Here is a 144,179-nt window from a genome sequence, read left to right on the forward strand (position 1 = left end):
ATATTGATCGACAAGCCCCTTTGCTTTATGGTAGCCATCCAGTATGGAGCCTTTGCTCATTTCGGGTCCTGTGTCAGTGGCCCGGTCAGCTCTGAGCCATGTGATCGTCACCTCCGCTTCCACATCCCTGACACCTTGTGTTTGTGTGTTTTGGAGGCCTGTGACGAGGAGGTAATGTCTACGAGTTAAAACTGATTACATAACCGATGTTTCTCACCCCAGGGTGAGTCTCGCTGTCCTGCGGTTTGGTCCTGATCAATGCACTCAAGATGGTTAAGCGTCCTTTATCTAAGGGTAGGGGTCCCCAAGCTAGGTCCTGTCCTGGCTTTCCAGCTCTGAAGGAACACTGAATTATCAGTCATTTAGGGTAACACTTTGGTGCTCGCGTGGGTTCACAGCCAACGTGGGAGACCATCATTCAGAGACACATCTCATAGACAAAGGGCTTGCAGTGACTCCTTTCAAAGGCTAACGAAGTCAATAGGTTCATGTTGGCCTGATTACATATCTCCTAACACTTCATACAATTAGATTGAAGAAGGAAAAACAAGATAACATTCTGTCCCTGGTTAACTTTTCACACCTTGCGAACAGTTAAAACGACACTGGCGGTGGCTATTGTTACACAAACGAAGGACACACGGCACTTGAGCCCTTTGTCCGTGACGTTCCTCCTCCAGGCCATGTTCATCACAAGCTCAATAGGGATCTTCTTCCCTCAGGTTCAGAGCACATGGTGCAGCAATGTACATGGTGCGACGTACGACCCCCCTCAGTTTCCCCAGTGATAACTGGAAAGTTCTTATTCCTTTATTAACTCCAATTAAAAAGAAAAAAAAAAAAACACTTTACAAGTGTTTTTTCAACTCAGCATTTCAAATACATCACACACATACATACACACACACACACACACACACACACACACACACACACACTCCCTGAAACCGCTTGTCCCGAGCAGGGTTGTAGCGATCCGTAGCCTAACCCACCAACACAGGGTGCAGGGCTGGAGGGGGAGGGGACACACCCAGGACGGGACGCCAGTCCATCGCAAGGCACCCCAAGCAGGACTCAAACCCCAGACCTGTTAGAGAGCAGGACGCGGTCCAACCCACCGTGCCCCCCCGCCCCAGTAACAAAACCATATTAACAAAATTCAACAAATAATCAAAAACAAACATTATACACCAGTTAAAAGAACAGGTACCGATCATGACCACTTTGCTTTAACACAGTCACCGTCTGACAGGCAAAAACTCCCCAAGTCACACAATCAAAAACACAAACATAGAGTGACTACTCCAAAAAATCATAAGACTCCAAACACACACACATTTTCTGAACCGCTTGTCCCATACGGGGTCGCAGGGAACCGGAGCCTACCCAGCAACACAGGGCGTAAGGCCGGAGGGGGAGGGGACACACCCAGGACGGGACGCCAGTCCGTTGCAAGGGACCCCAAGCGGGACCCGAACCCCAGACCCACTAGAGAGCAGGACCCGGTCCAACCCACTGCACCCCCCAGACTCCAAACAAAAGTACTCATAACCTCCAATATCTGCAGTCAGTATCATATGTTAAAATCACAGCGGAACTGGAAAGTACCCAAGAAAAGAGTATATCACATTTATTAGTTTAACAGAGACTTTTCTCAAAAGTAACATAAACTAGTATATAGCTGACACCTTTACCCATGGTGAGCTATAATGCTAGATACTCTGCAGTAAACTACCTACACCCATACCCCAGAGAAAAGTAACATACTTTATTTAATTAATACACAACTGATAATGTTATTTTATTGTTTTGTCATTTACATTTATTTAGCTGACCCTTTTCTCTTGCCCTACCGACAACTATTTATAGATAATATTTACTGGTGTTATTTAGGGTAAGTACTTTGCTCATGTCACTGCTACACCGCCTATTGCCTCTTGATGTTTATTCCTTTAACGGTACAGAACAAAGTCTTCGGCAAAAGTCGTCACAGCGCTGCCAAGGTCCCTGGAAACGGGCGGCGGTTAAAGGATCTGACCTGCGGCCTAAAGGCAAGAGTTCAAATCCTCTGTGGGGGAAATAATCCCAAACACAAGGGCCTTAAACCACTGTGTGCTCCGGTTAACAGGCTGCCTGTTTAAGACACTGACATTTATTCATCGAAGAGGCACCTTTTCCCAAAGCGACACACAACTCCGAACAAACTGAAGTGCATTTCTGCAGGGGAGGGAAAGATACAGGCGCACATTTTGAAATACGGTAAGATAGTTCAATAGCACTGCATTTGCCCACATACATTTCACGAACACCTGCGTACAGAACTGATAGGGAGTCATTCTTTAACACACTTGCGGCCACTTCATTGCATCACCACTTTGCCAGGACAAAGAACATCGGTCCACATATTTTGACTGATGTGCTGTATTTTTACAGTTACTTAACCTAATAACTTAACTAAATAAGTGTTCCACGTGTTGGCCTGTCATGCGTAATGTGTGAAAGCTCTCAGCCAGAGATTCGGTCCCCGGGATGGAGTGTTGTAAGAATAACGTGTACAGTATCCTGTCGTGTAAGTAGCTTTGACCAGAGGTGCCTTGGAAGAAACGTAGTAAATAATGTAAATAACTGACTATTGGCTTTGAGTCGGACCTTAGGGAAGAGGACCTCTCTGTGCCGAGCACAATGCTACCTGGGGACAGACTGTTCTCCCCAGATGATGACTATCAGAGAAATAAACAATGTCTTATTGACCTGTCGGAGCGTCGCGAACACCTGTGTTTGGGTGGGGGGTGGAGCGCCGAGGAGAGGGGGGCACGGCTTTGCTCACGCGCACAATGGCGGCGCCCTCGGGCGCTTTATCTCCCTAGGCCTATAATCACAGCCGTGGCCCTGCCTGTGGCTCCAGGATCACCATTTGTACAACATGGACCAACTTGCTCTGGAAATGTGGAACTGGGGACACGCAGCACCCCCCCCCCCCCACTCACACACATATACACACATTCACATACACTCACAAACACACCCCTGTTGAGTGTAAGAATGTTACTGCTTCCACAGTCCATTGCTCACACAATGCGCGTCTCTAATAGTCCAAATTCTGACTTATTTACTCATTATGCAAATTTATTCTGGTTTTCCACAGTCTGACCACTTGTCCCTTGTTCAGTTGACAAGAATAGGTTATTCTGGCCTCGTTTGACCTCCCAGATGATGGTCACTTTTTCCAAATGATCCATTTCTACATAGTGACCCATATGTTTCACACCATCATAATAATATTGCCTGGATGCATGGATATACACGTGAAGTAAGAAGAACTTTATAACATTTTACGTGGCTGCAAAAGGTCTCTGTACGTCTGTCTTTAGCTGTTAAGCTCTTTCTTCCATTCCATTTGGAAAATTTCACACACAAAATTCTATGAATCATAGGACTACAGCAGCAAGAAACATTTTCAGATTATTTAACTGCATACAGATCTGAGAATAACTCTCCTAATTTGCCAGCTAACTTTCTAAGGAAAGTTTATTGAAACAATAATAAAAATAAGATGGTTAGAAATTAATGGTTTCTTTTACAATACAATAAATTAATACATATAATACTATATATTATATAGTACTATATAATGTACTTTTTCTCTGTGTTGTTGGTAAAAATAAAATTGAGGGTCTAATGTTAATATTTAAGAGGGGCGCGGTGGCGCAGTGGGTTGGACCGCAGTCCTGCTCTCCGGTGGGTCTGGGGTTCAAGTCCCGCTTGGGGTGCCTTGCGACGGACTGGCGTCCCGTCCTGGGTGTGTCCCCTCCCTCTCTCCAGCCTTACGCCCTGTGTTGCCGGGTAGGCTCCGGTTCCCCGTGACCCCGTATGGGACAAGCGGTTCTGAAAATGTGTGTGTGTGTGTGTTAATATTTAATGCGTTAAATATTTTGCCTGATTCTTTATGTTAAGACTTTAATTCCCTTTTTTCAAACTTCACCTCCTACTTTCTGGATGTAGCCGCACAACTGCTCAGCAAAGCAGACATCAGTTGCTCTGAAAAACTAAAATATAGTTATATACTATGTTAAATATAGTTGCTTATACATATTCTGTAATATAATAATATGCGTATTAATATAATACTGTTGTACATACGCCTCACATATGACCTGCTGTCATAATACATTAATTAATAATTAATAATTAGATTCGCACGCAATTTAATGCTACTTTTAAATAGTTAGATCTCGCTGAACCGGACATATTAATTCGAAATATGTGAAATAATTTGATACTACTAATAGTCATAGTGTTCTCCATCTACATAATTATTGCGTGATAATTAGAATATTATTCTGAAAATGTAGTTTTCCTATTGATTTGTACAGAAGAATAATGTTATTATATGATGTTAATAATGTTATTTTGCCGTCTTGAACAGTTACGTGGCATCTGATGCGGTCTTGCCGCGTACTTTTACTTTACTTTACCCCGTTTCACGTGTTTAAACCTCAGGCTTCCCGCGCAATGCTGGACGTGACAGAAACTCGTGTTCCGTTGGTTCGGTGACCGAACACTTATTTTCCGCCGATTCGATTGTCCGCCTTCTTACACAACTGCAGACGGCTTTTAGTCTTGTGTTAATTCCCGAGTGCTATTTATTTAACGTAATTAAAATACACTTGTCTACAAACAGGAAAATTAATAAAGGGCCGATAGCTGAAAACAAGCAAAAGCAAAAGTGTATCACGAATCATCAAGAAAGTGTATTAAACTCCAGGCACGTGGCAAAAGGACGGAGTGGAAAAAGAGCAGTTAGTTTTTTTTACCAACAAACACAAGTAATATTTCTGCTTTATCGCTCTATTAAAACTGCATCGGATTATTGCAATCATTTTTGATGCTCAGGTCAAATGTTTAGTCATTTTTAGTTCAGCAAAGTCAAATCTGAATTATGTACCGCAGGTAAACCCGGCAAGTGTCACTTTTTACCACGCGTTTACTCTCATCTCTTCTATTCAGTTGGCTTTTGCGTTGGAGGACAAAAGTCCAAGCTCTTCGCAAAGGATCAGTGAAACAATGTGGTGAAAATAAACTAATCTAATTCTCATCATCACTCGTCTCTCTACACATAACAGTCAGTGTAAAAAGGTTCGGTTACATGAGAACAAAACTCACGTTCAGAGCTGATTATTAAAATTATTAATTACGAAATAATGAAGTTACCCTCTGCTGCATGTTAAGGAATTACAGAATTACAAAGATGCTGTCGAAGTAACTGACGTTTTTCTGAGGATGCGTATTATTTAATAATAATAAAAACTGTGCACACAGTACATATGTGAATAGTGAACATTAATGCATACATATATGCATAATCTTATTGCGATGTTTATGGAAATCAAAGTGTTTCACCTTCATGGATTAAATCACAGCAAGACCTAGGTAGTCAAATACACTATATGCTCACGTTATGTTAATATTAAATTCCAAAAAAACTAAGACTGATATGTTCTTATCCACAATATTTTTAATGACTAAATTATGAACCCCAGGGGAATTTCTCGTACTGTAACCGTGGTCGGGAAAATAGGTATATTTTAGATGTAAAAAAAGGTGTTGTAATCCGTTGCATTGTAATACACGTGGGTTCGAGGTGATTACCATGTATTTAGGGCCTTTAAGATGCGCTAAAAGGAACAGCGGCGCTCTCTGCTTTGAAGGGATTTTCCCGTTTGAATACAGCTGTCAATCAAGTGGAAGGAGCGCCTGTCAATCATGCGCAGAGGCCCGCCCACAGCCCGTGGCGGACTATATAAGGAGCCTGAGGCGCGGGCTCCGTCGCTTGGGCTGTTACAGTGAAGGGTGCAAGATGCCTGCATCACAGGCTGGCTTTGGAGATGTATTCCTTGGGAGGAATGTCAGTCTGCCACCTGGATATCACATATCACTTGTGGGATGTCCACCTGGGGTACAGCCGCCCCCTCACCTTGCAGCTGTTGCTGGGCTCCCTTTAACCTACCCTGGACTGGGGTACAACTTCTTTCCTTACCCTCACTCCAGACACATGGGCCACTTGGTAAGTGTTGCTTGTTTCTGTAAGTTTTTTTTTTTTTTTTTTTTTTAAACAATATACCAAAATTTCAAATTCATCCATGAAGCATATATTTTTGTGTTTGCAGCAGAGACTTGAACTGGTAACATCCAGCTTGCTCCTTGAATCGTTCATGTAACTGCATCGGTTTTAATTTCTAAATGCACCAGTTCCAGAATATCCGATGACCCAAAAGTCTAGGAGGTACTTGTGCTTTTTAATAGAGCAGCGGGACCAGCTTTTACTTAAAAGATGTTATATCTGTTATTGTTGTTTCCTTTATTTATCTGACACTTCACACTTATTTAGCAGATGCTTTTCTCCAAAGTGACTTCCAATGAACTCTATGTACATGCAGTGTTAGATAATTAACCTCACTAGATTTACTCCTGAATGCAGCGGGGCATTCTTAATGTATCAGTACCTTCACTGAAGCTGCTACAGTGAGGAAAGGGATTTGAACCAATGACCTTCTGGTTACAAGGGAGCAGCTTTTACTTGCTCAGCCACCTGCTGGCTAAGTCAGGCAGTGTTGTCTTCTATGCTGAAGCCCAAGAGAACCCCCAAGGATGCGTGCTGAGGAGTTTGCGTTTGTGCGTTGCAGAGCAACTCGTTGGAGCTGAAGGCCGCAGCCCCGTTCCATCACGCCATGCTGGGTCGCGGTGGGCCCTTCTACCCCCCGTTCCGCCCCGTGGTCTCCGAGGACCCCGGCCGGGTGGCCAAGGTGGCGAGCCGCGAAAACACCGGGGCGCTGAAGGCCTGGCTGAATGAGCACCTGAAGAACCCGTACCCCACGAAGGGCGAGAAGATCATGCTGGCCATCGTGACCAAGATGAGCCTCACCCAGGTGTCCACGTGGTTCGCCAACGCCAGGAGGCGCCTCAAGAAAGAGAACCGGGTGAGCTGGGCGTCCAAAGGCAAGTCAGATGAGGAGGAGGAGGAGGAGGATGAAGAGGAGGAGGAGGAGAGTGAAGGCGAGTGCTCCCTTCATAAGGACCACAGCTCGGATGGAGAGGACGAGATCGACCCGCAGACCGTGGACGAAGAGCGCGAAAGCGGAGGCGCCACGTCGAGCTCTGAGCGGCTGCAAGAGGAGGCGCCGCCAGGGGGCGACAAAAGCGCGTCGGGGTCCGCCCCGGACGAGCGGCGGCAGCAGCAGCGCGTAACGTCGAGCGTGGAGTGCGCGCGAATGGCGGACGCTCAGAAGCCCCGAATCTGGTCGCTCGCGGAGACGGCCACGTCGGACACGGCCAGCAGCAGGAGAAGCGGCGCGGACGGCCGCGGGGACGCGGAACCGCGGTGGCCCGAGTGGGGCTCCGCGCACGGACTGCGCGTGCACGCGTGTTTCTCCGCGCGGCAGAGCGGCGGCGCCTCCGGCTCTTAACGCGCCGGACGCGGGACGTTCGCAGTTCGGCGTCCTTCACGTCGACGTGGTTTAAAACCAAAGATCGCGAACGATCGTGAACTTCACGTGTCCCTGTAAATAGGTGTACATACACACGCCCGGCCCCTTATAGTGTAAACTGTCTGTCTGTAAATTATGAACTGCTTCTTTCGCTCGAAATTCGCTGACGTATTTTCGTAAAGTTAATAAAGTGCTTCATTCTATCCAAATGGTCTTTTGTCATTCTTACATACTAGTTGTTTGACAGCAGCGCACTTGAAAGCGCACAGAGTCACATCTGTCGCTTATGCCACGTGCAAAATACCAATGAGTGTAAAGTGCAGGAGGGAAGAGATGAAACTTCCTGGTCAATTTCATCAGCTGCTTTTTCGTTGCAAATGCGCTCAACACTGTCACTTGCTATTGTTAGGGAAACGGTTGTTAATTGCACGAGTTTGACTGAATTTAAAGTTTCCTCGGAATCTCACTGGGAAACATAAGACAGTCAAAAATTTAAACTACTGCTATAAACATAGTGGGATTTGACAATGTAGTCCTTCCTGATCCTGCACATTTCAAACACCTGCGCTTCTGTTCACATTCAGAAAAATCCCAAGAATGTTTAGTTGACACGAGAGTTTGACAAATTGTGAACAGATATTAGCACCGGTTTACTGTAGTAAATGGCCCTGTAACAGTAGTAGCCCAGCAGCCTGTTTTTCCTTTTAACATATGTTGGCCTTTCGCTCACTGGGGTCAAAGATGCTTTTGAGAAGATTAACCCCCCACACCACCCCGACGCTGTCTTGTCTCCCTCTGTCTTTGTATCTCCGTGTCACCTCTCCCCTTGCTTTGTTTCCTGCTGAACCCCCAGGAGTTTTACATAAGAAGCTTCATCTTCTGTTTTTCTTTCTTCCTTTTCTTTGCAGCCCCAGAGTTAGGTGGCTGCTCTGCCATGGGGTCTGTATGAATAATCCCAACCTCTCTTTGTCACCCGTTTAGCAGGGTTCTTATCTTCTTAAGATCTTGCAAATAACTGCCATTAAAGGATTTACATATCACACATTCAACTGTTAAATCTTCTCAAACTATCAGGCATTAACAGCTCTGGCTGTTCTTTGTAAGCAAGAGGTAATTAATCCTGTTAAAGCTTGCTTGCAAAGTTTGGATAAAACCGAGGAGGTGGCGGTGATTGTCGTCTCTCGTCGTTTCAAAAGGCCCAGAGCGTAGCGCTCACCTTTGGCTGCTGCTCCTCTGGTAAGACAGAAGGGACTTAACCTTAAATGTGTGGGCGTTGCTGACGTACGGGGGTTCTGCAGAACGTGTCCCAGGATACTTGATGTATTTCACATGTCACCTGTCCAGTGTACCTTCAAAGGTGAGTCACCCATAGCCAGGTCTGCAGATGTTGGGGAACCGCTGATTGATTGCATCAATACGCATGGAAATGAGGTGCTTTTCAAGAACATTGCGTAGCGGCACTCAGCATTTGTGTGTCTACTGTGCCCTAACAGATAAGGATGCTTTGCAGCTCCCGCTGAAGAAACGGTGCTGTCTGATGCTCATTATGGACCCCCGCTCATCTTGGAAGCAGCCTTGTAACTCAACACGGTCCACTCATTGAGGCTTCCCAGACATGATCGCTACTGTCCATGCAGGGTTGCGGTCCCACTGGCTCAAGGGAGATCGGGCCCGGGGCAAAATATGCTGTTTTATGGGAGATGAAAGAAGGCCTCTCCCTTGCTAATCACCACGGTTTCCATGTAAATTCAAAGGTCCGTTCCCCTGTTAATCCGGGGATAATGAGGAAAACCCCTGCGAGCAAGGAGCCTCCCGAGCCCGACAGCCCTTTCTTACTCACCCTGCCCTCTGCAAACAGAGAGGGAATAGATTAGCCCCACCCCCCAAGACATGTCAGTTTACCCACTTTTACAGGTGGCTAAAATGAGGTATAATCTCCAGGAAAGTACAGGGTGTCCAGGCACCCCTTGGGGTGCGTGTCTTTATGAGGGAGCTGGAGGGAGGGGGTGTGGAGACTCCGTAACCCCATGTCAGAAATATATACGCACAGCATGAAACGCACGCATGCTTGCACTGGCACAATCACATAGAGACTGTTGAAACCACCCAGCAGTTACCAACCGCTGTACTGTACTCAGTGTTTAAAATACCGCTTTGCTGTGCTTGATATATGAGGGGGTGCGGTGGCACAGCGATTTCGGCCGGATCCTGCTTTCTGGTGGGTCTGGGGTTCGAGTCCCGCTTGGAGTGCCTTGCGATGGACTGGCGTCCCGTCCTAGGTGTGTCCCCTCTCCCTCCAGCCTTATGCCCTGTGCGTTGCTGGGTTAGGCTGTGACCCTGCTTAGGACAGGCAGCTTCTGAGAGCGTGAGTGTGTGTGTTTGATGCTGCTGTGCTCATTGGTCCAGTATCACACTTAAAGGTCTAGTGTGTGTTATTACTGTTGGACACTCATTGTTTAGGAAAAAGTGTTTCTCTTGTTTTAAGACATCCACATTAATTTATTTTGACATGAACAAACAGATGAAAGTGAACATTCGGTGGCAGTTTCCGTGAGGAAAGAACCACATCAAAGCTGCTGAAATTAAGACTTACACAGAAAATGTATCTTTAAAGCACTGCTTGGGAAAAAAAAAAAAACACCAAAAAGTAACATTTGTGTGACTTGCTCAAATGTCTGTTGCAACACAGCGATCTGCAAGACACGTTGTACAGAAAAACACAACGAACACCAATATTTACATTAGTCACAGACCAGCATCCACCCAGTCGACCATCAAAAGGGCAGCTTTAGTCATTATATTAGTCCCAAATTGCATAAACAAACTCTTTTTTTATAAACAAACTTTAAAAAAAAAAGCATTCCACAATGTGCATACGTGAAGAAGGTTAAGATAAAAAATTTCACAAGGAATTTCACAGTGAGTGACAACACAGCTGGACCAGCACTGCCTCCCTCGGCCCTGGAATTCCCTGATGGAGTAGAGCTCCCCCGTGTGGACAGTCTGCGCTACTGCACGTGTTAAGCTCCTCCAGTCCCTGCAGCAGTGCCACTGCACTGGGGTGGTGCAGCCTGTCTCCCAAAACAGTGTGATTCCAGGGAGGAACCGCTCATTGTTGTTCACAGGCAGTAAGCAGGACAGCACTGTCTGCTTCTTCGTCAGATAACTCACAAAATAACGGCAGGAACTGATTTTCTGTCATCGAAGCCTTAGGCACAACCGCCGGAGCGTGATCACAGCCGTACTGTTCCCGAAATGAGAACTAAAAGAAAATGTACAGAATGACACCAAAGCACTGCAGTTCTCAGCAGCCATCTTTCTGGCATGTAATGTCTACATTCTTTCCTAATAAATACACATACTGACATTTCAGCAGTGGAACTGAGACATTATATAAATCTCTGCCACAGGAAATTGCTGAAGGCAAATTGATGCTCCCTTGATTTTGTGATGGAACAACGAGGCAAAACCACAATTTAGCCAAAGCCTGGAATACATCACTCGCTGTACAGCTTGCTGCCATTTCACACACTGTGGTATGGATACGTTCTGGAAAAAAATCTTGCGAAAGAAACAAATTCTAACATGGAGAACCAAACTGTTTACGTTACCAGATAAGCGTTTAGACGGAATTAAAAACAACTAAATTCCAACTGTTCACTATGTTTCTGGGTAGAGTCAGGTGCTTATGAGACAAAAATTGTCAGTTCATCTCAGAAGAGAATTTTGGGGTGTACTAGCCAGGTGTTACAGGGCAAGGTAGTGACATGATATAATCAGTATATTAGCTCTGTCAGATTATAGTCCACATCTGATAACTTGAATCACTGTAACATAACACACTGCCAAGACAGACTAAAAGATATGCACATGTTGTCTTTTAGGGAGCCGGACATGCTTGCATTCAGGGAATCAAAGGTAATGCTTGACCTCAAACGCGTCAGCGGCGGTGGTCCGCTCAGTACAGTGTGGAAGAACAGAGGTGGTCTGGCGAACGAACAAGGGGTTCCTCACGCTGCACTGAACCGCTTCACACCGAGTCACTCGCAGGCTGGGACAACAGGTGCTGCTTGCCCTCTTCCTGCGCCAGGGGGTTGTTGTTTTCCGTCAGCTGGTCCTGGACGGGGACCGGGTGCATGGTGTCGGAGATTTCATCATTTTCCTGCGCGGCTCGATATTCATTCACCGATCCAGGTTTGTTGACCTGGAACTCTTTTTTCTGAGGGTTAAAGGAGACAAGCAGGCTGTGAGAATCAAGCAGAATGGTCTAAAACGCCTTGAAAGCCAAGTCAATTCATGTCCTGCTCTTATACAGGCTGAGAATGGCATCAGCAAAAATTTTGTCTGTTGTGACTTCTGTAGACATTGTGCCTTTAAAAAAGTTAACTATATTATTAATTATTTAGCTGTCACCATTGTCCAAAGGAAGGTATTTTTGTACACCAAGCAATTTACATTTTTTATCTACCCATTTATACAGCATGTTATTGTTATGTTCGGTAATTGCCGAGGAACAATGTCACTAGAAGGATTCTCACAAGAAAACATTCTCACTGCAAGGGACCAGCTCTACCCACGACACTACGTGATGCCCCATTAATTGTTAGTATAATAATCACTTTTATTCAAAGGATTTATGCAGTTTAGTGTCTCTACCTGATTGTCTACTATACCTCAATAGTATTACAACACACACACACACACACACTGTCTGAAATCGCTTGTCCCAAGTGGGGTCGCGGCGAGCCGGAGCCTAACCCAGCAACACGGGGCGCTAGGCCAGAGGGGGAGCGGACACACCCAGGACGGGATGCCAGTCCGTCGCAAGGTACCCCAGGCAGGCATCGAACCCCAGACCCGCCAGAGAGGGGAAACAGCCAAACCCAACATGCCACTGCACCCCCTCGTATTACAATACAATGCTTTACAATAATAATAATAATAATAATAATAATAATAATAATAATAATAATAATAACAATAACAATACAATGCTACAATGCCTTAACAGTTGCAATAGTATTGTGCTCCACCATCCCTGGATGCTTGGTGATCCCATTCACAAGGCCCTCTCGCCATCAGAACTCCTGAATTCCACCCAGAATCCAAGAAGAGTCTCACAATACATCTTATTAGAACCCACTTCTTCCACGATCAATGTCAATTCAAGTACGCGTTATTTCTATAGGACACCTGGTATTTCAGGTATAGGAGCTCATGAGAACAACTGTGCCTCATCTCTGATGCTTTCAAACAGGGAACCTATATTTGCAGAGTACAAACTGTCTCTGGCTTGGTTGACTCATTTGATTGCTGCTAATGGATTTAGAAATGTACTGCTTTTTTTTTTGCAATTTGCTCCCACTGCTTTTCCCTTAGATGAACAATTATCCATCAAGATGAACTCCCTCCTTCCCGACACCATTTTTTATTTTCCTCTATAAGTCTCTTGCTCACAATAAAGGTGAAGACTGAATAATATCGCACAAGCGAAGCACCTTTTCAGGCATGCGGGGCCATGAGGCTCAGGGAACACACCGACACCTACAGCTGGTTACCATGCCTCCTTAACACAACTCCTAACTGCCACAAGAAACATCTGCGTTCGTCAACATTCTTACCTTATTGCGTTTCACAACATTCTTAAAATAACCTGCAACAAAACAAGCAAAGAACAGTGATCACTCTATATTATTGTAATTTTGCAAATAGTTTTTCATTCTTAAAAATGAAACTGTGGCACAGATAGTGCCAGAATAATAACCAAATTTTGAACAGTCTATTTTCACAAGCAAGCGTAATTACAAGTTTTATACAGAACCAAATGGAAACATGTTCAATGTCTGAGACATTCTCTGCCATTTCTTTATTCTGGCAACATGAAAGTGCAAAGAAAGAATATGAGATACCTGGATTTGATATGAACAAGAGAACAACTGCAAAGATGACACAACCGAAGAGGGCTCCCACAACAATCCCTGTCCGGATAACGGAGCTGGGCTTCTCTAAAAAACAGAAAATTAATTGTGAGGAGCGTCTTCAGATATGTTTAAAAAAAAAAAAGTTTATAGGCCAGTACACTGTACGTCTCAGTTTTTTTGTGGAGATTTAACCTGGAAACAGTCCCAGTTTTAGTAAGTAACTTCATAACCATGCCAACAAGAAAAATACAGAAAAAATAATAAATGTGAAGCCAAGAAGGTGTCATTAGTAATAAACGGTGCAAATTCACACTGAATTATCAAGTGTTTTCAGTACAGGACACAGCAGCTGAATTCAGAACGTTTCGGTGCCCTCGTGAAGCTCTGACAGCTTTGGTAAGCGCAACTTTCATCTCTGGAGATTATTCAACAGTAAAATACAGAATGACACACCTCTGAATCCAAATAAGAAAACCCGGCACTTTTAACTGACATTCTGGTAAATGAAAGCGAAATAAAAATTAACGAGATAAATTTTCATATTATACCCCACAGGCTACTTGGCTATGAGCTAAATATTGTTCACATTCAGAAACTCTGAGACATCCAGTATCATACTGAATTATCTTTCTACCTGCTGTAATAAGTCTTGCTTGCACACAGAATTTATTCCATGGGATCGTTACCTCGCTGTACTGTGCGCTCCTTAAATTCTCTGCCTAGTAATCTTGACTAACACTTGTCACAGGTATTAATACATCCAGAAAGAGTCACCAGTATGTTAAACGCTCTCAAGGCAGTGTTCTCTCCAAAAATGCAACTTTGCAGGGGGGTAGCAACTGTGAAATGGTGCTCCGAGGATTTCTCAGAAATACGTAATCAGTGATATTTCCAGAAGTATTGTCTTCTCGGGAAAACTCAAAATCTCTGCAGCATGCTTTGCAATGTAATGTTTGCCGCTGCACTTATTTACTTAAGAAATACGACTACACCGCATACACAGTATTCCACCGAGATGGGAAATTTGCCGTTATTTGCAGTTAATTTTCGGCAATTTGAAGGAATTTCGGTTTAATGTGACAAAGACGCAGTACGGTCAGACAGCCGAAAAGGTGAAAACACACACATATGCTGAATTACAATTAGAAAACAATCTCCAACCAGGAAAAACGCATGTTCCTTAGCCCTGAAGTCATTTTTAAACATGTGTTTGAGCTGTGCGAAACAGAAGAAAATCAGATATATGGTTGGAACCCTCCCTATAAGCAGAGAGTGAGAGAAGGAAAGAAGATGTGCTGAAACAAGAAAAAATGTTAAACCCCATGCACGTGAGTTCATGAGAACAAAACAAGGAGGAACTTGTATCAAAAAAGGTGCGCTCACAAAACTGTCTAGACAATTTAGCTGAAGAATAGCACATAACAACAGCACTAAATGCCGCTTATGGTTTCTTATAAATTAAATGTGAGCATTTGGATCCCTCCAATACTGCATCAAAGGTGATTGTTTTTAGATTATAATACGATATCGACGTACTCACCACACAGTCTGTCTGATTTTGCAGTTCCCGGTTGTTTTTCAATGTATCCATGTTCACAGCTGAAAACATTGACAAATGTACTGTAAATAATTTTATTCAAAGCAGGAATCACACTTTTTACTAACATTTCATATTTCATTGTCACGTTTTCTCACTTTTCTAAGTAATAAAGGACCAGCAGTTAGTAAACCACAAGTGTGCCCGTGACTTGAAGGGGCTTTAGAGCAGAAGAGCACAGGACTGGAACGAAGAAGTGGGATGTTATATTCGCTTCCATGCTACAGCACTCTTCAAATAATAATTCCAGTAATACCACATCGTCTATTAGCAAATTAGATGTTAATTAATGGTAATAAATAAATAAAATTAATTAATCAATCAATCAATTAATTAATTAAAGTACATTCTCAATCACTGTAATGCCACAGAGTGTGAGAATATAATTAAATATATACTAGCCATATTTGGTGCCGTACATTTGCAATTATGAAATGGTTTCAAGTCCGAAAGAGAGACTCTAATCTGCTCCCACCCCCAGGGGCAATTCAGAAAAAGGAGGTAGCTGGATAGAGTAACACTTTAAATCACCCTTAGGATTGATTTATTAATGAACTGTCTGTAAATAGTTTCAGTTAGATTTAACTGATCATTTTAAATGATTGTTTTCATTGATGAGTTGTTTTGGCTATTGTGATTTGAGACTTCTTTGCATTTATTTGATATTTTTAACTTGGATGCATTTTATTTAGAATAGATATGTTAATTTTTATTTCCTGTTTTAATTTAGAAAGTGTTAATACTTATGTGATTATGAATTTTTAATGAATGATTTTGCTTTTAACATACGGTTCAATATAGGGGGCCACTGTGGTGCAGCGGGTTTGGCCAGGGCCTGCTCTGTGGTAGGTTTGAGGTTTGAATCCTGCTTGGGGTACCTTGTGGCGGACTGGTGTCGCGTCCGGTGTGTGTCCCCTGCACCCTGTGTTGCCGAGTTAGGCTCTAGCTGAACTGAGGTGTGTAAATGTAAAAAGCCAAGCAAAAGGTTTGCTGACTAGTGCCAAATGATTTACTCAAAAGCAGTCTTAGTGCACAAGGAGAAAACTGTGCTGGATCAAAATGGATTTCACACTAATTCTTATATTACATTCATTCATTCCCAATAACCACATGCCCTCTGTAGGCTAACAGTAGTCTGGAGCCTATCCCAGAAGTATAGGGTGTGAGGCAGGGCACACACTGTATTGGATGTGTGTCCATCATAGGGTAATCATGCACAAGCAAAGGGAGAGCCTGCAGCACCACACAGGCTGATCTGCATTTGGACCCAATGAAGAGGAGCTGGGAGGCACCAGTGCTACTTGCTGTGCTACCCTGTATCCATAACACATGACACCAGAAAGTATAATTGGATTGAGGAGCCCTTCAGCTTTGGAGCAACTCAAGCGGGAACTTACACTTGCCAAGGCTGGCATTTGTCAAATGAAGAGGTGGTGCTGGAGAACTTTCCGACAGGACAGGGGGAACAGATGGTGTCATTGGTGCTTGTGCCTGTGAGGAAAAAACACAAAGGAGTGATCACAGTGTCCCCGCCTGTCTTTTTCTTGGTAAGTGTTTGGTGCCCACTATTCATCCAATAAATCATCCCAACCTGTCTCAGAACTGCTGAAGCCCATTCAACATTCAAGTAGGGTCCCAAAACATATCTCTTTTGGACCCTCTTTTCTCATAACCTCCTAACTACTCCATAAACCTGCATCCCACCATCCGTCACAATTACTTTGTTTTTTGTACCAGTTTTTTAGGCAGCTGCTGGAGTAATGTGCACCTGGAAAATGCAGTATTGGACAAAGTGAGTGTGCCTCGACAATCTGTAGCTGAAGCTCTTTGCTTGTTGTTTCCTGAGTTGTATATTGTTTTGGAGGAAAGTATCTGCTGAATCTAAGTGGTCTTACCAAGGCTGGTGACTCCGAACCCAGGGCTGCACTCGGTGTGTTCCGCACATGTTATGCATTGATCTGTGGAGCAGTAGTATCCGGCCTTACACTTGCATGGGATTTTCTTCACCTTTTCCCTTGTAAAGTTATCAAAATTCAGGTCTGCAAAAGCCAAGGAGAACAGTCAGGATGTTTCAAACTGTGCTGCAATGGACAGGATGGAGTGTCTCCTTACATCACAGGGTACATTCTTACTTGGATCGCAGTAATCCTGCAGCAGGCATTTTGTGTCGAGGGTGTAGAAGGGCTGATACTCGTTGTCGGGGCACTCCACACACTCCGGTTGTGGGCAACTTGCAGTTTTCAACTTAGTCCCTGAGAAGCAGAAATTAAATATAAAGGGGCTGTTTGACACAAAACCATGGTGAAATTAGTGGGCTGTGCTGTGTGGGTGCTTTTTTGGGAGCGTTTGTTAAAACTGCAGCTGGTACCGTGCTTGAAAATGAACCCATAACCCGAACAGTGTTGGTTCCACACCCACAAAAATCCCGGATTGCTTCCTTTTTTCATCTCGAGACAGTTACTTTATCTCAAATTGGTTTAGTAAAATTTTCAGCTGTGTAAACCAATAAAAACAGCACGTGTCGCTCAATAAAAGCATTGATTTTGCAAATGCACCGATCGCACATCAGCTGAAGTGTGAGACACATTCAAAAGATCTGAAGGTCCTTTTCCTTTTGTGACCCATAACAGTCTAAGAAGTGCAGAACATGAACACTTTTAACTGAGTAAAAAGTTTTCACTTGAGGGAAAAAACTTTACCTGGTTCACACTTGTTACAGCATATTCCATCTCGCTCAACCTGGGTTTCCAAATCACAGCAGGTTGCCAGCATCGCAGTGAAAACCTGACACGCACGAAAGGACAAAGATCGGTAATCCAGTGGTAGCTGACAGGGCTACACTGCTGAGAAAATGTCAGTGAGGAATTATAGAAAAAAAACGTATTCTGCGTGAAGCAGTAGTTTATTCAAGCCGAAAGATTTGCTGCAAAAAAGGTACTTTGTTTACTTCTGCTGCAACTTCCCAAATTCAGTTTTACAATTATTTTCCCACGCATCTCTCTTTCTCATTTCATCCCTGGAACCCATCAATGGTTGCCATAACTGTACACAGTACAGCAGTGTAAGTAGTACAGTAGAATGTATACAGTTCACTAGTGTAGGTGGTAGAGTACAGTAGTGTACACAGTTCAGTAGTGTAGGTAGTACAGTAAAGTACAGTAGAGTGTCTACAGTAGAGCGTATACACTGCAGTAGTGTAGGTGGTACAGTAGAGTACAGTAGAGTACAGTGTACAGTAGAAGAATGTAACAACCCACACGATGCAGACGTGCCCGTGCCGTGGTCGCCCGCGGTCTGCAATTGGCCAATACGACAGGACTTCGTATTAAACTCACCTCAGTCTTAAATGAAGGGTTATCATACTGTGTTTTTTTTTGCACACTTGACTTTTGTATTTTTATTGCCACCACCAGGGCCGGGAAACTCCCTAAATCCCCCTCGCCTCGGTGCGAATTTACTTGCCTCCCCACCCAGTTGCAGTTCCGACTCGAGACGAGGCGAATGCCAGCCGGATATTCGAAAAAATACAACATGATAGTTTCAGAATAAAGAATATATTTTAGGAACATAGTTTGTAATATACTGAAAATGCGCAACGTTTCACGGTCCAGGCCAGCCTGAGATATTCTTTTTATTAGCATCTTATTCTTAGCATTCATTGTTTTTTTTTACTGCCTGCGCACTTAGTTTTAACCGAAACCGAAAGTCACTCGACACATCAACTTCAATGAGATAATTTAATTTGTAGGGCCTGCAACACAATGCTATTTCAAATACTGACAATATTAGTTTCCATTCTCCATAAACGTAAACATAATTTGTACAAACTAGCGTCACGCGCGAGAACCGCGAGGGCGCGCTGCAAGGTGCAGCAGCGCTCGCGCCCGGTTTTCGCGCGCTCGTCGTGCGCTCGCGACGTCGAACATCACGGCGAAGGGACGCGACTTACCGCGACAGCGTGAAGGAACAGCAGGGTCCTTGCGACTCTCCCCATGTCCGGTGCTGTCGCTCGCTGCAGCTGTGTGATTGCGATCGAGAGTAGCGGGTAGATGTGTTGGGCACCAGCGTGACGAGTGTGTGTAACAGGGAGGAGGGCTGGACCGCCTATGAAAAAGAAGATCATCAGTGGGGAATCCCAGTGAGCTCACACAGTATATATATGTATATATATATATATATATACACACACACACACACACACACACATCGAGACTCTCTCTCTCTCACACACACTTTCTCTCTCTCTTTCTCACACACACACACACACACACACACTTACTTCCATGAGATGGGCCGTCCCTATTCTCAGAAATCGGGCCATTGTTTGTCCAAGACCTTCAGGAAAATCCAATGTCCACCTTTGCGCCTGTAATTCCAAGCTTCTTCTTTTCCAGGAAATGCGCCGAAACACAGCTCTTTGAAAAACTCCTAATCATTTGACATCCACACCAATGATGTTCTCGAAGATGTTCTTTTGAGCTGTGATCTTTTTTACACTATGAATTTGCATTATATTGTAAACCTTTATTTGGCTGACAGCTTTGGCAAAGTCTGCTTATAGTGTTAGTCAAGCAATTTTGCAGTGATTTACTCAGGTTTACTACAGGGTATTTTTTTAATGGAAGGGCAATTACCTTGCTAATTAAAGTTTGGATCAATACATGTTTAGCTATCAAAAAAGTGCAGTTTCGTTGGGCTTTAATGAAGTTATTAGCTATAAAATGTCTGTAGCAGTGAGGTGGGATTTAAACCAACAACCTTCGGATTGCACGGCAACAGCACCAACCACTGGTACACCAGCTACTATACCGAAAAAAAATATTTTTAATTGGAGATGGGAGTGGGCATAACCCAGCCTGAAAACAAGTGCTTGTAGAACATATCTGAGATGTTATATATGACAAGCTAGACATAGCAAGACGCATAACTGGGCCGTATGAAACAGACATAAAACAGACATAAAACGGTACACACTGAATTGCCATGCAGGTAAAACAGGAAGAGGATGCAGATGTGTCATTTGAAGGGCTGCCAGTTTCAATCCCTGCCAGGACCCTGTTGTTATAACCCTGAGTTAGAGCTTTGTTTCCATAAAACTGTACGGCCACTTCGGTCAGTCTGATGGCTGTGTAAAGAAGTCACATGTCTGCAAATATGTTTCTCTTTCTCCTAATGTAATGCACAAATTGTATTTCTCTGAGATGTACGTTGCTTTGGAGAAACGTGTCTGCTAAATGAATAAATGTAAATGTCAATGTAAATCTAAGTGTATGTGGAATTGGTAAAAATGCCCAAAGCAGTCTGACCACAGTCTGTATGCGTGTAACACAACACACACCCTCTGATCTACTGGAACCTCTTTAAAACCATAAAGTACCTTACCTTCTCTTAAGCAAAATATTTTTCCCAAAGTTCTATATAACATTTATGGAGAGAATACTGACCTCATCAGTAGTTTCAGTTTAACTGGTTGACCAATGATTATTTGTCAGTTACATAATTTAGGGAACTTTTACAATTTCCCAGTTAAAAAAGACCTAAAAACCCCAACCTATCACTATACTTGGACTTGAGGCAAGGGTGACATCCTTGGAATGCAGAAAATCCCAAACAAAAAAAGGAGAACCCTCAAATGGAAAATACAGCCTACTGTACAGTATAATAATTTATAAGATGTGGAGTGTGCACTTAACACTTCAAGAGATATTTTGATCGCTTTAAAATGAACAAATGTACATGAAAATATTTACAATTTCTTGGCATACTGTCCCTACCTGTATGTTGCTGTAACCCTGTGCTGTTCATAAAGGCAAAAAGTAACCTTAACTAACAGAGAAGTTCTAAAGAGAAAAACAGTAATAAAACTCTGATTTACATTTACATTTATTGATTTAACAGATGCTTCTATCCAAAGCGACGTACATCCCAGAGAATACGATTTGTGCGCTACATTAGGAGAAAGACAAACATAGTTGCAGACGTGCGATTAAGTAAAGTTAGTTTATTTCTTTCCACCATATGCACCAATATTCATCACACAAGTAGCTGCATAAAACTCAGAATAGACGATTCCTGATCACCTTCCTATAATTTTTTCTTTTTTTTTGAGATACACGAACATTTACGTAGAATACAGGAGTAGCAGCTGTGTAAAGGCTTATCGGGGCAGGATCATAAAGTTATGGTGCATGAACTTAAGAGATCATGGGCGAAGTGAGTCTGGAAGAGGTGAGTTTTCAGACCCTTTTTAAATGTGGACAGAGTTTCAGCAGTTCTGAGTGAGAGGGGGAGGTCGTTCCACTCCAACCGAGCCAGAACCGAGAACCTCCGTGCTTTACCTTTCGTGCACGGGACCACGAAGCGAGCGGAAGTAGACGAGCGAAGGGGTCTGGTCGGGATGTAGCGGTTGATCTAGTCTTGTAGATATCTGGGAGCAGCTCTATTGATGCATTTGTAGACAATAACCGGGGTCTTGAAAGTGATCCGGGCAGCTATAGGAAGACAGCGCAGAGAAACGAGTAGAGGAGATACATGGGAACGCTTCGGCAAGTCAAACGCAACTCCGACAGCAGCGTTCTGTATCACCTGCAGAGGTTTGATGGCAGTAGCGGGAAGGCCAGATGGGAGAGAGTTAGAATTGTCCAGACAGGATGTCACCGTGGCCTGGACAAGTAGTTGGACAGAGTCAGTTGTGAGGTGAGGACGGATTCTGCGGATGTTACGCGAGATGTATCTGCAGGACCAGGTTGTGGCTTCGATGTGCTGAGAGAAGATGGACTTGAGTCAATCATCACTCCCAGACTCTTAGCCGAGGATGTAGGCAAAATAACCGAGTTGTCCAGTTTGATCGATTTAAGTTAAAAAAAAAAAGAATAAAACAAAATGAATCCATCGATAGCTTTCCTGAATAAACAAACAGAAAACTATCCATCAGGTGCCCTAAGCTCTCAGATGAACCCAGGAAAGAAGATACTTCTCCTTTCGAGGACTTCATGACACTTGGCCACATTAAAGGTGCCGCCTCTAGAACTGCAATACTGCTGCACACAAGTACGGAAAACAACAAGGAAAGCTTTAAAATCAAATCACGGCACCCTGTGTTGATCATCTGGGAAGCTATGAAAGAGTCTCCTTTGCTGTCCATTTATGTAACTCAGACTTTATGAATGCGACGGTATGTGCAATAACCAGAGAACAGATTGTTTAACAAATCAAGACTCTGACACAACTGCACAGTCATTGTAAAAGGCTGACTAAAAAAGGCCCAACTGGTTTCTGTGAAACAGGAAGGACCCCAAAGATGTGTTTCCTTCTGAGGCCAAAGATATTCTCTACAAAAGGGACATCTGTTTTGTTAAATTAACAAGTTCCCTGCATCATTCGTCAAATCTGCCTTTCTCAGAAAAACTTTTAGCATCCTCATGGGAGAGAGGGGAATAGCCAGGCTGTCTGGTATAGCACTTTGACAGGCACACATACTATAAGTACATGCATACAAATCTCTTTTTAAATTAATTCATGTGATGAAGCTCACTGCGGCCCTGTTTGGTTACTCTTTATTGATCCACGGAAGAATAAACTGCTTAATTTTACTATGCTCTAGCATAGGGTGATGGGGGGTGCAGTGGCGCAGTGGGTTGGACTGGGTCCTGCTCTCTAGTGGGTCTGGGGTTCGAGTCCCGCTTGGGGTGCCTTGCGACGGACTGGCGTCCCGTCCTGGGTGTGTCCCCTCCCCCTCCCCCTCCGGCCTTGCGCCCTGTGTTGCCGGGTTAGGCTCTGGCTCCCTACAACCCTGTATGGGACAAGTGGTTCAGAAAGTGTGTGTGTGTCTATTATAGAGTGCCAAAGTCTGTTTGTAGTAGACCTTCTTCCAATCAGTTCCATCTAGTGTTAGTCATTTGGTCAATATTCCACAGAACATAGCATTTGCGTGTAATATTTTACAACCACAATTCCAAAAAAGTTGGGAGAGTATGATGCAAATAAAAACAAAAATGAATGCTTTGTAAATTTACTTTGACTTGCATTCAAACAAAAACAGTATAAAGACAAGGTATTTTCATGTTTTATCTAATCAGCTGCATTGTTTTTTGAAGCTATGCAGTACATTTATTCTGAGATTTATTCTGAAATCATGTGCATTCGGATGTGGTTTTTGGCCTTGCCCTTTACACACCGAGATTTGACCGGATTCTTGAATCTTTTCATCATATTGTGCACTGTAGAGGATGAAATGCTCCAAATCCTACCGATTTGTCTTTGGGGAAAGTTGTTCTCAAAGTGCTGGATTATTTGCTGATGCATCTGTTGACAAATTGGTGAGCTTTGACCCATCCTTGCTTTTGAAGGACTAGGCCTTTCTTGGAGGTTCCTTATATACTGTAACACGATTGCCTCACCTGTTCCACATCACCATGTTATTTCAACTTGTCACATTGTTGCTAGTCTTAAATTACCCCGTCCCAACTTTTTTGAACGTGTTGCAGACATCAGTTTCAGAATAAACGCACGTATATACTCAAAAAACAATGCAGCCGATTAGGTCAAACATGAAATACCTAATTTTTATACCATTTTTGTCTGAATACAAGTCAAAGGAAATTTACAAATCACTCCTTTTTGTTTTTATGAGCATTTTCCATCCTATCCCAACTTTTTTGGAATTCTGGTTGTAGTCGGACACTCTGGGATGCAGTGATAATAATCAGATTAACTGTGTAATGTGAAAAATTATGAAACTTTTTAAAGAATTGAGGGATGTGTATATAAGAGTGGTGGAAGTCATACAAATACATAATTTTTACTATTGTCTGCTCAACATCTGTATTTTGATGTAGAATAAATACTGCTTTGGTCATAACTGTAATTGCAGGCCATATCAAAGACTGTATCAAAATACTGTAGAGAGAGAGAGCGAGAGAGAGAGCGAGAGAGAGAGAGAGAATCACATGACTTCAAGGAATCCCAGAAATATTCCAGGCAATATGGAGTTCACTTTAATCAGTAATTTTATATGTCCCTTCAAATTAAACTAGACAAGACACATTTTGTTCGTTGTTAGATTGGTGTCATAAATGCATAATACGTAAATGTACAATACACAAATATGTACTCTATATTTCTTTTCACTTCCTCACAAAGCCTATTAACTTTGGTTGCCCGTTTACAAAGTAACAATGTTGTCAGCTGATTTTTTGAAAAGTGAGTGATTTATTTGCAAATTATTTTTGGAAAAGAACTACCATCGTGATATATTGTGAAGTACTGACGTCATTACAGTTCTTACATGAATATCATGTGAGCGTGATACAAAAAGAGATGTGGGTTATTTTTTCCTCTGTATATTTAACTTGTTGTCGTCACACAATGCCTTTTGTGTAACTTCAACAGGTATGAACTTTCGAATTAGGACATGTCTTTTGACAATTCTTTTTTCAATAGGAGTAATCAGTTCTTTATTTTCTTTTTTTTTTTTTTTTTAAAAACTTCTCCTTTCCTTCAGCAATGGAGGAAATAGATGCACCTGCAATTAAAGGAAATTAAATTTCTCTGAATTCAGAGCTTGAGATATGTAGTATGACTAAGACGTAACCTTAAACCAGATGAGTGGATTGAAAAATGAATGAATTAATAAAAATGATCACTGTTAACGCATTAGCTGTGTGAAACTGCTACATGTTGCAGAACTCTGAAGAAGAGGGGAAGTGAGAGACCGCTGCGGACGTTTTGAATGTTTTGCGAAAGCCATCGTGCTTAGCTGTAGGTCCGGAAAGAACAGAAAAAGCTGGGCTCAGGCCAGGTTGTTCTTCACTGATCTGACGGGGATTTCTTTAATCCCAGGGGGGGTATGTGAAGATGCAAAAAAAAAATTTCTCCAGACGAGCAGGAAATTCCACAGAGGAACTACTAGAGACAGGCATCATGTAGATCCCCAGTGCCTGCCGAGACAACCTCCGCCGTGATCAGGTGTGCCATAAATGTCCATTCATGCCCTCTAAAATACACTCCACAATAGTTACAGAACTCCGCTTAGGGGACTATGGTACAGTGATTTCAGATTTCAGTCTTTTTGAGCAGTTATTATTATTATCTAAATGTATTTAATTCAGGGGGTGCGGTGGTGCAGTGGTGCAGTGGGTTGGACCACAGTCCTGCTCTCCAGTAGGTCTGGGGTTCGAATCCCGCTTGGGGTGCCTTGGGGCGGACTGGCGTCCCGTCCTGGGTGTGTCCCCTTCCCCCTCTGGCCTTACGCCCTGTGTTACTGGGTAGGCTCCGGTTCCCCGTGACCCCCTCTGGGACAAGCGGTTCTGAAAGTGTGTGTGTGTGTGTGTGTGTGTGTGTGTGTGTGTGTGTGTGTGTGTGTGTGTGTGTGTGTGTGTGTGTGTGTGTGTTTAATTCAGCGGGGTGCAGTGGTGCAGTGGGTTGGACCGGGTCCTGCTCCCTAGTGGGTCTGGGGTTCGAGTCCCGCTTGGGGTGCCTTGCGACAGACTGGCGTCCTGTCCTGGGTGTGTCCCCTCCCCCTCCAGCCTTACGCCCTGTGTTGCTGGGTTAGGCTCTGGTTCCCCGCAACCCCAAATGGGACAAGCGGTTCAGAAAATGTGTGTGTGTATTTAATTCACCATACAGAATATATGTGTTCTGGAGAAGACTCTATAGCAAAATTTATTAGAATTATAAATACTGTAAGAGCACTGTTATTACAGCCCTGCTGTGCACTGGCAGACACTGAAACACAAAGAAAAAAAATTTTGGGTAGTTTCCTGACCACAGACTGCTAAGAGAAACTAATATCTAAAATTAGGAGCAGCTTCTTTCAGCATTTTCAGTGTCTATGACAGAAGTGTTTTTACAGTGAATTGTTTTATTGCTATATAAAGCAACTGTTTTATCCTACTGAACAAGGAAAATAATATTTAAACTCTGGTTGCAATAGTATGTAGCATTATGTTGAAGGTCCTATGCAATATTCATAAACACTTCTATAATGTTAGATACTTACGCTTTTGTCATGAATTATGACAGGAAACATGATATGAAGAACTGGCAGCATAGTGGTTAAGTACAGAACTATTATTTTGTAAGACTGAACCCTTGAGCAATACATTGTGCTTAACCTGAACTGTACCAGTGAAATTTACATATTTAGCAGATGTTTTTCTTCAAAGCAACTTCCGGTGAGCTCTGGGTAGTGTTATCAGCCCACACACCTTATTTACCAAGGTGACTTACACTGATAGATGCACTACTTAGAATGGGTCACTCATCCATACATCAGTGGAACACACTCTCTCTGTCACTCACACACTATGGGGGAACAGCATGTCTTTGGACTGTGGGAGGAAACCAGAGCACCCAGAGGAAACCCATGCAGATACGAGGAGAACATGCAGACTCCGCACAGACTGAGTGGGGATCAAGCCCATACCCTATCACACCCCCCCAGGCACTGTGAGACAGCAGTGCTACTTGCTGTGCCGCCGTGCCATCCGTACGGAGCATTGCGTATGGAGCAATGGAGGTAGGGCTCTGCTGTGCCACAACGCCCACAAAAAGGCAACGGATGCCTCCGGATTCTAGACGTTTGAATCTCGTTGTATTGTCTCCTGTCACTTCTCGATGACATAAGAAGAAGAATACATCTTGAATGGACTAAGGTGGAAAAGGCTGGATAAGAACTCAAGCCAGAGACGCAACCACTAAGGTACTTTCAAGCCATCATAGAAGAACTAGTTCAGCAAACTCCACACAGACTGAGTAGGGGTCGAACCCATGACCTCTCACACCACCCAGGCACTATGAGACAGCAGTAATACTTGCTGTGCCACCACGCTGCCCAAGTAGCAATGAAATATTGGTGAATCAGGAAATTTTTATTGAATTCAAAAACAAAAAGCCTCTGTTGAGCAAAAGATAATGTGATGTTTGTCCGGGTAGAAAATGACAGCTGCATAGCAGCTTTGTCTTAAACAGGTTTGTTAGGCAGGGGTCAAACCTACTTCCTCAAAAGATCAGGGCCTCTTCAGAAGGGGGCGTGGCTAAGAACAGGAATGACAAGGTACGGGAACCAATCAGAGCCCTTCTTTGCCTCCTGCATGGTGACATCATTGTCATGTCCCCTCCCTCAAGCAGGGAGTATTATTGTTGTAGTGTTATTGTATTTATGCTCATTTATCACACTGAAAATTTTCTCCAAAGCAGCTTGCAGTGATTTACCCATATACACAGCTGGGTTTTCTTTATTGCAGTAATTCTGGAAAAAATCACCTTGCTCAAGGATACCACAGCAACAGGTGGGAGTTGATCCCATGTCCTTTGAGAGTTCTAATATGCTGCCAGGCTTTTTACAACTGCACAGAAGCACTTGTAAAAATTCTACATAATTATTACCCCACACACACACACTTGCTGAAACCACTCATCCCAAGTGGGGTCTCAATAAACCGGAGCCTAACCTGGCAACATTGGGCATAAGGCTGGAGGGGGAGGGGACACACCCAGGACAGGATGCCAGTCCATCGTAAGGCGCTCGAAGCAGGACTCGAACCCTAGACCCACCAGAAAGGAGGAGCTGGCCAAGCCCGTTGCACCACCACACCCCCAACATAATAATTATTATTCTATTCTATTCTATTCTATTCTATTCTATTCTGTAATAATAATTTACTTGTTCACTGTTGCTAACCACTTATTTATTTATCTATCTATCTATCTTACTTACAAGGATAGCTCTATACAAGGCAAGCAAAGTGCTTACACAGCTACAAGGTAACAATAAGCTGGTAACAGCCTCAGATGAGATATTGTGCTGAAGTGAATGAAAAGTACCTGTGTGGGGAAAACCCAGAAGAAGAATGAAGTGTCCGCTGGAAACGGATGGATTGCTGTCGGAGCTTGTCGACTTATTTGGTAACCCTGAGTGAACATGGAATGTATTTTATTTCCTGTTCCATTGATCATCATGCATAGTCGAAAATTTATGAAAAAATAATTGCTTATCAAATAGCAAAGTGGTTCTCCATACAATGCCTGTGAAGATCCCTGTGATTTTTTCATTGTGATGATAGTAGATAATAATGAAAAATTACCATCTTAACACACTGTGCTATCCAAATGGAAAATTACTGAAATCCATACACTGAAAAAAGTAACTCTGTGTCATTAAATTTGATGTGCATTTGCAGGAGTCCTGTTCAATATGAAAAAGATGGAGGGAAGTGTAAGAACAATAAATTTTGCACTTGATGCTGTTAAGTGTTTTATTTGTGGCATAATATAGTTTACACGAAATAGGCTTATGAATGGCATAGTTTTGATGTGAGTTGCAATATCCAGTTTAGATGTCCGAAGATATTTCATACAGCAGAACACATGGCTCATATCTGTTTCCAGCTTCTGACCTGCAACCTTATTCAGAAATTGTTAGCAGTTACACCATGCCATAAAGTGATGTGGTCATGCTGTACAGCTTTCACTAATATATTTATATACTATATTTATGTTTGTTTATCTACAAACATCTCATCTGCTGTGTTACTCATGATCTTTGTCATATTTTCTCACTGTTCATAACCCTCCCTTGCTCATAAGAAATTGACTGGACTTTAGGCTGGTCTTCTGTTGTTCATAACTTTCTTTTGTGAAATGATTATGTCAAGACCAGACCAAAATTGATTTTATGGTCAAGATCAGTTTTCTGCCAATCATCCTGAACTGGGAACATCTGCTTGTTGTCTTGTGACTGTTGAAACACCTTTGTATTTTAAGACCCAAACACTGTAGGTGGTCTTGGGAAAAAAACTTCAACCAACCAACCACCAATAACAACAACAGCAACAAAAGTTATTAAAATAGTACTACTACTGCTAATAATAATAATAACAAATGTGTGCGATTGCCATTTGATGGAATGGCATCCCACCCTGTCCCCTGGCTGCTTCCTGGATGACTTTAATATCTTGTTGAGTTCCCTTCCAACACTCCACTGATCCTCCTCTGTGTCTTCAACTTGCATCTCAAAGACATTCATACAGTCATTTCAGACTTCTGTCACTCCTGCAGGCTTTTAAACCCCCTTAAATCTGGCTGCTTGGTACTCCGATGGATAAGAGGTCCAAAATCAAAAGCCCAAAGGTTCTCATTTCTGCCTCCAATGTGCAGCAATGAGGTCCCTCCCTCACAGAACCGCTGAGTTCCTCTCAACGTTCAAGAAGGGTCTCGAAACACACTTCTCTCCAGATATCATATATCTGCTCCATAAACTTGCACTGCCTTATCTGTCAAATAGTATGAATTAATAGAACGAATAAATATGTACCTTGCCTCATGCCCTGTACTTCTGCGATAGACTCCAGACTACCAGGACCCTGACACTTGAACAACCAATTACTGACAGAAGGTCGTTTTCCATTCATAACGGCTCATAGAGCGACATACAGAAGGACAGCAGTGCCCCCTGCAGGGCAGTAGCCGGTAGTGCAGGTCAGACAAACGGACTCGAACACGTCGGGAGTAGCAGTGTTTCCGAACTTTTCGGAATTCATAATTCCCGCGCAGCTTAAGGACGACGCGTGCTGTCGTATTGTCGGTTTTAATTTTTTTTTATTTAAATAAAGATATGGCAAAGTCCATAAAACCATATTAAATAAGCACTACACAAATATAAGTGCCAGTTTGGGGCTCTCTCTCTCTCTCTCTCTCTCTCTCTCACTCTCACTCTCACTGTGTGTGGGTGTGTGTGTGAGACCTGCGCCAGGTGAGCGCTCCCGCTCTCTTCCTCCATCGCTCATTTCCCGTTGTTCTCTTCACAGAAGGAAGTTGGCTGAGCTGTGACTTCTCGAAAAAACAACACACACACACCCACACAAAAACTCACGTAACAAAGAAAGAAAACTGATACCGTTCAACTCAAGTTTTACGTTTCCGAAGGTGAAAAGAGCAGGACTGGGGGACTCGATGAGGACTCGATGACGACGACGACGACGATGATGATGATGAGCGCACCCGCGGAGCACAAGCGCACCGTGCCGCAGGTAGGAGCGAGACAGACACGCGCCGTGATGGAACAACAACGTGACGCTCCGCTCCTGTCTTTGAAAAAATTATCTATCTAATAATTACACTGTCCTTACACTCCATTAGTCTTTCTTACATCAAAACCAGTGTAATTGCGAGCCACCTGTTTATTATTTATATTTAACTCTCATACCCGGCGTAAACTAGCTGGATGGGTGGTGGTGGTGGTGGTGGTGGTGATGGGGGGGGACTATGGCATCGTTACCAGGGCAACACAATAAGGGACTGGTAAGGTTACTACACTGACTGCAAGTCCGCATTCCTCCATGAAGCGTACACTGTTTGATCTCAAGTTGAGGAACCACATTTTCTTCCTGAATTTCTTGTCAACCTCAGTTCACTTTGGAACCTGGAAATAGGAACTCGGTGAGATACAGTACTGAAGCTGAGCCACTATTGGACCCTATTATTATTATTATTATTATTATTATTACTACTACTACTACTACTACTACTACTAATAATAATAATAATAATAATAAGCTGATACCTTTGTCCAAGGCATTTTACAGTGTTAGATATTCAATTTTACAGTGATTTACTCATTTACACAGCAGGGTATCAAGTCAAAGTGAGTACCGTGATCAAACATACTGCAATAAGACATACATTTGAAAAGAAGAGACTTCAGATGGAAGGTAATTGCCGTGTAATCGGTGAGGAATGAGCTACTTGTATGGTCACTGTGACCAAGCCCACAATAAAGGTTGTGATCAGCATGGGTTTGACCCCGGTGCCACCAGGTCATACTGCCACGAGGAGGTCGTCATGGAATACGTTGTGCCCTTAAGTGTAAAGTGTCCCGCAGCACAAGAGGAATGGTCTCAGAGATTGGCCTGTGTGATGATCTCCTTGTGTTTGTCGCCCTCTCTTCCTCAGCTCAGCAATGAGCTGCAGCTGCGCATTATGCACAAGGTGAAGAACGGCGAGCTGAGCATTGAGGACGCCCTGAAAGAGGCCAGAGAGGAGACGTGCCGCTCGGCTGCAGACGTAAGGACTTGTTCTCAGATGAGCCACAGGGCTTGACTTTATGTTCTGTGTGTGGGTGGGATTGGGCATGATGGAAAAGAGCCTGTTCTCTGCGGGCGATTCGGTACAGCGAACAGGAACCTTGTCTCTTTCTGATTAGTTTCATTATGTCACTACTAATGGAGCTAGTTGTTTAAGGTGAAAAGGGGTTGTGAGATGTGAATGAGGAAGTAAATTTTGAATTGCCAACGTATTATGAGCTTAGCTTGATTTATGCGCAGTGTACATTGCTCTCTGTGCCAGTGTTTGATTGCTGGTCGCTGGTGCATATTCACCGCGGTTTATTGCTCCACTATACAGTGTCCTATTGTATGTTTTTTTTTTTTGACTGTGTTTTTCCTGAACTTTCCATGGAAGGTTTTTAATCAAATGAACTTTTTTGTACAGATGATAATATTCTATTAAAAAAACAGGTAATGTATGCACTCTAACTGATTAATTATAAAATAAATGCAAGTAGCTTCCTGAGGTCTTGAATATTAATTATAAAATAATCAGTCAACCCCATAAAATGATGTGCTGTACAGTAAAAAACTGTGAAAACAGCTTATGACAATACAGTGCTGCTTGAAAATATTTGAACCCTACAGTGATGGTCATTATTGTTGTATACAATTTAAAAATAAACTTATAAATAAATTATTATGATTTACACACCTGATTCTACTTACTTGGTTTAAACAATGCAACTTGGGGTTCACTTAATTTTGCTCCTGCACTACTTCCATTTTTTTGTACTACACACATGATTTCCGCTCTTAAGCCAACATATGGAATTGGTCATTACACACATATTATGTCACGTGAGAAAGACCGCTTCTTATTAAATTATCATTTCGTGTTAAAACTAAGGGACACAAGGGGTTCACATACTTTCAAGCAGTGCTATATATACACTTTCTTTGTACAACAGGCTTATTATTCAGTACAACAGCATTTTGTCCATTATGCGGTCATTTTACTGTCAGATCAGATATTATATTCTGTTCAATGGCTTGCATCAGACTTCTGCATCACTAGAACAAAAATACACACTTTATAACTCAAACTCAGCAGTTTTCAGTCCCTCAGTGGTGTCAGTTTGGCTATTTCCCCACTAACTTCAGATGTCCTTTTTGTGGTTTGGACAAGGGCATAATAAACAGTACAACCACACACGCGAGCCTTCAGCACCAAAGCAGGTGATTCCTAACAGCACCATTCCTATCCCTGGTTACTGTTTCAGAACAGCCATTCAACATGACAACAAAGTAATCCTGGAATTAAAACTCATTTAAGAAAATCATAGCATACAATAAACGAATGAAACCATCCTGCGATGGACTCGAGTGACATCCAGTGTGTACCTCTCTTAGCCTCGTGATTCCGGGGTAACACCCTAACCGCCGTGGCCCTGACAAAAACAAGAGGTTAACCAAAGTTAGTGAGTGAGTTAGTGATGAGTTAAACTGTGTGCTGAAATTGAATTATGCTTAGTGCAAGGCAACATGAGAGAACTGCTTGTTATTTCAGTCTCCACCAATCATAACCATTGATTAACGTCACTAATCTCACAGCTGAAACAGCAGATTCAACGTTATGAATTGATCATTTACTTGGACACTTTTATCCAAAGCAAGTTACAATGTTAAGCTTCATAAAAATATTTACCCATTTATACATCTGGGCAATTTTTACTGGAGCAATTTAAGATATGAATCTTGGAGCCCCAGAGGATTTTTTATTTCCCTTTCCTCTTGGCGGTTTTGTTTCTTCTGTGGCCAGTTGGCTTACTTTCAGCATTAATAACATAGTTATTACAGTAATGTATAGTTAACCTTTTATTAATATTATGTCTCTGATCCTTTCTTTGGTGCTTTCTGTCACTGTATGAGAAGAACACTATAAAAATAAATTAAATTCAACTCAGCCTTACTCTAGGCTACTGCAGCATGAGCAGGGATTCAAACCCGAGTTATTTGAATCTTTATAAAAATAAACTATAAATATGTAACATTTATCCGAGTCATTGTGGTACACAGCATCCTTTCAGTCAGCAGGACTGAGGACAGACTGAAGGTATGGGCTTTTATTTGTGGTATTTGCAGAAATAGTGACTGGGGAGGGATACCAGTAAGGAGCTTCACACGGGGAAGGTCCACGAAACAGATTCTTTCTTGAACGTGTTCCCTGTGGTCTCCTTCTTAGGGTTGTCTACCTTCCCACTGCTGGGGAATGGTTAAATCAAGGGTTTCCTCATGAGAACATTGTGGGCAAGTGGGTTTGAACTGCCTCCCTAGGCTGCTGTGGCATTAATAAAATACCCTTACAGTAGGATAAATAAAACATTAAACTGACAATCAAGGGGCCGTGGTGCGGTGTGGCATGGCATGGCGGGTTCAGCCAGTGCCTGCTGTGTGGTGGGTCTGGGGTTTGAGCCCTGCTTGGGGTACCTTGTGATGGACTGACATCCTGTCCTGGGTGTGTCCCCTCCCCCTTTGGCCTTGTGCCCTGTGTTGCCAGGTAAGGCTTTGGGACAAGCGGTTGTTGGCGATGGATGGATTGACAATCAAGCGATGATCTAGTGTCAAACATTCATTCATGTTGCTACATGGTACCATCATAGTGTCCTTGTGCTTTGCAGAATGAAAGCCATGTGCAGTGATCACAGGAACTATATTATAAACATTTGTGAGGCAAATTGTCAATTTATTTCTATCCATAGTGTACCTTGCCTCACACCCTATGCTTGTGGGGTGCAACTCTGCATTGGACAAACTATTTTCTTTTAAAATTTAATGAAATATTAATAAAAATATCAATAATTTAATTCATATTAATATTAATCATTATGAATTAAAATTAATTAAATTAATAGACAACCTATAAAATATCTTAGTCTTATCATTGCAATATGTAAAAATACCTTTTATTTTGGTGTTTTAGTTAACCCTGCGATGGGCTAGCACTCCATCCTGGGTGTAACCCCTTTCAGGCTTGCACCCAGTGATTCCAGGATAGGCTCCAGACCCCTGCAACCTGACCAGGACAAGCAGTTAATGGATGGATGAATGGATTTTAATTAATATTACAGTTCTGTTCTTCATATGGGAAACAATTATTTTTCTTACCAAAATATGTAATGGTAATTCAAACCCTTACACATGGAAATTCTCACAAGAGGATGATTTCACAAAATGAATTGTCCTCTTTCAGTGTGGGAAGGGTACGGATAAATCTGATCTGATGTAAGCAATGTGCTTCTCGCAGGAATGCAGACATGAACACCTGTCTCAATGAATGAGACTTGTTAATAAAGAAGTGCTCAACTTTTTCCAGCATAGGATCAGTAGAGAAATACTGGTGGTTTAGTAAAATTTACTGCAGCTTTTGTACGACTTATTCTCCTCTTGCCACTCCAGGTGGACAGCACTTCACAGTATAACTTCAGTGTGTACAAGTTCAATCGGTACCGCTGGCAGAAACGCGTCTTGCAGGTAAGCGCCTCTACACGGCAGAGCAGTTGGTTGCAGCTTGAGTCACAGCTGCTCCTCTGTGTCCTTATTTATCCTTTGCATTTGAAAGAATTTATATTATCAATATTAAAAAAATCTTTCAAGGGTGTCATGGCCCAGATGGAAGCTAAAAAAAAATCATTCTCAATGGAAGTGATAGATGACAAACTTAAAACTTTGAAACGTGAATCGAAGGAGCCGGTGTTGCTATAACGGTCCGTACTGTCTCTGCAATCTTCCATAAATATGATGAACTCTGTCTTTAGATCATTGAGAAGATCATTTCAGGAAAAAAATGTAAAGCACTTCAAAGCACGTAATTAAAAACACGTGCGGCGCTGAGCCATTTCCCCTGCGCACTCTGTGACAGGAATAAATACATATATTTTTCTATATGGTTTTTGAGATACATGTCTTTGGGCTCAGAGTTAAGTGCAGTCTTTTATAAGCTCTTTTTATATGTTCATAACTTGTTGTCGAGTGACACCGCTATAAGTAATCTTTCTTCTGTGTAAAAGCCTTGTAACAAGGTGGTGCAGCAGGTGGTGCTACCACCTCACTGCACCTAGGCTGTTTGGGCAAAGGTTTGAATCCAGCTCAGTCTGTATGGTGTTAAGATGTTCTCTTTATGCCTGTGTGAGTTTCCTCTGGGTGCTCTGGTTTCCACCCACAGTCTAAAAGCATGCAGTTCAGGTGAATTGGAAGCTCTAAATTGCCAGTAGTGTGTGTGGCATCCTGTCCAAGGGGTACTCCCCTTGCCTTGCACCCAGTAATTCTGGGATTGACCGCAGACCTCTGCAACCCTGAACAGGACAAGCCTTACTGAAAGAGCTTGATTCACTTGTGTAATGTAAAATTTTAAAAATAAACATTACTCACAGTGAATTTACATGTTTTGCATTTTGTAAACATTAAGTGTAGTTAGTTCAACGGCCCAGATCAGGGAAGGGATACTAGCACGTGGACCACTAATGCTAATCAACACCCTCAAGGTCTTCTCTGGCTGTGCTGTGTCCAGATTGACTTCAAAACTAGAGTGCTCTGCAGTATCGAGAAGGGCATTGTCAAGCGGCAGATCCCCTTCCATGTAGTGAAGAGTTGCGAGGATGGAGTTGCAGCCAAGTTTTGCATCTCATTCCGGGAGCGGCATGACTACGAGCTGGAGGCCACCTCACTGGAGGACAAGCACAAGGTGAGGCTCGGTCTCTTCTCTGTTTAGCTCGTGAGCCTCGTTCACATTGGTCTAGTGCTAGTGGAAAGGGAAGCGTCTCGAAAAGTTCTGGAAGAAGTGCTGGGGTCCGTGTGGTTTCTTGCCTGTGGCTGGGTTGAGAGCTGTTGGAACCTGAGAACTTTGTGGGCAAGACGGTGTACCTGAACATCTGCCTGAACTGGTGGCACGCAGTGTTGGCTGCTGTACGGCAACTTGGAGCGGCTCCTGTGTTTCAGATAATCCAGCTGGTGAATAAGATCATCCATGGAAATATATATACCAGCCCTGGGCGTGTGGATGCAGAGACCCGTGATCAGCCTCTCCAGCCGAACTGTCTCCGTGAGGGTCAGCTGTACCTTCAGAGGGGTGGCCTGGCCTCCATTAGATGGGTCAAGTATGAACATGCTTGTTCTCCTTTTGTCCTCCTCTTCTCTTTGTCCCCTGTTTGTCCTGTTTCTGAAAAAACCTGGTGACCTCTTTGAGTCTAACCCATGTGAGGAAACAGCATCTCGCGAGCAGAACACGTGTCAGTCCCACTAAGGGGAAATGAGAAATGGCCTGGGCAGGTCCGTTAATACAAAGGCTGTTCATCAAAGAGCAGAGTGTTCTAGAAACTGCTTCGTTCCTGTTTCTCTCAAGGGTGACGTGCTTCTGCACACAGAGGTCTCGTAACCCCAGCTGAGTGGGCGTGATAGAGGAGAAGTAGAGAGCAGGACTGGAGGCCACACAATAGTGTTAGTGTGTGGAACCTCTCAGGTGGCATGACCGCTGCACACATGACGCCTTGGCTCTAAAGAACTGCCGAAGCACTGAGGCGAAAGAAGAGCGGACCGTGTATTGGGGTGGCACGGTGACACCTTGTATTGCGCCTGGGCTGTGGGAACTTGGGTTTGAATATTCCTTAGTCTGTGTAGAGTTTGCACGTTCTCTCCGTGTTCGTGTGGCTTTCCTCCAGCAGACTGAAGACATGTTTCAGCTCAGTCGGTGACCTTAAATTGCCCATAATGTGTGGGTTTGTTATTGAATAGGTGTATGTGCTAATCATGTGATAGGTGTGCACCCAATCCAGGGTGTTCCCTGCCACCCACCCTATATTTCCAGGATACGTGTCGGACTTGGTTTTGCATGGCACGCTGGGAGTTTCAGTAGACGATCGACATGCTCCGGCTTAGCGTGTCAGCAATACCTCTTGTAGTTGGTATTTATAATTAGGCAAACCTAATTGTCAAGGGACAGCTAAATTTGGGGGCACCAAATTTTGCTACTCAAATCAAAAAATAAATTGTGTCCTTGGTAAAAATAAATAAACAAAACGTTTCTCGATAATAAAGTTTTATTAGAAAATTGAAGGTCTGTCGCTTTATATAGTCAGGAAACATCATATGATGTTCTCTGCCTCATGTCTTTGAAATGGCAACACTTTACAGGTAACACTTTCTGTGAAGCACACTTGGTTGCAATAAATCTGTTCTTTCCCTTAACAAATTTCAGCCTTAAAATGTTTGCTTTTCAGTCCTTTTTCATTCAATGTACCATAAATGGCTACTGTGAATATATAATGTTCACGTATGCATTATCATACATAATCTTTGGATCTAAAGGTTGCAGGTTTGATCCCCATCTCCAGCTGTTATACCCTTGAGCAAAGTACTTACAATAAATTGCTCCAGTAAATGTCCCAGCTGTATAAATGGTATAATAATTGTAAGCCTGTGATAATTGTACCCTTACCATTGTAATTCGCTTTGGAGAAAAGTATCAGCTAAACAAATAAATGTAAAATGTATGTAAATGTAATCAAACAAATAACATTTGTGAATCCGAAGTTTATTTTCCTTTCATAATGTGTCTATTTAAAATGAATAATTTTTCTCATATACAGTATAAATCTACATACAATGCTGCTTGAAAGTATGCAGACCCCTAGTGTCTCTGTGTTTTACCACAAAATGGTTAATGAGAAGCAGTATTTCTCAAGTGACATAACAGGTGTGTAATGATCAGTTACATATGTTGCTTGAGAGGAGCTCTTTGTGTAGTAGAAACACGGTAGTACTGCAGGAGCAAAAACAAGTGAAGCCCAAGCTGTGTTGGTTAAACCAAGTAGGGAAGTAGAATCAGGTCTGTAAATCATAATCATCTATTCGTTTTATAACGTTATTTTAAGATTTTATTCAAGAATAATGACCATCCCTATACGGCGCACATGCTTTGATGCAGCGCTGTATGCACATGAACGTTCACCTTCATTCATTTTGAGGTGGTTATTCATTTTGAAAGTCTGAAGGGTCCCGGGTGGATTCTTACCTTGGGGTGCAAAAACCCCGAGTGGCAGCAATACGTCAACTTCACTCTCCTGTCCATCTCTCAGGTACACTGTTCGTCTCCATGAAGGACAGCTGTCCCTGCTTCCCGTCACTGTTAACGTGGGTGGTGTTGGCATCTGTACCGCCCCCCAGACCCAGACCACCGTGATCCATTTCTCAGACGGGAATGCCAGTGTGGAAAAACCACGCAGCTGTGACACCTTCACGCTCATCACCAAGATCAATGAGTATCTGTAAGTCTGCCATAGACTGAAAAGGGTGTGGTGGGACAAGCCGAGACTGTCCGACCCAGACAAGAAGGCTCATCATGGGACACCAGAACCACTAGGGAGCTCTTTGGAGCATCACATTAGTTGCTGTTCCTTTCCATCTTCATGCTCTGCATTGTGTGCTTGGCTGTTGCTCAGTTGTTACTCTCTGTGCAGGTTCCGGGTGCCCGTCTCTGCTCAGACAAACAGCACAGAGGCCATCGCGGCTGAGCGGGACGAGTGGGTTCGAGCCATAGATGAGCTCTGCCTGGTCTGGAAGCACCGGCTCCAGGCAGAGAACCAGAGCCTTTATGAGATCATCCCTGAACCAGGGGGAACCAATAAGAGCGGGGAGGTTGGCAAGAGGAGCCCTTCCCCTCAGGCACAGGAGGCCCAGTTAGCAAGCTCACCTGATGAAGACAGAGACAGAGCCATACCTCCAGTGCCAACAGCACGCTCACCCCCACCAGCCTACCTTTCCCCCAAACCCTGTGACCACCCAAAGTCTGCGCTTTTAGTGCCTGTGTTTCCCGGGCTGCCGCTACCCATTGCCCCCCCAGTCCCTGCTCCCCCTCCCTTGCCAAGCAGATTGAATGTCACACCGACATCCAGGAAGACCAAGGCCTTTCACTGGGATGTGGTCGCTCATGACAAGGTAAACATCTCTGCCTCATGGATTCTCACTGAATCTGCATGTCAGCGTAATTGATCAGTGCGGCATCAACGATTTAGTTTAGTTCAGTGTAAATTCACCGAAAGCATTGTGATGGTGTTACTGTATACACTTTTCTGGCATTTTCTGTACCTAATTTGTTCCTGAAATGCCTTTATAGTGACAATCCAGAAAATGGATATAATTAGGGTGGCTAATATGGGCATAAGTGGGTAGAGTTAGGGCTGCAGATGTTAGCACAGTGGTTAGAGCTGCTGCCTTTGGAGCTGCAGGTTGCAGGTTTAAGTCTCACCTCCAGCTGTAGTACACTTGAGTAGTATACTTGTCCTAAATTGCTCCAGTAAAATGACATAGTTGTATACTATAAATGGGTAAGTAATTGTAAAATAGCTTAACATTGTAAGTTGCTTTGAATGAAAGTGTTAGCTAAATGAATAAATGTAATTATTACATTGAACTAAATGGGAAAAAATTCAAACTTGTTCCAAAGCCATCTGAGTTCACAAAAATGACCCTGAATACCTAATCGTATCATAACTTAAAAAATAACACACACACTTTTGGAACCGCTTGTCCCATACGGGGTTGCGGGGAGCCAGAGCCTAACCCAGCAACGCAGGGCGTAATGCTGGAGGAGGAGGGGACACACCCAGGACAGGATGCCGGTCCATCGCAAGGCACCCCAAGTGGGACTCGAACCCCAGACCCACCAGAGAGCAGGACCTGGTCCAACCCACTGCGCCACTGCACCCCCCCAGAATAAATAACAATGGATAAGAATATTATGTCAATACAGTAATAAAAAATAAAGAATGAATAAAGTCAACTTATTAGGGGGTGCGGTGGCGCAGTGGGTTGGACCACAGTTCTGCTCTCTGGTGGGTCTGGGGTTCGAGTCCCACTTGGGGTGCGACAGACTGGCGTCCCGTTCTGGGTGTGTCCCCTCCCCCTCCGGCCTTACGCCCTGTGTTACCGGGTAGGCTCCGGTTCCCCGCGACCCCCTATGGGACAAGCGGTTCTGAAAATGTGTGTGTGTGTGTGAAGTCAACTTACCGTAATAATGTGCACCAATCAACTTGAACAAGGGGGAGATGGGAGGTGATGGTGTTGAGCGTAACTTCTGTGAGAAGAAGAAGCTTGAGCACATTTTGAGCCCTTGCCTTTATTTCTTTTGGTACATGGGTTATGTTCACTGGTGGTTTTGAGTGTTTTGTCTCCACATTAAATGTGTTTTAGCACCTCTTACGTTTCATCTGTTTTCCCACTTCTTTTATGAGCTTTTTTCATCTCCTGCTCTTCTTTGGGACCAATGCTCCTAAATTTGTGCAGAAAAATCATTGAAAAGTGATTTGAGTGAAAATTCTTATAGAATCACACTACTAATATTCACTGTATGGAGTTAAAATGTGGGTAATGACTGTATGGATACAATGGAGTGGGTGTATTTTGTCAATGAGTAGGTGCGTGGCCTTTACTCTGCAGTTTAACCCTTTGTGTTGGAACACCTTAAGCTCATAATGATACTGTTCGTCAAGCTGAAGCAGTTCGGGCCCACTAGAGAAGACGAACCTTCTCTATATGCTGCGACCTTTGCGATGGAACTGACAGCGGCTTTCTTTGTCACACGACAGGTTGGCAAGTCCCTGTGGGCGCAGCGTGATGCAAGTACTGTTCGGATCGACACAGCCCGCCTATACGAGCAGTTTGGCATCCAGGACTCTGCGTGTCCTGGGAGCGTCGACCCCCTCAATAACCAGCACATCATGCTGAACCAGAAGGTCGCCCACAACTTCAGTGAGTGACGCTTTTGATTGAAGCCATGCTTAGCACCAGCTTTTTGCGTCAGCTAACGTTTTGCTTAACGTTTAGCGAACGTGCCTGTGTCTCATCCTCTCCATAATCTCACTTTCATGGAATCTCTACTAGCAGAGCGGCTGAAACAGTGCGTGTTAAACTTTGGTTTCACTTTACCGTGAGCTGTGAACAGGCTTTTCCAGCTCTGCAGTAATGTGAGCGAGCGCATGCTGATGCGCTTTATATGAGCGCTACGTACTTGGGGCTTTTGGTTTCCGTGCTTCTATGCGGTGGCGGGGGGGAGGTTATGTCATTTCTAGGTGTGATACTGAACACATCCATTCTGATTTATATGTTACACATTTGTGTGGGAAGGAAGAAGTGGTAATTTGAACAGCGCGGCCAAACTGACGTGGAACAGGTGTCATGGGGATGGAAAGGGGGCAGGGTGTGATTCCTCCATCTGGGCCCGCCAGGTGGCATCATTTCTCCTGGGATATTGGGGGTCTAGGTGTTGGGGAAGAGCAGTCCATCAATCACAGACATTTCCTGGGCCAGCAAAGCCACTGCTGGGAGAATTCAGTAAATAAATACTTCCCTTCATCGTTTGATTTTGAACATATGTAAAAAAGCATCTGATGCCCAAGTTCTGCAATAAAATGACATAACTAGGCCACCGTAGTTTCCCCGTAGATCATAGAAAAATGAAAAGGCAGTTTCATTCATCCAACCTTTATCAGTGCTGTCACGAGTGGAGGGACTCAAACTATTTATAGGGGTGGATGTAGGGTGGATCTCGACTTGCGCACAACACCAGTTCATCCCGGGCTTCTCATAATGGCTTTAGAAATAGTCGTCCTGTGATCTCCAGTTCTTTGGCTAAATTTATGTAGCTGCTGAAATCCCACGAGAGTGAAGAAACAGCTGCATCAGTGCAAGACTGTCAATAATTAGCAATACTCTGGCTCATACTTGCGTATTTGCGGTATTGCTCATGCATAACGGGAGATCATTGGGGCTGATGTTATGCATTCATTTGCATTTCTTGTCGCAGATTTATTCCCAGGCAAAATGGTATCATTTGCAGAGAGTTCATTAGTCATCCCCGGGGAGATGAAGCACTCCCTGCTGAACCCCCTGGAGGACCAGCGGGAGTGTGGCGAGATGGTCGGGTCCGGTCCCTCCGCCAGGTGGCAGCATGCAATCAGGTTCCTGCCATTCTTGGGGCATAAGCTCAAGATACGGATGAAACAGAGCCAGATTGTTCCTGAGACTGTCAGAGAATAAACTCCTCACCGGAGATGGGGGAAAAATGCCAGGATGTGGGTCGACTGAAATATCCACCTTGGCAAATAAGGATCCGCAATAAGTAACTATATTTGTAGCGTTAGAGCTGGGGCCGTGAGCACTTTATTGTGCATTAGGTGGGTCTCCATCCACTCGTGAAAATGCACATGCAAACTGCACTGCATGTCAGCTGCCAGAACTTGTGGCGTCCAGACAAATGCAAATTGCTGTGGTAATTAGTGTAGAAACTGTTGGAAAAAACCAAACTAAGTTGGAGGATGTATAAACAAGGTTTAACTTGTAAGGTACCGGTGACTGCAAGCTGTGTCTGAAGAACCCTTTAAAAAAAATAAGTACCACAAGGGATGACATGGAGCTGTGAGCTTACATTATATTTATTTTGTAACAGACACTTCTCTCCACAGTGACTTCCAGTGAACTCTGTGTAGTGTTACCAGCCCACACACCTTATTCACCAAGGTGACTTACACTGGGTCACTCATCCATACATCAGTGGAACACACATTCTCTCTCTGTCACTCACACACTACGGGGGAACCTGAACAGCATGTCTTTGGACGGTGGGAGGAAACCAAAGCACTCGGAGGAAACCCACACAGACACAGGGAGAACATGCAAACTCCACATAGACTGAGCAGGGATTGAACCCATATCCTCTTCCACCCCCAGGCACTGTGAGTGCTACTTGCTGTGCCGCCCCACTTCATGTTCTTGATTTAAGATAGCCATTGGTGTAGTGATAGATGTCATGATTAGCTGAGAATAATAATTAGTTTAATTCCTATAGTTGATGCATTTCTCCAAAGTGGTAATTACATTAATTCTTATAAGTGATGCCTTTCTTCAAAGTGACTTATACTGTAAAGGTCATTACAATTATTTACCCATTTATACAGCTGGGCAATTTCACTGGAGTAATTTAGAGTAAGTACCTTGTTTAAGAAGGGGGGTGCAGTGGCGTGGTCTGGGTCCTGCTCTTCGGTGGGTCTGGGATTCGAGTCCCACTTGGGGTGCCTTGTGAGGGACTGGTGTCCCATCCTGGGTGTGTCCCCTCCCCCTCCGGCCTTACGCCCTGTGTGCCGGGTTAGGCTCCGTTTCCTTGTGCACTGTATGGGGCGAGCGGTTCGGACGGACCTTGTTTAAGGGAACTGCAACTGGGATTCAAACCCACAATATTTGGGTCCAAAGGCAATAGCAGCTCAAACCACTGCACTACCAGCTGTCACATAAAAAAATGTCACAATAATATTACAAACATTGTAGTAACCTTTAAAAGCAGGTTGACAAAAAATAAACAGGGTGCAATAATGAAATAATGAGAATAAATTTACAGCAAGTCATCTTAAAAAGTACAATGAATACATCAACAAAATTAAACAGCGACCTGAACACAAAGACACTGTAGCAGAGATAATCGTAGAACAAATTGTAAGAGAGAAAGGGAGAAGAAAGGAAGCACATTAATTTGTCAGCTGAAAGCCGAGTCAACTGGAACGTAGGAAACAGTGTAGGTTTTGGCCGATGAAGAGTTTGTCAGATTATGACATAAAGACTGAAAGAATCACTAAATGCAGAAGACGGAAACGAAGCTTGAGATGATGGATGGGGAGGCCAGTTGGCGAGCTGCCTCTCACCAGGAAGGAGACAGGTGCGTTCGCCTTGTAACCGTAGAAATGAGTGAGTAGCTGACGACCGTAGAATTTTACTGGATCTCGGTGCTTGACCGGGGAGATCAGTCGTGCCTTCAGCACCAAGGAGGTGTGTCTACTGTGTTTTGGCTCCACTTTTCTGTGTACCATAGGACCCCCTTGCTCAGTGCCCTCGCGTTTGAGAAGGTGGCCTCTCGGCTCCTTGTTTTGAGCTCTCCTGTCTTAGAACCAGACACCGGTGGAAGCCAGTGTTGGGCGGCGCCGGGCTGGGACGGACTATGCTTTGACAAGGCGCCGCGGTCTCCGACTACAGCCTGCGGCCTACTCCAGGCACTCCCAGCCATGGGGGATGTGCGGCGGGGCTAAAAGGAGCTGAGTCTGAAATATTTACGCAACGGCGGCTCAACGGGCAGAGACCTTACATATCATCAGAAGAAGCACCCTTCATTTTTTGGATCAGTTTTTCATGTAGACCCCACTGGATCAGAGACCGCTCTTTCTCACCTGCCCCTGCCCTTGCCCCTGCCCCTGCCCCTGCTTCTGCCCTTCCCTCCCCTCCCCAAGTGGAGAAAACAGAAGCTCCAAATGCTTCTACTTTAAGAGTAAAAGTGCTGTCCTCCAAGACTTTATCAGCTCGGCTTGCTTTTCTTCCGGAGAAATATAATTTCAGAATTATTTATTCATTTGTTGTATTTATTTATTTATTTTTTGAAGCTCCTTATGTACACGCTTAGTTTTGTTTGCATCGTATCGCTTCCCCATCTTGGCTGTTTTTCGCATCTCTCCAGGTGGAGGCAGCAAAGAATTGGGCAGTTCAGCCTTGAACCTGTAGCCCCTCTGGGGCTGGTCCTTGTAGCTGAAGGGTTTGTGGGAGATGCCCAGGCATGAGGACTATAGGAGTTACTTCTTTTTCTGCTGGCTCATGGTTGTTTCTCTCCTGTTGAAAGTATGAGCGTAATTTGGAAGGGTTTGATGAGCTAGGTTGTTAGCGCTGGGCTATGCATACCTTTCCAGATCAAGCTGTCGAACCCACAGCCACCTCTCTCCTCATGGACTCTCCACCCAGTGGTCAGTTAACACTTGTGGGGTGAATGAGGTGGTTGACTCTGCACACGAAAGTGCCTAATTATGGCTCACTAGAACCCGGGACTGGTTTGCCTCCTGGATTTCTAGATAGGCCTGAAGTTTTGAGCGTCATTCACCCAGGGAGCTGTGACAGCAGGTGTTGAGATCAAATCCCGTACAAGATGGCCATTTAAATACCTACGCGTGGATCATTTGAGAAGCATGGTTGCACCACTTGTACCCTCTCCAGGACAACAGTCTTCAGTCATCCTGGGCTCAGTGTTCCTTTAACATCTGTTCTTAGGACCATTTTAAGCTGCAGTCACACACACCAAAGAGCTGAAGCAAATTGCTATTTTTTTTTTAAAGTGTCACATAAGAGTGTTGCTTCGACCCCGGGGAGCAGATTACGTGACGGCAGTTTTCGTAAATAGGATAGTCTCATTTTCTTAAAGCGCTGCATCTCTTAACTGCATCAAGTGCACGACCGCAACTTTCCGTAACCTCGGAAAATTGCTCGAAGCTTGGCCTATTACCATTGATCCTCTGCATCTCCTTGCCGTCTGAATTACCGTAATAAAACGACTTCCTCGGACTGTGTATTCGGTTTATTCTCTCTTTTAGATTATTCTGTTAATCATGAAAAAAAAGTTTAAAATGTCACAAGGCTTCAGATTGATTGGGGTTATCTGGGATCCACAAAGTAAGATAATTAAGAAAAGAGAGTGGCCGGCGGATGCCCTTTTTACTGTGTTTTTAACGCTCAGGCTGTTCCACGTGCAGATATCAGGACCCCATTCCTTTCCTGTCGGGTGCTGCGCATTTCCTGTGTGACATGATTCTCTTAGTTCTGATTCACTCGATTAGAACTGATGTGCCTAATCGAGTGCCGGGCATTACCTAGGTTTTACCCCACCTGACAGTTGCATGACAGATGACTGGATTGCGTCAGAAGCGGCACACAAACAGACGACTGTGGGACCATCCTGCAGCGCAGAGACGTTAAATAACACACCGGCGAGATTCCGACAAGCTGCTAACATGCTTGGATTTTGCTTGGTTGGTGCCACAAAGTACACGGCGTTGCAGGTGGCTGGCATTTCTGGAATTTATTTCAAAGCGCTACTGGGGTTCATCTTCTTGGGTGGAAGAGGTCAGGAGAGAAGGCGTTTGTGGCAGGTTGCTGTGAGGCAGGTGCCGTGGTGATTAGGCTGGGTAAAAATGTGATACCTGCAGACTTTTGGCTGAAGTCCCTGGAAAGGCTCTTGTACCTTCCGCAAGATTCATAGCTTGAATTGATCCAATTCACACACAGCGGCACAGCGGGTAGCACTGTGTAATGATGACGTATCATGATGAGGACCAAGGGGGAGGAGCAACCCCTTAGTCTCCATCATGATACGTCATCGCCGGATCGTTACAACTGGTGCCTCACAGCTTCTGTGTTGCAGGTTTGAAAGGGGGTTCAATTCCAGCTCTGTCTGTGTGGAGTTTCCATCTTCTTTCCATGTTTCCCTGAGTTTCCTGCATGCGCTCCAGTCCAGAGACATGTGTTTCAGGTGGACTGGTGATCTTAAATTTCCCATAGTGTGTGTCTGTGTGATGGGGGGTGCAGTGTTACAGTGGTGGAGTGGCACAGGGGGTTGGACTGGGTCCTGCTCTCCAGTGGGTCTGGGGTTCAAGTCCTGCTTGGGGTGCCTTGTGAGGGACTGGTGTCCTGTCCTGGGTGTGTCCCCTCCCCATCCAGCCTTATGCCCTGTGTTGCCAGGTTAGGCTCTGGCTCCCTGCGACCCTGTATGGGACAAGCGGTTCAGATGATGTGTGTGTGTCTGTCTGTTACACTGGTCTGCTCTATAGGTGTGTGATTGCCTGTAGGTGGCTAGATAGACAATGATAATACAGCTAAAATGCCCAGATAACTATTGATGTTTCTCTGATCTAAACAATGTGCCTTTCAGGTAAATTTGTAACTCTAAATTATTTGCATTGTGTGTGTGTGTGTGTGTGTGTGTGTGTGTGTGTGTGTGTGTGTGTGTGTGTCTTACACTGCTCCACTGTATAGATGTATGAATGACTGTATGGAGTTCAGTGCAGTGAATCTAACACTGTAAGTCACCTTGGATAAAGGTGGCAGATAAATACCAGTTAATAATCATTGTACATCACTTTGGAGGGAAGCCTTTGGCAACTGATAATGTAGTGGATAGAACTGCTGCCTTCGCATCTGAAAATGACAGGTTCAAATCTTGCCTTCTGCTGCAGTATCCTTGAGCGATTGGTCATGTGAAAGTTACCCACCTGTTTAAATGGACAAATAATTATGGGTGGCTTCATATTATAAATCACTTTCCAGAAAAGTCTCAGCTAAATTAATAAATGTAGAAATATCTAACTATATGAATAAGGAAAAAAATATTTTAAATTCAGTTTGGATAAGAGTATTGCCAAAGACTAAAATAATAATAAAAATAAAAACAACACACTCCCAGACTTTTTCTGAAAAATACACACACACACACACATTTTCAGAACCGCTTGTCCCTTACAGGGTCACGGGGAACCGGAGCCTACCCGGCAACACAGGGCGTAAGGCCGGAGGGGGAAGGGGACACACCCAGGACGGGACGCCAGTCCGTCACAAGGCACCCCAAGCGGGATTCGAACCCCAGACCCACCGGAGAGCAGGACTGCGGTCCAACCCACTGCGCCACCGCACCCCCTTTTTCTGAAAAATATTGCTCTTAAAAATTATTTTACTGACCTTTAGTGTATGGTGTGTTGAAGCTGAAAATCTAAATTCTACATCAGTTTGTATATGGTACACAGTGAGCAGCCTGGAGTTACAGCCCCAGGGCAATAGAAAAGCAGGTACATAATTAAAAAAGGGTGCCTCTCATCTTCACACAACTCTTGGTGGAAGCTGTGCATTGTTTTACTGCGGGTAAGATCTTCCCTGTTTGTTTTTCTGTCAAGAACGACCTTTGAACGTTGATGTTTTTTGTCTTTCTCCCAGATATTTTTCTCAGGAGCTTTCCGGTGAAACCTGAAGAGCTGAAGGACAGGTTGTTCATTGTTAATGAGGAGGACGGAGCGCTCAGTGATGAACACATCACCTCTCTAAGGAGGTAAGGCTCCTTGACGTTTCCCCCTCGCATCGCTATTCCATTCACGTGTTAATATTACAGATGTCATTTACCATACTGAAGAGTGGAGGTATATCCAAGTGATGGTGGGGAGAACAAACTTTGTGTTCTGAGCCTACAGGTGTGTAGCTCCATTGTTTTGTCACTGATCCACAGTCTGTCATGTAGCTCCTTGTCCTACTGTTTTAAGGACCAGGACATACATGGCTGCGAATTACTGTTATGTACTTATAATAGTATTAGTCTGCAGGGCTGAATTTTGGTGTTCATAGACACTGGGCAATTTCCCTCCAAAATGTACAGAAAGGGGGTTAGTCACCAATTTAATTATTTCTAACATCATGACACATTTTAACTTTTCCATTCCATTAAGCGAGTCAAGCGACCATCACTTGCAGATGCCTAGTTTCTAGAAAAGCTACTAGACACCGTGTGATTATTGATTTGGAGCAGCTAGAGTCGTAGTATTGATGATGAGATAATTGAAGACTTTGCTGGGAAGAGAAGCTGAAGAAAGAAACTTTAATAGGAGATGCCTACAAATTCTGGAACTGTGTTTCTGAAATGTTATTTTGAACTTTTAATTGCATTAAATTTCTGTCTTGCAACATTTCACCTTCCTTGTAAGCCCTAAAAATTTCAAAGGCCCTTCATACAGCACCTGATGGGAAACTCAGAACTGGTAGGCTGAATATTGATCTAAAACCAGGCCTGATGGATGAGTACTATGGCGTACCATGGTGTTGAAGCTGTTAAGAATGGCCGAAGACAAAGTGTGGGAGAAGGGGGAAAACGCTCCTCTCGGGAAACACACATTGCGATTTAAGAGCACAACTCTTAGCTTGCAGAGCTTGAACAACATGGCATCTGTGTGACCATCTGCGGTGTCACGCTCAGAGCACATGAAACGCAGTTGAATTGCTGAGGTTCTGTGGCGCACAGGACGCGGCGGGCGCTCTTGCCTGCAGTGGGCTCGTCCGATTTACAGAGCCGTTTATTCCATCCTCTGGGAGAATTGCTTGCGTGAAGTATGTTTTAACACGACGCAGGGCAAGCCCTAAGAACATGCTCTTAATAGAAAGGGCCTGTCTTCTGAGGCCTGAAATATTCATACGTGGCAGCTGTACCACTGGCCTCCCCCAGCTCATGCAATAGTGAATGCCTCCCGTGTTGAGCCGGAACACTGTGAACACACTTCTCAGGGTCCATTTGTCGGAGGAAAGTTGAATTCCAGCACTGAGACGGAAATCCAGGGATACTGAAAGTCGCATGTGACTGCATATGAGCACATCTCAACTGAAGTAACAGCGTATGCTGCCTCTTGTGTTCTTGGCCACATCTGACCCCTGAATTCCCCTGAATTCCATGCCCCTTGGGCAGCTGAAGACCCACGTAGGGCAGATCCTTCTAAATTGCTTACAGTTGTGTACATCTGTGCTTTATAGAGATGCCCCATTTTGAAAGTGAAGCCTTGCTGTGAAGCCTCTGATGGTGTGGATGTTACCTTCAAGCTGGCAGCTAAAGTAATCCGGTGAAATACCCTTGACTTTGATCAAGGGTATGAAACAGTTGATCACCCCGACCGCATTCGTGCCCTGCTGTGTCTTTATCGCTTCTTTTTGATCTGATTGCAACGCTAGGCCTTGCACACGGCTAATGCGCTAACAGCATTTTTTGTGGCAAATGATGCTGTTCTCTGGGCCCACTGCTAACACTGTGACAAGCATCGTCAAGTTTACGACGCCTCCCCATCCTCTGTTCCACAGGTACGTTCCAACTTCGGATGATGTGGAGATGTACAAGTCCTACAAGGGGTCACCCTCCGAGCTACACTTGGTGGACCAATACATGCTGGAGGTGAATGTCTCCTGGTTACTTCTGCTGGTGTCTGTGAGTCCCACCTCATCACAAATCGTTGTTCCTTCCTACTGCGAGAAGCAAACCTCAGACCAACACCAACATTCATATGTTTTACCTGTATCTCTAAATTCACACTGTGTGCTTCCTCAGTGTTTAGGCTTCCGGCAAAAGGTGGTGTGCTCGGTGGTGCTGGTGCCTTCAGGTGATGTAGGAGAGTGCAGACCACTGCTCTCATCACCCAGCCTCCGGCTGCCCAGCCCATGGCCCTTGCATGGCACATGACTCTTCAGACTCCGTTTCATTACAAACCTCGAGGCTCTTAATTAGTAAACCATTTCGGCCCACAAAAGCATGCACTGTTCTCCCAGATGCCATATAACAGTGAGTTCTCTCCAGCTGTAATAAGACGGCCGTTTTATTATGCCCAAATAATAAGATGTAAATGGATGGCGCGCCACTGGAACACAGCGGGGTGTCCTCCATCTTGCACCACAGCCCTGCACACTCTCTGTGTGTGTTTGTGTGTTTTGTGTGCCTGCCAGAGCCACAAGCCCTGATGTCTCATATGTCTTGCCCGCTTTCTCTCCTCAGATGTGCAACATCCCTTACCTGAGCACTCAGCTGGACCTGCTGCTGACGTTGCGGGAACTGCCTGTCAGCATGGAGGACCTGCAGCCGGTGAGCGCCCCCCTGGTGGCTGTGTGTAGCTGAGGAAACTGCCCCAGCTTCCCTTTACATTCTCCTGCCTGGGCTTGTTTTCCTTTCTACCAGCTCCAGAACTCAATTAATGCCAAGCTGATTTGTGTCCTGGTAGATGAGGGGCAGTGGATCAAATGTGCCTGAGACACAGGGGTGATCTGCAGCTTGTTTGGCATTATGTGTTTGATTGAGATAAGGCAATGATTATTATAAGGCATTTTAATAGTCGTAGAATAAGTCTGTAGGAACTTTATGCTTCCCTGATTAAACTCTTGAGAGGGGGTCATCAGTGAGGTTGTCTCCACAAAGACAGTGTGCTAACAGGCTCATCCAGAGCGACAGTCTGATGTCAGGCAGGGTCCTCATTGTGAGGGCAAAGGGACACCATGTCTCACTTTTCCCATCAAGCTGAAACGTTACACCTAGAACCCTATAAAGTTGCTTAACATGACTGACTGATGAACCAAAGGAGACCTGCTCACTAACTGTGCCAACAGCACAATTAGCAGTGAGGGGATGTTGTGTTGAGTCCACTGTAGGCTTCAAATTTCTGAGAGGTGATTGAGATCTTTGAAATATTTTGGACAGTAAATCACATACTAAAAAATGAGCCTCCAGATCAACTAAGGTTGCAAGTTAAAAGGTTACTTGTTTGAGTCAAAACACAAACTACAGTCTTTCCCAGGATCCATCATAAAGTAAGTTCTTGATAGTCAATGATATAATTACTGTTACTTTCAGTGGTAAGAATGTATATGCCTCCCCAAGCCTGAAAATTGAAACCCAAAACCCATGTTTGCTAAAATATCACCAAATTCTATAAAAATGGGCACAATTACTTCAGTAGTCAACATCAGTTATCATAACACAACTTAACAAAGCAGTTTCCCTTCATTAATTACAAATAATTCCAATCATTCCTCCAGACAGCTGGTAACATAGTGGTTAGAGCTGCTGCCTTTAGACCCAAAGTAAAAATTACCCAGCTGTGTAAATGAGTTACTAATTGTAGGTAGATTAACATTGTAAGTCGCTTCAGAGAACAGCTTCAACTAAATCAATTTTTTGGTAGGTATTACGTGTCGTACACTTTGGTGCTTATAAGCAAAACATACTGTAAATACATATGATACTTAATGTTTATGTATTGAGCCTTTTATGCAAGAAAGAAACAGGACAGTAGAGACAAAATAAATCAATGAAAACATTCAGTGGACAAGTGGACATGGTTTGGACAGTCCAAATGTAGTCATGATCACTGAGATCACACACACACACACACATTTTCAGAACCGCTTGTCCCATACGGGGTCACGGGGAACCGGAGCCTACCCGGCAACACAGGGCGTAAGGCCGGAGGGGGAGGGGACACACCCAGGACGGGACGCCAGTCCGTCGCAAGGCACCCCAAGCGGGACTTGAACCCCAGACCCACCGGACAGCAGGACTGTGGTCCAACCCACTGCGCCACCGCACCCCCTCTCGCTGAGATCATAATAGATGAAATTAAAAAACAAGAACTAATAGAGGTTGAGAACTTAATGCAACACGAGACAAACTATAGTTGTGAAGAGGACCACTCAGCTGTTGGGAGATGCTCAAAATGCAGATTTGATCCTTGTAAGTATGAAGGAATGCCTTGAAAAGTAAAGCATGGGTATTAAATGAAACTTCATAAAGTTCAGTTCTCGCACCCTCAAGGGAATATCTCGGGGATGACTATCCTGATCTGTACCATAGGAAGGGATACTGTCGCCTCTCGAGTTCATGAAGGTGTCTGTGTATTCAGTAACAGTTGATTCACACAGGTGAAGGTGTGTGTGTGTGTCTGACAGCAGTAAGAAAAGCTTGATAAATAAATTGTTGTAATTACACGGGGTGAGTCACAGGGAATTTAGTCTGTTAGTGCTCTGAACAATACAGAGGGCAAAACATGTCGGAGACATCTCAAGACAAATGAGAAATGTCCGCTTATGAAACATCCCTGTTCTCTCATTGTTATCCATTTGGACTGTCGGAAAAGTGGGTTTGGTGGAATGATGATTCCCCCCCCCCCACTCCCAGCTTTCCATGGCAACCTTACGGAACAAAATAATTACTACATCTTCAACAGAGGAAAAACAAAAACCTCGAACCAGACAGATTGCTCTAACAGAAGGGAAGAAAACTTAACCAAAAGTTGTGATATCATTTGAATATTTGTTTACAGACATGCAGACGAGACTCCAAATTGTCTGGCAACTGCCACAATGACCATGTTTGCAAGGAAAATATGAAATGGCTAAATCTGTTTCTTATGCTTCTATCTATCTCAAGTCAAGTTTCAAGTTTATTGTCATAGGTACAAGTACCGTGTACAAGTATCATGAAATTCTTCTTGAATGTTTCTCCACAGACTATGGACAAGACAGAGACAATACAAATACTGCACAAAACAAAAGAATGACAATGACAGTGAGTAGTGCAATAGCAATAACAATAACGATAACGATAAATAAGGGTAACAGTAATGGCAATAATGCCAATAGACAGCCCGAGAACTCAGAACGTGAGAATGCGAATGCTTAAAGTGGCAGTGTAATTTACCAGTGTATGAATGAAACTTTATTGATATTAGAAGTAAAATCCCCTTTGGTTATAGCAACATTCAATGAACAGGCATGTGCAAAATTTTGGGCACGCATGACCAAATTACATGTTTTGTTGATTTCCAAAGGAGAAGAAAATCTGCAAATAAATGGAGTTGTAATTGTGCATTAAAATTTGCAGAAATATATCATGTCTCAGTTTGTTCCCTGTAAAACTTGTATTAACTTTGTTTTACTTCGAAATTCAGCAAAACATAATTTGACTGGGGTGTCCTGACTTTTGGACGTGTCTGTATATTATAAACACATAGTTCATATACCGTAAAATCTCTATTTAACGCCCCCACCCATTTTTGAAAATACCCGATATATTTTTTTGAGTAATCAGAAAAGAATGAAAAAAAAAAAACTTACCGGTACCGAATTTTAAATCCCATTCTCTTCTGTAGTCCGTAACATGAAACAATCCACAAACACATTAATAACTATGTGGACGCATCAAACTTCCGTGAAAAACACTGACGTTTACAACTGTGTTAAACCCTATTAATACATTTACACACTGTAAACAACAAAGATAATCCACTGGTGTATTAATGTCCGGGACTATCGTAATCCGATGCCTCCCTGACGTCTGTCACATGCCAGTGGTCAGATTCAGAGTCCGAAATTTCACACCCAGCAAGGCCAGTACTACCCCACCATTCTCAAGCACATTTTTCACTCAGAGTGCTAGGGGGTAATACCCGATGTACTTGTGGCAGTTGCATGAACTTTTTCGGGAGAGAAATGATGATCGATTTCACTAGCATATGACCTCTAATAAATGTGCCCTTTTGGAAAATGTAACGCCCCCCGGGGGCGTTAAACAGGGATTTTACGATATGTACATTTATTCATTTAACTGAAGTATTTATCCAAAGTGTTAATTGTTGAGCGACTTACATTTATGTACCCATTTATACAGCTGAGTAGTTTTACTGGAGCAATTTAGGGTAAGTACCTTGCTCAAGGGTACTACAGCTGGAATTTGAACCTGATGGGTCCAAAGGAAGCTGCTCTAACCACTATGCTACAAGTTACCCCATGGAACACAAAGTGGACAAATAGACGCATGAAGTAACCGAACATACAAATACATCGAAAATAAATGATTGAACAGTGGCTGAATAGGCAATCATACAGTATATGTAAGGAGAGGGGAAGAGTAGATTGAAATGAGATGAGTGAAGTGAGGTAAAGCAGGGTGTGGTGGGACACAGAACAGCTCAGTGCCACTTGGTCAATAAGAGATTGTTCACTTCCCTCGCAGTGTGATGGGCTCATTTTAGAGCCTGTTAGCTGTGGGTAGAAATGACCTCCAGTAGCTCCTTGGAGCACCGCATCTGGACCACCCCGTTGCTCAAAGTGCTTCCCTGTTTTACTGTATTGGTGTGCAGAGGGTGTGATGCATTGTTCATGATGGACCAGAGCTTATTCAGAGTCCGTCTCTGTGTGACCTCCACCAGAGGGTCCAGGTTCACTCCCAGGACTGAGCCAGCCCTCCTAATTAGCTTGCTGAATCTGTCAGCATCTCCTTTGATAATGCTTCTGCTCCTGGATTTCACTGCAGAAAAGATTACACCAGGTACAATGAACTGGTAAAACATGAACAACAATGACCTACACACCCCAAACGACCGGAGCCTCCTTAAAAAGTAAAGGTGAATCTCTTGCATGTCCATTCCAGCCTCTTGTCCGCAAACACCCCCAGGTACTCTTATGTCTGCACTACCTCTATATCCACCATCTATTTGTCTATCTACCTACCAGTCTGCTGTCTTTGTCCAAGGGGATTAAAATGTCAGTTTCTGAATGCAATTAATTTACATTACTGTTTTAATGACGTACAGGACTGTGTTTAACACAAATTGATGAATAAGAACTTTATTAGTCACAGAGGAGATTGCAAGAGTCTACAGCAGCACACATAAAATTACATAATGATGGAAGGTACAGGAATAACACTGGAGTAACTAAATATCACAGTCAAGCAAGTACAGGAGAACAAATGAGAGTGAAAATGCAATGTGTGGAAAATAAAAAATAAAAATTTAAACTATTTCACATAAACAAAAACAGTTGTCAAGGCCTAACTTTATCAAACAAAATGAATCTATTAAGAAGAACACAGGGAGACAGACATATTAGGCAAACACCATTTAAGGTCACAGTAGTGCTGAGGTGAAACAATCCGAAAGTGATATGAGAAGATTTGGGTCTTCAGGAGAGGCCAGAAGGTCAGGAGACTAGGAGCAGATCTGATGTTGTTTACAGCTCAGGAGCTAGGAGAAAGAACTGAGTGATTTTTTTTTTCTTTCCCCCCGTGTGTCTGGACATGAGAGGCACAGAGAGTAGGCAGCCTGAGGCAGATTGGATGTTTTTTGCCGGATGGTAAAGAGAGATGAGAGTCTGGAGATAGTGAGTGGTAGATCTATGGATAAATAGCAGGATAAATAAATCAGGATAAATATGTCTCCCATGATGCTTGTACTGCATGGTGCTTGGCTCTTTTCTCTGATTTTCCTGTAAAGTTCCAATATAATGGAATTGGTTTATTTCATAATTATTAACTATTAATACCTTTGCCCAAAGTAATTGACAATAAGTTTGTATACTAAGCTACTTAATAACTTGCCAACTTATATAGCTGAGTCATTTTTACTGGTTCAATTCAGGGTATGTGCAGCACTTCCTCGATTTACAAAATAAGTCAGTTCCTGAATACAATGTGGATGCTGAAAGCCTATTTCCCATGATTTTAAATTAGAAAAATAATGAGTTCCCAGCCCATCTGAAAACTTCATACCAATTTTCCCAAATATTACTAAAACACTGTATAACACCTGAGGGGGCGCGGTGGCGCGGTGGCGCAGTGGGTTGGACTGCGGTCCTGCTCTCCGCTGGGTCTGGGGTTCGAATCCTGCTTGGGGTGCCTTGCGACGGACTGGCGTCCCGTCCTGGGTGTGTCCCCTCCCCCTCCGGCCTTACGCCCTGTGTTGCCGGGTTAGGCTCCGGTTCCCTGTGACCCCGTCAGGGACAAGCGGTTCTGAAAATGTGTGTGTGTGTGTGTGTATAACACCTGTATAACTATCATCCCACGGTTTTGGCATGATATAAATCACTTCATGATTATGAAACATTTAAAGAGGTCATTAATGGGTATGTTTCTAGCCAGTACTTTTAGGAAACAAATATTTTTTTATTTATATCCAGTAGACAGCAATAAACTTTCAGTAATGGAATTTATGTTAAAAAAATAAGTGCAGACAACAATTAAAATATACAAGGCAATGTACTCACTGAGTAAAGAGGACAGTTTATTGTGAGGTGTGGTGGGTGGAGGAGGGAGGAGATTTGGCAGTCATTCTTGCACTGCTACCTCACAAACGTTGAAACAAAGTGAACACGAAGAAAGAAACCAATAAGAAAGAGCTGATACACTAATGGCAACTGAAGTACATTACTGCACTTCCGTTTCCTTCGTGTGATGTGTGACTTTCAGTATTTTTTTGGACATGCTCCGAATAAATTTCGTTAAACTGATTTTTTTGTTTCAAAACTGAAAATTTGGTATCAAATGTCAAGAGCAATTATACTGAAGTTTCTGATTAAAAAGTTTGTGAACCAATTGATGCATGTATCTTGATCATGGGCCTGCAGCAGGAGGTCGGATTTAAACCTGGATTCTTTGATTACAAAATTAGGGCGCTAACCACTACACCACATGCCATCATGGTGGAACTTGGGGATCCAGCTGACGAACTCAGATGCAGTAGTGTGTTTATCCAGTTGGAGCAGGCAAGAGAATTGTCAGGGACGGGCACGGTCGGTTGATCAGCAAACATCATACAGAGGGGCAGGCAGAAGTCAGAACCGGGAAGACAAGACCAAAGAGTCAAGGGGCTGAACAGAAGGAGAACACACTGATGAAGAGCTCGGGCGAGCCTTCTGTTGCTCTCGAAGAGGTTCCGCACTCAGGAGTGTCTGAGCCATCCTTTTATCCCGTGCCTCCTTGATCAGTTGCAGGAACGGGGCGCACGGTCTTGGGTGTGACACCTGCACACTCACTCAGGTGTCTTTTAATATTTGGAGATTCAGGCTCATTCTGTTTTTCACCTGTGATTTACATTTAAGGAATTTCTTAATGTTATACTCAGCGGTTTCTACAATAAAATATTTTTCTTGTCTATAGCTCTGAATCACCATGACATTGCTCATCGGTTATTGAAAATTTTTAGTGAAAGGCCGTGTCTAATGAAACACTGCACATGTATTGCTAGGTCAGCATTCTGTGTGTTTTACAGTCAGTGGTAAGCATTTAGGAAGCTGAAGAAGGAACTTGGATGTGAGACAGCCAAATTTTGGAGGGGTCACATCTGTGTCCACTAAGCTGAGGAAGATGAACTGGATGTGGTACTCATTATACAATATTTAGGCACAGTAATTTCAAAAGTGCAATTCCAGGTACACTTAGCCTTCGAAAGAATGGAGAACAATCCATTATATTGTTGTAACATAATCAAGTACTTTGCCCCAGATTTCCATCTCTTTGTGGTTATTTTTTTTTAAAAAAAGCATTGCTTTTGGATTTTTTTCCATTAACCCAGCATGAAAGTAGACAGCTGAAACAAAAAAATCTCTGGTTTTCACCACAAGTGTGCAAAGCACTCATGTTTTTTCCCCCATTAATACTTTAAAGCCTGCTACTGCCTGACATGATGGGGCGCGTAAGCTGGGAAACATTAAAGAGGATTTGTCCACTGTCTGACAGGCTTGGTGGCGGCTGGGTAGGAAGCAGAAGACGTCTGAACCCCTACTATTTTCAATACGCACAAGGTACAATTGGCAAATGATGAATTAATCATGGAGCAGCTTAATACTAGAAGCATGTTAGTGATGCTGTTGCTCAGTACTGGCACTGTTGTGGCTGTTTCCTTGCTTGAGGGCATCCCATCCCTGCCCCATCCCACCCCTCAGAGTGTTATTTATAAGGCCCCAACGGCTGGCCGGGTGAGCAGATAGTATGGAATGAAGGTTGTATATGGAGTATGAGTGCGATTGATTATGTCCCAGAATATGGACAAATGGGCGCCCTCCCAAATACGCCTCTGCCATGCTCCCCTTCCGTCCCAACCTGCCGGCCCCTGCCTCTTAGTCCTTGCCTCACTTAAAGCTTTCCCCTGTAAGGCATGGAAAAAACTTAATACATCACTGTCAGAAAGCCTGGCTAAGGTGAACTTAGGATTTCATCCTTTTCTTATATATGTAATTTTTGCTTTATGCAGTTTTGATGTTTCCACAAAAGAACAAAAAGGGTCATGTTGGCACATGCAGCCTGGCACAGCATCCATTTGTTTTTGGTTTCGGGTGTTTTGCCCTTTTATTCTTTTTGGTGTCCGATCTTTTCCAGTTGTTTTCAGATTCACCTATTTCTGCACCCAAGTTTCTCAACTGGCACTTCTGTTCAATGCCTGAATAACAGTCAGTTGAAAAGTTATTGTTATCATATATTTTTTTTCTTAATCACACGTTAAAGGACTGTTCTTAATTACAGTTTAAATGGATTTGTGTCCTACGCCACTAGAGACAGTATCATCTGACGTTTTCATGTTTGCTCCAAAAGTTACATTTGAAGTTCTTAACAAAAGTACCTAAAAGTATAAGGTTATATTGCAAGAATGAGAAAAAGATTCTATTAATATCATGTTTGTCTGATGGTTGTATGGATTATGCAGTGATTGTCTGAAAGCATGTAAGATCAGATGTTATTTTACACAAAAACCACGAAGGTTGTAAAGGTTAAAAACAATTTGTTGGCTTCCAGTGAAGTTTGCTGGAGGCTGAAAGAGAGCAAAGAGAAGCAGGCTGTGATAAACAAGGATATTCCCTTTGACCAAAGCCCTGGGAGAAGCACATGCTTTAGGGTTATAAATATTTTCACTTTCAACACCAACAAAGAGTTTGAATCTAACTTTGGCTTCTTTATGGGATTTATGTGCCTCTTATTAAAACATGACGGCTGCCCTGGTTGGCTGGGGACCTTGTGAGGCTCCTGACATCCGTCATGAGGAGATGAACTTTGGAGCCTGGAGAAAAGACTGATTCTGCATCTGTGTGTTTCAGCTGATCAGCCAGAAGATCAGGATGTGCTCACAGCTGTACGGCAGTAAGTCCTTCGTGGCAATACTAGAATACCTCCTCGCCGTGGGCAACTACCTCAATGAGAACTCGGGCAAGGAGAAGGCAAAAGGATTCCGCCTTTCGTCGTTGGCCAAAGTAGGTCATCGGTCTTTTGTTTGTCTGCTGTCTGACATTTCACAGTGCAGACTCGGGCCAGCAATTCTGTGCTGTTATGTTACTCACGTGTTCTGGTCTTTATTTCCCATTTCTCCCACTTCCCTTCAATGTCCTTCATTTGCCATCATTTCAGTCCACTTGGCCGGTCAGTCAACAAGCAGCAGGTCATTTTCGGTTAAACAAAAAGTGACCCTCAGGAACTACACTTAAGGCGATACTATGGCAATACTAAGGCAATACTATATAACAGCAACACGTTTCATATGCACCCGTCCAGAGGTTCAGAGTTGCCCCTCTTGAGACTTTGTTCCTTAATGACATTGTTTCATAGATGAAACACAGTCATTATTATAATATTGCTGTGGGCTCTTTGTGATGTTGATGTCCCAAAAAATGTTTTGCTGCAAATCTGGCACTACAGGGTCATATTTTATTATGCTTTTGAATTTATAAAATCCCAAAAGTAACTTAAGTACATCTCTGCATGTGAAGTGACAGTGTCCCGAACTAATGAGCTTGCTGTCTTTCTCTTCTGGGGAAGCTGGCAGTTGTGTTTCACAGTTTGGATCCTGGCCTCAGCATGAAAGACAGAGGACGTGGCATCGCTTGCATCTGTACTTAGCTCAGACAAAGAGCGGGATGAACTTGAATTAAACGGCACGCACACGTCTTTTAGTCCATTCCTCAGAAGGCAGCTGGGATCTCAGATTGGTAAACAACAAAACCCAGAAAAAGACAGTAAATCCCATCACAGGATTAAAGAGGTCCTTCCAGCATTTCAATTAAGAGGAGGAGACAAGCATGGGTTTGCATTTTATAGCTAGTATTGCAAAGTTGGTGTAGCTGGAACTGGCCACTTTTTTCGATTTATTAAAGTTTTCTCTCACAGTACAAAGTTGTCCTGGCACAAAGGTGACACTTCTCAATAAATAAGATGGACAGCGGAGGCTGTGCTGATCAAACACTGCTTTTCCGTGTGGTTGCCTTTACTGGGAAAGAGAGTCTCTTAATTTGCCACCTTTACAGTTCTAACCCAAGATTTCTTTTACAGGCTCAAATAGTCCTTGAAACGGAGGTAATGTGACTGACAACTCTGTAGTCTTGCTAACAGCATTTTTCAGTAGTTCCTTGACAGCTGGGTGTATCCTCCTGAAGTCCCACCCCTTTACTTGTCCTGTTTAGCATTCATAGACTCACAGATTGAAACCAGAAATACTTTCTTATTCTGTCTCAGACAGCCTTTTGCACATTTAATGTTAAACTAGCACGAGGTTAGACACTATTAAATCTTCTAAACTGAGGGATGTTTTCCATCTATTTGATGTCTCACAGGGAAGAAATAAACAGCACACCTACATCTGATTTCCTTTGATAATATTCCATGGGCAGATTGAATTTTCAGTTATCTTTAGATTAAAAATATACTTGCTTCTGAAAATCACTCTCACATACAGTGTCATGTGTAAAAATAAACCTATATGCTCGGATTTTAAAAGCCTGTTAAAATATATGGAAATCTGATAACAAATAGGTCTGTGCTTTAATGGCCTGTAATTTCCATACTGCAGGTTGTGACCAAAGCTGTCTTGTGAGATAGATCAGATGTAGAGGCTGGCACACAGTTTCAGCCCTGCAAGCTTGTTAATTACATTCCAAATGAGCAAAATGTCTCCATGTGCTGAAAACTTGGTGGCCACCTTCCACGTTCTCTAGTTGCTTGGGAAACGCTCTGCTCTTCTGCAGCGTATTCAAGGATTCTTTTTCCAACATATGTAAGCAAACCGAATCAGCGAGTTCAGACTTTAAAAGCTCGACCTTGGACGAGGGATGGGCCTGCGTGTGCCAACAAGCTCCCATTTAAGGCTGCTTCTGCGTGGCTTTATGTTGTACCATGTGGGGTGGGTGATGGGTTCAAGGCCGCTTCTTTCATTCTGTTCCCCCCCCAGCTCTCACAGCTCCGTGGGAAAGACAGGAAGTTCACCTTGCTGCATGCCCTTGTCGAGCAGGTCAGGTTACATGATCCCCACGTGGCAACGTTTTTCCAGGAGCTGGCGGAATTTGAAACTGTTCCAGGGGGTAAGCTAATCAGAATTTGATCAAAACTGTGAAGTTGCTGCTATTTTGCGGTGGCTTCGCCGGGGAATTGACTTCTTTCTCTGTGGTCTTTCACAGCATCAGTTAAAGGCTTGACTGCAGAGGTGGATGGTGAGTTCGCCAGATGGTACACATGATATATGCGACACTTGATCTATTCTCTTAATAACACTCATGCCGACTTCTCATGAATTCAGATAGAAGGATCTCCCAAGTACTGTACAGTATACTGTCTATCTTCGCTTGTGCAGAAATAAGGCAACAGTTCCTCGTAGGACGTAAAATCACTTATCCTTTCATTTCAAGACCTTAAAGTGTTTTGTACACAAAAGTGAGTGTTGTGATTTAAAGGGACAAACTTCTCGTCTGTTTGATGTCTTTTATTACGCTCTGTAAAAGTATATTGTATTTTTAGATCCAGTTATGTACACAGATGACTTGGTTTATGAGTTAGGACAGTTGACACAAGCACAAATGCTCCCATTTGGCTGGAAAGACCAGTGGAGGGAAGAAATTTCTGGGGGAGATTTGTTTCAGTGGCTCAGGGAAGATTTATGATGACCACGCTTTCTCACCTTCCAGTCCTGAAGAATGAGTTGCAGAAGGTCATTCAATACAGAAAAACGTACAAGCGGAAAAACCAGGGGGCTCAGCATCAAAAGTTTCTCAGAGACCTGAAGGTGAATCTTCAGTTTTTTCTGCTTTCAGTTCCGCACTGCAGTTCTCCTGATATATGGATCAAGCAATGATCTCATAACTGTTTGGTTATGCATTTTAAAGGCATATTGAGTCCGTCGCACCGTTAATCAGAAACACTGTTTGACACCAAATGCCACAGTAGTTGTATATTTTGAGATCTTACTAAACGACTGAGCCCCCTAACCCCTTTATCTCCTTTGCAGGTGGCAATTGAAAGGCACAATTCCGATCTCTCCCAGATGACCAAGAGGTGTGAGGACATGAAGAAGCTCTACTCAGACATATTGGTAATTCCCCACATGTCATCATCCCTGTCTCCTATCTTTGTAGCGCCGTCTCGTAGGCAAAGATGGATGGTTCCCAGTGTTTAGCGTTGGACAGACTCCTTTTTGATTGTCCACGGCTTATCTGTGAGGAGTGGAGAGGTTGGGCGTATATTATGGACTGGCACATGCTGGATGTTTTCTGACTTTCCAGCAACCTTGGCTGCTCTGATGTTCTGAGACTAGGGGCCGCTGAGATCCAACGAGACACGCATGGGCTTGTTAACGCCTCTCTCTTTTACTGTTTTTTGGCACGGACCAGCTGTCCCTTTCGTTTTTTCCAATTAATATTACCTCACGCAGCTGTAAGGTGTTTGGGGGGTGGGAAATAGACTGATTTGTCTTGGGGTTGCAGTGTATTGTAGCCATAAGTCTGAACAGTGACGGAATATCAGGGTGAGTGCACACAGTGGAGGAAACTTGCTGAACAGTAAAATATTAATTGCTTTGATGGATTACAGTTACAGTGGAATTTATCAGATATAAGCTGGTCCACATTGCAGGATTTTTTTGGCATGGGGAGTAAGTGCAGCAACACCATCATTTTTAAATTAGCCTAAAGCTGTACCCGCTACAACAAAGACTGAGTCACAGAACAAAGAAATGTGCTTTTAACTGTGTTGTTTCCAGCTGAAAGCTTGAACTCTCCCCCATTCCCTACTCTCAGAGGTAGAAAACTAAAAATCAGTGTTCTGCAAGAACTTAGACTCATGCTGGTGGGACAATGACTTGAACTCAGACTCAAAAAACTAGGCATTGTGGCTGGGACCATGAATCACTTTCACAAATAATAGGTTTTGGAGGTTTCTTTCAACTCCATTTTTAAGAATTATAGAGGCTGACATTAAGGAATCTGCCTTTTAAGAACTACAGAGTGTGCTGAAAGACAATATGACAGACAACAAAAAAAGGCTTTTTCTTGATGACATTGTGTTTGTGTGTGTTTTTAGTAGAACCTTTAAGTTATATTTGGGCAATTTTCCAAAAAAAATACTACTGTTGTATCTCAGAATGCATCCATAATCTTCTAACAAAAGTTATCATAAAGGTTTAGAAACTCTAGAAAATCCTCTACAATGAGAAATGGTGCGCCAAAGTTTAAAACATCAGCGACAACACTTGTCTCCCTTGGATGGTTCATATATTTAAAGTTTAAAGAAAATGTGCTGGATGGGCACAATTTTTGTGAAATATTTTCATTTAGCTCATGCTTTCCCTCCAAAGTTGCTCATAATGTTAAGGTATTTCTAGTTATTTACACATCTGGGTATTTTTTTGCTAGAACAATTCAGTGTAAGTATGGTATTTAAGGGCACTGCAGCAGGAGGTGGGTCCAAGCAGGCTCAAGCAGAAGGCAACAGCTCTAACTGTTATGCCACCTGCTGCCTCCATACAATGTAATGACTGAGTAGGACTTCAAACAGCGACTTATGATTCAGATGCAAACATGATTTGCTCACTGCACCCCAACCAGTCTGCTTTGCTTCTCCATCACTTGCTGCTTGGTGATCCCACGCACAAGAGGTCTAATTCTTGGTTCTGGCTCCAGTGTGCTGGAATGATCTCCCTCTCTTACTCATAATTGACTTGAGAACCTTCAAGAAGGGTCTCAAAACAAATCTTTCAGACTCAGTTCTCTCTGGATCTGCTATCTACTCCTTAAATTTGGATTGCGTTAATTTTCACAGATACCTTTGTGTTTCCTATCAATTCTGTATGCTGCTACTCATGTAAGGTTTTTGTTAATGGTTAAAGTTTTTAAAATTTGTACTCTGTACCAGTTCTATATGCAGTTGGAGATGTAATGTATGCTGGTTTAATACAGTGATATCAGAAGAAGTGAGTGTACTTTGAGAATTGCAAGGCTGCACCTATATCTCTCTGTTGTTGAAATGCACTTTCTTGTCGAGTTTGGAGAAAAGCAGCTGCTAAACGGATAAATTTAAATGTAAATGGTGTACTGTAAGGGGGCGCGGTGGTGCAGTGGGTTGGACCGCAGTCCTGCTGTCCGGTGGGTCTGGGGTTTGAGTCCCGCTTGGGGTGCCTTGCGGCAGACTGGCGTCCCGTCCTGGGTGTGTCCCCTCCCCCTCTGGCCTTACGCCCTGTGTTGCCGGGTAGGCTCCGGTCCCCCGTGACCCCCTATGGGACACGCGGTTCTGAAAATGTGTGTGTGTGTGTGTGGTGTACTGTAATTTGGACTGAGATGTGGGCACAAATGTCTTGGCCTTCTCTTGGACTCAAAATGTGTGGACTCAACTACCACACTGTTGTATGTTGTCATCGACATCAGTACTGTGGCTGCTGTTATTGTGCCTCTGGGAACAAACTGGGCTGTCACATGGGATGGGAAGTGGTGTTGTTGTTGCGTCCTCCAGTGGCTTCCATTTTACCCATTCAATGAGTTGTTCAATTACCATTAATTTCATATTGACCATCTTTGGCGCCTCTGTTTTCACACATGTGGCATGCTGTCCCTCAGAGTTTTAAAACTCCCATTGCTTTGCTCCCGCACTCTTGCCAAGTTTCCTTCCACCCTCATGTAGTAATGATTTTTCTAGAGTCATTACCTGAGTAACTACTTCAGGTTTTAATTCAACTATTAATTAAAAAGGAAATCTAAACAGTGTTGGACTTTAGACACTAACTGATTGGATTTTCACATTAACCTGGACTCTGGCCTCAGGGGATACTGGACTTTCTCACAATAAATAAGAGTGTTGGAGGGTGCTGCTTGCCGTGTGAAAAATGTCCCCGAAAGCTGAGTGATGGCAAGTGAAATGCTATCAGTGGTGTGTAACTCATACAAACACTGTTTTGTTCTTGTTTCCCGGTCTAAGGTGAAATTTGGAGAGCCCCTGGAACAAGATTCGCAGGAGCTTTTTGGGTGGGTGAGCACCTTCATCAACGATTTCAAGAGAGTTCACGCAGAGATGACGCAGTAACACCATGCGCAGGAAGCCTCCCATGCCCGTGCGCACACATCATAAGCAGTTCTAGAAGGATCTATGCCTTGGAGAACTTTTGATGAGCATTAATCTTAAGTGGGACAAGTGCTGAATATGTTCAGTTCCGCTGTTCACTTCAAATTCAGCTGTGCACACTAGTAATGTGTAAATTTGGGATATGTTGTATATATGCCAAGAATAACACAGCAGCTGAAAAAATGTCTTGATATGGTACACATTTTTATGCTTATTTTAAAAAGGAGAGCCAAGACTAATTTTTTTTTTTACTGTACTTCATTTGGCAAATGTTTTATTTTGCTTATTTAAATTTATGAAATACTGGAATTTTCCATGCAGTTTGGTGGTACATTGGCTGTTTGGATATAGATTTGAAACCAACTCAGTTTGTGCGGCGTTTGTATGTTCTCTGTGTGGGTTTCCTCCCACAGTCCAAAGACATGTAGTTCAAGTAAACTGGACACTCCGAATTGCCCACAGCGTACGTGTGTGTGTGTGTGTGTGTGTGTGTGTGTGTGTGTGTGTGTGTGTGTGTGTGTGTGTGTATGGTAGACTGGCATCTTCAGGATTTACCCTACCAGCCTAGAGCTCAGTGATTCTGGGATCGGCTCTGGACTGCAGTGACTCTGACCAGACTAAGTAGGTAATGAAAGTGAGAGGAAATTTTCCTGTTTGAAATATTAATAGAACACCCAGTTTGATAATGTTTTTACTTGAAAATGTATGTATCAAGTGCAGTTTTATTATTATTTGAATTGTTCACTCCATTAATTATGACACATGAACTAGTGTACACATCTGACCTCTGGAGGTTCCAGCAAACACTGAACTGTTTTACCATGCCGGGCATATAGAGCCACGTGGCTATCTCCACAGTGATATATGAGCTATAGTGTACTGATGATTATCCGTGTGCAGATTATTTGGTTTGCTGCTTATCTGTGCATGATCATGAATATGTAGTCAGGTAATGACTGATGACGGCGTGTGAAACATATACGAAACATATATTACCATGCACTGAGAGTGTGCGCGCAAACCTGAATGCAGAACTTGGGCACATTTAGAAGATGGAAGAAAGTTTTAGTTGCTATAAAAAAAAAAGCTTCATCCATCCATCCATCCAATTCCAATAAGCGCTTGTCCTGAGCAGGGTTACGGTGATCTGGAGCCTATCATGGAAGCATTGAGTGCAAGACTGAGGTGGGGTACACCCTGGATGGGACAATAGTAGAGCTTCAGTTAATTGAAAAAAATAAAAATCAGGCATCTGCAGAAGAGCTTCTAGAAAAGTCCTAAAGCTGCCCAAACAGTTTGGGACGCACCCAAAGGCGAAAGAAACTTGGAAGGAATTCGGAGTTTGACATTAGGTAATGCATCAAGAATTCTCAAAAATTAATCCAAGATTTTTTTTAGCATAAACAATGCATACCTTAGTATAAATAGTCAAGACATTTCGGAATTTTTGGGATTATAGCACAATAAAGTGTATGTGTTTATGTGTTTTGATTATCCGTGCACACCCCATCTCTTCTTTTAACTCAGATAATCAAGAGTACACTGTATTGCTCTACCACCTGCAGCGGGTGGCCTTCCCCTTTGCACTGCAGTCCCATGGGGCATTGGGCCTCAGCAGAGTTCAGATTTTTTTCACTTGGCAGTGTGGATTTCCAGGTATAAGGATAAAGCTAGTCAAATACCCCTTCGGGCTTTTTCCTCTTTGTGGATTGCTTTCTCTGCCTTGTCCATCAGTGATGCTGGCCAACCATGCAGTGAATCCATGAAGAATGGCCAATCCGCACTCGTGCCTCACGGTTGACAGAGCAATTGTTGGCCCAGGAGCAATTGCCTACAGATCACCACAGAGGCATCCGAGTGGCCCTAAAAATCCCATTTTGATTAAACCTTTCCACTGAAGGGTAAAGGCCAGCTATACTGCTCATATAACAACATACCGCTCAAAAAATGTGTTGGACCTTTAAACTGGTTTTAAATGTGCCTTGAAGTCCTGGCCTTGTGGACGGATAAATGTAGCTGACTCCGAATGTAGACCTTAAATCAGATTACAATGGTACATAGAGGTAATGTGTGAAATATGCTCAAGTGGTGCTCCTCAAACACTATAAAGGGAACCGTTGACTGAGTGCAACTTTGCTGATTACATCCTCCTTCACTCTGAAGAACTGCTTCCATTTCTCACCATGGCCTTTCTTTACGATTCGACAGACATTTACTAAAATTGAAATGAACTAATGAAAGAAGGGGGCCTTATTCTTTTCTTGTAAAAAGCAATATATTGTGTTTTTTGCAGGCTCTGTTAACTCCACATCATTATTTGGCCCTTCTGATCCTAGGTTTGTGTGTGGGTGTGAGACTGTCACCTGAACGTGCTATGGTTGGAAATAGTGTCAAGATATATTTCATATTAGCAGAACAGTACATAACACCGGAACACATACTTGTGTATTTGCAGTGACATGCCAGATTCCACACACCACGTTTCATACTTTTACACACAGCTGTGAGTGATGTTTTGTGACTTAGCTGGAGGTCTGTTTTTTAAGTGTTCCAGCCATTGTTTTGAGAATTGCCATATAAGAAAGCATCATTGTAATTTGACATCTCTAAACTGTTTGTGTCCTCTCTGAAATATCTGTAGCGGTGTAATAGGTACTCGGCGTGAGACTTGAAAAGAGTCCGAGAGTCTGCAATTGATTGATTTTATGGGAGACTGAGAAGAGAGTCCCTCTGTGTCTGACATTTTAATTAGAGGCTCGTGGAAAACGCCTTGCTTAAAGTGTGAAGGACTGGTATAATGAGCACAAACCGTAGAGTACATGCTGGAATACGTGTGTGTATAATGTTTGTGTGTGTGTGTGTGTGTGTAAGAGAGAGAGCACTACTTACAGATTTGTAAAAACAAAATTATCTTTTCATCACACCTTTCTGTTTTCAGAAATAAACATTGGTGAATTATGAGGAGGAGAGCAGTGAAAACTGGTGTTTATAATCTCTTTGTGAAGCGTGAACATGGCAAAATCATTTTGTGCCTTCACTATTTTCTGTTTAATTTTGAATTTATGTTTTGGGTATTGTGTAATAAAAGAAAAAAATGTCCAATTAAATCATGGTTGTCGTATGATCATAGCTGTTCGGTTCGTTTTTAGAAGTCGTTCACTGCTTGGAGAGTTCATTAAATAACATTTCTAGAACCAAAAGCGATAATGTTCGCAATCGGAGTGTTTGCTCTCCCACCGAGTCGCATTGTCTGTAGGTCTAGACCTGTGCTTCTTTACCACTTGTCCGCAAATCCCGAGCAGTACATGAAATACGAAAGAGATATGGAGTCCGGAATATGAAACGTATCCTCCCTGGGATCAAGAAGGTCTGTGCAATTGCAAAAAAGAAAAAGTACCCAAAGCACCAGGGTTCAAAAATGTAATTTAACTGTAGGTTTCATGGAAGAAATAAGCTGTAAAGTATGGATCCATTGTTTTTTTTTTTGTGTGCTGATGTCACTTCTTGCTTTTGGGCTGTTGCATGTGCACTTACACGACAACACGAGTCACAAATGTTGACAAAGCCGCTATGGATCTCCCAGATGGAGGAGGCTGCCCCCCGCTCACAAGCTGCGGTGTGTGTGTCCGTGAGCGCTTTCGCAACATTTGTCTTGATCAGTCCGGCCTGTCTGAAAACAGGGCTCATCTTTTTGATGGCTGAAGGGAAAAAGGAAGAGAAGGGTATTTTTGGGTGCTCTGAGAGAGGCCCTCGTGTCTTATTGTACCATCCGTTATTCACGCCAATCCCATGGGAATTACTGGGAGCCCCTTTACCAGTTCAGCAGACTGTATCTAGTATAAACTGGTTTACTGCATCACGCAGAGAAGTCCATTTTTTCACAACTCATTTCTGTCTCCTTACAAACTCAGGACTGCAAGAGCTGAGACAACATGAAGAAGATGCTATCAAATATGTTCTTATGCAGATTGGCTCTATAACTGAGACAAAAGGCATTTTTTTTGAGGAATAATTATTGAAAGAAAACAAGCTGAACCGAAAAGCATTGTAGTCTTTTTCACTTCAAAAAGGGAATATAAAGGATGCAGCAGCAGGCATCATTAGTCTCATTAGTGTTCAGTACACAGTGTAGTTTTTACTTTGTACTTGCACTATAAGTGAGTGTGATTTCAGCTGCATGTAACATATGTGAATTTTTATGTAGGCCTACCCAAAAAGTGTATTTACAAGAGTATTCAACTTTGTGCAGTAAAACCCTGATTTATGACAAATAAAATAGAAAAAAATGCTGCAAATTTTTACCTAGAAGGCTGTAGACCTTAACTTTACCTAGATTCGTAGACATTAGTTACCAGTGGGGAATACTGTTGAAAATTCTGGGTCCTTCAAGTCACGAATTTCCAAAGATACAAATATTTTTCCATTAATTTATATCTAATCGTATTTTCTTCACTTGGCTGCTTTCAGAAATTGAACAGGGAACTAGACCTGCGTTTCCACGCCAAGCCATTAGTTGGCAGTAACACGTGCCCAAGTAGACCAGGTGTGTGCGACCAACTTCATTCAACATGCTTCCACACTTTTAGCAATGAACATTTTGGCAGTTAAAAATGTAAACCTTTTCCACCTTGAAGACCTTAGCTTTACATGGATTTGTGGATGGATGAACTGGTGTATATCAGTAACCCAGACCGAGCACTTGCGAATACTCTTTTACAGTGGCAATTTGTGTCTCAAACTGTTACATGTTGTTATGCAGTTACACATAGGGAAGTGATGTGGTCCAATTGCATCAGTTCAAAAAACTGTTTGAAACCTGTTCCCATTAAAGTTGTAAAATATCCACTGGGGAAAAATATCTTTATGGTAAATGGGGGGATTCCACTGATTTTTCATCACCTGGAAATGTAATAAAGTAGAAAAAAATAGTATTTTATGTACCCTGAACACAGTTACTTGAGTACATTTGGAAAATTTCAGAATTATAGCAATGCTGTGTTATGTTTTTCCCCAGTTTATATAGCAAGTCAGTGGACAAACAGGTTTATACTCTTTGCAATTTGTTAGAGTTTCTCACTTTCATCCGATGTATATCCTATATTGTTTTCTGCCAATCAATTTATTGAATTTCCTACATCTGTTTTCCTGTGTTGTGATATTGACATTAAAAGAAAAAAGTCAATATCATTTTTGGGTTTCTAGTTCTTATCTTTCTCAGGAAAAGGCACAGTAACCGAGCAGATCATCGAACACTCCCTGGGAATTATATTAAAGTGCAAACCATGGTCATGATGAAACTACCATCAAAGGATCCAGACTGAATAAACCATGAACATTCTGAATTTATACGCTGTAAGAAACCAACAACAAAATGTCTATAAGATTTATGACATTTGCTCTTTTGGTGCACATGGAGCTCCAATGAAAGCAGTGTTTTAAATGTGCAAGGGCTGTTGCTGTTGCTAGGGGAGGTTGTCTCATTGATTTTCCAAGAGTCATTACCCAGCTAAGTACTCCAGGTGAGAATCCAATTATTAATTAAAAAAGGACCCTAAACCATGCTGGTCAGTCACTCACTAAACCTGCCTCAAGCGATATTGTAGTACTTAGTGATATTACTAGAATAGTATTACTTTAGAGGACTTCTCTCAAGCCTTATTTACCCTGCTTTGTATAGTGGAGATGAATGGAGAACGGTGCTTGTTTTGTCTTTGACTTGTAAATCAGTGTAAAAACTATAATAACCCCTGCTTCCCTCTTCCAGCTGACCAGCTGAGTCTTCAGAACACCAAGAGCAGCATCAAGGTGGTCCCCTCCCCCAGTGGCTGGGGTTGCCACCAAAGACCACGTGGTCCTCTGATGCCTGCACTGCATTGCCCTGGGAGCTCATGCAAACAAACACATACGCACGCGGACACACACACTCAGCTGAGATTCCCTGTCCCTTACGAGAAATAATCACAAGTGAGCAGTCCAGCCTACTTGTTGTCTGCCAAGACGAAGCCCTTCTGTGCGACGGTGACTGATTCCCTCCTCCTACCCCAAGATCCATTTTAGCTGTCCTCTCACTTCCAGGTTAACTGGTTTAAAGCCCCGTCAGTGTTGTCGCAGTTTGGGCTGCTGTACTGGGGCTCTCTCCAGTCTTTCCAAAATAATGTTGATGCCCAAAATAGGCTTTCTCATTCTTCCAGGAACATGGTGTTTCGCTCTGCCTTCAGCTAATACTGCTATTGTGCGACTGCTCCGTGCCCGTGACTTCTAAACAGAGGAATTCTGCGGAAGTGGCGTTGTCAATTAGAAGCCCCATGTCTATTTTGGATGGAAAGACAAAAGACTTCTGCTTATTTAATTCTAATTTCCCATGTGGTTTTCCTCCGTTATTTGCGTATTAGTGGATCAGTTTGACCCCTTCCTGCGTACATGCTATTTATACAAATCAGAACTGATGGAATAGGGGAGATTCCGTTTTTTTATTTTTGAATATATATTTGACAGTATTGCCTTGTTTGGATGGTCAAGCAGTTTGATTTTGCAGGGAAATTACATTTTGATCAAATGCAATTTGGTGCCAAGAAGGATTTTATGACATTTATTCTTTTTAAAAGTCAGCGCAGATTCAGACCCCCTCTCCCCGTCATCCCAGAGGTATCTTCTCCATGCGCCAGTGGAGAGAAGGAATAAATGGCTCTCAGATTACTATATTCCCATTTGTCCTATCTGCAAGCTACACAAAGAAAGACTGTTTGGCCACATGGACTGCAGATCAGTTTCATCACAATGTGATTGTGGGTGCGGCTGCATGCAGGAAGTGCCTTTGCCCATATTTTAGAAGGATATGTACTGCTTTGATTGCTTAGCCTCCTCCTTCGGGGCTGGGTTTCTTTTGTGGAAAACACAACGGCAAACCCATCCTTTGCCCAAGGACTTCTTGCGACAAGGCAGGCCACATACTGCCTGCTTCAGGGTGTGTGGTTAATGCACAAGGCATCTTCTGGGTGAATGCCAGGGGCTTTTGTCACCGCGGGCATCCCTTTGAGTAGCAAACTGTATAGAGGATGCCCTCTGGCACACAACGGGGCACCCGCAGAAAGAACCGGGTGGCATGTAGGTCACAGCAGGTTGAGTCGCTGCCATAAGGGTCTAGCTCCTCGTCTCAGCGACACCCAGGAACAGACTTTTTTAGCCTAGGTAGCTCAGCAGGGCGTTCTCAACAAGGACGTGATTTTCTAAGAGCTCTCGCACAACCTGCAAAACAAAATGGAACATAATTAGTAAAATATTTCCATTAACACTTTTTTCTATATTTTTTCCCTTCATCTTGTATGTAACACCCTCATTTTTTACAGGTTATCATTCTGAGCAGTGCATTATTTTTGTGACACATTTGTTTCTATATTTACTGGTATATCACTGTATTAATGTGAAACCTATAAGAAAGTGAAGGACTGTTTTATAGTGGGATCCAGGCACTCATCTACAGCTCCTTAATTGAAAGCTCACAACAAATTGTATTTTTCACTTATTTTCATTGTTACTTTATTGATTCATTTACTTTCATTATTAATATTAGCAATAATGCTAATATTATACCTTACTAATTCAATTGCCCACCTGAAATTTTACATTTACATTTATTCATTTAGCAGACGCTTTTGTCCAAAGCGACGTACATCTCAGCAAAAGTACAATTTATGCATTACATAAATTTAAATTTTCCATTATTTCATGCACTTCAATATTTTACTACACCAAATCAGGTTAAGTACATTGCTTAGGGATCTTGCACCAGTTTTTTTATCTTCTGTACAGGGATTCTGCTGGGACTTGAACTTGCAACCTTCAGATTATGATCTTAACCATAAAGTAACTGCTACCTTAGAGCTGCTTACATCCCTTTACCAGCATGTGAGCCTTTTTTCAGAGAAATAAGTGTTTATATACTTTAGACTCAACAGCTGTCGTAGCCAGATGGAAAAAAGTAGAAAACTATTTTAGTTTAATTCACATATTAGTTATCATTTATGTTACGTACTCTCAAGAAGAGCAAACATTCACTTGGAATTTGAAGTGGCAACCTATTGATCAGTGTTCCTAACCGCTAGGTTAGCCTGAGGAGATGGTTCAGGGAAAAAAGACTGACTAAGCATAGTAGTGCTAAAAAGTTTTTTTTTTCCCATTTTAAAATGTAAGTTACATTTGTTCATTAGCTGATGCTTTTCTCTTAAGAGACTTATAATGTTAAGCTACCTACAGTTATATACCTATTTATACAGGGGCGTATTTCTTTTACTGGTACAATTTAGGGTAAGTATGATGCTCAAAGCTACTACAGCTGGAAATCAAAAATGCAACCTTGGGATTCCAAGACAGCAGTGCTAACCACCACACTACTAGCTACCCCAATTATATGTTTTGATATTCGGTATATTAATTGGATAGTGGGTTGAGATTCAAGCAGTATGTAATACGATAAAGTAGAAAACATAGTTAGGGTCCATTGTTCGTTCTCTTACAGATAGATAGAGCATATGCACAGGTTAGTTTACACTTTTAGCCTTACACCAATTGGACCATGTCCGAGAATTTTTAGCCATATAATCTGCGACAATATTTGTGCTACAAATATTCTGTAACGGTCTAATTTTGTTCTTGTATTTCAAAGGTAAGTGGAAGATAATGTAACGATGCTGTGACTAGAGGCTTGTTCGCCTACATAAAAAAACAATGAAAGATCCCAAAAGATACAAGCAGTAAATTGCCAGTTCTCCCATGGACACACACATCAGAAATGAGTCTTGATTTTGCTTGAGGTAAAAATTCAAAAAGCTCTTAATTTAGTGTACTTGCAGGCCTCACAGCATTCAACTTGAGTGGATGTTTCAATTTTTTAATAGCAGCTAACAAAATATGTGACCTTGCATATTGGAATTCCTTTGTTTTGTCACTTAAAAAGCATATGAGGAAACAATTTCATAATTGTGGCCTATTTATATTGCACTTCTTACTAGATAACTTCATCAGCTTGAACTGTAGCATGTTCCTGGCAGGTTTTGGGCAAAAGCCTGATGTGAGATGTGGAGTGCGATGGAAGTATAAAAGCATAGAGAATGGCATGAAAACGTTAATAAAATGTGTTTGGCAAACAACTGAAGTAATTTACTGTATACACACAGGCTTCAGTGTAACGGGTTGATTCTGGTCTTGGGGACTTCAGTTCTTTCCTCCCTTTTACACGCCAGAATTATTCAGCGCAATCACTAAAGACTATAAAATTCAGGGAGGCAACGGATTCTAAATGAAACTTTAAAACAAGTAGAGCTTCCCTAATTAAAAAACCCATTTCATATTAATGAAATCCCATATGAATGCGATCTCTTACATAATGTTAATGTGGATTGAATAACAAGGTTGCACGTAGCTTCTGGTTGAATTTACACCTACTATTGTACCATTGAGTTACTTTATTTCCCGTAAATCCCACGTCTAGACGCCCCCGACTGTTCGGAAACCCCGCTATACGAGGTTTCGTTACGAGTCGCACTTTGCGGTCCGTATGGCGTCTTTTTCAGAGGACCGCGTTTAAAATACGATATCACTCGCGATCGAGGTGCGCCGCACATCGCTTATTTATTTCTCTCCTCCTCGGTACGTGTCCGTGATTTGCGGAAGGTGAGCGGCTCTCGCGCCGGATGCCCAAACAAGACGGAACTTAAGCAAAGTCCCCAAGCGCGCCTGAGCTGCACTATCCTGTTGAGCGCCTCTCCACGTGTCAGAACCGCACACCAGTCACCGTGTGCTCGTGTTGCTCCAGCAGGGTGTTGGTTTGAATCCACTGATCTCCAGCCAGTCTCTTAGTTTGGCGGGCGGACACACAGTACGGCACAGTACAGTAGTGTGAGCGGCCACTTTTGTGCGCTCATCGCGGATCTCCGTCTCCTTTACGTGCTGTTGCTTAATTATTTACAGGGTTTGGGGGAGCTGACAGCAAGGGAAGGGTCTTAGTGTGCAGTCTGGTCTCAGTGTGCAGAAAGGATCTCATTGTGTATGGGGGGTATCAATGCGCAGTGTGGGTTTCATTTGTGTAATTGGGGTCTCAGTGTGCGGTAAGGGTCTTATTGTATAATTGGGTCTCTGTGGTCTCAGTGTGCATTTCATTGTGTAATGGGAGTATCAGTGCGCAACGAAGATCTCATTGTATAATTGGGGTCTCAGTGCGCTGTGAGGATATCAGTGTGTAATGACGGACACAGTGTGCAGTGAGGTATCAGCATGCAGCTGGGGTCTCTCCTTGTGCAGCGGAGGTCTTTCAGCGTACAATGAGGTATCAGTGCGCACTGGGGGGTCTCAGTGTGCTGTGCAGTGTGCTCTCGATGCGCAGTGAGCTGCAGTGCGAGATGAGGCTCGGTGTTGCTGTGCAGGTGGATCTCAGTGTGCATCAGCGCGCTCGCGCCGAACAGCTCGCACCCGCGACCGGACCCGAAGAGCGCGGCGAAGTGTGCGGGAACGCAGAGGACATGTCGCGCGCACACGCTGCCCACGGCTCCGGCTCCCCCATCAATTATTAAGCTGCGCAGACGTTGGATGTGGACACGCGACCGCCGGTTCGAGCCGTCGCGGAGACACCGCTGAGCCCAGTGGGGCAAGTTGAAGCTCACGCGTTTTTCTGAGGAGGAGGAGGAGGAGGAGGATCGGGAAGCGGGTGGCGAGCAGGGCATCGAGCTCACAACCCGCGATGATGGTGCTCACCAAGGCGGCGCTCACCTTGCTGGTCTTCCTGGTGGGAGCGGACACCGTGCTGGAGCTCGTCGGCGCTCAGAACGACACGGAGCCCATCGTGCTGGAGGGTAAATGCCTGGTGGTGTGTGACTCGAACCCGGCCGTGGACGTACGGGGCTCGTCCTCGCCGCTCGGCATCTCGGTGCGCGCCGCCAACTCCAAGGTGGCTTTCAGCGCGGTGAGGAGCAACAACCACGAACCTTCGGAGATGAGCAACAAAACCAGGATCATCTACTTTGACCAGGTAAGCCTAGTAGTAGTAGTAGTCAGGGTGCCGATGAAAGGAGTGGAACAGCGTAAAGCGAGGGAAATACCGTGGTAACTTTTATTACTAATCTACCTTCAGATGACACCTGTCCAAGGAGGCGACAGACGGGCTAAGTAATGAACTTTACCCTAATAATTTCCCCTTTTTACACAGCTGGCTAAATCTTATTCTCTCGATTCTGGGTAAGTTCCTTGAAGGATACCACAGCGTAGGGGGATTCGACCCAACAACAATCGAATCGTCAAATTGCAAGAGCCACAAACTGCACACTTCGTGCTACCCGGTCATGCTGGCAAAAAAGTTTTCAGGTATAACCACTTTGCGGGGGTGTCACATTTGACAGCAGCGATGTAACTTGAAGAGAATTTAATTAAAGTTGCGGTCCTCATCGGAATGGTCTGACCGCTGAGCTGCAGGTAAGCAGCGCGTCAGACAGAGATTTCGGGGAATAGATCCCATCCTCATCACAGGGAGCGCGACTGACCAATGTAATGAAATCATAAATGGTTCATAAAAATGTGACGCTTTCGGGGTTCGAGATCCACGCGCTTCAGGCAGCGGGAAGAATGAGCGACCGCAGTAAATATGACTTAAGAGGGATTTTGTGGGTAAAAGTGAGGTCCTGTACACTGTAGTGTAGTACTTGTGAGCGGGAGGGCAAGGCTGGCGTGTTCACTCAATATTTATTCACATGAATACATACTGTTTTTATTCATGATCATTCACAGAAAACGTGAGCACGCGAAAAAAGGTGACAATAAAATGTATTCGTTGGTTTATTTCATCCCTTTATAGTTCCATTCCTCCGCAGGAGCAGCAGAGCTGCCGGCTTATTGTTGTATATCAGGAATGTAACGAAAAAGCCGGAGACATTTTTAAAGCCATAATTAAAATAATATTGTAATTATTATTAGATATAAGTTAAATTAAGTGTAATTTTATAACCCCAACCCCGTGTTAGCTGTTTTTGAAACTACGAGCGGGCGATATTTTAAACAGTAAACATGTTCCGTTGTATTTTTAAACTGCCAAGGCAAGTAAGTCAAATCATAGCATTCTACGAAGTTGACATGACAGCACACACCCCGAAAACATATTAAGTCTTATTACAAAGAAAAAAGACCTTATATAAGTGTCAAATACAACCGTGTTACAGATTGTTCAAACGGAAAACTTATTCACGGATAGAATCTCTGTAGCCGCGGGTGAAATGTCTGAATGTTCTGATATGATTTTATGAAATTATTTCAGTGTATTATAAAAATTTCACCCCTCTCTCGGTTATCTAGCCTCTGCATGATAATGTTTCTCCTGCGCGGAAAATCAAGGAAAAAAAAAAAAAAAAACTGCGCTTCTAAAACCAGTGATGCGACTGAAACGCGCCCGAATTACCTGCAGATTACCCTGTGACACCATCTAATTCCAGCAGTTAAAGCCGTGCAGCCGCGCAAAGATGACAGATTGACCTGTCACACTGACACGTTGTTACATTTTTAATAATTTACAGCACTAACGGTAAAGGCTGAATAAGAGACAAAGAAAAGATGAGAACTCAGGTAGACATGGACACATCTGGACCTTAAAAGTCACTGGGTACCTGAAATTAACCCAAAAAATGCGTTCATATTCTGATCACTACTGCAGCCTAGGGTTGATGATATTTGCTAAGTACAGCACTCCAGTGCAGTGTTGCATTTTAAACACAGATATGCGGAAGGGAATGTGTTACCTTGCATTATGTATGCGTCTGATCCGGTGGGATTTGTGTTGTGTATACTTGACCCACCATTCATATATGCATGTGGATTTATATCAAGAGGAGATGAGGAACTTTGCTCAAGGGGACAACAGTGGAGTCTCACAGAGGACTTGGACACACAGTCCTTCTGTCCACTTCCCGTGTTGTGCTGTTGCAGTGCTGAGAGCCCATCACAGCAAGACAAACACCGTCACCGCCACGGCTACTACCTCTACAGCTCCTTCTGCATCACCACCACTGCTACCTCCTCATCTAGGGCTACTAACGCTCTGTTTTTTAAAATATTAATAAACAAAGCCAGCACCAACCATATTTTATCGCTGCTATGCTTTCAAATGTAATGTTTGTTTGTCCTGTAATGTCACAGTATTGTTTGCTCTTGGGTTAATGATCGGATGGAATTAATTTGACTTAAATGGAAATTCTTGCTTTGTGTTTGTGTGTGAACGTGTGTGTGAACATGCTGAGATGTTCTCCACCGGGCCCTGGTTCCGGGGTGAATGTGGAAATGTCTGTTTGCCTGCTGCCAAGGGGTGGCTCAGAGGCAGCCTGGGGGAAATGCCAGCTTTTATCATTAATCCCTAATTGAAGTCTTATCGATATTAAATATCATTTAATATACTAGCAACAACAGTCTGCAAAATTTACGCTCAAGGTATAAAATAGAACCCAACATGCAGAAAAAAACACTTTGCGGTTCTGTTACAGCCCCCTTTGTAAAATGCCTCATTATGTTTCGACACACACACACATTTTCAGAACCGCTTGTCCCATATGGGGTCACGGGGAACCGGAGCCTAACCCAGCAACTCAGGGCGTAAGGCTGAAGGGGGAGGGGACACACCCAGGACGGGACACCAGTCCATCGCAAGGCACCCCAAGCGGGACTCAAACCCCAGACCCACCGAAGAGCAGGACTGTGGTCCAACCCACTGCGCCACCGCACCCCCTTATATTTTGACAATCTATTGGAATTCTTTAAAGAGGACCATGTCACATCATGTCAGCCCTCCGAGAAAACTGCAAGAAATCACCATAAGTCTTAACCATTGTTGTCAGAAGAAATATACGTATAACACACCTCTAGAGAATCAAAATATGTAAATCACGTTGCTAGCTATTACCAGCAGAAACATTAAGAAAATATAATTTTACAATATTTTTTCAGTGGTGTGGATTTTTGCATATCAGCTGCTGCCAAATTCCCAAAAAACATCTCTCAGGGCCTCTACGGATGCCTCTGTTCTGCATTTCATTTTCACAAAGACAGAATTAGCTCTGATGGCACAGAACTGCTTAACTATAGACACCAATTATTCTGTATATTTTTATACTCCACGAATGTGGCGTAAAGGTGTGGGGCTTGGAACCACCACTCTGTACATTGATTAATTTAACCCACACCTTTCTCCAAAGCAACCTGCAGTGATTTACCCAACTGGCCAATTTTAGGGTAAGTACCTTACTTGAGGAGGTAGGATTTGAACCTGGTTTCATTGAGTCCAAAGGTGGATGCTGTAACCACTATGCCACCTGCTGATATAAAGTATTGCTGCTGCTGTATGGAACCAAAAAGTTTTTGAACTGTCATGAACATTGAAGAATTTAATGATTTTTTATAACAGTAGTACATCAAGTACTCCTTTCCCAAGCAAATTTCTTGGCTTGTAATTTTGTACCTAATCCATTAACTGTAAGATTTTAGTCTAAGTACTCTGCTTTAAGTGGAAGAACAACACAGCTGGGTGCCTCTTACATCAGTTACACTTCCATGTCCTTAATTAATCTGATTGAACATTTTCGATGCTGTACAATGTATATTTTTAAAAATGCCCTCTTTTGAGTTGCATTAGAAATTTCCAGTGTATCTATATTTACATATCGTGTAAGAACTGGTCTCAGAAACTAGTAAGGAGTCCTCTGAGCATATGCATTTAGCAATATGTGTCCTCACCCAGGGTCACATATAAATCTCAACACCCCCTATTTAAACATCTTCACAGCTTCACACTAACAGGACCAGTTTGAAGACGAAGTTTTTCTCCTCCCGGAAGCCAAACTTTCAGCTCTCTGGTCATGAGTCCAGCTGCTTTAGTGCCACACACAGGCTGAGAAACAGCATTCCAGTCCTGGCGTGAAGGTGTGAAAATCTTACCCGAGGTGTGAACTGTAATGATGCAGTAAGCAAAAGGTACCAATTTTATTTTTCTCTAAAAAAAAGGAAAGCTTTAGATAAAACATGGACCACTGGGAGGATTAAACTGAGGCTTCTGTCTTATGTTTCTGCATGTCTCATGAAAAAGAGGCCTTCAGTACTTGGTCTCAACAGTGGTGCCTCCAGCTCACCTCAGGGTGTTTATAATTGAAAGACTAACACCTGTGAGAGATCGTTTTGATGGATATTCCTGGAATGACTGTCGCGCTGAAAATTGTTATGCTAAAAACTGGGGCCAGAGGCAGAACAAAGTCGGAACAAGAAGGAGAGAGTGGAGAAAACAAGGGGGAAACAAATGTTCCGAATTCAAATTCGTGAAAAGCCTTTAGAAACGTGATCGCATGATACTTAATGTAGTTTAACATACCTGATAGTCGAAAACCTCGAGACACCGTCGACTGAGAGGTGACATGATGGGGACGGGAGATGCTTGCTAATTATCTTCATCGCACCTCAAGCCATTTGCCGCTAAGAGCGCTGCTGACGTACGCCTCGGAAAGAGGCGGGCTGGAGGTCTGTCAGCGCTGGAGGTCTCAAGCTGTTCGTTGTGCAATAAATACTGTGTGAAAGAATCGGGCGTTTTTCTTTATGGCAGCTTTTGAATTGCTTTTTCAATATACTCATTCTGTGCGCTGATAGTAGCTTCAGTGTGTCTGCGCTTGGCGCTTGGCACTTGCGGCTAAAGGTTACCGAGGAACACGACTGCTAATTGAACTACACAATGCCTGCCAAGGATCTGGGGTTTTAGACTCCAGAGCACAAGAAAGAGCTCAAAAAACGATCTTATAGTGCGAAAGCGTTATGAAATTACTCTTCATTGTGCGCTGCTGCTGTCATTTAAACCAGGTGATGCAGCGCTGTTACGCTGAAAATTCTCAAACACACTCCTCTGTTTTTCAGGTTCTTGTCAACATAGGCAACTATTTCACCCTGGAGTCTGTGTTTTTGTCCCCCCGCAAAGGAATCTACAGTTTTAACTTTCACGTAATTAAAGTATACCAGAGTCAGACAATACAGGTGAGTTCTTGGCCTATAAAGAAAATGCATCATAAGATCACCATGCAAATGAGAGACATACATAAAACACTGGCTGTGCAGTTAGATGAAAAGTGAATATGAAACATTTCTTATCAAAAGAACTTCATGCTGGAAAAAATTTTAATGAAAATAAATGACGACAAAATAAATGCAATGGTGAATTTATTCATCAAATGTATGCTGGTATGTATCTGTGCTGTATAAAAGCCTTTGCATCGGTTTGCGATTGAATTTAGACATTTACATTGACATTAATTAATTTAGCAGACGCTTTTCTGCAAAATGACGGACATCTCAGAAAACAATATGAAACAGTACAAAAAATGTACTACACCAACAGACGGAGAGAGTTGACTGCAGACACGTGACTCTTGAGTACCCTCCATTTGTCTCATACCACCATATGAACCAGTATATATTACTTGAATAGTTGTATATAGATTTTTCTAGCAAATGTTTATTGAACACATTGGAAATCACAGGAGGCGTTAATCAGAAAGAGATGTGCTTTGCGACCCTTCTGGAATTTTGAGAGGGATTCAGCAATTCTGAGTGAGAGAGGGAGCTCATTCCACCACATTGGAGCCAGAACCAAAAGACATCTACTCACTGCCTTCTTTTCAAAATGATTTATAAATTCAAGTAACAAATATTAAGTCTGCAAATGTAGCCTGTCCTTTGCCGATCTCATTGCTGCGTCTTTCTTCTTGCAACCAGGTGAACCTCATGTTGAATGGGAAGCCCGTGATCTCGGCGTTCGCTGGAGATAAAGATGTGACACGCGAGGCGGCCACGAATGGGGTCCTCCTGTACCTGGACAAAGAGGACAAGGTCTATCTGAAGTTGGAGAAGGGCAATCTGGTGGGCGGATGGCAGTATTCCACCTTCTCCGGATTCCTTGTGTTCCCTCTGTGAAAAAGGAAGAAGATGAAGAAAAAAACACAAAATGAACAGAAAAAGGAACGGCTCATTAACTAACTTACAAATGTTGAGTTGCCATCGTTGTGTAACTGAGAACATTCGGTTTCAATTGGAGATACCCACATGGATGATTTTTTAATTTGCCTATTTTATTTATTCCTAAATCGCATTGACTTTGGATACGAACTGCGATGGAGAAGAGTAACAAAGGGGAGAGAGGCATGCTCTATGAAACATGAGTTTGAAAACATCCAGATACATCAAAATGCAATATTATTCACTCCACCTTTCTATTGTAATAGATGCCGCCTGGACTTCTAGAATGCAGAGAGGAACAATTCCCATCTACTATAGTACGCTTTCCATGAAGAATCTGCCCCTAATTTCCCACTGTCCCTCAGCATCCTTAAGAAACTATTCCGTTGTCCTGTCTTTTTCTCTATTTCCGTTTTTACGTGGCAATATACAGTCGATGCATTGGTATATATGGCATATCATCACAAAATGTTCTGAGATCATGCTTTATCCATTAATGGAATTTTTTGTTCTCACCTGTGCTACGTGCTTTTTCCTCAGTGGAGGGTATGTGTGTGCTGTTGTGTGGCAGCTGTCATTATCAGAGTGGTTGTGCTCCATCATACACTTAGAGGGCAGGTAAGACCTTCAGATAGAGAAAGGCTTTCGAGAGATGCACTTATGAAGCAGCAGAGGACAAAAATGAAGGTTAAAGAATGGAAATAGAAATGGACAATACCTGTGGACACACACTCTGTCCTTGAGCGGTCACAAAGACAACCCGTGTGTTCAGTGTATTAGAATCCAGCCTCTGGACCACACAGGGCTTTGAAGGTTTGTGTTATTGATACATTCCTATGCTCTTGCATTGACCATGTGACTAATAACTGTGTCGATTCAGAGTGATGGTGTAATGAACAGCGTGTGTCCTTGGTTGTGTCCTTCAGCTGGGCATTTTCTTGGGAAAAAGAACCGAAGGAAAAACCAGGCGTTAACATGCCAATGCCTGATCTTTGTAGGCCTGACATTTGTTCTTTAACTGACCGCCTATGCCTTGCCACTATGCTTTCTTTCAAGTTTGCATCTGTGGGTGCAGATGAATCTATACTACTTTACGTTTTTGGTGAAATGGATTCCCAAGTTCATATACCTGAATGCTCACTGTTATGTGCGTTGTCAAAATACAGGTGTGTGATTGTTTAACTGGTGTGCAGCTATAATTTAATATAATAGCCTGACTTAATTGATAGTTGTATTTCAGGCCTGATGAGTGACATCCACTTTGAAATATGTATTTGGAATTAATTTGTTAATTAGCCTGCTTCATTTGTGTCTGGGTGTGCCAAGACAGCGTTTGGCATTTGCTGCTGCTGCTGACAGAATAACTTGTGGTTCCATGTAAACAGCAGATTCCTTTGTGATAATTGCTGGATTTCAGTGACTGCATTCTTGATTATCTGGAGTATCTGGATGTTATTGTACAAGCCGTCTGTGAGCATTGCTTTCGTTGTTAGATTTTAGATTTTAAAATAGATTTAAACATGTCGTCAATAAGAACTGACCCTGGACGGCTTTTAGAATTTGGAAAGGAAAAATATAAAAAAGCTAAGCATCTGAAAAATCCAAGTGTTGCATTTGTTTGTTCGTTTGCTTCGAAAACTAAATGAGCAAGCGTAGGTGCAATTCCAGAGGAGGATGGCACAAGGAGATGGGATCACATTATCCATCTCACTTTTAAGAAAACAGAAGTTTAAAACTGATACCCACTGCAATCATAGATCCCTACCCACTTCTTAATGTGAAATGCTGCCCTGTGGAAGAAAAGAGGATATCCGGAAAGTGGATTACCAACATACCATTTGTGGCCAAATGTCCTTAAAAGCTTCCTATTTCAGCGCTTTCAGAAGAGCTCACCAAAGGAACAAACCACTCAGTACTTTGAGAAACCCTCTGTAATGGCATATGTTGTATTCAAAGCTGTTGTGCTGGCAGTGATTCTGGTCAAATGTGTCACACAGCAGGTGCCACACCACAGCATCTGCATGTGAACAAATGTCTAGTGGAAAGCATTGTTTTGATTTTGGAACCGGAATGGAACATGGGCTGGACGTTTAGGGAGGTTTAGCAGTGATGATTAGGGGTGTCTGAAGGGTTGCTAAAGACGGATAGGAAGAGATAATTTCACTGGTTCCTCAGTTTACGAACACAGCCAGGACCGCAAATCTGTTCATAGCTGGATTGGTAAATCTCCAAAGCAATTGTTATCACTAATTTACAACTAATAAAAGCTTACTAACTGAGACATTCTTCAGTTTTTTTTCATTGGTTAGGCTCTGTAAAAACCTCAGATAAAGCTGTAATAAAAAATCTGTAAAATTGAATTCATTATTTTTGTTAAATTGAAACATTATTTTAAATTATATTTAAAATTACTAAAAAAATCCCAATTAATCTTGACAGTTGACTAATTTATCCCATATATGTGAGTGGTGTCATTTTCAATTTACTTTATTTTGCACACAATCAAAAGATTCATAATATAGATGCCCCTTGTTTTTTATGGCTTAGGATCTGTAAAAGTCTCAGATAAAGCTATAATATATATATAAAGCTTGTTTGTGTTTGACCATTTCTATTCACTTTTAAGCTATATTACACACACACATTTTCAGAACCGCTTGTCCCTTACGGGGTCACAGGGAACCGGAGCCTAGTCCGGTAACACAGGGCGTAAGGCTGGAGGGGGATTGGACACACCCAGGACGGGACGCCAGTCCGCCGCAAGGCACCCCAAGCGGGACTTGAACCCCAGACCCACCGGAGAGCAGGACTGCGGTCCAACCCACTGTGCCACCGCACCCCCCAGCTATATTACAGTTAAATTAAAATTATTAAAAATTTCCACAAACTCCTATAACTTCCTGTTTATTAGGATTGTTGGCCAATATATCCTATACACTCGTTCGTCACTTTCTTACTCATCATGGACACACAATCACTAGACATGGGCTTTAAACACCGCTGAAGAGAGCTGCATGGAGAAGGTACCACATTGCTTTTCTGTTTGAATGCTTTTTACTGCCATCAGCTGCATGTCTATGTACAGATTGCTGTTACACAGCAAAAGACAGAAATGTATCAAAGAGATGGATAAAGAAAACACAACTAAAATACATAAATAATCTGGAAAGTGTTTATCTTTTTAAAAATTTGTTACTCTAACTTTCGTAATATAGGTTCCAATATACATTTGACAGTTTAACAGTTTCATACTTCTTACTTACACTTTTTGTTTACTTTTTACTTTATTCATCATTTATGATGACTAGGGAAACGTTTATAGTCACAGCCTGGGTGATTCTACAAAAAAGTGCGTTCTTGGGGCTGCTAAAATACCGCTTTCTTGTGTTCCATGCAAAGTGTCTAGGTGTCTTCACAGCCAGGGCCAAGGGTTCATATGCTAAAGACGTCGAGAAGACACGGCTGTCTCTGCCGCAGTCCGTGTGACGGCACTTTGGATATACACATCTGTAACGTTGTCACTTCTCATTTTCAAGTACCTAACTCAAGCCAGTTTAGCACCACCATGCATTAAATGTTTAAAGCATATATTTGACATGTATCCCAAAGAAGACACATTAAAATAAAGTTCTAGATATTTGTAAGTGTTCAGTCTGACCAAAACTGCACCCGTTTAGAAATCCGTTGATCTGCAGACACTTTTGGTAAAATCTGATGCACTCATTTCTGAGAACTGGGAAAATGAAACAATGGAGTCAGATTGCGCCAATGAACAGAACAGCAATTCTTCATGAATTTTTTATCCCCAGCTCTTAATTGCACTTTCCCATATGCTGGCACATTTCATGGTTAGTCATGCTGCTTTATATTCCATGAGAAAATGCAGCACGACTAAAATGGATGTAGATATACATGCTTTTCGGGTGCTGTAGTGATGTTAAGGCAAGAAATGGCTTTGTTTTGGTTGTGCATTGTCTGGAGCTGCTTATCAAATCACCATGGAGACCCCTTACGAAAGGTTGACATCTTGTTTTCTTCCAATTAATGATGTGATGCTAATTTTGCGATCAAGTGGGGGTGCTTATCAGAATTATCTTTGAGCACAATGGGTTTCAGTCATTACGCAAGGTGAACACCCGACAGAAAAACCATTTTTTGAAGAGTCAGTAGCTTTGAGCCATTCTGGATTAATTACAGATCTCATGTACCTTAATTAAACACAGAGTCATTTCACTCAAATGAACAAAATTTGAGTTGAAATTCATAAATTCAACTACTATATGTTTAAAATCATGGAGATTGTGGAAAAACTAATGTATAGCTTGTTTAAATCAGCAAAAAACAATTTTAAATTCTACCTTGGTGTGCGCAGATGTTGGACTCTTTAGCTTCTTGAAATAAAAATTGATCCCCACACAAGTTGGAATGGCTCTGAACACAAACTGTTAGGCTCTATGTGTTATCCATGCTACTAATGCTCTTTAAGAGGAACATAGGAATAAATGCATATTAAAACTTCTGTAATCCGATTTACCTTGGATTCATATTTTCTTGTTTGTGTGTTTTCTAAAATGAAAAATAAGCCAGCAAGAAGAGAGAAATACTCTTCCTGCAGGACATTTTTGGAATTTATACTAAAATATTGAAGTAAGAATAATTTGTAAAAATATTTAAAGGCCTTCAATTAACCATGTGTTTCTGTCAATCATTTATACAATGTTTGTTTCTGTTATTTTCACCCCCCTAGCCCTTGTGTATCCTAATTAAAGTCAAAACTGCTGTGATGAATTGTGCTGCTCGCTGAATTACTTTACTATTTTTCCTTATGTAATCTGTCGCTGCGATAAATGTGGAATAAGCAACTGGCACCAGTTACAGGGATATATCATCAAGCCTTATTTCCATCATGACTGCACCATATGTCCTGCTTAGGGGTGATGTTAGATTGAAGAGTGTTGAGGAGAAACAAGGCTTACAGTTAACACCAAAAAAGGCCACTTGTGCACTTTTTAATGTATTGTAACATCATTGTAGAAGTGAAAACATTCAGAGTAGCATGAGGTGATCAGCCATCCTCAAACTGGCCTTTTGGAGGCACTGGATCTAAATCTGGGCTGTTGCTGCTAAGCAATAAGAAGTAGTTATATGTCCTCTTGACGTACAGTAGGATATTTCGTAGCAGGATGTAATGGACCATTTGCTCCGTGGGGGCCGATAAGGTGACCCCACTATTGGCCGAGGTCTATTCCTTCGCCTCTTGACTCAGCTTTTTATAACCTGTGAACTCCTTGCCAATTTGCAGTCTGCCCTCCTGCGACAGCCATCGTCATGAGGCCACAGAAACCGTGAGGTCCATCACATGAGAACTCTTGCCTCATCAGGCTCCTCATGTTTCGCCGGCCTGACAGCTTCGCAGACGGTATACTTTTCTCCCCCAGAATGTGCCGAAGCTGAACTGGACTGCTTTGGTCCTGGCTGTCAGTCAGAGGAGATGAACTGTGACTGGATCGCAGTCCTTATTTCCCCTCAGCATCAAAAGCCTGAAACCAGAGCAGTATTTATGTGAGACACCAAATAAACATTTTGAAAAGACTCACGATGACTGGCAGATTAAACAAGATGTGCATTATGATAGTTGCAGTGGCTAAATGAGGTACAGGCAGTGGTAGTATGGGCTAAAGGAGGAAGCAGGCACAATCGTGGTCAGCGCTGCTGCCTTTCCATCCATCGGTTGCAGGTTTGAATCCCACTTAGTGCTGACATGCCCCTGAACAGGTTCTTACCGTGAATTAATAAAGTTAAAGTTACCCTGCAGTACATATGACTAAAGCATTGTAAGTATCTTAATAATCGTACACAACTCATTCAGCTTAGAAAAGATTTGTGCAGGTAACACGTGAAACAATACTTCATCAGATGTTTTCAGAGTAATGCTCATGTTTTCGGGATCAGCTTTAAATTGCCCCCACGGCGCGACGGTGACCGAACGTCTGGCGCTATTGTGCACTTGGTGACGAACCGGCCTCCCGTCCAGGCTGTACTTCACCTTCCATCCTTTGCTTTCCAGGACTGACTCTGCATCACTACGGTCCTTATTAGACATGAACTTACAGGCATTGCATTGATGGATGTTACACAGAGGTAAGTCATAAGCCTCTGCTTCTCTTTGTTTTACCAGGTCACTGAACACTATTGAGGTGATTGTTTTATTTTGTTTTTAGTTACTTGGTGCACACCGAATGCCGAAGTATGTAGAAACTTCTTGCAGTTGAATTTGACAGCCATATACGTAAACGTCAGTATATAACAGGCATATGATGTCTAGCATATAAACGTTTTATCTATGACATGCACATTTGCTTTATTTTTTCTTTATTTCCCTGGTTTTCAGAATAGGTAGCTGGTGCTCACTAAAGAACTGGAATAAAGCAGTTGTCCCACCATGGCAACTGACCAGATATGCAGGCTTTTGTTCTAACCAAAATGGAACTGCTGTGGCTTCTCATGGGATCTGAATCACTTGAATCTTTTTATTTTTTCATTTCAAAGCAAAACAATTGACTCTTTGATTAATCGCTGTTGACCTTACCTGGCTAAATGAAGGTTAAATTCAAAATGAAATTACCTGAAGGCTGAAACTACAGTCTGCGTTCCCCACTGACTGCCAGCATGAGGACTGAAAAATATTACAAAATAAATAGTATTAGTGGGGTGGCTTAGTCCAGTCCTTGACGTTCCTCACATATTCCTAATTGTTTTCATTAAAATAACTATTTTAGCTGGTCCTTCTGAAATGGTAGCTACCTGGCAATATAGCTCTGGATCTTGTACTTCACTTCTTCAGGTTGAGAACTGCCCACTCTGGCAATGTTCCAAGGGGACCCCATTTGTGATCGCTGTGAGCTTGAGTTACCGTGCAGGTTTTCACTCCATCGCAATATGTAAACCTTGAACTGATCTAATTATTCCTGCAATTTGAGTAATCTGGCCATCCTTCTCATGAGCCGAGAAAGAGCTGGGCGCCCTGCATACACACAGCCTCATTAGGATTAGGGACAGACACTTCTGCCGTAGGACATAATGATGTTGTCCAGACAGCAAATTGAGTGGTTCGGGGGTGCTCCGCTCCCCTCCTTCCGTGCCACAGGATGTACAGTTTTCATTCAACCTCAGCTGCTAATTACTGTATTGATGTAATTACATGGACTGTAGGTCTTTTGTCCTTGTGTTAGGTGTTAATTACTATGTACAGTATTTCAGAAGCTGTGAGCCTCTTGTCCTTGAGAAATGAAATTTCGCACCTAAAATAAAGACTTTAGAAACACAGGACTGACTGCAAATTAAATACGTTGATGCGTCTTTGGACTGAATGGATTATTGCAATTTTTACCTACCTGTGATCTGACTGAGGGGGGTGGGGTGGATTGGCGAGGTGCAGTGGGTTTGACTGGGTCCTGCTCTCCGGTGGGTCTGGGGTTCGAGTCCCGCTTGGGGTGCCTTGTGATGGACTGGCGTCCCATCCTGGGTGTGTCCCCTCCCCCTTCAGCCTTGTGCCCTGTGTTGCCGGGTTAGGCTCCGGCTCCCCCTGACCCTGTATGGGACAAGTGGTTTCAGATGATGAGTGTGTGTGTGTGTGAGTGATCTGATTGGCCTACCAGATATGACAAATTTTGTCACGTGTATTCAAGTTCAAGACTGGCTACCACCTACAACACCATCAGTGGATCTACTCCTCTATCTGTACGACCTGATCACTCGCTATACCCCAGCCAGACTGCTACGCACCTCCACCTCTGCCCTCTAGATGGTCCCACGCATGAAAGGTCCAAAATCAAAAGCACAAAGGTTTTCGGTTCTTGCTCTGATGTGGTGGAATGACACCCTCACACTCAGACTGCTGAATCCCTCTCAACGCTCCAGAAGAGTCTCAAACCACATATCTTTTGGACTCACTTTTCCTCTCTTCTTCTATATGCTTCAGAAACATGTACCATGTTATCTGTGTAATAACAAAAAAACTCTATGAACAGTAACTTGCGTAATGTACAGTGGTTTTTGTGGTGCTATGTGACAAGCTGACACTACTCAAGAATCACATGTCTGCATGAAAATTTCTCTTTCTGCTGGTGTGTAACACTTTGTGTTGTTCTCCGAGATGCATGTTGCTTTGGAAAAAATTGTTTGCTAAAGAAATAAATGTAAATGTAAATGTAGCGGTTAATGTAAATATATTATGGTCTTTGATGGGCTGACTCTGTGAGACTACAAAGAATCTTGAAGCCTTGTCCCCTCACCTTTGAAACTTTCACAATGATCTCAAGCTCATTTCCAAAACTTTTTTCAGTAGGTCTGATAAAACTTTGAGACCTTTTTTGCATTGACACTGGTCCTTGATTAATTTATGCCACATTCATCACTGGCCCCATTACCTGCTAAAGTTTTGCTGCAAACTGATTATTATGAACAATTACAGTTTACATCATTTCCATGTGAAAGAGACTAGTTTTTCATAAACTGGTATAAACAAAGAACCTGCCCTTTCGCTCACAGTTTTCATGGAAGAGACAAAGAATGCAACATCACATTACACTCTGAACTGACAGACAGATAATATACATTTTACTAGTGATGCATTTTTAATTCGAACATATTTCTCAACCAACTAGACCCACAAAGGAACGAAACATTGAAATTCAAAACAGAAATAGTGTCAAACACTCAGTGCATCACAGTCCTCATGTCAGCTCCTAATTAAAAAGCAACTACATATCATTTTCATAGCAGATGCTTTTCTCCAAAGCGACTTCCAATCAACTCTATGTAGTGTTATCAGTCCACACCCCTTATTCTCCAAGGTGACTTACACTACTAGATACACTACTTACACTGGGTCACTCATCCATACATCAGTGGAACACACTCTCTCAGCCACTCACACACTATGGGTGAACCTGAACAGCCTGTCTTTGGACTGTGGGAGGAAACCAGAGCACCCAGACACAGGGCGAACATACAAACTCCACACAGACTGAGCAGGGATTGAACCCACGTCCTCTTGCACCACCCAGGTGCTATGAGATATCTGTGCTACTGTACCCCATGTCATGCTGCTGTTACTCTCAGCAAATGGTTAAGGAAACATCTGAGCAGGTAGTGAAAGAACTAAAGGTGCACTCACATACGTGCTGTACATTCCATATGGAAAAAAAAAATTAGCATATTTTGTTCGTAGTGAAAACACTTTCCATTTTATGCAGTAAAGAGTAAGGCTATTTCAGCAGAACTCGATCATCTTAAAACCACTAGAATTTCCAGCCTCATAATGAATAGCCTTGTTTTTGCAAGAATGCCAATAAAGATGACACACGTTCATTGTGAAATCCAAAATGTAAAATTTGGATGTTGTCAAGAACTGAAGGCCGTGATGTCATAGCAACCAGCTCTGTTAGGCTTGCCATGGCTAAGAAACAGTTGATCTATGGTAATTCCTGAAACATCCAGCACTAGGGTTGGTTTGGCACACCTGGTTATACATTTGTCTACTTAAATGTACCATGTTTGCACGAAAGTACTTTAATAGCTGACTGATATAAATATCCTGCCTCATGTCATCTTATTGAAACCCCTTTGCTTATTTTGATCACCTGTTTTTGTACATTTAAACTTATATCAACAACATATTTATTGAATATGTTTAAGCAATCCTGCAACTGTTTTCAGGTTTATGTACGTTCGTGTGTTCATACACACATACACACAAATTTGAAGATATTGCTGTGTGTTTCTGGGATATTGCCTGGGATGCTATGGCACAGGGACGACAGACGCCCCGTGGACGGTATATATAGTGAAGGCATGCGGAACATAATTAATTTTGAAAGAGCACCCCAAAGAAATTAGGGCAAGGATGGGGGCACATTTGAAATTGGTGACCATTGATGCAAAAGAGAATGCTAATGACTCATGCTAATGAGGTCGTCACCATCTCACCTACATTCCACTGGAGGGGCAACAGAGAAGGGCGAGTTCTGAAGCAAGACTATTAGCATCATTAACACCGTGTAACCAAGCTAATTACATGTGTTCGTTGCCTAGATCTGCATACTAATATTCTATTACCATGCTTGAATATGAATATTTATGCTTCATGCGTCTGCTGGAAAAAAATGGCTCATGCGTAAGCCTCTGAAGCTTTTTAAGAACACCCCAGGATGGACGGCTTCCCAAAAGTACACAGGGATTCACAGTATGGTTTGAATGAACTACTTCATAGAAAACATGGTGCTCTGCCTCAGTGGGCTCATTACAAATGATAGCAATATGTTCTTAGAAGCAGATTGCAGCATCCTGATTTAGGGCATGGGTTTTGAACCTCAAGGTCATAGGTGTGAGTATAGGTCCTTGGTTCTGTATCCTTTAACATGAATTTCTTCTATGAAAATGTGTCCATCTCAACCAATGGGTGAACTACAGACATTGCAACACACTTTTTAAGGGATCTGTTAGGAAACACAATTTGTTCTAACATTAATCCTGATGCAGTACTTACAGGTGGTCCTCTTGAGGACCTCTGAAGACTTGTGTATGAACAGGGAGCGAGAGAAAAAGAGTGAGAAGGAGAACTCTTGGCTGGGAGTGGACTGGCCAACAGGGAAGGTTCTAGATGCAAAGGGACCTGCAGAAATGAGGCGTTAAACATTTATTGGCTTAGAATGGCTAAAGGGGCAGGTCAATGTCCTGACACAGTTGTTGTGTACTTGCTTCAAGGACAAGCCTCTAGGTTACCAATGCCCTGCTGCATCTGAAGCAGCACTCACTTTTCCCTGGAGGGGTCCCAGCCCAACTGACCCCCCGCAGGTCCCGACATGGCCTGTGGAGCCGAGAGCCCAGCTGATGCCCCGTCCTCTTTTCCTCATGCTTATTTATCAACCTGCTGCAAATGCAATGGTGACCTAATCATGAGGTCACTGCCCTCCGCCGGCCCTGTCCTGTGAGTTTACGCTCCCAGCCATGTTGCTGCCTGTAAATGTGATTTTCCTCCCACCTCCCGCACACCCTTGGCAGATTTTTGATTGTGCCCTGGGAGTCTTAATCCCAACAAGAACAGAACTTGATCCACTGCCGTTTGCCGTGCTGTATTTTCCCAGCAGAAACACTGCAGTTCCCTCCTGCTCTTCCCTTCCTGCGTCTCGAGACACATCTCCTTCGGAAACACTGTTTCCTGATCCCCAAACAGCCACACGAATTCTGTGTAAATTTGCATCACACCATCTGTCATAATTGTGTTTATATTTCTTATCTCATTCAATTCTATGAACAGGTAGCATGGTGTTGGGCAAACTGACCATGACTTGCTAGCTCTGTGTGTGTGTGTGTGTGTGTGTGTGTGTGTGTGTGTGTCTGTTTGTGTGTGTCTCACACCTCAGGCTCTTTAAAGTAAAACATGCTTTTGTTTACCCCCACTTGTGAGTCACTTGGAAAAAATTGCCTGCTAAATAGGGGCATATTGTTGGAGGTTTTGTTTATAGTCTCACTTTGGTTTTTATGTTTTTATCTCTCCCTTCCCTCTCTCCCTCTCTCTCACTCCATCACGTGTTCTAGTTGTCTGACAATATTACACACTGTATTTCTGGGCTTGCTATTATTGTAAAGTAAAACAAAGTTTCCGGTTAAAATTTTCACTCGGAAGGTCAACATAATTATAGGTAGGATGATTTCGCTGTGTTTAATTAAATATTATCCTAAATGGAAAACTGGTCTGTGCAAAATTCCATTGAAAACGAATAAAGACCCATGTTAGTTTTTGTCTAGATAACATAATAATTTTTTCAGTTATGGTCTATATTTGTGTTTCACTCAATGTCTGGAGGATCCTAATGATTTTTTTTTTTTTTAGAAAAGAAATGATCTTTTTAAAAACTCATAGGAGCTCTGCACACTGTTTTGGACAACACACTCAGGCATAGGTACTTCTGAGAAAAATGTTAAATTTGTTATCCTCTCTTTATGTATGTGGATTTCCCAATATTCCTCCGTGCTGTTGCTTCTGTTCTCATGTTGCTGTGACCCAGCATTGCCGCTGTTGCAATTGAAGAAAGTGTCTGCTAAATGAATAAATGTGAATACTAATGCAAAAAGAAGTAAGTAACACAGAGGCAGTCAAAATCATTGCGATCAGAGCTGCTGCTTTCAGATCTCGAGGTTGTGGGTTCGAATACCGCCTACTGCTGTAAAACCTTGATCAAAGTACTTACTGTAAACTGCTCCAGTAAAAGTTATCCAGTTGTATAAATTTGTAAGTAGCTTAATAGTTCAAGTGCTTTGGAGAAAAGCAGCAGAGAAAAGAACAATTATAAATATTACACAACTCTCAGTGCCAAAGAGGAGAGTGGTGATTGTGACCACGGGTGTCATTTTCCCCATCGCCTGGACTGGACTGGGGTTTTAACATGTTGCTGGGGCTTTTTGAACTTGTGTGATGTCATTAGAATAGTGGTGAATAGTTTTGTTCTGTTTCGTTGGTGACAACCCATTTCAGTTTTTGCAATTCTGAGACTGTATTGATAATCAACTTTATGATGATATTTAACGATTCTCTTTCACTGGCATCTGAAATAATTTCTCCTTTTCTGTTGATTGCAGCGTCTAAGTTCCCAGGTCACTTTCTGTACTAATTCGTATTGTCTTTTTTTGCATCTGGTTTTCACATTACTTTCTGTAGTAAGTGTAACAAAACTGGGAATTTGGAAATCAGATAAAACAGACAGAATGCGGCAGTACATTTCAACTTAAACTCTTAAACAGACACAAATTCACATCTCATTTTTTACCCAGTGCAAATAAAACTCTTGCTACTTCAGTTTCCACAGGTGGAAGTTTCCCGGGCCAGTTTTTAAAATAATAATTATGACATGAAAGCAACAATGAGAATGAGTTGATCCATTGCTTGCAATCCATCAAAGTTTTTTCTCTTCATGCACACAAGAGAATTTCGAATTTTTCGAACTCCAGCTCAGTAGATGATGAAAGGATCAAAGAATTTTTTTAAGCAAACCTGATGATGCTCTTGGCTTATTTTAAAGACTATTTTTTATTTTAAGCTCAGACACAGAGTACAACAGTGTGTCAAATCGGAGTAGATTTGAAGACCGACCCCAACCTTATTCTAGGGAAAAATACAAAGGTGCGTGTAATGTATGACAGACTGTTCCTCCCCACAATCCTTTGTTCCTTTAAGAGCTACTTTGGATCTGCTTAAATATAAAATGCCTTTAAAATGGCTGTCTCTCATTGCAGGGGAAAAAAATAATAAATGTGAGTTGCCCTTACATCTCGTGTCCAAGTGACTCACCACAACTCAGAATCTGTGATGTTATATTAAAAAGAAATGAAGAAAGAAAAGTTACAATTCTCTTTTTTAAATTCTACCTTCCTTCCATCATAATCATTGTATAATAACATTTTTGAAGAGTCCGTGTAATCATCACATACCTACTGTGACTCCATGTTAAAATGGCATAATGCCAAAGCACTTTAGAAAGTACATTTCTACTGCAGAAGTGCCCTTTTACCAGTGTTAAATGGTCAATTTAATGGCAAATTGTGCTATGACTGTTATTAAATCACATCCAGTAGTGTTGGTCACTACATCATCTTGCTTTTTAGTGACCTGTTTTCCTTATGCTGTGGGCAAGGGGCACATTCCCCGACATCATTAAATCCAATAGACCAGCTATTGCAAAAGCAGGGGTTATCCACACTTTCACTTAGTCTCTAGCTTGAGCCAAGTCTCCTGTGTGGGCCACCTTTGCCCTTCCGTTATATGTTCTCCAACTTGGGTTAAAATCTTATTAACTTGGCAGCCAGTGGCCTACATGCCATCGAAATTGCTATTCTCCCCCACCTCCAGTCATTTTGTCCCCAAGAAGTAAAAGTCTGTTGGTTTTCGCTACTCACCCCAGTGTGGTGGAGTAAACATCTCTCACAGCAGTCCAAACATCTTGACTTTACAATGCTGTTATTGTACATTGTCTTATACATAAGAACTTAAAATCATAAGCCACAACATCAGTAATATTAATATAGATCAACCTGAATTTACATGATCGTGCCTTACAGATGTCGGCCCTTACTTGTCCAAGTCTCACTGTAGGACTCTTTACCCCATGGACACAGCAACAGACCTGTGAAGGGAAGCAAAATGTACTGCGGAAGGACATATTTTAACCTCAGACTAAAAGTTACAATGGTAAGTGTATATTTATATTTTATATTTAGAAATGATTGTCTTTTATATGGGGGGCGTGGTGGCGCAGTGGGTTGGACCAGGTCCTGCTCTCTGGTGGGTCTGGGGTTCGAGTCCTGCTTGGGGTGCCTTGCGACGGACTGGTGTCCTGTCCTGGGTGTGTCCCCTGGCCGTATGCCCTGTGTTACCGGGTAGGCTCTGGTTCCCCGTGACCCTGTATGGGACAAGCGGTTCCGAAAGTGTGTGTGTGTGTGTGTGTGTGTGTGTGTGTGTGTGTGTGTGTGTGTGTGTGTCTTTTATATTTATAAAACATGCTTTAAAGAACATAGTGCATTGGTACAAACCTTTTAGAGAAGAGTGTTTTCCTGCCATTACTGTGTTTGTTGCAATGTTTCTATAATTACATTTAACAGACACTCTTCCCCAAAGTGACATACAATGAATATTAATTAGTATTTAGCTGATAATTTTTGTAAAATGTGACTTACAGTGCTAGATACGTGACAATAAACTCCCTCTGATAGTTCACCAGTTTTTACATTAGAGCAATTCAGTAACAGTCATTTCATCAGAAAATGCACACAGACGGAGCCAGATCTGAACCCAGAGCCAAATGCTCAGATTCAAGCATTTGTATTTTTTTTATTGCAAGATAAGCCACCTAATGTTTACATTTTCATTCTTTTTTGTTATACGGTTATGGTAACTTCAAGTGACATGACAAACATAATTTACCTCAACTTAAACTTTTTTCCAGGTGAGGTAATGGTTAAAGACATGGACCTAGAGGTTCAAGTCTCTGGCTGAAGTTTTACTGTTTAAATAAGTGAAATTGCAAGTTACTTACGAAGTGTGAACTGGGTAAATAAACAGCCTAGAGATAATAAAATGAAGGATTTGTATGTATCTATTTGAAACAGAATGTGAAATATTCATCTCTTTCATTTCTATTTATTGTACTGATTTGAGATGTAATAATATTCATTGGGGGAGGGGCGTGGGGGTGCAGTGGGGCAGTGGGTTTGGCTGGGTCCTGCTCTCTGGCGTGTCTGGGGTTCGAGTCCTGCTTGGGGTGCCTTGTGACGGGCTGGCGTCTTGTCCTGGATGTGTCCCCTCCCTCTCCAGCCCTACGCCCTCTGTTGCCAGACTTGGCTGCGGTTCGCTGTGATCCCGCTTGGGACAAGTGATTTTAGACGATGTGCATGTGTCTGTGTAACATTCATTGATTAAGCTGAATTTCACATGTTGTTTTTTGATACTTCATTCAGTTTCAGGTGATGAAGTCTCAATGTTTAGTAGCTAAGCTCTGTTGCTGACTTTCTCAGTGCACTGAATTTTTTCACCCTAATTGCCAGAGTTGAGAATTACCCAAAATGAAATAATAGGAGGCTATACATTCTAGCTGTACAGAAGAACAAATAAATTTTGCTATATTGCTGTCCATTACAACTGCAGCTGCAGAGATCTGTGCTGTTTTACAGATTAGTCCTGACAACATTGGTTTTAATTCACTGCGCTACTCCAATGGTAAATCTTTGATAATACACATTAAATAGTGAAAATAGGCTAAGATCAATGTTTTCTAGCAAAGAGGGATCGATGGTGCTTTGAAGATTAGCGGCTTTGCCATGCAAATGAAAAAAGCGCTCGAGTCCCTCAGGGCCAGTCCAGTGGTCAAAGTTTTAAGGAAAAGCCATAACATAAGCGAATGTGCCAGCCTTGTAATTCCTCTCTTTAAAACCCCAACAGCTTCCATTGCGCTACTGATTCTTGGTACACGCGTGCTGCTGCTTTAGCTGGTGAACTTAGGGTTAGGGTTTGCCATGACTGGCAGAATAGAGACAGTGTCACACATGGGTATAGATTCGCTGTCGTTTACATATACAGCAGAGTCCCGAGGGCCTATGGCAAAGGAAGTGTTCGGGCCCACTTTTGACATATGAGATGCAGAGAGCTGAAACAGGACCTTTATTATTGTTGTTGTTCCCTACAGGAGGAGCACTGATTTTTTTTTATTTGAAGGAGGCCACGCTTCCACCGTATTGAGTGTTTTGGGCTTTAATCTCCTGCCACTCCAGAAGCCTGACCCTTGAGCGGTCTGAAGAAGCAGACCGTTTTCCCAGCCTTTTGGATGGAATGTGCGATGAATGTGACTTGGCTCTGCTTTCATCGTTAGGCGTGGGGAAGCCAGCTTTGCCGTATGGTATTTGCGCAGTTTTTGATTGCGCCCCATGGGACTGAATAACCGACGAACTGAATAATGATGTCTAGATCGAGCATGCAAACAAAACAAAGAAATGTTCTTCGTTTGGAAAATCTTACACAAGTAGGAGACATCTTGTATAATACCTTTGTTAAAGTACACTGTATCCGATCCGTGTAAATTACAACTGTCGATATTATTAGCTGACACCTTCGTCCTTGATGGCCTGCAATTGAAAGTTTGTACAAAATAAAAATGCAATATAATAGTGACCCCAAGGTGCTGCCTCTGGTTACATGAGTTACAATGAGTGCATTCCATCAACATTCCATACATCCCACGAGTAGCTGCGTACAGGTTTATCCATCGTTCAACCATTTTTATATTCAAATATTTACACGTTTATCAAGCTTTTAAGAGATCATGGGAGAGGTGAGAAGTAAGAGGTAAGACCCTTCTTGGATGTAGAGAGAGATTCAGCAGTTCTGAGTGAGAAGAGGTGGTCATTCCACACAGTGGAGTTAGAACAGAAAACCTTTGTGCTTTTGATTTTGCACTTTTTCTGTGTGGGACCACCAAGTGGCAGAGGTAGAGTGCAGCAGTCTGGTTGGGATGCAGCAGATGATCAGGTCTTGTAGATAGCTGGGAGCAGTTCCACTGATGCTTTTGTAGGACATAACCAGAGTCTTGAATTTGATCTGGGCAGCTATAGGAAGCCAATGCAGATAGACGAGGAGGGAAGATAGGTGGGATGGGAACGCTTCGGCAGGTCAAACACAACTCGTGCAGCAGCGTTCTGTATCAGCTGTAGAGGTTTGATGGCAGTAGCTAGAAGGCCAGAAAGGAGAAAGTTGCAGTAGTCCAGGCGGGATGTCACCATGACCTGGACAAGTAGCTGTGTACAGTGTATTGTGAGATAGGGGTAAATTCTGTGGATGTTATGCAGGACATATCTGCACTTCAAGGCCGAGAGGAAGACAGGCTTGAGTCAATCATCACTGCGAGACTCTTAGCCGAGGAGGTAGGCAAAATCAGTGAGTTGTCAACTCTGACAGGGAGTTCACAACAGGAAGATAGGCCAGCTGGGAAGTGCAGGATCTCTGTTTTGGAGAGGTTAAGTTATAGGTGGTGATCAGACTTCTAGGCAAAGATGTCTAAGAGGCTAGCAGCGATGCGTGAGGAAATGTCTGTAGCTTCAGGCAGAAAGGAGAGGAAGAGCTGGGTATCATCAACATAGGAGTAATATAACAACATTACTAATAATTAAACAGTACTAGAATGGTATAAGTACTTATCTGCTTACAATATTAATAAAGATAAAATTTTTGAACTAGTTTAACTCACAGACTATAGATGTTGTTAATAGGAATGTAATTTGTAGAAATGCTGTGCAATGTGTATTATCAGTTTTCTTAACGTAATGCCCTTTCTAACAAGATTCCCGACAGTTTCATAACAATAAGTCTCATAACAGCACTGCACCTGTGCAGGTGAAAGTTTTCAGTGAGAAACTCGTATTCACGTTTAACTAATGCTTTCCCACAAAGTGGCATGCAAAGTGTAGTGACTTTTAGTGAATTTTTCATTTATGCAACATGGTATTTTTTACTGAAGCAATTCAGAGTAAGTGCTTTGCTCAGGGGTACTGAAGTATGAGGTGGGATGCGATCATGGGTCTTGAAGTTAGGGTTAGGAGGTTGGGGCTATGGTTTTAGGTCAAAGGCTGCAGCTCCAACCACTATGCTGCCCCATTCTTATGCTACCAGGTATAACGATACGGTTATTTTTCCTTATTTGTGGAAGGGAAAAGACAACTGCTGCCATACAAACAGCTGTTGTACTTTGCCAACTAATTCTACAGCAGACGACAGTGATACCACGCATGCTTGCAATGTTTCGGCTGTCAGCTCTGCGAAGTGTGGAGAGAGAATGAGCCCTGTTCCATGCTTCAGTAGGATTTCATTATATCAGTGGCTCAGGGGCTTTCAGGATGCGCCGGTGTCAGACCCCCTCACCAGGTTTACCTGGAGTTCAGGAACACAGCAGCTCATTTCGGTTGATGCTCCTCAGGTGACATGTCTACAGGGATCATAGAGGTCCATACACAGGGCAGTAGGCCTTCCTGTGAACGTGAAAAGCTTGGTCATTCGCTTTTTCTGAGACATACTAAATAGTTTAATAGCTGCCAGAACAAGCCTGAACTTAATGGCTTAGACAATTTTAAAACTCAGTCACAGAATCCATCAAAATGTAGAAACATTTAACACAAAACACATTAAAACGTCTACTCAAAATACCACTCTTCTATATGCATTTTACTTCTGAGTATTTTGGTATTTGAGGGGAAATATCAGTTTTAAAGAACATTATTGTGTAATTAAATCATTACTGTTCATTTGTAGCTGTTCTGTTTGTGAAGTACTTTTAAACTCTGAGCACTCAGCTGGGTACTGAGCAAATGACGTAGTGCCTGGTGTTGAAGAGATGCACAGTGGCTGTGAGACTGTTATTCACCAACACAGTTTCCTTGGTCCTAATGACTCACTGAAGAAAAATAGACAAGACTGACGAGTCTATTTTATGCAGAGATGATTCTGTATGTAGGGCAGCATTGTCTGGATTTCAATTAATAAATTGCTATAAGCAGGGCTTGCTCATTATTTGCTATATACCCATTCTTGTCCTTTGTGTCAGCCTAGATACATATTTTATGGATTTTTAATAGCTCTCAAATAAACCCTGAATTTAGGTGATTTATTCCTTGCAGTTTCCAGGCAGTGCTATAATCCTGCTAATACTATTACTTTGTCATAGAATACTTTAATAAATGGTAACACCATACCGTTCTTCAAATAAAAATAATTTCACATGTAGAGAAAACTGCCCAAAATCCAGATGTAGGCTTGATGTTTGTTCGTAATGCCAAGTGAGCAAATTAGTTAGGTAAAATTACAAATTTCTATTTTAAAATCTATATGTTTTGCATATTTACATTCTAAAATATTTAGATGTTTTACAGACATATTCTACAATATGCACATTTTGATTTTTTTTTTAGAAATACGTGAAAGATCTGTTCCTGCTGCATATCATTGGTCAAGGCAACCCTGGTGTTGGTGATTTTCTTTCTTTTTTACATGCTTCACATGTAGTGGTTTCATGTCCAACAAAGTCAGGATGAAGTAGACCTAGTAGCTGTTCCGCTGATGTATGGATGAGTGACCCATTGTAAGTAGTGTATCTAGCAGTGTAAGTCACCTTGGTGAATAAGGTGTTTGGGCTCATAACACTACATGGTATCCACTGGAAGTTGCTTTGGAGAAAAGCGTCTCCTAAATAAATAAATGTATGTAATGTAAATTTAGCGGGTGGGGTGGACTGAGATATGAAAAGCTGCAAAGGCTTTGGCTTCTTAAGTTTTTTGTAGGCTGATTATTCTGACATACTTGGCAAGGAAATGCGTTTTACTGAAACTGCATTTTTACAATCTTCATCAGAAGTTCTGTCTCTCAATACAGCATGTAGACGACGGAAGTGTTTAATCTCTTCAGGCATATTTTGGAATGTTTTGACACATTTTTGGGTCCTCTAAGTACCATTTCATTATGACTTTGAAATGCTGTAACCTTTTTTTATAGGAATGTCCTGAGCGGTTACACTATATCTTTATATTGGCAGAACATAAACAACATTCAACATAAGCAGTATCACTGAGCTCACAACAAATTACTTTTTTCTCCCTGGAGTTAATGGGGACTTCTTTGTGATGCATAATTGCATATGGCAGAACATATGATTTGAATGACATTACATTGTTTTGGCTGCACTGCTTTTAGACAAACACATTTTGTCGTGCAAAATAAGAATTCCTTCCTGCAGGCTTGTTTTGTTGGCTCTTGCTCCTCTCAGATACTTTGGTGTCTCCAACTGTGCTGCACCTTCTACTCCCTCCCACTAGAGGCAGCACGATTGAAGCTCATTATGTTATCCTCACTAGGGGATACAGGGGGCTGCTGCTCATGAATGTTTAAGGAAATCTGAGTCGTCCAAATCTGAATCTCTTTTAAATGTTCTGTAGACCTACAGACATGCCAATAGTATTTGGAAAAGTAAATGTTCCCCTAAAGGTATGATTAGCCTCCCTAATAGCTTTTACTGCCAAATCCCACAGACTTTAAGCAGTAAATAGTAAGCAGAAGGCCTCTTCTTCAGCACTGTATATTTCAGTGTTTTTAACAGGCTGACTGTTTTTAACTCTCAGATGATCATAATGCCCTTTTAGATCCCATGACCTCATCTGAAAGAACCTGTCCCTTCCTAAAAATAGAACATTACCCTGGATACAATACCACTATTGAATATGACAACAGTATTTTAGCCCAGAGTAGATGGCTGAAGAAGGCGTGTGCAACATCAGCCTGCATATGATTATGATGGATTGACTAGTGGAAGAATCCTGTAAGTCAGAGCTTTAAGTTACAGATACATGGTCCAGGTCTTTCAGGATTTTTATCTGCTGGGTACTGACACTCAGTGAGTTGTTTAAATTCTGATGATATTACAGCACAATATTTGTCTTGTGAGGGGGCGCAGTGGTGTGGTGGGTTTGGCTGGGTCCCTCTGTCTGGTGGGTCTGGGGTTCGAGTCCTGCTTAGGGTGCCTTGCGACGGACTGGCGTCCTGTCCTGGGTGTGTTCCCTCCCCCTCCAGTCTTGCACCCTTTGTTGCCGGGTTAGGTTCTGGTTTGCTGCGATCCTGCTTGAGACAAGTGGTTTCAGACAGTGTGTGTGTGTATTTGTCTTGTTTCATTCAAAGGGACGATGCAAAGGCCGTGGGAGACGGGGTTCGGGGATGTGGAGACGGGCATGGGGATCAAAGAAGGGAGACACAGGTCAGGAGAAGCAAGGACAAGGTTCAGAAGCACTGGGGGACAGTTGTCTCAATGTCCTTCTACAATTGAGGAGTGGTGGAGTGGTGCTCTTTATACCCTGCTGATTATGGCCAGGTGCTTGTGGTTGACGTGGGGGCGTGGGCATGACATCATGTCTTGTCGTCTAGTAGATTGGTTTTGTGTTTATTTTGTGTTAGTTGCAGCACAGTGTTTCATCTAGGACTGTCATCATTTGATTATTGTCTCTTGACGTTGTACATTCATTGGCTTTGTACAGTGCTAGTAGCGTAAATCACCTTAGGCAAAAGTGAAAATGACGTAGCTCAACTGGTTTCGGAGTTCTTATTATGCTGGCTGTCCTGTTTTAAATCAGTGCCATTACATAGTGGCACTTCAATTAGTCTAAAAATTAACAAAAACATCAACAGCCATAATAGATGCAGGACAGTGTTTGTTATATTTCATAAATATATATATTTACCAATCACTATAAAAGGTATTTTAGCTTTCTTTTTGCAATGTTCTATAAATGGGTAGACAGATAAATAAAAACATTATTAATCACAAATTAAATTTAGCTAGACTGACAAACTTTCCTTTTTTTATAATATTTTTCTGACTTCAGTACAAATAATTTTTCACTTTCAGCCATTAATATATGTGAAATCTAGATCTAGATTTTTTTGTAACAGCTCAATGACACCTAATTAATTAAATTTGAGCCTTAATAGTGTTTCCCCATTGCAATAACAAAGAGATTTTTTCTTGCAAGAGATAGTAAAACTTCTAAAATAAACGCAAGAAAAATTTTACACATATTTAGTTAACATGAACATGCAAACCAAATCATAATTAATAAAAAACACATTATGAGTAGATTAATAAAAATAACGGCACCTTCCATCAAATGATGTTGGCCTATGAATAATGTTTTGTTTGTTGCCTCCTACTCATTAATCTAAATTTGCTCTTGGCTCATCGCTCACACCAGTTTTTTTCCCTGTTGATAGGAAATGAGGTCTATATCTTTGGGTCTGTAAACACCTGCTCCATTTAAAAATGAAAGGCAGTATTTCCAGCCAAGCAGTAATTTGTCTCAGTTTGGCCAAAGACAAACAGAGGAAGAGTTCCCCCGCATCTGTCGGCTAGGCAACACCTTGGGTGGCACAGTCTGCAGACTTGGGCGTCCAATTCTGCGTAAGAAAGTTCTGCTCTGGTTGTCACTCCTCCTGGTCTGCTGAAAGACCATGTGAAGTAACAGATGCAAGATCCCTATAGTTATAAACACTCTAGTTAACACAGGATGTGGTAGTATTGGTCAGCAGACCATGTTCCTTGACACTTGACAGCCAGGCACAAGAAAAGTTTCTTTCCTCAGGCCATCTACCTCATGAACAGTTAAATCTCCCCTAGAGAGTAAACCAGTGCAATACACAATGCTATTTATATTTATAATTATATCTATTTATCACATCATATCTCTTACTTACATTCCCTTGCATTTGTATACAGTAGAACATACCTGTACATACATATAATGTCTAGTGACTATTTTTGTACATTGTGTACTTTATATTTTTTTTAATATATTTTTTATCCTTTATTCACATATTCTATCTTCTCATCTGTGTCTTGTCACTGTAATTCTGTCTGTGCTTTGGAAGTTTCTGTCACCAAGACAAATTCCTTGTATGTGTGAACATACTTGGCAATAAAGCTCCTTCTGGTTCTGGTTCTGGTTCTTTCACCCATAGCAACAACTTTACCCCTTTAAGAAGCTAATTTTTTTTTCTGAAGAATTCATATCAGTTCCTTCATGGGTGCAAGAGTAGGGCCTTTAGTGGAACCCAGTCTTCAATTCAGATCTGTGTTCTTAACCACCATACTACCATTATACCATGTATTAAGAGAGGAGCGAGACAGTAAGTCATCCCCAATGGAGCCAAACCTCTAAAGGTTCATAGAAGGGATTAAATAAATAGTCTGTCTTTTGAAAAATGTATGCAGCAGCATTTAGTGCTAAGAAGTGTGTCGACATGTTATTCACGTTACTCCTAATGAAATACATATTTCTGTGAGTAGCAGGACCGTAGTCTGAGACTCCCATGGATGGTGCATTTAACACAGATGTCTACATTTGCTTTCACCAAAAAAGGAAGCAAACAGTAACTCCCTGCTGTTCATCCATTTGTTTCTTGTAGTTGGGGAAATTTATCACCTCCTAATAACTATATTAGGTCGTGCTTGCTGGCATTTTGTGAATTCGTCACCTGAGGCTCAGTCTTCCCTTCAGGCCTGTTGTATGTTCCCTCAGCTCTTCGAGTCAGAGCCAATTAAAGCAGCGCATCTGTTGGCAGCAAGAAGCCTGCAGGGGGTCAAGGGGTAAAGTACTCAGCAAGTATCAAAGTTTTGGTTGTCACTGTGCTGCAACCAAGTAAAAGCCTCCAAACATTCACATTTGGCTGACACTTTTCTCCAACGCAAGCTTAACATTAAATGCAACTTATCATTACCTGTTTAATCAGCTGGGTGGTTTCTACCAGGATAAGTACTAATCCAGGGTGCTATTGCATGAGGTTGGACTCAAACCTGAGCCAGTTAAATCCAGAGACAGCAGCTGGAAGCCCAGTGCTACTTGCTTCATATCACACAACACTGTGCTAAATGGTGTTCCACAGATCTTCAGGTCATTGTCTGAGGGCGTTAACACATATGCTGATCTCTGCCATCAGACCTCTACAGCTAATACAAAACGCTGCTGCACAAGTTGCGTTTGACCTACCAAAGTGTTCCCATCCATCTCCTCTTCTCGTCTCTCTGCACTGGGTTCCTACAGCTGCCCGGATAAAATTCAATGCTTTGGTTACGGCCTACAAAACCATCAATGGATCTGCTCCCAGATATCTATAAGACCTGATCATTTACTACACCCCATGTGAACTGCTAGGCTCCTCCCCCTCTGCCTGCTTCGTGGTCTCAAGCACGAAAGGTGGAAAATCAAAAGCACAAAGATTTTTGGTTCTGGCTCCAGTGTAGTGCAATGACCTCCCCCTTTCACTTAGAATTGCTCTCTCTACATTTAAGAAGAGTATTAAAACTCACCTCTTTCAGAGTCACTTCTCCCATGATCTCTTGAATGCATGATAAATGTGTAAATGTTTATGTTCGATAATTTTTGTTCATAACTTTAATGGATAAACCTTTATGCAGCTACTGGTTTATATAATGGAATGTGACAAATTTTACAGTCACGTATCTCTATCCCAGTCTCTCTTTCTGTTCATGTAATGCAATCATTGTGTTTTTCTGTGAAATGTATGTCTCTTTGGAGAAGAGCATCTGCTAAATGAACAAATGTAAATGTAAATGTCAAATGCTCCACACACTTTTCAAAGATCCAGATTAGTGAATTTTTTGTCATCATCTCCAAGGCAGTGGCCGCAGCTTTTTTCACTCACTAATCAGATTATTAACGGCAGTCTTTGGTTTCCAAGATCGTATGCCACCTCTCATCCTTGAATCCATATTTCAAAATTCTCTTGACTGCTTTCCCCAAGCTTTACACTTAATTCAATCGCACATCTTTGTCCCACAGTTGAAGAAACATCACTCATGGCTGCCATTTCAAATAAGGGTTAAACTGCTGGTTGTGACAAGTCAAGGACTGAATGGAAAGCAACCCTAATACTGGTGTACAGTCACAAGGTCTTGACCGTGACTCCCCTGCCACTACTCAACCGCATCACACACAGGACTTATGCAGGGAAGTTTTTTTTTTTCCAGTCTTTTCAATCTATTGTACACTCTTAGCAGAACTCCAACAACTGACCAGAATGTCAGTGTTCATCCTTATTCTCAGCAAAGCTGACTGAAATCATTTGGTTATTGACCTCCACGTTTTAATTTTTTCTTTTCTTTTCTTATCTTCTTTATCTTCCATATATTTTGTATATTCTCTGTAAAGTGGCACTGAGACAGCTTTCTTCTTGCTGATGCACCTACTCAAAAGGTTGAAGCACAGTGGTCATTGAGCAATAACCAGCAAGCTATGTTCCTCAGTGTGAATTAAGTGGAATTTTAATGAGTAGTACAAGAGAAACACTGCAGTTTAGGGAACTGAAGAAGAAACTGAACAAGACAGGGATTGGAAAATGCAGGGTCATGACTTCAGCTCAGCATGCTGATGGTATCAAACGTGTCTTGAAAAGCTGAAATGGGCTTTGCTCCAGCACCACACAATGTCACACTTTAAGGGTGTTGAGTCCAGGAAGAATTATTTACTGCAGTAGAAGGAAAGCAAGCCAGGTGAATTTTAGGGATACAGCAGCAGGACACCTGGATTAAATGGGAGCAAATGTTGCACTGTAAGAGGCTATGGGCTGAGCTTTGGCAAGCAGAGCCTCAAGCTCATTGCTTCAAGTTTAAGATCCAGATGGTGTGCAGCAGGCTGCCAAGCCCATCCATTTTACGAGGACTGACTCTAGCTACAGGTACCTAAAGTGAGTACACCCCTGCACCTTGGACCTAGATGTTTTCAGATGATTGCTGCCATGAGCTGTCTCAAGTACACACACCTATGAGCAATCTTCCCATGTTGAGAAGAGGCAGAGAGAGAAGGAAGAGTCGTATGGTGGAGGGCAAGAGTGTTTTTCTCACCTTTCAAACAGTTGTGTGTGAGAGCTGCATCCAGACCGGTGTTTTCTCATGGCTATGGTGATGAAGCCTGGGAGGAGCCTCGATAACTTTGAATACCCACATTTTTAATTCAGATGAGAGTGACTGGTAACTGTTCCCTGGAACCTCCAGGTGGCATAAAGCAACTGGAAAATAGTTCAAGTGGCTGTGGAACAGACAGAATTTACAGGTTTAGTGTAGAGCTACTTTGATGCAAGCTGGGTCAAATCAGGTCGCGCAGTGGTTAACAGTACCTCCAGCATTAAATACTGTACCTATGTGTGCTGTAATGGCATGATGACTGAGAAGAGCCATGAACAACATCATGCCAGTCGGGTCTTCAAAGCCCAGTGCTGAATCACCCTGCTAACTCTTTATGCAGCTTATCGATTATTGTGTTCCTGTGGCTTGTACAATGTACGGAAAAATGAAATGGTCCCTAAAGTAATTGAACATAACTGACAAGGATATCTAGACATTTATGCACTATCAGGAACAGTACCGCTAAATGACTCTAAATCTCTAGTAAATTTCAATAATTTGGGTCATGGAGTGGGTTCCTTATGTTTCTCAGGTGGTGACACCATAACCAAACACAGAAGAGTGGGTGACTAAGGTTGATGCCAACTCCAAAGGAAATCGTGCTATATTAACATACTGAACACAGTGTAACTTCTTGATATGAATGAGAATTGTTCATCAGTTTGTGTTTTCTAATAGCTTTCATTTATGTTACGATTTACGTTCTTTCTGTCCTTTTGTGATTTACTGTGTATCCAATACCTACAAATGCCCTAGCATGTGTCATTGACTCTCTCGTCGTATACAGTGTTGTGTGTCCCTGTTTGCTTTGTGCTACAATGGTGCAATTTTCGAAACCCCACAGCCCATATTGAACAGATGAGATGAGCAATAACATAATGAAATCTCTATTTTATTGATTTACATGTTACATCCATGCCCACATGCACTAAAGAAGGCTTGATGCTGAAATGAGTCGCTGTTACAGTTCAGGTAAAAATTTTAAATCACAGTAAATACATTCACAGCTGTCTTATGTGTACTTTATTCCAGTAAAAGTTACCCTGTTTTATAAATGGGTAGATCACTATGAATCACTTTGGAGAAAAGTGTCAACTAAATAAATGATCAGCCTTTGGTGGGTTACCAGGGTGAGGGTTTATAAGGTTGAAAGAGGCAAAACACCCGGATGCATTAATGATGTGTCCAAGTACATGGCAGTACTGGACAGAGATGGGGCAAGCTCCAGGCTGAAGGTTCAAGGGATTTATGTTTCAAACTCTAATAAATTCTGCTTTGCTCTTGATTTTGGTATTGAACAAAGCATTGACTTCAAAAATTGTTCAGCAGCGCTATGTCACTGTCTGTTCCCTCAGAAGTTGGGCCATTGTATTGTAAATGTAAATGGGAGAATGTGTTTGGGGAATGTGTTTACACACTGTTTTGTGGGACTATGTAATGATCCATGCTTCCAGGGCTATTTGTGAGCAAGACTGCTGGGAGGGAGGCCACAATTATCATAAATCACGCTCTACTACAGTAACAGGAAAAATGGACAAAACACCCATTAGGGCTGTATTACCAATGCACCTCTGAACTCCATTTCCTCCCAGGGATCACATGGTACATGCCCCCCATAGTTAGCTTTTTAAGGTTATTTTGAAATCTGACATTTTTACAGCAGTCAGGTTAAGTGTTTAATTACTGACACCTTTTCTTGGAAAAAAAGAAAAAACTTTTGTTATATGTAATAATTAATCCTAAGGGGTAGATTTAATCAAGCTTTTGCACTGGTGCAAAATTGACACCTTTTTCTCAAAAGACTAGAAGTACAAAGCATTTCAAGTGTTGCAGTCTCCTTATATCTGTGAAATGTGTGATACTATATTTTTAACATCTGTCTCACTTTAAAATAATTCTAATACAAAGACATGCAGTTAAGGTGGATTGGTGATGGATTGGTGATGTTAAATTTCCCATAGTGTGAGTGGCTACCCTATGATTGGCTGCTGTCCTGTCCAGGGTGCATCTGCCAACCTTGCATCCAATGCTTCTGGGATGGGCTCTGGCTCAGCATGAGCCTGCTCAATACAAGTGGTTGTGGAAAATGGATGGATGGATGGATAAAGACAGGAAAGAGCAGTAATGAACAGAAGGAGCACTTTGTGATAAAAATAGTGTGCAAGGTTTTCTTATTGTATGAGTTGAGGAACAGCACCTCAATCAAAAACACCACAGCAGGACTGGAATTTTAACCAACACACTTCATGTTCCAAGGCAGCAGCCACCCTTATTTGTCTGTCCAACAGCTGGAGGAGGGTAAAAAAGACAAAGACACCCATCTTTTAACATAGTCCTGGTCACCATATTCTAATAGCTGTTTGTTTGCGTGTGTTCCCAGTCCAGCGGGTTTTAGCTCCATCCAGTCATGTAGGAATGAAAGAATTCCTTCAAGAGAAAAAGTGCTAAATGTACACACAAATATATCAGTTCCAGCCCTCTGACTCCTTGTTGTCCTGACCTCACATTTTGGCCTAGATGCCAGCTGAGGGAGATTCTGGCTGATGCCCCATTTTTGTGCCCTCTGCAGCATCTCTCAGAAGAACATCTAAGGACAGAAGCAATTTGAACTCTGTCCTGGCCACCATTTCTCAAAAGCTAGTATAAAAAGCAATCTCTTCAATAATTTCTGCTTTCTTTGTTTATTTAGCCAGCTATTTTAAAACAGAGAGAACACGAAAGAGGCTCTGTGCAGTCTTCAAAACACAAACATTCTTTTGAAAACATTAATGAGAGTGACACATGGTGTACTTATGGCAAGGAACTATTTTCTAAAGCGCATTTGTGGCTCTTCTGCCTTGTATTATCTAAAGAAAATGCACTTTTTTTTACCAAAGGCATGTCTTATGTGCTGTTAGGGAGAATTCCCTGAGTGGCTTTGGCCAATCCTTTTTCAGGGCTGTGTACTTTTAGGCGTAACGGCTAAGACCCAAACTGAAATGGAAATCTGCTTTAGTGGGGCTGACAGGGTTTCATAGTATTACCTGTGGAACATATCAAGATGAAAAGTGCAGCTGAAACAGAGACAAAAATGATACTGGCTTTAAGGAACAGGCTTGGAAGAGGCCTTTTATACCCCACATTACTGGTGGCTGCTGTAGCAGATCTGACCTCTCTGCACGCACGGATGCCCATATAACTTTGAATAGTCTTCAAGTCTATAAGCTGCTGTAACAGTGCAGTTAATCAAACTCATGCGTTCGACCCATGACAGTTCAGCTCTTCAAACTGATTGCTTCATTTGCACGTCCCTCATTGCAGTTGCTGGGCTGATGGCCGTGCTGCACTTTTCTTGACTGTCTCCTGTCCCTAAGAAACAGTGATTCATGAATATTAAACTAATTGCACAACTCACTGTTTGGCAAAACATGCTATCTGGCACTTTAATTTCAAGGGAGAAACAGAAATGAAAAATACATAATTGAGGAGAAAATATATTCAGTTATTAAATAACACTCAGTATTGTGTGCTTAATATTTACTGTTGTAATCGTCATTGTCAAATCTTGATTTACGCAGTTGCATTCTAAAAATGCATAATTAAAAAACCATTTTCAGATCGAAATAATTTGTTGCTTGCTTTCATTCGGCTGTTTTCAATATAGTTTGATGATAATTTCAGAAAATAATTGCCAATTGTGTTAATCAGGGACTACAGTTAGGCTGATTGCATATGATGTTATATCAAATGATTATGCTTAGTTTGAAGAACAGAGACAGTATGAAGTGTTTACCTTGCAGGTCAGAGGTTTCCAAGCTGGAGCTGGTAACCCCCTGTGGGGTCTGTAAATGAGTCCCAGGCAGAGCACAGAAAGCTGAACAGAGAAAAATACATTTAAAAATATTCACACCCCAGTGGTAGCCAACTTAACATCTTTAATAAAAAATATAATTATACCTTATTTTACATCTTAAACACAGTGTTGGGTAACTTACTATCCAAGTAGTTTCATACACACACTTCCTGAACCGCTTGTCCCATACGGGGTCACGGGGAACTGGAGCCTACCTGGCAACACAGGGCGTAAGGCTGGAGGGGGAGGGGACACACGCAGGACGGGACGCCAGTCCGTCGCAAGGCACCCCAAGCAGGACTCAAACCCCAGACCCACTGGAGAGCAGGACCCGGTCCAACCCACTGCGCCACTGCGCTACTGCACCCCCCCCATCCAAGTAGTTACTTCTTAAAATTATAAATCAAAAGCCTGCATAATTGTAGTGTTGAAGAATGAAAGTCTACATCAATTCTCTGTTTAAGGTACTGTAATTCTAATTTTTTGCTTTCATGCTGCACACCCATGATATTTATGAAGTTTGAATGCTACACATCTAAGAATTCTGACAAATTAACAACTGCCTGTACTTCACAAAGGGTGCTGTCCCTGTTGCTTTCACTGAAGTTGAACAGCACTGCTCACTAGTTCAAGAGGTATCTTGCTTTTGAAAATCATTCTCAGTGTTTACAGGGCCTTGCTAATGAAAAAAACTGGAAAACTGTGCACCAGGTGAACATTTCAACAAATTATTTTAATAGGCTTTACTTCTTCCAGCAGAAAATATCACATGTTTTCACCACACAGAAGTCAGACTCCACTTGTTTCATGTCCTCCCTTAATAAAATGTCTTGGAACAGAGGTTGAACCATGATAAATTTTATGGTTCATGGACTGATTTTTTTGTGGATGGAGGGCAGCAGGTAGAATAGTGGTTAAGGACATCAACCTTTGGTCAAGGCATTACACTGCAATGGCCCAGTGAAAAATCCCAACTGGGTCAAATACTGCACTTTGACTTTGAACGAAAGTGTCAGCTAAGCACCAGATGACTCTAAAATGTTCCTGTTAAAAGGACCAAACTAAGTTTTAGAGTGTTCTGACCAAAAGATATTATTAAGAAGTAATTATCACATTTGTTGAATCTTGAACAGTCTGTATTGCCAAAATCCATTTATTCATTCATGCCTCTCAGGATTGTCATGACTGAATGGAACTGAGTTACTATATACCACGAATTTCATTAAAGATATATGGTGTTCTTATAGACTCAAAGAGAGCGTTAAACATCTTTTGTTCTGACTACACCTTTACACTCTCATCTGACAGGTTAAATAAAAAGGCATAAGATGCATATTATAGTTCCAAACTAATTCTAAACTGACATGTCAAAATGCTAATTTCACATTAGGAACATGCTATTTGGTAACAATTTCATATTATGCAAGTTTCTTGAATGCTATTCATGGGGTTGTTGTCCAAAAAAACTCTGGTTTGATGCAATGGCATCACTGGCAATACTGACTATTTAAATGATATGCAAATCAGTTAAATTTAAGCAGCTTTAGCTATGATGATATTTAGTTTTACTTCATTAGTCAATAAATATTGCAATGAAATTGTAATTACTATCACTGAACAAGAACGAGAATTGAATGACAAGGTGGTTAATGTCTCTTGAATCCTTGAATAGTTACTGTGCTGTGTGTAGATGATTAGTGTTAATGATGATTGATAAATTAAACAATTATCATAATAATGCCTGCCGGCTGAGGCAATCTGTCCTTGAGGAGAGATGTGGCTTTAGTTATCTATCATTTTGTATCTGCGCTCATAGAAAAACGCAGGATCCACTGCAATCAAAATGGGGAAGGCTGAAAATAGGATTTTGATAGGGGAATAATTGATTCTATAAACAAGAGCTTTTGTTGACAAAAGCATATCCCAACTGACTGAAATAGCAGCAGTCAGTGCTTTTAGCTCCAAATGTACTCAACAGCTAAAAACACTCAGGATTTATTGAAATTAAATCAGCTTTAGCAGTCAATGTTATATTTAATGTATATAATTACAGGTAAAAATTTTTTCACTGTTGCAAATTTGTCACTTAATCTAGTGTTTTTTTTTAACACCTGCCATTTTTTTTCTGATAAACAACTTTTAACAAGTTCTTTCATAAAACTTTTGCTGTGAACATTCAGATAACATGTTTGGCCTGATAATTTTTCATGGTCACATCAAGTGAGCTCTTTGTCCACATCTCTTTCGTCCCCAGACCACTGTTGAACTGATAACACTTGAATAAATCAGCATTACTAATATTGCCCTGATGACTCATTAAAATACACCGATCAGCCAAAACATTAAAACCACTGACAGGTGAAGTAAATAACATTGATTATCTCGGTACAATGGCACCTGTCAAGGGGTAGGATATATTATGCAGCAAGTGAAGAGTCAGTTCTTGAATTTGATGTGTTGGAAGCAGGAAAAATATAAAAGCATAAGGGTCTGAGTGACAAGGGCCAAACTGCGATGGGGGAGACGACTGGATCAGAGCATCTCCAAAACGCCAAGTCTTGTGGGGGTGTTCCTGGTATGCAGTGGTTAGTAGCTACCAAAAGTGGTCCAAGGAAGGACAACCGGTGAACTGGTGACAGGGTCATGGGTCCCAGGGGTCACTGATGCACGTGGGGAGCAAAGGCTAGCCTGTCTGGTCTGGTCCCACAAAAGAGCTACTGTAACACTACTTGTTGAAAACATTAATTCTGGCTATGATAGAAAGGTGTCGGAACATGTGGTGCATCGCAGCTTGCTGTGTATGGAGCTGCGGAGCTGTAGAATGGTCAGAATGCCCATGCTGACCCCTGTCCACTGCTCATAGTGCCTACAATGGGCATGTGAGTGTTGCATCTGGACCATGGTGCAATGGAAGAAGGTGGCCTGGTCTGATGAATCATGTTTTCTTTCAGACCATGTGGACGGCCAGGTGTGTGTGCGTCGTTTAGCTGGGGAAGAGATGGCAAGCCGGCAGAGGCAGCGTGATGCTCCGGACAATGTTCTGCTAGGAAACTCTGTGTCCTGGCATTCATGTGGATGTTACTTTGATATGTTCCACCTACCTAAAGACTGTTGAAGACCACGTACACCCCTTCATGACAACGGTATTCTCTGATGGCAGTGGCCTCTTTCAGCAAGATAATATGCCTTGTCACACTGCAAAAATTAAGAAGTTCAAGGTGTTGACTTGGCCTCCAAATTCCCCAGATCTTAGTCCGATCGAGCGTCTGTGGGATGTGCTGGAAAAACAAGTTCCATCCGTGGAGTACCCACCTCACAACTTGCAGGACTTAAAAGAGCTACTGCTAGCGTCTTGGTGCCAGTCTATGCCTCTACAGGTCAGAGCTGTTTTGGTGGCACGTGGGGGACCTATACAATCGTAGGCAGGTGGTTTTTGATGTTTTGGTTAAATGATGTACACTGTGCAAGCTCTTGAAAGCCTGCAGTGGACACATGTAATATGCATTGTTCGTACCTGACTAAATGGATAAAAACTGCAACTGCAATCTTTTTCACCCTGACAGAAGTACCATGACTAAGAAATGCTGTATGAGTAGTCCTTGACTGACAATGGGGTTCTGTTCCGATGGCCTTGTTGTAAATCTCAAATCCCTCTGTACTGTATTATATGAACCAAAGGATATCTAAACAAGATGCATGAATGCTATGTTGTATAATAGTGCTTGTATTTTTTTGTAGTTTCTCAATCTATTCACATAAAAGTGCACTATTATACCAATATTAAAAATTATAATATTTTTAGGCTGCATGATTACTTTTGCTTCTAAATCTGTTTCCCCTTTACTGCACCATCAGAACACTCACATTTTTTCTTACTACTGTAAAAAAAAGTGTGAATGGAATCACAGAGTGTATGTAAATAAAACAATGGTTTTGTGAACTCTCAATTTACCGGTCGATCTACGTTCCTACCCTCACCTATGGTCATGAACTCTGGATCATGACCGAAAGAATGAGATCGCGGATACAAGCGGCAGAAATGAGTTTCCTCCGCAGAGTGGCTGGGCGCACCCTTAGGGATAGGGTGAGGAGCTCAGTCACCCGGGAGGAGCTCGGAGTAGAGCCGCTGCTCCTCCGCATCGAGAGGAGCCAGTTGAGGTGGCTCGGGCATCTGTTCCGGATGCCTCCTGGACGCCTCCCTGGGGAGGTGTTCCGGGCTTGTCCCACTGGGAGGAGGCCTCGGGGCAGACCCAGGACACGTTGGAGAGACTATGTCTCCCGGCTGGCCTGGGAACGCCTTGGGGTTCCCCCAGAGGAACTGGAGGAGGTGTGCGGGGAGAGGGAAGTCTGGAGGACTCTGCTTGGACTGCTGCCCCCGCGACCCGGCCCCGGATAAAGCGGAGGAAGATGGATGGATGGATGGATGGATGGTTTTGTGAACTAACAATATAATATCTTGTATAAGCACAATTGCTGCTAGACACCCAAATGCTGACTGAGACCCAAGCAATAACGCATATGGTGTCCTGTGGCACTTATCGCACAGCAGGTGGAGTGGTCATCATTAGACATTACGACCAAATGAAGGGACTTGAAAACCGTATAATGGTTATTCCATATTATAAAGTTGGGTGAGACAGCCGTGACTGTAAGCCCCATATGTTGTAAGCTGAGGACTCTGTGTTCATTTGTTGTAAAACAAAACAATGATGTTATATACTGTAAACAACTGTCATGTGAAGGCCAATTTTGTCTTGACATAGTCACTAACAGAACTACACTTAGTTCTCTGGTTGCTTTATGATAAGAGGTGTGTGGCAGACCTGGGCTGGTGGAGAAGGTAGAGGGGAGAGGGAAGGACTCGCCACACCTGGGGCTAATAATGACTTCTATGTCAACCCCTGTGCCCAACAGTGAACGACGGAGACAGAGAAAGAGAACAAACCAGAGACCGACACAAGGCGACTACACTGTGAGCACGGAGCACAGACGACCCAGCACAGTCCCACATGCCCAACAAGACCTCCCCTCTATGTACCCTTTCCTGGTTCCCCCCTTTCCTCCGCTCCCTCCCCTGTCACCTGTTGCACTGTCTGCGACATCTGTAAATAAAAGGAGCACGAACACACATCAGTTGTCTCCTGCATCGTGTGTTACATGGTGTTTAACTAAAATTCAAGGCTTTGCATATAACTGGAGTGGTAAATGGAAATATTATGCTGAGCACAAATTAAGCTCCTGCAAACCTCTGTGATTCCACATATACTGCTCAGACCACCCCCACAACACCCCTCCACCTCCTTTTGTGTCAAAAATGTCACAATGCGACAGCTTCAGCACCTTTGCTGGAGCAGCAGGTGAAAGCCCTCCCGGGCCTTCAAGCCAAAACCCCATCACAAGAAACGTTCCTCTTTAGCCACTTTTGTGGTCTAATGCTTTTAACTACTCACATTAAGCACAATCATAATAAGAAACTGTTTTCCTGAAGAACTGAATTTTAGTTTGACACAACAAGAAGGAAAAATATGTAAGGAATCTTCCTTGTAATGACATCTGATCCATCTACCCATTCATCTTTCCATAATCAGATGCCACTTATCCAGTGCAGGTTGTGGTGGTCTGAAGCCAATCCAGAGAAGCACAGGTTATAAGGGAACTGACATCCTGGATGGGGCACCAGTCCATCCCAGGGAAATCACACACAAACTTAATCACACAAAAGCAAACTAAGGATAATTTAAGTCCACCAGCTCACCTAACTTACACCTTTGGACTATAAGATGAAACTCAAGCACCTGGAAGAAACCCACTTGTACAAAAAGAAGAACTGGTTTCAAAGCTCCACATTCAAAGCCATAGAGAGATTTTAACAATGAATCCTTTACAATAAATTAATTTACACAGAGCATTGAGGGCAAATCTAAGAACATAGAAGCAAAACAATATATTAAATATTCTTGTGTGACTGACTTCACCATTAGACAAAACCTTCCTGATAGTTATCAAAAAGCAAAACATATCAATGTTATTTGGAACACTTGAAAACAGGAGAAGATCAAGCAAATAATGACATCCCAGATAAAAATTATGTGGAACATTCTTGGGTGGAGGATGGAAAATCTTTAAGCATCATTGCAATGGTTAACAATCTCCGGTCAGAGGAAGAAGCTAAATTAATTCAATCTGGAGAATAAGTGGTCAAACTGAGTGCTCAAGACCTTAGGTAATAGGAAAACCCCATGCGCAGGTTTAAGCAGCTGTTGCTCTATTTAGAGAACAATTTGCTGAGTTCTGTAGGTCTTCTTTTTTGTAACTAGCTTTTGTATGTCTTCTACCTTGTACTGATATAAAATGTTTTTTTTTTTCACCTTTTCAGGTGCAAGGTGCCTCTTGTGGCACATCCTTGGTGAAATACTGGAAAGCATTTTGATTCTGACCTTAACACAGTACATACAAGTTGATGCTACTTGAGAAGAGCTTAGTTGAAATCCCGTTTTACCTTAGAAGGTGTGGTGTTTTACACCAAGAACGAATCCTTGAGAGTTTTGTAAAAGAAAGGTTCCTGCCGGCCTGTAGGGTGTAAGTTGACAAAGGATAATTGTTATTGGTTAGTTCCTGAAAGAAGCGGGAACTGTTATTGGGGGCACTATATATAATGGGGGTTTTTTCGCGCGAACGCAGATGAGGTTCCGCGGTGTGAAGTGAGTTTGTGGCGCGAGCTACTGTTCTTAATAAACTCTTTGTTTGCACACTTCAAGTGTTCCAGTGCTTTGTTTCAGGGAAACCTCCAAAGAACGGTGTACCTTCCTTTTCGGACACCACAGAAGGTATTTTTTGTTACTACTGCGCTGTTGGAAACCCAAATATAGTTGCATTTTTTTTCTGTGAAACTTCCTTCTCTTTGGAAAGTTCACACACCCTACACATTGTAGTTTCAAGGTAGGTTACTCTTTTAACGTATTCAAAAATTCAAATTAATAGGTTGTTTCATTTACGTTACATTCATGCGATGCTGTCTCCAAAGTGACTTACAATTGTTTACACATAGTTCAGGAATTTTAGTGGCGTAGTTTAGGGTAAGCACCTTGCTTAGAAGTTAGACACTGTAGCTGGAGGTCGAACTTTGAACCGATGGCTGTTGGATCCAGACGGCAGCCACTACACTACCAGTTGCCCCAGTTGAAACAGAAGCACAAATGCAAAGAAAATCTCTGTTTCAAATACAGAAATAAACTCAGCTTAAACTCAAGACTCTGTTTCTCCTTCTGTTGTAAGGCATCCTACATGACATGTGCTAAAGATCTAGCCTCACCAGCTGTGTTTAAGCACTCCTAGTACAGGCTATTGTATACAAAAGTAAAGTCTGGGAGTCGTGAACCTAAGAAAGGGAATGAACGTGTTCAAGGATTCATAACTTGCATGCAGGAAGTGCTACTGGATCTTTTCAAATTGTAGTAAGTGCCGAAATTGGCTTTTGCAAGAAGCTTCAGTGCAGGCAAAGTGTGCATGTGATTAGCTGTTGAGCTGAGCCAGAGAGCATTCAGCACATAGCTCCTTGCTGAGTATCTCAGCATTACCAGTTGATTACAGTAATTACAAAAAAGCTCAGAAAACAAGAGCCTCTGCTCTGTCGAGGTAAAAAAACGAGCTTGAAAGGTTCATGTGATGCATGGGGAGAAGCAATGTCTGAGGATCTCTGGGTGATCTGACAGAGATTTTGCTGCTAGAGTTACGTTTCATGTCCACTACAGGGGCATCTAGTGCTGGCTGCAGGACGTCTTAACTTTTTAAAGGCATTTAAAATGACATCTAGCTGTGAACTACAACTATTTACACTTAATCTTGCTGCTCCTTGCCCATATTATGTTTAGCCAACATATTTATTTCCAAAGCAACTTACACTGTCAAGTTACATATCAATTTATACAGACGGGTAATTTTATCACAACAACTTATGGCATGTACCTTGCTCAAGGGGGCTACAACTGGAGAGGAGATTTGAATCTGCAACCTTTGGGTCCAAAGGTAGCACTTCTAACCAGCACTACCAGCAGTCAATTACTTCTCCTGTTTCATACTTTTACTATTACTTAGAAGTGGTCATATACACCCCTTTATGAAATTGTTGTGCACTGTTTTTATATTATTTATTCATTTCACCCTGTTCTGCATTTTTTACAGTATAGTTATCGTACCAGTTTTGATCTTGTTTGTATATTTCGATGCTGTTTGATGTTGAATCAATGTGACTCAGTTAAACCACTATGTCAGCTTCTTGTGTATGCAAATGTATGTGCCTATTAAGATTATCTTAAATGTAAAAATATGTTCCATTTTTCGTGTGTTCACCATCTAAATCCATGTGCAATTTATGAGCTTTTCCTGTGTGTGACTGTTTGAGTATAAGTATATAAAAAGGCTTGAATTGTTGATTGTAGTTGCTTAAAAAATGTATAAACACATTTTCAAAAACGTGGACAGAGTTAGACAGTGTAAAAAATTGAGTTTTTCTGCACTAAAAGGCACCATATATAGTGTACTTGATGTTCAGATGGGAAAGAGGTAAGATTTTACCAGAGGTATATAGGAAGCAGTGAACACACGTTTTGACCTTGGGAAAGCCTCTTAATCTTTTTCTTTTACCATATTATAAATTATTCACGGTGACTTAAAAATCATTTTAATCCTTTATAGTGTAACAGTGTAGAAGAATTCAAATAGATTAGGCTTTGATGACCCAGCGATACCGCCATCTGGTATATGCATGACTCCTTAAAAATTAAGCGTACTAAATGACTGTTTAAGGTTCGTTGCAGGTGTGTTCAGACTGTTTAGCCTGCAGTGTGAGATAATTCCACCAAAAAGGACTTTAGGTGGACTGGTGACCTAGAGAACAGTAAAAAGCCAAGCAGCAGTTATTTTTGCTTTCCACATCTGTCTCTGGGGAGTTGTGTGTGTAGGTTCCAGGAAATTCTGTTTCATTGCCCCCTGATGGCAATGCAAACGTATTTGTGAAGTGGCTTGAGTAGAATGACCTTCTATTAAAAGGATGAGTTGTGTACAATAAGACAACATTGCATATCTTTGTAGTTTGTCAGACAGAGTTTGCAAAGTGATCTAATAGATGACAGTAGAGGAAGAGGAAGTGTTTGTTGCACTTGTATGACTTTGAATTGAGTTAACTATAAATACTTATAAGAAATGGAGTTCAAATAAATATAACAGGCTCTAATAACTATTCCCTCAGCTGAGAAACCATTTTAACATTATGCCATTTTAAATGCTCAGAATTAAACTTTTCTTTCTGGTTCTTTTCAGATTTTAATAATTTTTTCCTAAAATCATCCATGGGAAAGACATTTTATTTTCAGTTTAGTCCATTTAAATTCAATTTATTGTGGCGCCCATTCAAACATTCATGTGTCTATTATCAATAACTTTTTGTCCAGTGCAAGGTTGTGAACAGGGCGTGAAGCAGAGTGTACTTGGGACAGATGCCAGTCAATGTTAAAGCAATCACACACACACACACACACACACACACACAGAAAAGTCCATTTACATTTCTCAGTTCACCTGAAGCAGGGAGAACATATAAACTCCACATAAGCTCAACTGGTTTCAAACTCACATCCAAAGCCACAGTGTGAGAATTTAAGAGTAAGACTTAAAGTAAGGCCAGTATTCAGAATATCATACATCAAGTGGCATCAATACTGTAATAACAGTGATACAAAGTTTGGTAAATGGGTAAAAAGCCAGAGGATAGCAATGGAAATTAAGCAACTTCTGAGGTTTGGACATGAGAAAAAAAAAACTTTTTGGTATAAGTCCAGTTAGCTGCACCCTCCTTCTGGTCGTGATTGAACATTACAAAATTATGGAAAATTCTTATGAAGTTCTAGCAGTTTGCAGTGTGCTCAAATGGTGCTTCTGACACCAACTATTTTTTTGTCTGATGATCTTCAGAGGGTCACTCAAACAATACAGCAAGTCTTAGCAGTTTACTTGTCTCATTTTAAAATTTTAATCTCAGCATAGCCTTACAACCACGGTCTGTGTTTCACAATATATAATAATACTTTAAAACATTGTAAAATGTTGTCCAAAGGGAGAACAAAGTTAACAATTCAAACTCTGTGTGTGTGTGCTTATGTAAAGCGGCTTATGGTAAGACTTTGTCCTGGAATTTGTTTTTCAGCCCTGGCTCAGATTTACATACGTATACATATGAACATGTATTTTATTTGCTTGAGTTCTGTGGTACTGCGATACCTTATTGTACCTTTGCTAATGATTACTGAGACTGCATGTGTAATGAATGATGCATATTTAGTTTATTCATTCTCGCCTATGTTCCTAATGTTTGAGTGTTAAAAAAATCATAACTTGTATTTTTTTTTTAAATGAATGAAGTCAGAAGTCCATATCTTCTGGTAATCTGGCAAAGGAGTGGCAGCAGATACTAAAATCCCTTCTAACAAACAAGCTGCAGATTTGGCTCGCGCTACACTTCTCTAACGGTTGGTTTGAAGTAACGGAAAAAAATATGCAGCGGGCTTCTGGGTTTTTCCAGATTCATTACGACTGCAACAAAGTGATAGCGCTTCAAGCTGAAAATGTGCTTTAATTACATAGCGGTCCACAGAAATTGTTGATTGATTGCATCAATGGCTGATGCATCTATGAATAACAATACTAAGTGAGAATAATAAGTGTTTCTGTAAAAATATACATCTGAAAATTTCAAAACAACAGATTTGAAATGTTTGAATTGTCTTGGGGAAGGCATAATCTTGTTGATGTATGTGTGCAGAATCACTTTTAATTTCCTCATCTTGGGAGAACTGCTTGTTTTACATTTTCTGTTCTGCCCATCCCACTATTTAGAACAGATTATACTAACTGTGCTTCAAACCCCCCCATCGCACCCCAAAATTTTATTAATATAATTTTAGAATTTTATGTTCCAATGCAGCACCCCCAGATGGATCATATACCATGGCTGAAATGCACAATTTTTGGGTACTGTTAAATGTACAAGAATTAACTTGTCATTGCTTAACAAAGGAATTTGTGTTTATGTGATGTTACTGTTAAAAACTTTGCAGACAGTTTCCGGTTACAGATTACATCTATGCTAAACCTACACTAAGCTCAGAGTACTAAGCCTAGTACACAACACGAAATGGATTTTCAATGGATAATGTACCCGTACAGTAGCAGTGACAGGTTTTAGTATGGTTAGGCAAAGCTATTAAGGGTGAAAGCCAAAAATCCTACATCTCTGGAAACTGCTCCACAAAACCTGGGAAAAAATGGCCCTTTATTTCCTGATCAGATTTGTTAGCTGATATATGTACTTGATATATAACTTGTGATATGGAGATATAAATCCCAATCCTGCTGTAGGATTCTTGGCGTACCCTGAATTTCCATTACAAGAATAACTTGCTGTAAAAATGGACAAATACCTATGAATTTACTTAATTAACAAATTAACTACTTAAATATTTAAATATTTAGTACATCACCTTAGATGAGAGTATTTGCTGTAACCCTCAAGCTAAGGCTGGAGCAGGAAGTTTAGTCAAGAACAGCTCACAGAGGGGGTGGTGGTGCAGAAACACCTTTTTATACTTAGAAGATGCACTTCTGTGGATAGAGTAGCACAAAGGTTACAAGCATTGTCTTCTCTGACTGGTGAGTGGTGGGGAAAATTATGCCGAGATGAGTCAGAGCCCCCATCTAATTCTCCAGACGTGGACAAGAACATATGTGGTGCAGATCAAAAGATGTCTAAGGGCACAAATGCCTGTTTCCTGCAGTGAAGAGTATCATAACTCTTAGGGTGGTGCCTGCGTTTTCCCGGCCTGGTGTAGATCTAGCGATTCCCTTAGAGTGCAAAGTAAATGCCAGTGAATACGAAGCAATTCTGAGTCATCACATTTATCTCCTGGTGAAGCGGTTCTGTATGACAGTACTGAAATCTTGCAGGATCACACCCCCCACCTCCCATCAGAATTGTCCCAGTCGTCACTGAATGGTTTGAAGAACATGGCAAGTGATGTGAAACGCGTGCCATGGCCATCGCCATGACTGTACTCAGCATGTATGAGGGATTGTGGAGCTATCCCCAAGACAGCGTTTTCCAGCAACCTCATCAAAATGAAAAATTATGGAATTTCTTGTGGAAGAATGGTGGTGTGTACCTCCAGTATGGTTATGCATGTGTCACATCTATACCACTGAGGTTATCCTGGCAGTTTGTGGCAGGCCCTGAACCCTACTAAAACTCCTTTTTCCAGCATTTCCTTTATTTTGCTTGTTACCTGTATATTCACAGTGTAGTTTAGTCCAAGACTGGGGTTAATTTGTGCCTGGAAAATGATTCCTTCAAAAACAGTACTGGCCTTATAGATGAATGCTTAGATTTAATGATTTCTAAATAAAAGTTTTCAAAGGGTTTAGTTTACATTATGATGAATTAGTTATGAAAATGTTAATCTCTTTCCTGAGAAGGAATTCTTGCCTAGATACATCTATTGCAGATGTATTTCCACTTTGCTAAATTGTAATAGATTTTGTGAAACATTCATGAGAATGTGAACTAACTGAAGTTAATGTTACAGTTAATTTTGACCCCTATTTTGGAAGCACATGAAGCCAAAAGTAAAATGTTTTTGGTTTATCTGCAAACTTAAACATGCTGAGTAGTTTTAACTTTTGTATTTTACTTTTGGTTCTTATTAAATACACATAAAACCCCAAAACAATGCAATAACCAAAGGCATTCTGTGTAAAATGCTGTAGGCCTCCTTCCAAAAGTCTCCTGTTTCATTTTGAATTCAATCACATTGAGATCACATGCAATTTGGCTGTGATTTAAATGTTTATCAAAGTACACTGTAAATCAATTTTTACTTTCGGGACAGTGTCAAGGTATTTATCTTTCTGTGCACAGATGGGACTCTGCAACACTTTTTGCCAGCTGTTCCCTCGGTGCTAACACCGTTGGCCAACAAGGAATCGGATGCAGAGATGAGCTCAATGTCTGGGCACAGCAGTGGAACACCTTCACAAACGTGAGTAATTAAAACTTTTCAAGCTGCAGAATTGGCAGTGACATGATTTAAGGGGTTAGAAAAATTTTTCTACAGAAAACAGAAGAGGAAAGTTAACTGAAAACAATTTTGAATAAATGTTGCTAGAATAGAACATTACCCTGCATGTAGCTAGACAGAGAAGTATATGTATAAAACTGACCACAAATCCTTCATAGCTATCTTAGCAGTTTGGGAAACCCATAACTTAGAACTTAGACCTTTTGTTGAATATGAAACACAGGTATACCCGATATATGGACTCCCAGATTTTCGATATTACGGCCCTAGAAAAGTTCCTGCTTCAACTGTTTGGATGTTCTTGGTAGGACAGACTTCTTTCAGGTGTTTGAGACACACTTTTCCCTCATGATGTAGAAGTCATGAGCCAATGAGGAGCAGACTTTTCTACAATGAATGATAACCTCCTTAATTTTCCATTGTTTTTCAAGTTATGTTACAGTTTTACAAATATTTTCTTTTTGTTTTTTTACCTTTTTTGTTCACATACCTCCCTACATTTAAGAGGGGTCTGAAAACTCACCTCTTCTACTTTCTCTTCACCCCTGATCTCGTAAATCCTCGATAAACATGTACGTGTTTTTATGTGTAATAATTTTTAATAACAATTTGTTTGATAAAACAAAAGGCTATAGGCATCTCTTGAGTAGTGTACAGCACCACCAGCAATGCACATTTTTTTCCCCTCTGTTTAAAATAATGGGAAAGGACCTCCCAGTTCACCGATTCTGGGCATATGGATCATTTTCTGGAACGAATTAGGCCAGTATAATGGGGGATACCTGTATTCTAAAATGTAAAACTACTCCATCTTTCTGCTTTTTGCTCTTTGTGGTTCATTGGATCTTCTTATTATTCTTCCCGCTGCATGGATTGCCACTACTTTTGATCATGACCTCTACCCCCCTCTCAGTCTGCCTCACCTTCTTTTGTTGATGACCAAAAACCCATCTTGAGACTTTCACCTGGGGGTCTCTGAGATCTCAGAGTACCTTGGTATAATTTCTGACCAAGTGTACACCTGCCAATGAGGCCTATATGTAGTTCAATTCACATTCTTATTGTCATCCCACAGGAAAAACCATACTGGGTGTCAAGGTTGCTGTACAGCTTCGGTCCTTGCTCATTCTCCTGCCCAGCAAGCTCATTTCAAATTTTTACTTGGTGAACTTACTGCAGTTATTGCTCCACTCTGTCTGTTTTGCTGTATGTGGAATTGACGTAATTTTATGCTGTTTTCCCACAAATGTATGGTACTCTGTGCATGATACTGTAGGTGGAGATAAGTAAACAATAATAATAGCGAGAGTTGTTAGTCCTCATATGGTTTTAGGTTAAGGAAGCTTGCAGAACTCAGTTAAATCATGGCTGCTTCCTATTGGAACGGTTCCTATATCCAGCCGTCTAGTTTTTAAATTTTCATGAGATTCTTACATGAAGAAATAATAATGAAAAACTGGTCAAGCCTCTGAACATCAGTCAGTTGTTATAATAAACTATTAATCACTTTTTTTTTCTATGGAGTGTAGTAGCAGTTTTCAAATCAGAAATTTAAAGTGACTATTTAAAAGGCAGTACCAGGGTAAATAGACTTACCATGTAATGGCCACTGAATTAACGTTTTGATGAGTGGTCTGTTTATTGAGTGTTGTGCTTAAAGTTTTGTAGTTCTTTAACACATATGTTACCCTTAGCAAACTCCTGTGCTGCCCTATCTCTGCCCACTTCCACGCACAAGAGGTCCAAAATAAAAAAAAAAAACACTAAGCTTTTTGGTTATGGCTCTGATGTGGTGGAATGACTTCCGTGTCTCACTCAGAACTACTGAATCTGTCTCTACACTGAGAAAAGTTTCAAAACTCATCTCTTTTAGACTCACTTCTCCCCTGATCTTGTAATTGCGTGATAAAAGTGTATAAAATGTACATATAAATGTCATCTCAAACTGTTTAGGATGCAAAAGTTGCCTGTAGTCATAAGCACAGCAGTGGTATTGGAGGGAACTTGTCCCCCCAATGTTAAAACAAGCTTAATATGTCCCTCCAATATTTGTATACAACTCCAATGAGCACTACTACTAATATTTCTGTTCTCCAGTACTTGATAAGTTGTTATGCCCCTGACTCCAGCAGTTGTCTAAATGCACAGAAAAGGAAAAACAACTATAGAACACATCAGCAGAGAAAACCTCATTTCAGCTTGGCAACTGATGTAGCCAGTCATAGTGTTAATGGTCTATTTTATGGAGGGACTGAAAACAAAAGCAATAAAATAACACTCAAAGGTGTTTCTCTTTAAATTGGTCTTATTTTGGAGCATCTGGGTGGTGTGGTTTGTTGTCAAAATCTCAAAAAAGCCCAAGCTACGATGTTGACTTAGGAAAGAATTATCTGAGCAGTCATCAGTAAGTGGCCTTTAAAAAAACGTCAGATGAACTGTTTGGTGCCTGTATGAGGATGGCTTTCAATGATTTTTTTTTTGTACTCTAAGCACAATGACAGTATACAGGATGAGGCGATTTAATATTCATTTATGTTTATAATTATTTGAGCTATAAATCAATTAAGTTATGCATACATTATCTGAATAATTTACCAAGTGATTCCGCTATGGATAAAGTGATAATTCTTTTCTCTGGCCCATCACAGTCACCTAATCCTGCTGGTTATTTCCTTTACTCCAATTAAGAGCAGACAAAATGCGCAGAATTCCAACCGCTGACGTTTCTAATGTGATTGATTGTGTTTAACGTGAATTCCTGGAGGCTCATTAATCACCCATTTACATCAAACTTAATCCTAATTATCAATATCAGCAGAATACGAACTGCTGACAGAGACGCGGTACAGGCACCAGCTGTTGCAGCAGTAAATATGACTTTGTGCTAATCAAGAGTAAAGGGACTGGGTGCGGGAAAACACACGGTAAACTATCAACAAAGCAGCCGCCACCGTTGAAGCAGTGCGCTGCAGAGAGCTCTGACTGATGACTTTGACCTTTTTGTGCATGGCAAAAACCAGAAATACAACTAAATGGGTTATAAATTACTGTTTATAAGCTATACGTGGAATAGTGTGAAAGCTCGTTAGAGGATGCTCCTTCTTGCTCCTCCAGTTTTCGTCATTTTGATTGCTAAACTTTTATGTGAAACCCCAAAGTTCTGCATACGTGATGAAGCAATGCACGCTGGACTTCTTGCTCCTTATCTGTTGGAGTTTGAGTCAGACTACTAGCAGACAAGTGCTTTTCGAGGCCCAGCTGCCTGCAGGTGATCAGCTAAGCTTTTTCGTTTTTGTCACCTGTGGTGCCCAGTAAGTTCCATTTTGATTTGAGATTTTTTTTCCCATTTTTCTCATTTCTAATATTTGTTGGAAGGCAGCACGGAGCAGCAGTGCCCAAACCTGACCCTTAAGGGCTACTGTCATGCAGGTTTTTGAAAATGCACTTTAATTAACATCCGACTGACATCCGACACACCAGTTGAGATGGCTTAACAATAAATACATTGATGAAGCAATCGAGAGCAGATATTGAGCAAAGCCCAATGTTCCCTCCAGCCCCTAAAGACTAGAGCGTGGAGATTCTCAGTATAAAGGTGCTGTGATTTATTATGCTGTCTCATTCTGCTCAGATCCACTGTTTCTTCCTGGTCAGAGGTTCTTCCCTGAATAGTGGGTCAACACAGCTGGGGCAGCATAGTTTGACTGCTCCTGCTTATAAACTATTCAGCTAAATTTAATTTTTACAGTGTCCTTCCGAACAAAGTCACATATACTACTTCAAACATCCATTTACAGCCAGGAACATTAAGGATTTGGGGAGATACATGTCCAATGCATCAGCCAGTTGTCCTAAGAATAAAACCCTTGGCAAAGATGCCCTTACATAATTTGTTTATTTTTTTCTTTCGGCAGAAAATATTACATTGATTCAGTTACACAAATTAGTTTCTGTTTCACCCTGTGAACACTATATACACTTTGAATATCTTGCTAAATTGGATTTTGAGTTTCAGTGTCTTTCAGTGATGAGGAACAATGGCCCCAGTTGGCAGAATATTTTGTATAATAATAAACATACATGAGGGATCTTCTTGTGCTCCACGTCCGGAACAAGAGTGAGCAACATTTGTCAAAGTGATCACAAAATGACCCCACATGGGTCTACAGACAGTACCATGAAGCTTACGGTGTAATCACCAAGGGCATGTCCGCGTGCTACAGAAGTGAAATACTGACTGAAATACTGCTTGAATTAAGTTCTTAAAAATTATTTATGGACTCCAAATTCATTTTTGTATTTTAAGGTATTTCTCGAGTTTTTGTGTTATTTATCTAAACTTTACTTTCAGATGATTTTTCCGTTCACCTGTCACTTTGAGGTGACTGACTGTGAAATAAATATGATGGTACTATTTCACTGACTACTGTGCATGGTGTCTCTTCCTTGCCTTTGACAGGACAGAGCCAGTACAAGGCTGCTGGTGTCATTGCTCTGGGACACAGGACAGGAGACCGGATTCAATCGCAGGTGTGGTTTATTTGGGAAAAACATGAGAATGGTCCAAGTAACAGGCGTGGGTCAATCGAGGCGCAAACATTATCTGAGGGGGCTTCGCAGGAATCCGAGTCCAGAAAACAGGAGCAGTGGGTCAGGGAGCTCAGGGAGATGTCGAGGAAGACAGGAGAAGAGATCAGGACGTGAGTAACCAAGACAGAGTGCAGACTGCGAGGCGAGAGTGGGGTCCGAGGAGTTTCCGCGATCTGCCCTCTATCTGGTTGCTCCGCTTACAGTCTGCCGCTGATGGTAACTGACAGGTGCAGAGGAGGAGTGTGCGGCCGGGGGCGCGACAGCTGGTCAGGTGGCAACTTTTAACTTGTATTAACTTTGCTCTTCTGAGCAATAGAGCTGAAACAATAGCTAATGTTGCTGGCCTTCATATTCTTCAAAAACACAGAGTGTGTGAAGTTCTGAAGTTAAGGATTGCCTCAGTTCTAGGATATTATGAGTAAACGCTGTTTCAAGGTCTTGGAAGTGTCATCTTACATATAGTGATTTGTCCTAAATAACTGGACAAGTACTGGGCAATACCCAGTACAGTTGGAAGAAGGGTGATTAGAACTGTATCCACTAATATAGGTGTAAATCCCTGTTCCCTCTGTAAGACCCTGAATCAAGGAATTCACCCTAAAATACTTCGCTAAAGTTACCAAATTGTACAAATTGATAAGTTATTTTAAGTAGCTTCGCGTACGAACTTAACACGGTAACATGTCTTGTGCCTAATTTATCTATTTGTTAAATTATGACTAATAACAATAGTAACTGGAAAGATGGTTAAGGGGCTAGAGTTTTTCTCCAGGTTAAAGTTAGCTAGGAGAACCTGTACCTACCAAATGTGTTCAGTTAGGATAAAATTGGCTACTTATCTACTTTTGGATAAAAGCATCTGTTAAATAAATAAATAATGTAACAACTCACCTAAAGCCCCATCCAATGAAATTTAATCTGTGCCGAATTTATGACCGCTTTTGTGCAGAACAATGAAAGAAGAAATAAAGAATAATACAGTGGTTGCTACTTGCTTGGGCTCTAGAGAATAATGTGTTGGGCGGGGGGTGAAGCTGTGTTTCTCATACTTATTTGCTCCTTTCCGTGAACAAATTAATTTAATTTTGCAATCAGTGCCTCGGAGGGGCATTACTAAATATTTGCTTGATGCCCCAGGAGTGTTCACAATAAGTATTTTCTTTCACTTTGTGAATGTTACCTGGATTATGCTATTGCCAGCAGAAAACCTTTTGTATTTGTACAATTTTACGGTGACATCGCTCAAAGTCCTTGAGCAAATGCAGTTCCAAATTGGTTTGAGAAGAAGGTCTCCTGTTTTTTACCTTTAACTAATGTCTGTTTTGGATACTGCAGTTCTGGGTAGTAATTCATTGACCTTGGCTTTTCTTTCAGTTGTATTCTTTAAATTTGCCCATTAAAATTGTTGTTTGCAGTTTCCATGGGAAAGTGTGCTCTCCTGAAATCTGCCGGTTGTGTGTAAATTCATTGATGGCCAAAGTCTCACCCCCCACTCTCCTTAAATAGAGGAGATTGTACACGGGTCCTTTTCACACCTTCGCATATGCATTTCCTGCATGACACCTGGTGGCCGTAGATGGGAGGGGAAACGGGAGCCACGTCTTTAGGGTTGACTTCATACGTCATCTGCCAGCACTTATAATATTCTCAGAAAACTGTCTTCAGATGTGTAGCATGGAAACTTCTTTCAGCAGAGCGGGGGAACTACCATCATCATCGATTGTGGGATCTGCTGGCTTTGGCCACTCCTTAGTCATTTTATTCCAACATTCATTTGCATATATTTAATAATTTATGCCTAAGAAACAAAAACAATAGGTCACACATTGTGTGGCACCTTTGGAAAGCAGTGTTATTTTTAAAATCTTGATGTACCAGAGTAGACATTGAAAAAATAAGATCACTATGGGGTAAATAGATTTATGATTTTCATTAAAGGCATTATGGAGCTGTGTGGCGTATCTCTTATTCCAGCAGTTTCAACAGCTGTGAATTGTCAGTTCCAGTTAAAAGACTGCTCAGTTTGCATCAATTAACATTTATTGTGCTATCATTCTGTTAACATAATTTTCAGCTTGGGCTCTGCAGGTGATTTTTGATCAGATGGGTTTCCAAAAGGCAAAAGCACTCGAGAAAGATACTTAGAGCCACGTGACACAGCAAAACTTATACTGAACTGCTGACTTAAGTAGACAAATCCTTACTGTGAATTTTTACATTGTATCAAGTCACAGAATGTATAATACACAGCACAACTGGGTCTGGAAGTCTGTAACTTGATTTCTTTTTAAATTCAACCACTATGAAACAATTAGTAAAAATACAGAAATCCCTTAAATTTTTTTCACTGGCTAGGTTCTGTAAAAAACCTTAGGTAAAGCTACAATAAGTGAAAAATGTACCGTTTTCTGGAGCCTGTTTCAGAAACAGAGTGTGAGACAGGGAGCACTGCCAGTCTGTCAAAATACTGTTATTATATTATCTTTTATTAACTTGAAATAATATAAGAAACATTCATGAGCATCTAGTCAGTTTGCTTTATTATGCAACACAACAACAATTTTCAAAGTTCTTAGTTATGTTGATTTTTGCATTGATCATGATTAGTTAAAATTTGATTACAAAAATTAAACTGGTTTTTCTAGAGTGTCAGTTTTAGTTTGGTACTTTACAGCCATTGGAAGATTCTAGGAAGATTCTAGAAGGTCCCAAAACATTCTAGAATCAGCTCTTTAAAGGTACTGGAATATTCGGTGCTTGGAACCCGGTGGCAAAATTCGCCAATGTTTACAAATTTCAAGAATGTGGTACCTTTCTTGAGGGGGCGTGGTGGTGCAGTGGGTTTGACCAGGTCTGAGGGGGTTCGAGTCTTGCTTCGGGTGCCTTGTGAGAGACTGGTGTCCCGCCCTGGGTGTGTCCCTCCCCCTCCAGCCATATGCCCTATGTTGCCGGGTTAGGCTCCGGCTCCCCGCAACCCTGCATGGGACAAGCTGTGTGTGTGTGTGTGTGTGTGTGTGTGTGTGTGTGTGTGTGGGGAACCTTTTTTCTAAAAACTGACATATAGTACAAACTAATGCCAAAAGTATTCTTAACCCAACAAAACTAAATGCAAAATTTTTTATCATAATAAAATTTTTCTTACATTCTGTTACCTATATAATTAAAAAATAGTAGTGATAGACACATTTCTTTGCTGGGTAGTTTGTCTAGAAGTCTAGCTAAATAAATAAAAAAATACACTGTGAGCCTGTTTTGCTACTCTTTCAATTCACTTCCAGCTACATTAAAAGTAAAACTGCTTCAAAAACAAACAAAAAAAAAAAACTGAAAATACATCTCCAAGAATTATTATATGAGTGTTGACTATTTATCCAACACACATGCGGAAGCGAGCAGAATTAATCTGGTCTCCCACACCTACGCTGTTTGGGTGCGTTTTCCTGGTGGGATGCGGAAACATCGGTGAGAATTTTCTTCAGAAAATGTTTGAAAATAAACAATACCATAAAATAGAAAGAATAAATGAAGAGAGAAAAAAACAAAACAAAACAGAGTAGGAGTTTTTGTTAATTTGTCATTTTTTTTTCATTTTTAATATGAGGACACAACATCCACTGCTACATCACCGTCCACCGTTTACAATACAACAACATCACCTGCGTGTAACGCAACATGCGGCAGCCATAGAATCACAGAACTGGTAAAGAACACGAGTCTGCTGTTGGCAGGGAGATGGGTGTCCTCGGTGGTTAGATGCGCTAAACACAAGAAGCTGCTGAACTGCTGCTGAGGCACAAGCAGAACCACAGTGTCTGGGACATAATGGAGGGAGCGTGCCAGTTGTTCGGCGCATCTTGGCAGGTGACTAATATGGCTAACGGACACCTCTAACACAAAACCAAGTCCATTTTCTTCTCCCCTAGTCGTGCTCGGAGGAGATCCAACGAAAGACTTGGCGTGCGTGTGTGTGTGTGTGTGTGTGTGTGTGTATATGTGTGTATGTGTGTGTTTATCTTTCATTCTGGAACACGCAGGATAAACAGCTTGCCCAGCACCGTACTGTGTCCAGGTATATTTATTGCACGTAGATAAGGCCTGGCTCCTCTGTATTCCACAATTGCGAAGATAACGCCTCTGTCCTGCGCGCGGTGCAGGAACGTGGATTTGAGTCGACAGTAAAGGCAGTAAAAAGCCTCCGGGTGCCTGCGATACCGGGGGCTTTATCTTTGCTGAACTTTCTGTTCTGAATTCCAACAAGTTTTGTTCCAAGCAAACTTGGGAGTTAAGAATCTGATTGTTTACTTATCTAAAATTATAACGGTTGGAGAAATACGATGGACACTTCATGCATAATGATGCCATATGTACTAGTTCTGGCAGACAAGAATCTGTTGAAGAGGCTTCATAGATCAGCACCGGCGAGACGGCTCCTCACAACAAGATCTTCGGCCACCGTGCCAAGAGATTGATGTATGGTGGCTTTCCATAATGTGTATGTGCACTCATGTTACCCCTCGATGAGGCTCTCCTCAGCTATACGATTACTGTTTGTAAACAGTATCCTAGTTGTAACTGGAGAGCTGTGCCAAAGTTACAGTTTCATATCGAATGAACTGGATTGTCCGGGCAGATCCATCCTCTGTTTCCTTTTCATATTCAGACTTTTTCTTTTCCCGTATAATTATGCAAAGTTGGAGACATACCTTCTTAAACTTATGCATTTAGTCATTGTATCAGGAGGACGAGAGTGAAGACTCGAACCTCGACAGATTTGAGGCGTTTGACGGCGACCCCTGTCAGTCTGTGTATGAGAGCACTACCCTGACTTCTCCAGCTCCCAGTAGCGTTACTCCCAGATGCCGTGATCTGGGGCGACAATGATGAGATTTATGGCATCCGGCGTTTTCTTGAATGCAAGAACCAGTCTTTGGGTCTCCGAGGAGTGCCGTCTGACGGATTGCGCACCAGCTACCACGAGAGGTGGTGTTTTTTTTGCCCCCAGCAGCTTCTGCATAGTCATGAATCTGGTTTTGGGGAAGCAACACAAGAAAAGTTCGTGCTGCGTGTGGCTTTAGAAAACAAAAACAGCAGAACAACACCAACAACAAAGAAGAATACTCTGGTTTGGCGATTGGCACAGTTGGCACAATTAATGTCCATCTGTGTTGTAAGTCTCGTGAGAGATACGATGTCTTACCGTATTCTCTGTGCCAATCATTTACTTTGTGTTTTGTTTTCAGGGGGCTGGTGCACCGGTGCCAAATGCCAAAATGGGAATATTCAAATTGAAATACAACAAGTAGTCATGAATAATGTGTAGGAATGCCGATTAGTTGCTGTCCATCTGCTCCTTTTCTGTTTATAACCTCCAAGCAGCAGTACTGATCTGCTGATCCTGGGCTTCAGCAGGGTCACATGCAGGAGGTTTGGGACCTGCAGCTTATTTGGCTCTGGCTCGAATCCCTGTATCCCAAAAGGTTCAGCATCTGGTGAGGTTTGACTACAAAACTATGGTGGAGTCAGCAAAACCTCTATGGTGGAGCATAACCAGCAGTCTAACAAAATGGCATAAGTGTGGCATAGATGGGAGGTAAAGTAATCTGATGTTTCCGTAATGCCTGCATCCTTCAGTACAGCTGACTATGTTTTGTCATCAGTACACAGATAGATAGATAGATAGATAGATAGATAGATAGATTCAATCAATGAAAACGTGAGCAGAGTCCTCAGGGTCGACATTGGTGCTCTTTTGTTTTGGGGTTGGGATAATCTCTCAGCCACTGGTACACGTATGTGGTCCAAACATTCAGATAAACTGTTTATTCTATGAGATCATATTCACACACACACACACATTTTCAGAACCGCTTGTCCCATATGGGGTCACGGGGAACCGGAGCCTACCCGGCAACACAGGGCGTAAGGCTGGAGGGGGAGGGGACACACCCAGGACAGGACGCCAGTCCGTCGCAAGGCACCCCAAGCGGGACTCGAACCCCAGACCCACTGGAGAGCAGGACTGTGGTCCAACCCACTGCGCCACCGCACCCCCCAGATCATATTCAGATTTTGAATATTCAAATTATATTAAGTTTAATAATACATTCTCACATATGCCCTTCATTAACTTTCATAATACAATGTTGCACAATACTAGTTTTTAAAAATGGTCACATAAAAAAAGGTAAGCGTCTTACTGTTAAGATGAAATCAACAGTAACCTTACATTGACCCCAGCTGCAATGTTAGAAGTTTAATACTACTACTATAATTTAAATAGTACCTTTTGTTAATTATACACAGTTCTGGTGTTTATGAAGTATGTAATCATTTTGTTAGTTAGTTTTTGTTATTTCCAATCCACTATACTGAATTTCATTATTTTATTGCATTTTTTTTTCCCAATAACCGGGGGTGTTAGCCTCTTGTGGGTTGAATACCAAGAGAAGCCAGTCTCCTTCAACACTCCAGCAAATCTAATTTTCTCAAGATCCAGCAGCGTCTATTATTATTAGGAGTTTTATTATGAAAACTAATTTCGAAATGGAAGACAGATAATTAAAAAGCCAACTGATTCCATTCCCTGTAGATGCTGGCCTGTGCTCAGCTAGATACTTCAGGGCTGTGTCAAGAAGATGCAAGACGGCTGGTGCAATGCATCCCACATCCAGTTAACCTTTTTACCGCCTCGCTGAACCTGGTGACACACAACGCCTCTCTGAACTTGGAGGACCTAAGGTGTGTGCTTAGACAGGAGTGTTAACTAATTAGCTGGCTGGCATGAGACTCATGGGGGTTAGAAAATGCTTGATCAATCAAAGAATCATCCAAATCATAGATATTATTCTTTGCAAATTTTGTTTACATTTCAGGAAAACACATCTTGGTTTGTTTGCTCAGGAAATGACGAGGACCGATGGAACCATGCTAATGAGCAATTTGTCAGTGTAGTAACACTATAATTGCCATTTATATGGAGAAAACAGGTACAATGTCATTACAGCCACAATTCATAAATTATAAACCTGAATAATATTAAAAGCCTCTGGCATGTTGTTTATTCTAGAACTGTCATTGTAAACTTGATTCACTACAAACTGCCATATTTTATTACCCATTTAATATATCTCTTATATTTTGTGTGGTTTAAGAACAAAATCCCCTAAAATATCTTTCAGTCTGTAGAGACTTCAAGGTCACAAACGTCAATTATTTTTCCTCCATACATACACACATTTTCAGAACCGCTCGTCCCATACAGGGTCGCGGGGAACCAGAGCCTACTCGGCAACACACGGCGGAAGGCCGGAGGGGGAGGGGACACACCCAGGACGGGACGCTGGTCCGTCGCAAGGCACCCCAAGCGGGACTCGAACCCCAGACCCACCGGAGAGCAGGACTGTGGTCCAACCCACTGCGCCACCGCACCCCCTCACTCCATACATACAGTGCTGTGAAAAAATATTTACCCGTAGAAAAATAATTTTTAAATTTTCTAGTTTTCCTTGTTTTTTTTAATTTGATCTTTAAATTCTAGTAGTGTATGAATGGAGCCTGGGAGAAAAAAGTGACCTGAGCATTGTTTTTATGTAATTTCCTTGGTCTGGAAAATGCTGAAATATGTAATCATAGGTGTCAAATAATTGTTAGTCTTTCACAGTCAGTAAGTGGTTGCACCACCTTTAGCTGCAATGACTGCAACCAAATGCTTCCTATAGCTGCTGCTATAGATGAGCTTTCATGGTCTTTTTAGTGAGCAGCAAAGGCAGCAGCTTTAACCACTATGCTACTAGCTGTGCTGTTGTTAAAGTACATACTTTAGTGGAGATAATCCCTTGTAGTCTCATAAGACGGCCTTGTCTTGTGTGTGTCTTTAACCGCTGTGCTCCTTCATACCCTACCTACTGCAGATGTCTGTTCTGCATTTCACTATAATTATCATCTGTTCATTTTGTCCTGCAATAGTATTTGCACTCTTACAACCTGTGGCACTTTCACACACTGTAGCCATAAGAGAGCATGAGAAAATTCAACCCCTCTGGAAAGGGCATACATCTGGGGTGAGTGTGTCTCTGCCGTACCATCAAAAGTGTGTTCAGGAAGCTGAAGGCAAAGGCATGATTCCAGCTGAAAGCGGCTTTACTCCACGACTGAAGCTAGTGGCGATCTTCGACTGTTGCGATGTTATGCATTGTTCGTAGTTATCGTGCTGTTTTGTCATGTTGTCTGCAATTTTTTTGCGCACCCCAAACAAACTGTTTCATGAAAAATGTAAGCCATTGTGCTGTCAGAGCCTGTTAAATCCGCCCGTTGAGCTGCCGCCTCCATCAAAGGGAATGAGGCCACCCCATTAAAACACATCGCTTCTCACCTTGACACATGTTCTTGTCACACTTCTTGTTTTGGAGCAGATTGCATCCAGCACCAACCCCCCACTGGGGAAACCTCAAGAGTGTGACATTTAAAAGAGCTCTCCGCCTTAATCCCTGCAGCGGTCCTGAGTGACTTACATCACTCCTATGCCTTACAGCGTTGTCTGTTGCATCGGTTAATAGCTTGCCTTCAAGCAATGCACTGTAATTCATGTAAGTACCCAATATCTGATGTAATCTATGCTAATCGAATAGGTATTCAATGCTTGTAATAGCAAATAGATGTTTAATGATTCTTGGAGGGTGTATGAAGTCTAAGGCAGCTGCTGAGTTTCCGCACTCATGTCACGTCAATGCAACGGAAAAGCTTAAGGTTATCGTTGACTTTTCCCATTTACTCTTGTCAGAATGAATCAAAATAAATAGCAGCATGCATAGAACCTTCCCACTGATTTGTATCCCAATTCTTTGGGTTTTTTAGGTATTGCCTTTGAACTGCTAAGTTATTGTCCTGTGCCACTGATTCATTGTTTTCCTCCTGGGGTTTGCAGTGTACCCTTATCTTTATTCAGATTACATTCGGTTTCACACATCTTTAATCTTATTTTCTTTATTTCCAGTGTCATCCAGTGCAACCAGACTTCCTTAATTTGTCAATCCCCCCCCAAATGGAAAAAAAAATAAATGTTCTCATAATTTTCAATGTTCAAGCATAAAAACTCAATTACGAAGATGGTAAGTAAAAAATAATTATGAGTATGTTAATCATGTTTATTATTTCTAATTTCATTGCAAAAACTGCACATTATTAAGCTATTAAGGAAAAAAGTGAATTCAGTGCAGAATTCTTGTAAGAAGTGAATATGCCCAGATGATCTTTTGAAGCAATTTTTCTCAGTGTTCAGTTATTTTGACTATAACTGATCAGTTTAGACCCACCTATACAAAACTCTGCTTTGTACCTCATCCTCTAAGGCAGGATGTGTGCTTCCATGAATCACTCAGCAACTCTTGTACAGACTACTGCAAATTTATATAGAGATCAGGAGAGAAGTGGCTCTGAAAGAGATGTGTTTTGAGATCCTCCTTCAATTTAGAGACAGATTCAGTATTTCTGAGGGACAGAGGTAACCCCTCCCTTTTTTTATTAAGGCAGCTGGTGTGATACTTCAATCTCAAACCTTTTTGAAGCTGGTGCACACAGAGCGTGAGCAAAAAACTGTCTAATTCAATACTTTGCCAGCATGAACAAAATTCAGAACATGTCAGTGGAGGAATTTGTACACTAATGCAATCTTTCAATTAATGATATTAGATACATGCAGTGTATCTAATTTATATTTTTCCTGTGTGCTCCACACAGCAGCTGATGACAATGTGAAATATGAAAATCAGTTGCTGTGTTCAGAAGGACACCATTCCTAACTTGGGGGAATTGCTGTACAGTGTGCGCACTTTACTGTACACATTTATAGACTGCTGAACACGTTAAAATAATGTGCTGTGTATCCTCATCAAGGTTAAACATCTCAGGTGTATTAAGGCAGCAAATATCATAATGGTTAAAGATATCACTCTGCAAGTTTAGAAGCTCTCAGTCCATGAGGAATTCTACTGTCATATGCTTGTAGTTAAACTGTTCCAAGTAAAAATCTATCTGGATAGATGGGTTAAATTGTAAGACATTTTGGATTTAAATGTTGGTTAAGCAATGCAAGAAGGATTCTACTGGTGCACTTTGCAATGACAATGAGATTATGGTTAGGAATGGATTAGCACATGTCATGAACTAGTCACATTGCACACATGCTGTATGCAAACCACCTTTCTAGCTGATGCATATTTCGCAACGTACGCTGTGTGCATGTTTTTTTGTCTGCTAGCTGTTGCTCTGCTGTTTTCAGTTGATGTCTTGACACAGTGCTGTCTTGCAATGTTGCATCATGCATCTAAAAGCAAGACACACAAAAGCCAAAAGAAAATGTCAAGGAGCAAAAAATAAATTTCCCCTAAATATTTCCTGCTTGAATGCAAGTGGATTATGATGGCCTAGAAGTGATATGAATGTTAGTAAGTGTTAGTATAGCAGTATACATTGTAAAGTGGCCCAAGTAACGGGGGAATATGGATGTGGTTCCCTAAGTCACATGCCTACCTCACACTGCAGTTAGGAAGGTTTTGTGCCTATTGCTGGAGTCTGCAAAGATTAGGTTTTTTTCTCTGTTCCCCTGTAAAAAATTGTTTGACACTTCCTCTCCCCCAGCGTGGTATTTTAATGAATTCAGAGAGAGACACACTAGAGTGGAATCTCGTCTCTGTGTTCTGTATGTATCTCTACTTTTCAACATCGTTACTACTTGCACGTCGGGAAATGAACACAAACATAACGTCAATTCAGTGTGAAAAATCATTTGCTGATATCTGCCCTGTGGTGAAATCCACACAAGCAGCAAGTGTGAAGACTGAGTAGATCCAATCCATTTATATTGTTATTTATTAGTTTAGTGACTTAAATTATTTAACCCATTCATACAGCTGGGTATTTTACTAGAGCGTTCGGGGTAAATACTTTTGTCAGAGGTACTATAGCAATAGAAGGTAGAAGGATTAAATCAACAACCTACAAGTCAGCAGTCCATGTCAAAAACCACTGTATTAAGTTTTATTCCAGTAAATGTCCTTTTTTTTCACTGTAAAATGATACAGCCATAAGGGCAGTAGGTGACAATTCGCAACTGCCACCGTGCACGCATAGGACATAGCTTCAAATCCCACCCACTATTATGGTACCTTTGATCAAGTCACTTACCCTAAAATTGCTCCTGGATGTATAAATGAGTAAATCACTGTAATGATGTATGTATGTATACAATGTATGTAGCAATAGAAAAAAGTATTGACTTATTACTTTAGTAGATGTGTTACTCCGAAGTGATATGCAAATCAGAGAAAACCAAAGTACATTTTGCCAACATAGGGAGAGATATAGATGCAGACCTGCGATTCTCGAAATACAGCCAATTTGTCTGATACCACTGCACACCCTGTTTAAACCAGCATACATTACACAAGCAACTGCACATAGACCTGGTAGAGAGTACATTATTTTAAAAAGCTAATGAAGTGCAAATAATAAATAATAAGACAAATAATAAATCTGCCAGCCAACATCGCCAATAACTGCACTCTTGTAGGCCATGTACCAGCTAAGTGCAGATGAATAGCATGACACCCTCCCTGAGTGATGTATCGCCAGCAGCGAGCCTGGATGTGCAACGACGATACGTTAGCGTCTCAGATAACCTGCCACAAGGAGAAATTGATTTCTCACTTTCTGTTTTGTTGGTGCCAATTGCTAAGAATCACTTAAATTACTAGAATTTATTGTCATGACCTACACCTTATATTCCCTACCCTCCTTTTTAAAAAACATCTATCATTTCCCCTCCACCTGAAAATTAATTTAGTAGGACTGCAATTCAGAGAACAATGCACTGTCCTCAGTGTAGAAATGGTCTAGAAAGCAATCTTTGATTAAAAATACATATACATATACATATACACATACATAATAATAGGTATATATTATAAATTTGTGTGTGTATAGATATATATGTATTAAAGAGACACAGGACAAGGTGTTACTCCCGATGCGTATATTACAACAGCTGTATACAAGGACCCAGTCCAACCAACCTCAACATAAAGCCACACAGAACAACATCCAGGTTTGCCAACATATATCTCCATGGCTCGAGACCAAGAACCTTAACGTCCTTCCCTAACCAACACAAACACAGGGTACCAACATAAGTATTTCACTGAGGTTGTCAAGTGGGCATCTCCCTCTGTCGTTGTTTTGTTGAATTGGGCCCATGATATCTCAGGAAGGCTCAGCAGTGCCATTTGGTGTCCCAGACACCCCCCCCAACACACACACACACACACACACACACGTTTTATATATGTATATATATGATATTTAATGTGGTGTTAAATACCGTTAATGAAAGATATAGATATACCCCCATAACCACTTTAAACACAGCACAGGAGATCACAGCTCAGGCAACTATTACAGGCTTGAAGAATTACCGGAAGCATAAAGAGAGCAGAAAGAAAAAAGCATTTTTATTATATTAAGATGTACTCTCTTTTCCCATATATAACTGTCAGTAAGCATTACCAAACATGTTTAATGGGCTGAATGTATTATTTATACACAACTCTCTTACTGTCAGAGAAATGCTCTTTGTCAGAAGAGATGTGATTTATGGACCTTCTTGTGACATTGCCCCTATGCTGTAATTCCTTTTCATTCAAAATAAAGCCAATTAAATAAGAAGCCAATGAATCAGAAATGAGATGCTCCTGAAAAAGTGATGCTTGTTGGATCCAGCTTACAGACACAGAAATGTCTGTTAAAGAGAGATATTTACCTACTGCAGAAACCCTTAGGAACAACAACTGCACGGTGTAGGAAAAACGCTATGCTGGATAACACAGATAAGACATTAGTCAGGCTTTGGGAATCCCAGGTCCTGGGAAAAAAAAAAGAGAACTGTGTTGTTTGAATGTTCTTTTCCTTCTTTCTCTGACATTAACTGACAGTGTCCTACTTGAATGTGATATTTGCACAGCAGTCAGAATGGGGCAAGTCTGTCAGAATGAAATGTACTGTACCCATGTGGTATCCTGACTTATTGCATTTTGGTGACCAGAGAAACGCAAGCCAAAATGAAACAAATAAAAACATGTCAAAGTAAATATAAAAAACTGAATGCAGGAGGATCAGTTCAGAAAACACATTAATCACAGACTGCTTTTTCCTTAAATTATTTATTTTTATCATTTTTAGCTTCATTTTCTTACTTTGGAATGCATTTTAACATTTATTTATTTATTTATTTATTTATTGTCAGGGCTTACATTTCACTGAAATACAACTGTCCAGAAATGAAATATTGAACATTGTCAGAACATTGCCACCATTGTATGCTGCAGAGATGTTTCAGCTCAGTACTTCTGCAGGATTCTGGAAAATAACCAACTATATGTTCATCTGAAGCCTCCTTTAGCTGTGGGGCTTAAAAGGCACACTCTTTCATATGTAGTGATGCTAAGTGCTGCATTTTGTTCTTCTCCAGTTGCACTTAGTAGGTCCAGCTTCTCTGTTCCATCAGTTAAAAGTGCCAGAACAAGCGGCTGTGTCCTTTTCAGTGCAGAGTAGCAGTGCCTTTGAAAGTTCTTCTAATTTCCACCATAGGGGACAAAAATTGACAGAAACAGAACTCTTGGCCTTAAGTTTGGTGTTCTAAGATGATAGGATAGAACACAATGGAAGCCTTTGTAGAAGTATAGGCTATAAATCAGCCAGTGTCATACTTAAGAAATTTCCACAAACATCTATCTATCTATCTATCTATCTATCTATCTATCTATCTATCTATCTATCTATCTATCTATCTAAATGAAACATTTAGATGTTTTGAAAGCTTGTTGCTGGCAAAGATGCCATTGCCACCTTTATTCAGTTACCATGTTTATTTCAATCATAAACCTTGACTCATTTACATAAACAAAAAAAAAAAGTTCTA

General features: G+C 41.9%; 4 protein-coding genes across 6 annotated transcripts; 3 read left to right on the forward strand and 1 right to left on the reverse strand.

Moving 5' to 3' along the window:
- Positions 1 to 5,849: 5,849 nt before the first annotated feature.
- Positions 5,850 to 7,688, forward strand: irx7 (iroquois homeobox 7). Its single transcript, XM_018760410.2, has 2 exons — positions 5,850 to 6,064; positions 6,684 to 7,688. The coding sequence occupies exons 1-2, from the start codon at positions 5,858 to 5,860 to the stop codon at positions 7,461 to 7,463; spliced, it is 987 nt and encodes a 328-aa protein (XP_018615926.2). The 5' UTR covers positions 5,850 to 5,857; the 3' UTR covers positions 7,464 to 7,688.
- Positions 7,689 to 10,004: 2,316 nt separating this feature from the next.
- cd40 (CD40 molecule, TNF receptor superfamily member 5) lies at positions 10,005 to 19,360 on the reverse strand. Of its 3 annotated transcripts, XM_029246160.1 has the most exons (10): positions 19,282 to 19,360; positions 18,952 to 19,106; positions 17,702 to 17,786; positions 17,135 to 17,254; positions 16,898 to 17,041; positions 16,400 to 16,493; positions 14,946 to 15,004; positions 13,394 to 13,489; positions 13,106 to 13,137; positions 10,005 to 11,703 (listed from the first exon to the last, which is right to left on the reverse strand). In XM_029246160.1, exons 2-10 carry the CDS (start codon positions 18,994 to 18,996, stop codon positions 11,515 to 11,517), a joined length of 864 nt encoding a protein of 287 aa, XP_029101993.1. In that variant the 5' UTR covers positions 18,997 to 19,106; positions 19,282 to 19,360; the 3' UTR covers positions 10,005 to 11,514. The 3 variants fall into 3 exon arrangements, with proteins under 3 accessions (XP_029101993.1, XP_018615927.2, XP_018615928.2); XM_018760411.2 differs by lacking the exon at positions 19,282 to 19,360 and having other exon boundaries at positions 18,952 to 19,185; XM_018760412.2 differs by lacking the exons at positions 18,952 to 19,106; positions 19,282 to 19,360 and adding an exon at positions 18,338 to 18,927.
- A 10,436-nt stretch (positions 19,361 to 29,796) lies between these two features.
- Positions 29,797 to 68,434, forward strand: LOC108939235 (formin-like protein 13). The gene is made up of 17 exons (XM_018760394.2): positions 29,797 to 30,031; positions 30,954 to 31,064; positions 34,505 to 34,579; positions 35,616 to 35,789; positions 36,044 to 36,201; positions 38,179 to 38,367; positions 38,560 to 39,037; positions 40,687 to 40,849; positions 47,885 to 47,996; positions 49,781 to 49,871; positions 50,466 to 50,552; positions 59,327 to 59,479; positions 61,447 to 61,576; positions 61,673 to 61,705; positions 62,177 to 62,274; positions 62,497 to 62,580; positions 65,454 to 68,434. Exons 1-17 carry the CDS (start codon positions 29,966 to 29,968, stop codon positions 65,556 to 65,558), a joined length of 2,307 nt encoding a protein of 768 aa, XP_018615910.2. The 5' UTR covers positions 29,797 to 29,965; the 3' UTR covers positions 65,559 to 68,434.
- A 7,895-nt stretch (positions 68,435 to 76,329) lies between these two features.
- Positions 76,330 to 82,965, forward strand: cbln4 (cerebellin 4 precursor). Its single transcript, XM_018760258.1, has 3 exons — positions 76,330 to 76,617; positions 81,516 to 81,632; positions 82,371 to 82,965. Exons 1-3 carry the CDS (start codon positions 76,330 to 76,332, stop codon positions 82,566 to 82,568), a joined length of 603 nt encoding a protein of 200 aa, XP_018615774.1. The 3' UTR covers positions 82,569 to 82,965.
- Positions 82,966 to 144,179: the final 61,214 nt, after the last annotated feature.

The sequence above is a fragment of the Scleropages formosus genome, chromosome 19, assembly GCF_900964775.1.
Source record: "Scleropages formosus chromosome 19, fSclFor1.1, whole genome shotgun sequence".
Taxonomy (NCBI): domain Eukaryota; kingdom Metazoa; phylum Chordata; class Actinopteri; order Osteoglossiformes; family Osteoglossidae; genus Scleropages; species Scleropages formosus.

Excerpts from the sequence above, each read along its gene's own strand:
- irx7 (XM_018760410.2), top strand. The coding sequence starts at position 5,858 with ATGCCTGCATCACAGGCTGGCTTTGGAGATGTATTCCTTGGGAGGAAT. Across the intron at positions 6,065-6,683 it reads CCAGACACATGGGCCACTTG|AGCAACTCGTTGGAGCTGAA; the intron begins GTAAGTGTTGCT and ends TGTGCGTTGCAG.
- cd40 (XM_018760412.2), bottom strand. The coding sequence starts at position 18,661 with ATGAATGCTAAGAATAAGATGCTAATAAAAAGAATATCTCAGGCTGGC. Across the intron at positions 17,255-17,701 it reads CTGTAACAAGTGTGAACCAG|GGACTAAGTTGAAAACTGCA; the intron begins GTAAAGTTTTTT and ends TCTGCTTCTCAG. Across the intron at positions 17,042-17,134 it reads GCAGGATTACTGCGATCCAA|ACCTGAATTTTGATAACTTT; the intron begins GTAAGAATGTAC and ends TGGCTTTTGCAG.
- LOC108939235 (XM_018760394.2), top strand. The coding sequence starts at position 29,966 with ATGACGACGACGACGACGATGATGATGATGAGCGCACCCGCGGAGCAC. Across the intron at positions 34,580-35,615 it reads GGCAGAAACGCGTCTTGCAG|ATTGACTTCAAAACTAGAGT; the intron begins GTAAGCGCCTCT and ends TGCTGTGTCCAG. Across the intron at positions 61,706-62,176 it reads CTTGACTGCAGAGGTGGATG|TCCTGAAGAATGAGTTGCAG; the intron begins GTGAGTTCGCCA and ends CTCACCTTCCAG.
- cbln4 (XM_018760258.1), top strand. The coding sequence starts at position 76,330 with ATGATGGTGCTCACCAAGGCGGCGCTCACCTTGCTGGTCTTCCTGGTG. Across the intron at positions 76,618-81,515 it reads GGATCATCTACTTTGACCAG|GTTCTTGTCAACATAGGCAA; the intron begins GTAAGCCTAGTA and ends TCTGTTTTTCAG. Across the intron at positions 81,633-82,370 it reads ACCAGAGTCAGACAATACAG|GTGAACCTCATGTTGAATGG; the intron begins GTGAGTTCTTGG and ends TCTTGCAACCAG.